The sequence below is a fragment of the Diachasmimorpha longicaudata genome, chromosome 4, assembly GCF_034640455.1.
Source record: "Diachasmimorpha longicaudata isolate KC_UGA_2023 chromosome 4, iyDiaLong2, whole genome shotgun sequence".
Lineage (NCBI taxonomy): Eukaryota > Metazoa > Arthropoda > Insecta > Hymenoptera > Braconidae > Diachasmimorpha > Diachasmimorpha longicaudata.
In genome coordinates this window covers 2,403,341-2,546,658 of record NC_087228.1, presented here as the reverse complement: position 1 = coordinate 2,546,658, position 143,318 = coordinate 2,403,341, and positions in this window count along the sequence as shown.

Sequence of the window (143,318 nt, the reverse complement as noted above, 5' to 3'; positions counted from 1 at the left end):
CGCATCAGTTCCACTCCTCTGCGCCTACGCATCAGTCTGATGCCTCTGCGCGTGCGCGTCAATCGGACCCTCTTGCTCATGCACATCAGTCCGATTGCTCTCCGCCTGCGCATCAGTCCGACTCCCCTTCGCCTGCGCAGGAGTCCGACTCCCCTGCGCCTGCGCATCAGTCAGATTCTTCTGCGCATGCGCATCATTCCGACTCCCCTGCGCCTGCGCATCAGTCCCACTCCCCTGCACCTGCGCATTAGTCCGATTCTTATGCGCTTGCGCATCAGTCCGATTCTTCTGCGAATGCGCATCAGTGCGATTTTCCTGCGACTGCGCATCAGTCCGATTCGTCTGGGCATGCGCGTCAGTCCGACCCTCTTGCTCATGCACATCAGCCCGATTGCTCTCCGCCTGCGCATCAGTCCGACTCCCCTGCGCCTGCGCATCAGCCCGACTCCCCTGCGCCTGCGCATCAGTCCGATGCTTCTGCCCCTGCGCATCAGTCCGATTCTTCTGGGCATGCGCGTAAGTCCGACCCACCTGCTCCTGCACATCAGTCCGATTCCTCTGCGCATGCGCATCAGTCTGACTCCCCTACGCCAGCGCATCAGTCCGATTCCTCTGCGCCTGCGCATCAGTCCGACTCTTCTGCGCATGCACATCAGCTCGATTGCTCACCGCCTGCACAGCAGTCCAATTCCTATGGCTCCTGGAGCAAAAAGGGCCTAGATTTGGGATCACACCGTTGTTCGTCAGACAGTCCGATCCTCCTGCTCCTGCACATCAGTCCGATTGCTCTCCGCCTGCACATCAGTCCAACTCCTATGGCTCCTAGAGCAAAAAAGGCCCGGATTTGGGATCACACCGTTTTCCGTCGATATCTTTGGAAATATCATAGCTAGGTCAATTTGGCTGGTGCCATTCTATTCGTGAGACGATTTCCGATTTTTCTACGGTTCCGGGAATTTTCTAAAGTCGATTTTTTTGGTTTTTCGCGTTTTTCTCGGCTCCTGGGCCTCCTAGAGTAAAGCGGGCCCGGATTTGGACTCATACCGTTTTTCGCCCAAATCGTTGGAAATATCATAGCTAGGACAATTTGGCTGGCGCCATTGGATTCGTGAGACGATTTCCGATTTTTCTAGGGGTCCGGGAATTTTCTAAAGTCGATTTTTTTAGATTTTCGCGTTTTTCTCGGCTCCTGGGCCTCCTAGAGCAAAACGGGCCCGGATTTGGACTCATACCGTTTTTCGCCCAAATCTTTGGAAATATCATAGCCAGGACAATTTGGCTAGCGTCATTGCATTCGTGAGTCGATTCCCGATTTTTCTACGGCTACGGGAATTTTCTAAAGTCGATTTTTTTGGTTTTTCGCGTTTTTATCGGCTCCTTGGCCACCCAGAGCTAAACGGGCCCGGGTTTGGACTCGTACCGTTTTTCGCCCACATCTTTGGGAATATCATAGCTAGGACAATTTGGGTGGCGCCATTGGATTCGTGAGACGATTTCCGATTTTGCTAGGGGTCCGGGAATTTTCTAAAATCAATTTTTTTCGTTTTTCGCATTTTTCAGGTCGCCTGCGGCTCGTAGAGCAAAAACTGCCCAGATTTGGTATCACACCGTTTTTCGTTAGTCAGTCCGATTCTTCTGCCCATGTGCATCAGTCCGATGCCTCTGCGCATGCGCATCAGTCCGATTCTTCTGCTGCTGCGCATCAATACCACTCCTCTGCGCCTGCGCATCAGTCCGATTCCTCTGCGCATGCGCATCAGTCTGATGCCTCTGCGCGTGCGCGTCAGTAGGATCCTCCTGCTCCTGCGCATCAGTTCCACTCCTCTGCGCCTGCGCATCAGTCCGATGATTCTGCGCCTGCGCTTCAGTCCGATTCTTCTGCACATGCGCATCAGTCCGACTCCCCTGCACCTGGGCAGCAGTCCGATTCTTCTGCGCATGCGCCTCAGTCCGAACCTCCTGCTCCTGCGCATCAGTCCGATTCTTTTCTGCATGAGCATCAGTCCGACTCCCCTGCGCCTGCGCATCAGTCCGACTCTTCTGCGCATGCGCATCAGCTCGATTGCTCTCCGCCTGCACAGCAGTCCAATTCCTATGGCTCCTGGAGCAAAAAGGGCCTAGATTTGGGATCACACCGTTTTTCGTCAAACAGTCCGATCCTCCTGCTCCTGCACATCAGTCCGATTGCTCTCCGCCTGCACATCAGTCCAACTCCTATGGCTCCTAGAGCAAAAAAGGCCCGGATTTGGGATCACACCGTTTTCCGTCGATATCTTTGGAAATATCATAGCTAGGACAATTTGACTGGTGCCATTCTATTCGTGAGACGATTTCCGATTTTTCTACGGCTCCGGGAATTTTCTAAAGTCGATTTTTATGGTTTTTCGCGTTTTTATCGGCTCCTTGGCCACCCAGAGCTAAACGGGCCCGGATTTGGACTCGTACCGTTTTTCGCCCATATCTTTGGAAATATCATAGCTAGGACAATTTGGGTGGCGGCATTGGATTCGTGAGACGATTTCCGATTTTTCTACGGCTCCGAGAATTTTCTAAAGTCGATTTTTTCGTTTTTCGCGTTTTTCTCGGCTCCTGGGCCTCCCAGAGCAAAACGGGCCCGGATTTGGACTCGTACCGTTTTTCGCCCATATCTTCGCGAATATCATAGCTAGGACAATTTGGGTTGCGCCATTGGATTCGTGAGACGATTTCCGATTTTTCTAGGGGTCCGGGAATTTTCTAAAGTCGATTTTTTTAGTTTTTCGCGTTTTTCTCGGCTCCTATGCCTCCTAGAGCAAAACGGGCCCGGATTTGGACTCATATCGTTTTTCGCCCACATCTTTGGAAATATCATAGCTAGGACCATTTGGCTAGCGCCAATGGATTCGTGAGTCGATTTCCGATTTTTCTACGGCTCCGGGAATTTTCTAAAGTCGATTTTTTTGGTTTTTCGCGTTTTTCTCGGCTCCTGGGCCTCCCAGAGCAAAACGGGCACGGATTTGGGATCACACCGTTTTTCGTCAGTCAGTCCGATGCCTCTGCGCCTGCGCATCAGTCCGATTCTTCTGCTGCTGCGCATCAATACCACTCCTCTGCGCCTGCGCATCAGTCCGATTCCTCTGCGCATGCGCATCAGTCTGACACCCCTACGCCAGCGCATCAGTCCGATGCCTCTGCGCGTGCGCGTCAGTAGGATCCTCCTGCTCCTTCGCATGAGTTCCACTCCTCTGCGCCTGCGCATCAGTCCGATGCTTCTGCCCCTGCGCATCAGTCCGATTCTTCTGGGCATGCGCGTAAGTCCGACCCTCCTGCTCCTGCACATCAGTCCGATTCCTCTGCGCATGCGCATCAGTCTGACTCCCCTACGCCAGCGCATCAGTCCGATGCCTCTGCGCGTGCGCGTCAGTAGGATCCTCCTGCTCCTGCGCATCAGTTCCACTCCTCTGCGCCTGCGCATCAGTCCGATGCTTCTGCGCCGGCGCTTCAGTCCGATTCTTCTGCACATGCGCATCAATACCACTCCTCTGCGCCTGCACATCAGTCCGATTGCTCTCCGCCTGCACATCAGTCCAACTCCTATGGCTCCTGGAGCAAAAAGGGCCTAGATTTGGGATCACACCGTTTTTCGTCAGACAGTCCGATCCTCCTGCTCCTGCACATCAGTCCGATTGCTCTCCGCCTGCACATCAGTCCGATTGCTCTCCGCCTGCACATCAGTCCAACTCCTATGGCTCCTAGAGCAAAAAAGGCCCGGATTTGGGATCACACCGTTTTCCGTCGATATCTTTGGAAATATCATAGCTAGGACAATTTGGCTGGTGCCATTCTATTCGTGAGACGATTTCCGATTTTTCTACGGCTCCGGGAATTTTGTAAAGTCGATTTTTTTAGTTTTTCGCGTTTTTCTCGGCTCCTGGGCCTCCTAGAGCAAAACGGGCCCGGATTTGGACTCATACCGTTTTTCGCCCAAATTTTTGGAAATATCATAGCTAGGACAATTTGGCTAGCGCCATTGCATTCGTGAGTCGATTCCCGATTTTTCTACGGCTCCAGGAATTTTCTAAAGTCGATTTTTTTAGTTTTTCGCGTTTTTCTCTGCTCCTGGGCCTCCTAGAGCTAAACGGGCCCGGATTTAGGCTCGTACCGTTTTTCGCCCATATCTTTGGAAATATCATAGCTAGGACAATTTGGCTGGCGCCATTGGATTCGTGAGACGATTTCCGATTTTTCTAGGTGTCCGGGAATTTTCTAAAATCGATTTTTTTAGTTTTTCGCGTTTTTCTCGGCTCCAGGGCCTCCTAGAGCAAAACGGGCCCGGATTTGGACTCATACCGTTTTTCGCCCAAATTTTTGGAAATATCATAGCTAGGACAATTTGGCTGGCGCCATTGGATTCGTGAGACGGTTTCCGATTTTTCTAGGGGTCCGGGAATTTTCAAAAGTCGATTTTTTCGTTTTTTGCGTTTTTCTCGGCTCCTGGACCTCCTAGAGCAAAACGGGCACGGATTTGGGATCACACCGTTTGTCGCCCATATCTTTGGAAATTTCATAGCTAGAACAATTTTGCCGGCGCCATTGGATTCGTGAGACGATTTCCGATTTTGCTAGGGGTCCGGGAATTTTCTAAAATCAATTTTTTTCGTTTTTCGCATTTTTCAGGTCGCCTGCGGCTCGTAGAGCAAAAACTGCCCGGATTTGGTATCACACCGTTTTTCGTCAGTCAGTCCGATTCTTCTGCTCATGGGTATCAGTCCGATGCCTCTGCGCATGCGCATCAGCCCGATTCTTCTGCTGCTGCGCATCGATACCACTCCTCTGCGCCTGCGCATCAGTCCGACGCTTCTGCACATGCGCATCAGTCCGACTCCCCTGTGCCTGCGCAGCACTCCGATTCTTCTGCTCCTGCGCATCAGTCCGATTCTTCTGCGCATGAGCATCAGTCCGACTCCCCTGCGCCTGCGCATCAGTACGACTCTTCTGCGCATGCGCATCAGTGCGATTTTCCTGCGACTGCGCATCAGTCAGATTCCTCTGCGCATGCGCATCAGTCTGACTCCCCTACGCCAGCGCATCAGTCCGATGCCTCTGCGCGTGCGCGTCAGTAGGATCCTCCTGCTCCTGCGCATCAGTTCCACTCCTCTGCGCCTGCGCATCAGTCCGATGCTTCTGCGCCGGCGCTTCAGTCCGATTCTTCTGCACATGCGCATCAATACCACTCCTCTGCGCCTGCACATCAGTCCGATTGCTCTCCGCCTGCACATCAGTCCAACTCCTATGGCTCCTGGAGCAAAAAGGGCCTAGATTTGGGATCACACCGTTTTTCGTCAGACAGTCCGATCCTCCTGCTCCTGCACATCAGTCCGATTGCTCTCCGCCTGCACATCAGTCCGATTGCTCTCCGCCTGCACATCAGTCCAACTCCTATGGCTCCTAGAGCAAAAAAGGCCCGGATTTGGGATCACACCGTTTTCCGTCGATATCTTTGGAAATATCATAGCTAGGACAATTTGGCTGGTGCCATTCTATTCGTGAGACGATTTCCGATTTTTCTACGGCTCCGGGAATTTTGTAAAGTCGATTTTTTTAGTTTTTCGCGTTTTTCTCGGCTCCTGGGCCTCCTAGAGCAAAACGGGCCCGGATTTGGACTCATACCGTTTTTCGCCCAAATTTTTGGAAATATCATAGCTAGGACAATTTGGCTAGCGCCATTGCATTCGTGAGTCGATTCCCGATTTTTCTACGGCTCCAGGAATTTTCTAAAGTCGATTTTTTTAGTTTTTCGCGTTTTTCTCTGCTCCTGGGCCTCCTAGAGCTAAACGGGCCCGGATTTAGGCTCGTACCGTTTTTCGCCCATATCTTTGGAAATATCATAGCTAGGACAATTTGGCTGGCGCCATTGGATTCGTGAGACGATTTCCGATTTTTCTAGGTGTCCGGGAATTTTCTAAAATCGATTTTTTTAGTTTTTCGCGTTTTTCTCGGCTCCAGGGCCTCCTAGAGCAAAACGGGCCCGGATTTGGACTCATACCGTTTTTCGCCCAAATTTTTGGAAATATCATAGCTAGGACAATTTGGCTGGCGCCATTGGATTCGTGAGACGGTTTCCGATTTTTCTAGGGGTCCGGGAATTTTCAAAAGTCGATTTTTTCGTTTTTTGCGTTTTTCTCGGCTCCTGGACCTCCTAGAGCAAAACGGGCACGGATTTGGGATCACACCGTTTGTCGCCCATATCTTTGGAAATTTCATAGCTAGAACAATTTGGCTGGTGCCATTCTATTCGTGAGACGATTTCCGATTTTTCTACGGCTCCGGGAATTTTCTAAAGTCGATTTTTTTGGTTTTTCGCGTTTTTATCGGCTCCTTGGCCACCCAGAGCTAAACGGGCCCGGATTTGGACTCGTACCGTTTTTCGCCCATATCTTTGGGAATATCATAGCTAGGACAATTTGGGTGGCGCCATTGGATTCGTGAGACGATTTCCGATTTTTCTATGGGTCCGGGAATTTTCTAAAGTCGATTTTTTTAGTTTTTCGCGTTTTTCTCGGCTCCTGGGCCTCCTAGAGCAAAACGGGCCCTGATTTGGGATCACACCGTTTTTCGCCCATATCTTTGGAAATATTATAGCTAGGTCAATTTGGCTGGCGCCATTGGATTCGTGAGACGGTTTCCGATTTTTCTATGGGTCCGGGAATTTTCTAAAGTCGATTTTTTTAGTTTTTCGCGTTTTTCTCGGCTCCTGGGCCTCCTAGAGCAAAACGGGCCCGGATTTGGACTCATACCGTTTTTCGCCCAAATTTTTGGAAATATCATAGCTAGGACAATTTGGCTGGCGCCATTGGATTCGTGAGACGGTTTCCGATTTTTCTACGGCTCCGGGAATTTTCAAAAGTCGATTTTTTAGTTTTTCGCGTTTTTCTCGGCTCCTGGGCCTCCTAGAGCAAAACGGGCCCTGATTTGGGATCACACCGTTTTTCGCCCATATCTTTGGAAATATTATAGCTAGGTCAATTTGGCTGGCGCCATTGGATTCGTGAGACGGTTTCCGATTTTTCTATGGGTCCGGGAATTTTCTAAAGTCGATTTTTTTAGTTTTTCGCGTTTTTCTCGGCTCCTGGGCCTCCTAGAGCAAAACGGGCCCGGATTTGGACTCATACCGTTTTTCGCCCAAATTTTTGGAAATATCATAGCTAGGACAATTTGGCTGGCGCCATTGGATTCGTGAGACGGTTTCCGATTTTTCTACGGCTCCGGGAATTTTCAAAAGTCGATTTTTTCGTTTTTTGCGTTTTTCTCGGCTCCTGGACCTCCTAGAGCAAAACGGGCACGGATTTGGGATCACACTTTTTGTCGCCCATATCTTTGGAAATTTCATAGCTAGAACAATTTTGCCGGCGCCATTGGATTCGTGAGACGATTTCCGATTTTGCTAGGGGTCCGGGAATTTTCTAAAATCAATTTTTTTCGTTTTTCGCATTTTTCAGGTCGCCTGCGGCTCGTAGAGCAAAAACTGCCCGGATTTGGTATCACACCGTTTTTCGTCAGTCAGTCCGATTCTTCTGCTCATGGGTATCAGTCCGATGCCTCTGCGCATGCGCATCAGCCCGATTCTTCTGCTGCTGCGCATCGATACCACTCCTCTGCGCCTGCGCATCAGTCCGACGCTTCTGCACATGCGCATCAGTCCGACTCCCCTGTGCCTGCGCAGCACTCCGATTCTTCTGCTCCTGCGCATCAGTCCGATTCTTCTGCGCATGAGCATCAGTCCGACTCCCCTGCGCCTGCGCATCAGTACGACTCTTCTGCGCATGCGCATCAGTGCGATTTTCCTGCGACTGCGCATCAGTCAGATTCTTCTGCGCATGCGCGTCAGTACGACCCTCCTGCTCCTGCACATCAGTCCGATTGCTCTCCGCCTGCACATCAGTCCAACTCCTATGGCTCCTAGAGCAAAAAAGGCCCGGATTTGGGATCACACCGTTTTCCGTCGATATCTTTGGAAATATCATAGCTAGGTCAATTTGGCTGGTGCCATTCTATTCGTGAGACGATTTCCGATTTTTCTACGGCTCCGGGAATTTTCTAAAGTCGATTTTTTTGGTTTTTCGCGTTTTTCTCGGCTCCTGGGCCTCCTAGAGTAAAGCGGGCCCGGATTTGGACTCATACCGTTTTTCGCCCAAATCGTTGGAAATATCATAGCTAGGACAATTTGGCTGGCGCCATTGGATTCGTGAGACGATTTCCGATTTTTCTAGGGGTCCGGGAATTTTCTAAAGTCGATTTTTTTAGATTTTCGCGTTTTTCTCGGCTCCTGGGCCTCCTAGAGCAAAACGGGCCCGGATTGGGACTCATACCGTTTTTCGCCCAAATCTTTGGAAATATCATAGCCAGGACAATTTGGCTAGCGTCATTGCATTCGTGAGTCGATTCCCGATTTTTCTACGGCTACGGGAATTTTCTAAAGTCGATTTTTTTGGTTTTTCGCGTTTTTATCGGCTCCTTGGCCACCCAGAGCTAAACGGGCCCGGGTTTGGACTCGTACCGTTTTTCGCCCACATCTTTGGGAATATTATAGCTAGGACAATTTGGGTGGCGCCATTGGATTCGTGAGACGATTTCCGATTTTGCTAGGGGTCCGGGAATTTTCTAAAATCAATTTTTTTCGTTTTTCGCATTTTTCAGGTCGCCTGCGGCTCGTAGAGCAAAAACTGCCCAGATTTGGTATCACACCGTTTTTCGTTAGTCAGTCCGATTCTTCTGCCCATGTGCCTCAGTCCGATGCCTCTGCGCATGCGCATCAGTCCGATTCTTCTGCTGCTGCGCATCAATACCACTCCTCTGCGCCTGCGCATCAGTCCGATTCCTCTGCGCATGCGCATCAGTCTGATGCCTCTGCGCGTGCGCGTCAGTAGGATCCTCCTGCTCCTGCGCATCAGTTCCACTCCTCTGCGCCTGCGCATCAGTCCGATGATTCTGCGCCTGCGCTTCAGTCCGATTCTTCTGCACATGCGCATCAGTCCGACTCCCCTGCACCTGGGCAGCAGTCCGATTCTTCTGCGCATGCGCCTCAGTCCGAACCTCCTGCTCCTGCGCATCAGTCCGATTCTTTTCTGCATGAGCATCAGTCCGACTCCCCTGCGCCTGCGCATCAGTCCGACTCTTCTGCGCATGCGCATCAGCTCGATTGCTCTCCGCCTGCACAGCAGTCCAATTCCTATGGCTCCTGGAGCAAAAAGGGCCTAGATTTGGGATCACACCGTTTTTCGTCAAACAGTCCGATCCTCCTGCTCCTGCACATCAGTCCGATTGCTCTCCGCCTGCACATCAGTCCAACTCCTATGGCTCCTAGAGCAAAAAAGGCCCGGATTTGGGATCACACCGTTTTCCGTCGATATCTTTGGAAATATCATAGCTAGGACAATTTGACTGGTGCCATTCTATTCGTGAGACGATTTCCGATTTTTCTACGGCTCCGGGAATTTTCTAAAGTCGATTTTTATGGTTTTTCGCGTTTTTATCGGCTCCTTGGCCACCCAGAGCTAAACGGGCCCGGATTTGGACTCGTACCGTTTTTCGCCCATATCTTTGGAAATATCATAGCTAGGACAATTTGGGTGGCGCCATTGGATTCGTGAGACGATTTCCGATTTTTCTACGGCTCCGAGAATTTTCTAAAGTCGATTTTTTCGTTTTTCGCGTTTTTCTCGGCTCCTGGGCCTCCCAGAGCAAAACGGGCCCGGATTTGGACTCGTACCGTTTTTCGCCCATATCTTCGGGAATATCATAGCTAGGACAATTTGGGTTGCGCCATTGGATTCGTGAGACGATTTCCGATTTTTCTAGGGGTCCGGGAATGTTCTAAAGTCGATTTTTTTAGTTTTTCGCGTTTTTCTCGGCTCCTATGCCTCCTAGAGCAAAACGGGCCCGGATTTGGACTCATATCGTTTTTCGCCCACATCTTTGGAAATATCATAGCTAGGACCATTTGGCTAGCGCCAATGGATTCGTGAGTCGATTTCCGATTTTTCTACGGCTCCGGGCATTTTCTAAAGTCGATTTTTTTGGTTTTTCGCGTTTTTCTCGGCTCCTGGGCCTCCCAGAGCAAAACGGGCACGGATTTGGGATCACACCGTTTTTCGTCAGTCAGTCCGATGCCTCTGCGCCTGCGCATCAGTCCGATTCTTCTGCTGCTGCGCATCAATACCACTCCTCTGCGCCTGCGCATCAGTCCGTTTCCTCTGCGCATGCGCATCAGTCTGACACCCCTACGCCAGCGCATCAGTCCGATGCCTCTGCGCGTGCGCGTCAGTAGGATCCTCCTGCTCCTTCGCATGAGTTCCACTCCTCTGCGCCTGCGCATCAGTCCGATGCTTCTGCCCCTGCGCATCAGTCCGATTCTTCTGGGCATGCGCGTAAGTCCGACCCTCCTGCTCCTGCACATCAGTCCGATTCCTCTGCGCATGCGCATCAGTCTGACTCCCCTACGCCAGCGCATCAGTCCGATGCCTCTGCGCGTGCGCGTCAGTAGGATCCTCCTGCTCCTGCGCATCAGTTCCACTCCTCTGCGCCTGCGCATCAGTCCGATTCTTCTGCTGCTGCGCATCAATACCACTCCTCTGCGCCTGCACATCAGTCCGATTGCTCTCCGCCTGCACATCAGTCCAACTCCTATGGCTCCTGGAGCAAAAAGGGCCTAGATTTGGGATCACACCGTTTTTCGTCAGACAGTCCGATCCTCCTGCTCCTGCACATCAGTCCGATTGCTCTCCGCCTGCACATCAGTCCGATTGCTCTCCGCCTGCACATCAGTCCAACTCCTATGGCTCCTAGAGCAAAAAAGGCCCGGATTTGGGATCACACCGTTTTCCGTCGATATCTTTGGAAATATCATAGCTAGGACAATTTGGCTGGTGCCATTCTATTCGTGAGACGTTTTCCGATTTTTCTACGGCTCCGGGAATTTTGTAAAGTCGATTTTTTTAGTTTTTCGCGTTTTTCTCGGCTCCTGGGCCTCCTAGAGCAAAACGGGCCCGGATTTGGACTCATACCGTTTTTCGCCCAAATTTTTGGAAATATCATAGCTAGGACAATTTGGCTAGCGCCATTGCATTCGTGAGTCGATTCCCGATTTTTCTACGGCTCCAGGAATTTTCTAAAGTCGATTTTTTTAGTTTTTCGCGTTTTTCTCTGCTCCTGGGCCTCCTAGAGCTAAACGGGCCCGGATTTAGGCTCGTACCGTTTTTCGCCCATATCTTTGGAAATATCATAGCTAGGACAATTTGGCTGGCGCCATTGGATTCGTGAGACGATTTCCGATTTTTCTAGGTGTCCGGGAATTTTCTAAAATCGATTTTTTTAGTTTTTCGCGTTTTTCTCGGCTTCTGGGCCTCCTAGAGCAAAACGGGCCCGGATTTGGACTCATACCGTTTTTCGCCCAAATTTTTGGAAATATCATAGCTAGGACAATTTGGCTGGTGCCATTCTATTCGTGAGACGATTTCCGATTTTTCTACGGCTCCGGGAATTTTCTAAAGTCGATTTTTTTGGTTTTTCGCGTTTTTATCGGCTCCTTGGCCACCCAGAGCTAAACGGGCCCGGATTTGGACTCGTACCGTTTTTCGCCCATATCTTTGGGAATATCATAGCTAGGACAATTTGGGTGGCGCCATTGGATTCGTGAGACGATTTCCGATTTTTCTATGGGTCCGGGAATTTTCTAAAGTCGATTTTTTTAGTTTTTCGCGTTTTTCTCGGCTCCTGGGCCTCCTAGAGCAAAACGGGCCCTGATTTGGGATCACACCGTTTTTCGCCCATATCTTTGGAAATATTATAGCTAGGTCAATTTGGCTGGCGCCATTGGATTCGTGAGACGGTTTCCGATTTTTCTATGGGTCCGGGAATTTTCTAAAGTCGATTTTTTTAGTTTTTCGCGTTTTTCTCGGCTCCTGGGCCTCCTAGAGCAAAACGGGCCCGGATTTGGACTCATACCGTTTTTCGCCCATATCTTTGGAAATATCACAGCTAGGACCATTTGGCTAGCGCCATTGGATTCGTGAGTCGATTTCCGATTTTTCTACGGCTCCGGGAATTTTATAAAGTCGATTTTTTTGGTTTTTCGCGTTTTTCTCGGCTCCTGGGCCTCCTAGAGCAAAACGGGCCCGGATTTGGGCTCGTACCGTTTTTCGCCCATATCTTTGGAAATATCATAGCTAGGACAATTTGGCTGGCGCCATTGGATTCGTGGGACGATTTCCGAGTTTCCTAGGGGTCCGGGAATTGTCTAAAATCAATTTTTTTCGTTTTTCGCATTTTTCAGGTCGCCTGCGGCTCGTAGAGCAAAAACTGCCCGGATTGGGTATCACACCGTTTTTCGTCAGTCAGTCCGATTCTTCTGCTCATGCGCATCAGTCCGATGCCTCTGCGCATGCGCATCAGTCCGACTCTTCTGCGCATGCACATCAGTCCAACTCCTATGGCTCCTAGAGCAAAAAAGGCCCGGATTTGGGATCACACCGTTTTCCGTCGATATCTTTGGAAATATCATAGCTAGGTCAATTTGGCTGGTGCCATTCTATTCGTGAGACGATTTCCGATTTTTCTACGGCTCCGGGAATTTTCTAAAGTCGATTTTTTTGGTTTTTCGCGTTTTTCTCGGCTCCTGGGCCTCCTAGAGTAAAGCGGGCCCGGATTTGGACTCATACCGTTTTTCGCCCAAATCGTTGGAAATATCATAGCTAGGACAATTTGGCTGGCGCCATTGGATTCGTGAGACGATTTCCGATTTTTCTAGGGGTCCGGGAATTTTCTAAAGTCGATTTTTTTAGATTTTCGCGTTTTTCTCGGCTCCTGGGCCTCCTAGAGCAAAACGGGCCCGGATTTGGACTCATACCGTTTTTCGCCCAAATCTTTGGAAATATCATAGCCAGGACAATTTGGCTAGCGTCATTGCATTCGTGAGTCGATTCCCGATTTTTCTACGGCTACGGGAATTTTCTAAAGTCGATTTTTTTGGTTTTTCGCGTTTTTATCGGCTCCTTGGCCACCCAGAGCTAAACGGGCCCGGGTTTGGACTCGTACCGTTTTTCGCCCACATCTTTGGGAATATTATAGCTAGGACAATTTGGGTGGCGCCATTGGATTCGTGAGACGATTTCCGATTTTGCTAGGGGTCCGGGAATTTTCTAAAATCAATTTTTTTCGTTTTTCGCATTTTTCAGGTCGCCTGCGGCTCGTAGAGCAAAAACTGCCCAGATTTGGTATCACACCGTTTTTCGTTAGTCAGTCCGATTCTTCTGCCCATGTGCATCAGTCCGATGCCTCTGCGCATGCGCATCAGTCCGATTCTTCTGCTGCTGCGCATCAATACCACTCCTCTGCGCCTGCGCATCAGTCCGATTCCTCTGCGCATGCGCATCAGTCTGATGCCTCTGCGCGTGCGCGTCAGTAGGATCCTCCTGCTCCTGCGCATCAGTTCCACTCCTCTGCGCCTGCGCATCAGTCCGATGATTCTGCGCCTGCGCTTCAGTCCGATTCTTCTGCACATGCGCATCAGTCCGACTCCCCTACACCTGGGCAGCAGTCCGATTCTTCTGCGCATGCGCCTCAGTCCGAACCTCCTGCTCCTGCGCATCAGTCCGATTCTTTTCTGCATGAGCATCAGTCCGACTCCCCTGCGCCTGCGCATCAGTCCGACTCTTCTGCGCATGCGCATCAGCTCGATTTCTCTCCGCCTGCACAGCAGTCCAATTCCTATGGCTCCTGGAGCAAAAAGGGCCTAGATTTGGGATCACACCGTTTTTCGTCAAACAGTCCGATCCTCCTGCTCCTGCACATCAGTCCGATTGCTCTCCGCCTGCACATCAGTCCAACTCCTATGGCTCCTAGAGCAAAAAAGGCCCGGATTTGGGATCACACCGTTTTCCGTCGATATCTTTGGAAATATCATAGCTAGGACAATTTGACTGGTGCCATTCTATTCGTGAGACGATTTCCGATTTTTCTACGGCTCCGGGAATTTTCTAAAGTCGATTTTTATGGTTTTTCGCGTTTTTATCGGCTCCTTGGCCACCCAGAGCTAAACGGGCCCGGATTTGGACTCGTACCGTTTTTCGCCCATATCTTTGGAAATATCATAGCTAGGACAATTTGGGTGGCGCCATTGGATTCGTGAGACGATTTCCGATTTTTCTACGGCTCCGAGAATTTTCTAAAGTCGATTTTTTCGTTTTTCGCGTTTTTCTCGGCTCCTGGGCCTCCCAGAGCAAAACGGGCCCGGATTTGGACTCGTACCGTTTTTCGCCCATATCTTCGGGAATATCATAGCTAGGACAATTTGGGTTGCGCCATTGGATTCGTGAGACGATTTCCGATTTTTCTAGGGGTCCGGGAATTTTCTAAAGTCGATTTTTTTAGTTTTTCGCGTTTTTCTCGGCTCCTATGCCTCCTAGAGCAAAACGGGCCCGGATTTGGAATCATATCGTTTTTCGCCCACATCTTTGGAAATATCATAGCTAGGACCATTTGGCTAGCGCCAATGGATTCGTGAGTCGATTTCCGATTTTTCTACGGCTCCGGGAATTTTCTAAAGTCGATTTTTTTGGTTTTTCGCGTTTTTCTCGGCTCCTGGGCCTCCCAGAGCAAAACGGGCACGGATTTGGGATCACACCGTTTTTCGTCAGTCAGTCCGATTCCTCTGCGCCTGCGCATCAGTCCGATTCTTCTGCTGCTGCGCATCAATACCACTCCTCTGCGCCTGCGCATCAGTCCGATGCTTCTGCCCCTGCGCATCAGTCCGATTCTTCTGGGCATGCGCGTAAGTCCGACCCTCCTGCTCCTGCACATCAGTCCGATTCCTCTGCGCATGCGCATCAGTCTGACTCCCCTACGCCAGCGCATCAGTCCGATGCCTCTGCGCGTGCGCGTCAGTAGGATCCTCCTGCTCCTGCGCATCAGTTCCACTCCTCTGCGCCTGCGCATCAGTCCGATGCTTCTGCGCCGGCGCTTCAGTCCGATTCTTCTGCACATGCGCATCAGTCCGACTCCCCTGCACCTGCGCAGCAGTCCGATTCTTCTGCGCATGCGCATCAGTCCGATCCTCCTGCTCCTGCGCATCAGTCCGATTCTTTTGCGCATGAGCATCAGTCCGACTCCCCTGCGCCTGCGCATCAGTCCCACTCTTCTGCGCATGCGCATCAGCTCGATTGCTCTCCGCCTGCACAGCAGTCCAATTCCTATGGCTCCTGGAGCAAAAAGGGCCTAGATTTGGGATCACACCGTTTTTCGTCAGACAGTCCGATCCTCCTGCTCCTGCACATCAGTCCGATTGCTCTCCGCCTGCACATCAGTCCGATTGCTCTCCGCCTGCACATCAGTCCAACTCCTATGGCTCCTAGAGCAAAAAAGGCCCGGATTTGGGATCACACCGTTTTCCGTCGATATCTTTGGAAATATCATAGCTAGGACAATTTGGCTGGTGCCATTCTATTCGTGAGACGATTTCCGATTTTTCTACGGCTCCGGGAATTTTGTAAAGTCGATTTTTTTAGTTTTTCGCGTTTTTCTCGGCTCCTGGGCCTCCTAGAGCAAAACGGGCCCTGATTTGGGATCACACCGTTTTTCGCCCATATCTTTGGAAATATCATAGCTAGGACAATTTGGCTGGTGCCATTCTATTCGTGAGACGATTTCCGATTTTTCTAGGGATCCGGGAATTTTCTAAAGTCGATTTTTTTAGTTTTTCGCGTTTTTCTCGGCTCCTGGGCCTCCTAGAGCAAAACGGGCCCGGATTTGGGCTCGTACCGTTTTTCGCCCATATCTTTGGAAATATCATAGCTAGGACAATTTGGCTGGCGCCATTGGATTCGTGAGACGATTTCCGATTTTTCTAGGGGTCCGGGAATTTTCAAAAGACGATTTTTTCGTTTTTGGCGTTTTTCTCGGCTCCTGGGCCTCCTAGAGCAAAACGGGCCCGGATTTGGACTCATACCGTTTTTCGCCCATATCTTTGGAAATATCACAGCTAGGACCATTTGGCTAGCGCCATTGGATTCGTGAGTCGATTTCCGATTTTTCTACGGCTCCGGGAATTTTCTAAAGTCGATTTTTTTGGTTTTTCGCGTTTTTCTCGGCTCCTGGGCCTCCTAGAGCAAAACGGGCCCGGATTTGGGCTCGTACCGTTTTTCGCCCATATCTTTGTAAATATCATAGCTAGGACAATTTGGCTGGCGCCATTGAATTCGTGAGACGATTTCCGAGTTCCTAGGGGTCCGGGAATTGTCTAAAGTCGATTTTTTTAGTCTTTCGCGTTTTTCTCGGCTCCTGGGCCTCCTAGAGCTAAACGGGCCCGGATTTGGGCTCGTACCGTTTTTCGCCCATATCTTTGTAAATATCATAGCTAGGACAATTTGGCTGGCGCCATTGGATTCGTGAGACGATTTCCGATTTTTCTAGGGGTCCGGGAATTTTCAAAAGTCGATTTTTTCGTTTTTCGCGTTTTTCTCGGCTCCTGGGCCTCCTAGAGCAAAACGGGCCCGGATTTGGACTCATACCGTTTTTCGCCCATATCTTTGGAAATATCACAGCTAGGACCATTTGGCTAGCGCCATTGGATTCGTGAGTCGATTTCCGATTTTTCTACGGCTCCGGGAATTTTCTAATGTCGATTTTTTTGGTTTTTCGCGTTTTTCTCGGCTCCTGGGCCTCCTAGAGCAAAACGGGCCCGGATTTGGGCTCGTGCCGTTTTTCGCCCATATCTTTGGAAATATCATAGCTAGGACAATTTGGCTGGCGCCATTGAATTCGTGAGACGATTTCCGAGTTCCTAGGGGTCCGGGAATTGTCTAAAGTCGATTTTTTTAGTCTTTCGCGTTTTTCTCGGCTCCTGGGCCTCCTAGAGCTAAACGGGCCCGGAGTTGGGCTCGTACCGTTTTTCGCCCATATCTTTGGAAATATCATAGCTAGGACAATTTGGCTGGCGCCATTTGATTCGTGAGACGATTTCCGATTTTTCTAGGTGTCCGGGAATTTTCTAAAATCGATTTTTTTAGTTTTTCGCGTTTTTCTCGGCTCCTGGGCCTCCTAGAGCAAAACGGGCCCGGATTTGGACTCATACCGTTTTTCGCCCAAATTTTTGGAAATATCATAGCTAGGACAATTTGGCTGGCGCCATTGGATTCGTGAGACGGTTTCCGATTTTTCTAGGGGTCCGGGAATTTTCAAAAGTCGATTTTTTCGTTTTTCGCATTTTTCTCGGCTCTTGGGCCTCCCAGAGAAAAACGGGCCCGGATTTGGGATCACACGGATTTCGCCCATATCTTTAGAAATATCATAGCCAGGACAATTTGGCTGGCGCCGTTGGATTCGTGAGACGATTTCCGATTTTGCTAGGGGTCCGGGAATTTTCTAAGGTCGATTTTTTCGTTTTTCGCGTTTTTCTCGGCTCCTGGGCCTCCCAGAGCAAAACGGGCCCGGATTTGGGATCACCCCGTTTGTCGCCCATATCTTTGGAAATTTCATAGCTAGAACAATTTTGCCGGCGCCATTGGATTCGTGAGACGATTTCCGATTTTGCTAGGGGTCCGGGAATTTTCTAAAATCAATTTTTTTGGTTTTTCGCATTTTTCAGGTCGCCTGCGACTCGTAGAGCAAAAACTGCCCGGATTTGGTATCACACCGTTTTTCGGCAGTCAGTCCGATTCTTCTGCTCATGCGCATCAGTCCGATGCCTCTGCGCATGCGCATCAGTCCGATTCTCCTGCTGCTGCGCATCAATACCACTCCTCTGCGCCTGCGCATCAGTCTGATGCCTCTGCGCGTGCGCGTCCGTAGGATCCTCCTGCTCCTGCGCATCAGTTCCACTCCTCTGCGCCTGCGCATCAGTCTGATGCCTCTGCGCGTGCGCGTCAATCGGACCCTCTTGCTCATGCACATCAGTCCGATTGCTCTCCGCCTGCGCATCAGTCCGACTCCCCTTCGCCTGCGCAGGAGTCCGACTCCCCTGCGCCTGCGCATCAGTCAGATTCTTCTGCGCATGCGTATCATTCCGACTCCCCTGCGCCTGCGCATCAGTCCCACTCCCCTGCACCTGCGCATTAGTCCGATTCTTATGCGCTTGCGCATCAGTCCGATTCTTCTGCGAATGCGCATCAGTGCGATTTTCCTGCGACTGCGCATCAGTCCGATTCGTCTGGGCATGCGCGTCAGTCCGACCCTCTTGCTCATGCACATCAGCCCGATTGCTCTCCGCCTGCGCATCAGTCCGACTCCCCTGCGCCTGCGCATCAGCCCGACTCTCCTGCGCCTGCGCATCAGTCCGGCTTTTCTGCGCCTACGCGTCAGTCGGATTCTTCTGCGCATGCGCATCTGTTCGATTGCTCTCCGCCTGCACATCAGTCCAACTCCTATGACTCCTAGAGCAAAAAAGGCCCGGATTTGGGATCACACCGTTTTCCGTCAGTCAGTCTGATTCTTCTGCTCATGCGCATCAGTCCGATGCCTCTGCGCATGCGCATCAGTCCGATTCTTCTGTTGCTGCGCATCAATACCACTCCTCTGCGCCTGCGCATCAGTCCGATTGCTCTCCGCCTGCGCATCAGTCCGACTCCCCTGCGCCTGCGCATCAGTGCGATTTTCCTGCGACTGCGCATCAGTCTGATTCTTCTGCGCATGCGCGTTAGTCCGACCCTCCTGCTCCTGCACATCAGTCCGGTTCCTCTGCGCATGCGCATCAGGGCGACTCCCCTGCGCCTGCGCATCAGTCCGGCTTTTCTGCGCCTACGCGTCAGTCGGATTCTTCTGCGCATGCGCATCAGTTCGATTGCTCTCAGCCTGCACATCAGTCCAACTCCTATGGCTCCGAGAGCAAAACGGGCCCGAATTTGGGATCACACCGTTTGTCGCCTCTATCTTTGGAAATATCATAGCTAGGACAATTTTGACGGCGCCATTGGATTCGTGAAACGATTTCCGATTTTTCTAGGGGTCCGGGAATTTTCTAAAGTCGATTTTTTTGGTTTTTCGCGTTTTTCTCGGCTCCTGGGCCTCCTAGAGCAAAACGGGCCCGGATTTGGACTCATACCGTTTTTCCCCCAAATCGTTGGAAATATCATAGCTAGGACAATTTGGCTGGCGCCATTGGATTCGTGAGACGATTTCCGATTTTTCGAGGGGTCCGGGAATTTTCAAAAGTCGATTTTTTCGTTTTTCGCGTTTTTCTCGGCTCCTGGACCTCCTAGAGCAAAACGGGCACGGATTTGGGATCACACCGTTTGTCGCCCATACCTTTGGAAATTTCATAGCTAGAACAATTTTGCCGGCGCCATTGGATTCGTGAGACGATTTCCGATTTTGCTAGGGGTCCGGGAATTTTCTAAAATCAATTTTTCTCGTTTTTCGCATTTTTCAGGTCGCCTGCGGCTCGTAGAGCAAAAACTGCCCGGATTTGGTATCACACCGTTTTTCGTCAGTCAGTCCGATTCTTCTGCTCATGGGTATCAGTCCGATGCCTCTGCGCATGCGCATCAGTCCGATGCTTCTGCGCCTGCGCATCAGGCCGATTCTTCTGCGCATGCGCATCAGTCCGACTCCCCTGCGGCTGCGCAGCAGTCCGACTCCCCTGCGCCTGCGCATCAGTCCGACTCCCCTGCACCTGCGCATCAGTCCCATTCTTCTGCGCATGCGCATCAGTCCGATTCTTCTGCGCATGCGCATCAGTGCGATTTTCCTGCGACTGCGCATCAGTCCGATTCTTCTGGGCATGCGCGTCAGTCCGACCCTCCTGCTCCTGCACATCAGTCCGATTCCTCTGCGCATGCGCATCAGTCCGATTCTTCTGCTGCTGCGCATCAATACCACTCCTCTGCGCCTGCGCATCAGTCCGATTCCTCTGCGCCTGCGCATCAGTGCGATTTTCCTGCGACTGCGCATCAGTCCGATTCTTCTGCGCATGCGCGTTAGTCCGACCCTCCTGCTCCTGCACATCAGTCCGATTCCTCTGCGCATGCGCATCAGCCCGACTCCCCTGCGCCTGCGCATCAGTCCGGCTTTTCTGCGCCTACGCGTCAGTCGGATTCTTCTGCGCATGCGCATCAGTTCGATTGCTCTCAGCCTGCACATCAGTCCAACTCCTATGGCTCCGAGAGCAAAACGGGCCCGAATTTGGGATCACACCGTTTGTCGCCTCTATCTTTGGAAATATCATAGCTAGGACAATTTGGCTGGTGCCTTTCTATTCGTGAGACGATTTCCGATTTTTCTAGGGGTCCGGGAATTTTCAAAAGTCGATTTTTTCGTTTTTCGCGTTTTTCTCGGCTCTTGGACCTCCTAGAGCAAAACGGGCACGGATTTGGGATCACACCGTTTGTCGCCCATATCTTTGGAAATTTCATAGCTAGAACAATTTTGCCGGCGCCATTGGATTCGTGAGACGATTTCCGATTTTGCTAGGGGTTCGGGAATTTTCTGAAATCAATTTTTTCCGTTTTTCGCATTTTTCAGGTCGCCTGCGGCTCGTAGAGCAAAAACTGCCCGGATTTGGTATCACACCGTTTTTCGTCAGTCAGTCCGATTCTTCTGCTCATGGGTATCAGTCCGATGCCTCTGCGCATGCGCATCAGTCCGATTCTTCTGCTGCTGCGCATCAATACCACTCCTCTGCGTCTGCGTATCAGTCCGATTCCTCTGCGCATGCGCATAAGTCTGATGCCTCTGCGCGTGCGCGTCAGTAGGATCCTCCTGCTCCTGCGCATCAGTTCCACTCCTCTGCGCCTGCGCATCAGTCCGATGCTTCTGCGCCTGCGCTTCAGTCCGATTCTTCTGCACATGCGCATCAGTCCGACTCCCCTGCGCCTGCGCGTCAGTCCGACCCTCCTGCTCCTGCACATCAGTCCGATTCCTCTGCGCGTGCGCGTCAGTAGGATCCTCCTGCTCCTTCGCATGAGTTCCACTCCTCTGCGCCTGCGCATCAGTAGGATCCTCCTGCTCCTGCGCATCAGTTCCACTCCTCTGCGCCTGCGCATCAGTCCGATGCTTCTGCGCCTGCGCTTCAGTCCGATTCTTCTGCACATGCGCATCAGTCCGACTCCCCTGCGCCAGCGCGTCAGTCCGACCCTCCTGCTTCTGCACATCAGTCCGATTCCTCTGCGCGTGCCCGTCAGTAGGATCCTCCTGCTCCTTCGCATGAGTTCCACTCCTCTGCGCCTGCGCATCAGTCCGATGCTTCTGCCCCTGGGCATCAGTCCGATTCTTCTGGGCATGCGCGTAAGTCCGACCCACCTGCTCCTGCACATCAGTCCGATTCCTCTGCGCATGCGCATCAGTCTGACTCCCCTACGCCAGCGCATCAGTCCGACTCCCCTGCGCCTGCGCATCAGTCCCACTCTTCTGCGCATGCGCATCAGCTCGATTGCTCTCCGCCTGCACAGCAGTCCAATTCCTATGGCTCCTGGAGCAAAAAGGGCCTAGATTTGGGATCACACCGTTTTTCGTCAGACAGTCCGATCCTCCTGCTCCTGCACATCAGTCCGATTGCTCTCCGCCTGCACATCAGTCCGATTGCTCTCCGCCTGCACATCAGTCCAACTCCTATGGCTCCTAGAGCAAAAAAGGCCCGGATTTGGGATCACACCGTTTTCCGTCGATATCTTTGGAAATATCATAGCTAGGACAATTTGGCTGGTGCCATTCTATTCGTGAGACGATTTCCGATTTTTCTACGGCTCCGGGAATTTTGTAAAGTCGATTTTTTTAGTTTTTCGCGTTTTTCTCGGCTCCTGGGCCTCCTAGAGCAAAACGGGCCCTGATTTGGGATCACACCGTTTTTCGCCCATATCTTTGGAAATATCATAGCTAGGACAATTTGGCTGGTGCCATTCTATTCGTGAGACGATTTCCGATTTTTCTAGGGATCCGGGAATTTTCTAAAGTCGATTTTTTTAGTTTTTCGCGTTTTTCTCGGCTCCTGGGCCTCCTAGAGCAAAACGGGCCCGGATTTGGGCTCGTACCGTTTTTCGCCCATATCTTTGGAAATATCATAGCTAGGACAATTTGGCTGGCGCCATTGGATTCGTGAGACGATTTCCGATTTTTCTAGGGGTCCGGGAATTTTCAAAAGTCGATTTTTTCGTTTTTCGCGTTTTTCTCGGCTCCTGGGCCTCCTAGAGCAAAACGGGCCCGGATTTGGACTCATACCGTTTTTCGCCCATATCTTTGGAAATATCACAGCTAGGACCATTTGGCTAGCGCCATTGGATTCGTGAGTCGATTTCCGATTTTTCTACGGCTCCGGGAATTTTCTAAAGTCGATTTTTTTGGTTTTTCGCGTTTTTCTCGGCTCCTGGGCCTCCTAGAGCAAAACGGGCCCGGATTTGGGCTCGTACCGTTTTTCGCCCATATCTTTGGAAATATCATAGCTAGGACAATTTGGCTGGCGCCATTGAATTCGTGAGACGATTTCCGAGTTCCTAGGGGTCCGGGAATTGTCTAAAGTCGATTTTTTTAGTCTTTCGCGTTTTTCTCGGCTCCTGGGCCTCCTAGAGCTAAACCGGCCCGGATTTGGGCTCGTACCGTTTTTTGCCCATATCTTTGTAAATATCATAGCTAGGACAATTTGGCTGGCGCCATTGGATTCGTGAGACGATTTCCGATTTTTCTAGGGGTCCGGGAATTTTCAAAAGTCGATTTTTTCGTTTTTCGCGTTTTTCTCGGCTCCTGGGCCTCCTAGAGCAAAACGGGCCCGGATTTGGACTCATACCGTTTTTCGCCCATATCTTTGGAAATATCACAGCTAGGACCATTTGGCTAGCGCCATTGGATTCGTGAGTCGATTTCCGATTTTTCTACGGCTCCGGGAATTTTCTAAAGTCGATTTTTTTGGTTTTTCGCGTTTTTCTCGGCTCCTGGGCCTCCTAGAGCAAAACGGGCCCGGATTTGGGCTCGTGCCGTTTTTCGCCCATATCTTTGGAAATATCATAGCTAGGACAATTTGGCTGGCGCCATTGAATTCGTGAGACGATTTCCGAGTTCCTAGGGGTCCGGGAATTGTCTAAAGTCGATTTTTTTAGTCTTTCGCGTTTTTCTCGGCTCCTGGGCCTCCTAGAGCTAAACGGGCCCGGAGTTGGGCTCGTACCGTTTTTCGCCCATATCTTTGGAAATATCGTAGCTAGGACAATTTGGCTAGCGCCATTGCATTCGTGAGTCGATTCCCGATTTTTCTACGGCTCCAGGAATTTTCTAAAGTCGATTTTTTTAGTTTTTCGCGTTTTTCTCTGCTCCTGGGCCTCCTAGAGCTAAACGGGCCCGGATTTGGGCTCGTACCGTTTTTCGCCCATATCTTTGGAAATATCATAGCTAGGACAATTTGGCTGGCGCCATTGGATTCGTGAGACGATTTCCGATTTTTCTAGGTGTCCGGGAATTTTCTAAAATCGATTTTTTTAGTTTTTCGCGTTTTTCTCGGCTCCTGGGCCTCCTAGAGCAAAACGGGCCCGGATTTGGACTCATACCGTTTTTCGCCCAAATTTTTGGAAATATCATAGCTAGGACAATTTGGCTGGCGCCATTGGATTCGTGAGACGGTTTCCGATTTTTCTAGGGGTCCGGGAATTTTCAAAAGTCGATTTTTTCGTTTTTTGCGTTTTTCTCGGCTCCTGGACCTCCTAGAGCAAAACGGGCACGGATTTGGGATCACACCGTTTGTCGCCCATATCTTTGGAAATTTCATAGCTAGAACAATTTTGCCGGCGCCATTGGATTCGTGAGACGATTTCCGATTTTGCTAGGGGTCCGGGAATTTTCTAAAATCAATTTTTTTCGTTTTTCGCATTTTTCAGGTCGCCTGCGGCTCGTAGAGCAAAAACTGCCCGGATTTGGTATCACACCGTTTTTCGTCAGTCAGTCCGATTCTTCTGCTCATGGGTATCAGTCCGATGCCTCTGCGCATGCGCATCAGCCCGATTCTTCTGCTGCTGCGCATCGATACCACTCCTCTGCGCCTGCGCATCAGTCCGACGCTTCTGCACATGCGCATCAGTCCGACTCCCCTGTGCCTGCGCAGCACTCCGATTCTTCTGCTCCTGCGCATCAGTCCGATTCTTCTGCGCATGAGCATCAGTCCGACTCCCCTGCGCCTGCGCATCAGTACGACTCTTCTGCGCATGCGCATCAGTGCGATTTTCCTGCGACTGCGCATCAGTCAGATTCTTCTGCGCATGCGCGTCAGTACGACCCTCCTGCTCCTGCACATCAGTCCGATTGCTGTCCGCCTGCACATCAGTCCAACTCCTATGGCTCCTAGAGCAAAAAAGGCCCGGATTTGGGATCACACCGTTTTCCGTCGATATCTTTGGAAATATCATAGCTAGGACAATTTGGCTGGTGCCATTCTATTCGTGAGACGATTTCCGATTTTTCTACGGCTCCGGGAATTTTCTAAAGTCGATTTTTTTGGTTTTTCGCGTTTTTATCGGCTCCTTGGCCACCCAGAGCTAAACGGGCCCGGATTTGGACTCGTACCGTTTTTCGCCCATATCTTTGGGAATATCATAGCTAGGACAATTTGGGTGGCGCCATTGGATTCGTGAGACGATTTCCGATTTTTCTATGGGTCCGGGAATTTTCTAAAGTCGATTTTTTTAGTTTTTCGCGTTTTTCTCGGCCTCTGGGCCTCCTAGAGCAAAACGGGCCCTGATTTGGGATCACACCGTTTTTCGCCCATATCTTTGGAAATATTATAGCTAGGTCAATTTGGCTGGCGCCATTGGATTCGTGAGACGGTTTCCGATTTTTCTATGGGTCCGGGAATTTTCTAAAGTCGATTTTTTTAGTTTTTCGCGTTTTTCTCGGCTCCTGGGCCTCCTAGAGCAAAACGGGCCCGGATTTGGACTCATACCGTTTTTCGCCCATATCTTTGGAAATATCACAGCTAGGACCATTTGGCTAGCGCCATTGGATTCGTGAGTCGATTTCCGATTTTTCTACGGCTCCGGGAATTTTATAAAGTCGATTTTTTTGGTTTTTCGCGTTTTTCTCGGCTCCTGGGCCTCCTAGAGCAAAACGGGCCCGGATTTGGGCTCGTACCGTTTTTCGCCCATATCTTTGGAAATATCATAGCTAGGACAATTTGGCTGGCGCCATTGGATTCGTGGGACGATTTCCGAGTTTCCTAGGGGTCCGGGAATTGTCTAAAATCAATTTTTTTCGTTTTTCGCATTTTTCAGGTCGCCTGCGGCTCGTAGAGCAAAAACTGCCCGGATTGGGTATCACACCGTTTTTCGTCAGTCAGTCCGATTCTTCTGCTCATGCGCATCAGTCCGATGCCTCTGCGCATGCGCATCAGTCCGACTCTTCTTCGCATGCACATCAGCTCGATTGCTCTCCGCCTGCACATCAGTCCAACTCCTATGGCTCCTAGAGCAAAAAAGGCCCGGATTTGGGATCACACCGTTTTCCGTCGATATCTTTGGAAATATCATAGCTAGGTCAATTTGGCTGGTGCCATTCTATTCGTGAGACGATTTCCGATTTTTCTACGGCTCCGGGAATTTTCTAAAGTCGATTTTTTTGGTTTTTCGCGTTTTTCTCGGCTCCTGGGCCTCCTAGAGTAAAGCGGGCCCGGATTTGGACTCATACCGTTTTTCGCCCAAATCGTTGGAAATATCATAGCTAGGACAATTTGGCTGGCGCCATTGGATTCGTGAGACGATTTCCGATTTTTCTAGGGGTCCGGGAATTTTCTAAAGTCGATTTTTTTAGATTTTCGCGTTTTTCTCGGCTCCTGGGCCTCCTAGAGCAAAACGGGCCCGGATTTGGACTCATACCGTTTTTCGCCCAAATCTTTGGAAATATCATAGCCAGGACAATTTGGCTAGCGTCATTGCATTCGTGAGTCGATTCCCGATTTTTCTACGGCTACGGGAATTTTCTAAAGTCGATTTTTTTGGTTTTTCGCGTTTTTATCGGCTCCTTGGCCACCCAGAGCTAAACGGGCCCGGGTTTGGACTCGTACCGTTTTTCGCCCACATCTTTGGGAATATCATAGCTAGGACAATTTGGGTGGCGCCATTGGATTCGTGAGACGATTTCCGATTTTGCTAGGGGTCCGGGAATTTTCTAAAATCAATTTTTTTCGTTTTTCGCATTTTTCAGGTCGCCTGCGGCTCGTAGAGCAAAAACTGCCCAGATTTGGTATCACACCGTTTTTCGTTAGTCAGTCCGATTCTTCTGCCCATGTGCATCAGTCCGATGCCTCTGCGCATGCGCATCAATACCACTCCTCTGCGCCTGCGCATCAGTCCGATTCCTCTGCGCATGCGCATCAGTCCGATGCCTCTGCGCGTGCGCGTCAGTAGGATCCTCCTGCTCCTGCGCATCAGTTCCACTCCTCTGCGCCTGCGCATCAGTCCGATGATTCTGCGCCTGCGCTTCAGTCCGATTCTTCTGCACATGCGCATCAGTCCGACTCCCCTGCACCTGGGCAGCAGTCCGATTCTTCTGCGCATGCGCCTCAGTCCGAACCTCCTGCTCCTGCGCATCAGTCCGATTCTTTTCTGCATGAGCATCAGTCCGACTCCCCTGCGCCTGCGCATCAGTCCGACTCTTCTGCGCATGCGCATCAGCTCGATTGCTCTCCGCCTGCACAGCAGTCCAATTCCTATGGCTCCTGGAGCAAAAAGGGCCTAGATTTGGGATCACACCGTTTTTCGTCAAACAGTCCGATCCTCCTGCTCCTGCACATCAGTCCGATTGCTCTCCGCCTGCACATCAGTCCAACTCCTATGGCTCCTAGAGCAAAAAAGGCCCGGATTTGGGATCACACCGTTTTCCGTCGATATCTTTGGAAATATCATAGCTAGGACAATTTGACTGGTGCCATTCTATTCGTGAGACGATTTCCGATTTTTCTACGGCTCCGGGAATTTTCTAAAGTCGATTTTTATGGTTTTTCGCGTTTTTATCGGCTCCTTGGCCACCCAGAGCTAAACGGGCCCGGATTTGGACTCATATCGTTTTTCGCCCACATCTTTGGAAATATCATAGCTAGGACCATTTGGCTAGCGCCAATGGATTCGTGAGTCGATTTCCGATTTTTCTACGGCTCCGGGAATTTTCTAAAGTCGATTTTTTTGGTTTTTCGCGTTTTTCTCGGCTCCTGGGCCTCCCAGAGCAAAACGGGCACGGATTTGGGATCACACCGTTTTCCGTCGATATCTTTGGAAATATCATAGCTAGGACAATTTGGCTGGTGCCATTCTATTCGTGAGACGATTTCCGATTTTTCTACGGCTCCGGGAATTTTGTAAAGTCGATTTTTTTAGTTTTTCGCGTTTTTCTCGGCTCCTGGGCCTGCTAGAGCAAAACGGGCCCTGATTTGGGATCACACCGTTTTTCGCCCATATCTTTGGAAATATCATAGCTAGGACAATTTGGCTGGCGCCATTGGATTCGTGAGACGATTTCCGATTTTTCTAGGTGTCCGGGAATTTTCTAAAATCGATTTTTTTAGTTTTTCGCGTTTTTCTCGGCTCCTGGGCCTCCTAGAGCAAAACGGGCCCGGATTTGGACTCATACCGTTTTTCGCCCAAATTTTTGTAAATATCATAGCTAGGACAATTTGGCTGGCGCCATTGGATTCGTGAGACGATTTCCGATTTTTCTAGGGGTCCGGGAATTTTCAAAAGTCGATTTTTTCCTTTTTCGCGTTTTTCTCGGCTCCTGGACCTCCTAGAGCAAAACGGGCACGGATTTGGGATCACACCGTTTGTCGCCCATATCTTTGGAAATTTCATAGCTAGAACAATTTTGCCGGCGCCATTGGATTCGTGAGACGATTTCCGATTTTGCTAGGGGTCCGGGAATTTTCTAAAATCAATTTTTTTCGTTTTTCGCATTTTTCAGGTCGCCTGCGGCTCGTAGAGCAAAAACTGCCCGGATTTGGTATCACACCGTTTTTCGTCAGTCAGTCCGATTCTTCTGCTCATGGGTATCAGTCCGATGCCTCTGCGCATGCGCATCAGTCCGATGCTTCTGCGCCTGCGCATCAGGCCGATTCTTCTGCGCATGCGCATCAGTCCGACTCCCCTGCGGCTGCGCAGCAGTCCGACTCCCCTGCGCCTGCGCATCAGTCCGACTCCCCTGCACCTGCGCATCAGTCCCATTCTTCTGCGCATGCGCATCAGTCCGATTCTTCTGCGCATGCGCATCAGTGCGATTTTCCTGCGACTGCGCATCAGTCCGATTCTTCTGGGCATGCGCGTCAGTCCGACCCTCCTGCTCCTGCACATCAGTCCGATTCCTCTGCGCATGCGCATCAGTCCGATTCTTCTGCTGCTGCGCATCAATACCACTCCTCTGCGCCTGCGCATCAGTCCGATTCCTCTGCGCCTGCGCATCAGTGCGATTTTCCTGCGACTGCGCATCAGTCCGATTCTTCTGCGCATGCGCGTTAGTCCGACCCTCCTGCTCCTGCACATCAGTCCGATTCCTCTGCGCATGCGCATCAGCCCGACTCCCCTGCGCCTGCGCATCAGTCCGGCTTTTCTGCGCCTACGCGTCAGTCGGATTCTTCTGCGCATGCGCATCAGTTCGATTGCTCTCAGCCTGCACATCAGTCCAACTCCTATGGCTCCGAGAGCAAAACGGGCCCGAATTTGGGATCACACCGTTTGTCGCCTCTATCTTTGGAAATATCATAGCTAGGACAATTTTGACGGCGCCATTGGATTCGTGAGACGATTTCCGATTTTTCTAGGGGTCCGGGAATTTTCTAAAGTCGATTTTTTTGGTTTTTCGCGTTTTTCTCGGCTCCTGGGCCTCCTAGAGCAAAACGGGCCCGGATTTGGACTCATACCGTTTTTCCCCCAAATCGTCGGAAATATCATAGCTAGGACAATTTGGCTGGCGCCATTGGATTCGTGAGATGATTTCCGATTTTTCTAGGGGTCCGGGAATTTTCTAAAGTCGATTTTTTTAGTTTTTCGCGTTTTTCTCGGCTCCTGGGCCTCCTAGAGCAAAACGGGCCTGGATTTGGACTCATACCGTTTTTCGCCCATATCTTTCGAAATATCATAGCCAGGACAATTTGGCTGGCGCCATTGGATTCGTGAGACGATTTCCGATTTTGCTAGGGGTCAGGGAATTTTCTAAGGTCGATTTTTTCGTTTTTCGCGTTTTTCTCGGCTCCTGGGTCTCCCAGAGCAAAACGCGCCGGATTTGGGATCACACCGTTTTTCGTCAGTCAGTCCGATTCTTCTGCCCATGCGCATCAGTCCGATGCCGCTGCGCCTGCGCATCAGTCCCATTCTTCTGCTGCTGCGCATCAATACCACTCCTCTGCGCCTGCGCATCAGTCCGATTCCTCTGCGCATTCGCATCAGTCCGATGCCTCTGCGCGTGCGCGTCAGTAGGATCCTCCTGCTCCTGCGCATCAGTTCCACTCCTCTGCGCCTGCGCATCAGGCCGATTCTTCTGCACATGCGCTTCAGTCCGACTCCCCTGCGCCTGCGCAGCACTCCGATTCTTCTGCTCCTGCGCATCAGTCCGATTCTTCTGCGCATGAGCATCAGTCCGACTCCCCTGCGCCTGCGCATCAGTCCGATTCCTCTGCGCATGCGCATCAACCCGACTCCCCTGCGCATGCGCGTCAGTCCGACCCTCCTGCTCCTGCACATCAGTCCGATTCCTCTGCGCATGCGCATCAGCCCGACTCCCCTGCGCCTGCGCATCAGTCCGGCTTTTCTGCGCCTACGCGTCAGTCGGATTCTTCTGCGCATGCGCATCAGTTCGATTGCTCTCAGCCTGCACATCAGTCCAACTCCTATGGCTCCGAGAGCAAAACGGGCCCGAATTTGGGATCACACCGTTTGTCGCCTCTATCTTTGGAAATATCATAGCTAGGACAATTTGGCTGGTGCCTTTCTATTCGTGAGACGATTTCCGATTTTTCTAGGGGTCCGGGAATTTTCAAAAGTCGATTTTTTCGATTTTCGCGTTTTTCTCGGCTCTTGGACCTCCTAGAGCAAAACGGGCACGGATTTGGGATCACACCGTTTGTCGCCCATATCTTTGGAAATTTCATAGCTAGAACAATTTTGCCGGCGCCATTGGATTCGTGAGACGATTTTCGATTTTGCTAGGGGTTCGGGAATTTTCTGAAATCAATTTTTTCCGTTTTTCGCATTTTTCAGGTCGCCTGCGGCTCGTAGAGCAAAAACTGCCCAGATTTGGTATCACACCGTTTTTCGTTAGTCAGTCCGATTCTTCTGCCCATGTGCATCAGTCCGATGCCTCTGCGCATGCGCATCAGTCCGATTCTTCTGCTGCTGCGCATCAATACCACTCCTCTGCGCCTGCGCATCAGTCCGATTCCTCTGCGCATGCGCATCAGTCTGATGCCTCTGCGCGTGCGCGTCAGTAGGATCCTCCTGCTCCTGCGCATCAGTTCCACTCCTCTGCGCCTGCGCATCAGTCCGATGATTCTGCGCCTGCGCTTCAGTCCGATTCTTCTGCACATGCGCATCAGTCCGACTCCCCTGCACCTGGGCAGCAGTCCGATTCTTCTGCGCATGCGCCTCAGTCCGAACCTCCTGCTCCTGCGCATCAGTCCGATTCTTTTCTGCATGAGCATCAGTCCGACTCCCCTGCGCCTGCGCATCAGTCCGACTCTTCTGCGCATGCGCATCAGCTCGATTGCTCTCCGCCTGCACAGCAGTCCAATTCCTATGGCTCCTGGAGCAAAAAGGGCCTAGATTTGGGATCACACCGTTTTTCGTCAAACAGTCCGATCCTCCTGCTCCTGCACATCAGTCCGATTGCTCTCCGCCTGCACATCAGTCCAACTCCTATGGCTCCTAGAGCAAAAAAGGCCCGGATTTGGGATCACACCGTTTTCCGTCGATATCTTTGGAAATATCATAGCTAGGACAATTTGACTGGTGCCATTCTATTCGTGAGACGATTTCCGATTTTTCTACGGCTCCGGGGATTTTCTAAAGTCGATTTTTATGGTTTTTCGCGTTTTTATCGGCTCCTTGGCCACCCAGAGCTAAACGGGCCCGGATTTGGACTCGTACCGTTTTTCGCCCATATCTTTGGAAATATCATAGCTAGGACAATTTGGGTGGCGCCATTGGATTCGTGAGACGATTTCCGATTTTTCTACGGCTCCGAGAATTTTCTAAAGTCGATTTTTTCGTTTTTCGCGTTTTTCTCGGCTCCTGGGCCTCCCAGAGCAAAACGGGCCCGGATTTGGACTCGTACCGTTTTTCGCCCACATCTTTGGAAATATCATAGCTAGGACCATTTGGCTAGCGCCAATGGATTCGTGAGTCGATTTCCGATTTTTCTACGGCTCCGGGAATTTTCTAAAGTCGATTTTTTTGGTTTTTCGCGTTTTTCTCGGCTCCTGGGCCTCCCAGAGCAAAACGGGCACGGATTTGGGATCACACCGTTTTTCGTCAGTCAGTCCGATGCCTCTGCGCCTGCGCATCAGTCCGATTCTTCTGCTGCTGCGCATCAATACCACTCCTCTGCGCCTGCGCATCAGTCCGATTCCTCTGCGCATGCGCATCAGTCTGACACCCCTACGCCAGCGCATCAGTCCGATGCCTCTGCGCGTGCGCGTCAGTAGGATCCTCCTGCTCCTTCGCATGAGTTCCACTCCTCTGCGCCTGCGCATCAGTCCGATGCTTCTGCCCCTGCGCATCAGTCCGATTCTTCTGGGCATGCGCGTAAGTCCGACCCTCCTGCTCCTGCACATCAGTCCGATTCCTCTGCGCATGCGCATCAGTCTGACTCCCCTACGCCAGCGCATCAGTCCGATGCCTCTGCGCGTGCGCGTCAGTAGGATCCTCCTGCTCCTGCGCATCAGTTCCACTCCTCTGCGCCTGCGCATCAGTCCGATGCTTCTGCGCCGGCGCTTCAGTCCGATTCTTCTGCACATGCGCATCAGTCCGACTCCCCTGCAACTGCGCAGCAGTCCGATTCTTCTGCGCATGCGCATCAGTCCGATCCTCCTGCTCCTGCGCATCAGTCCGATTCTTTTGCGCATGAGCATCAGTCCGACTCCCCTGCGCCTGCGCATCAGTCCCACTCTTCTGCGCATGCGCATCAGCTCGATTGCTCTCCGCCTGCACAGCAGTCCAATTCCTATGGCTCCTGGAGCAAAAAGGGCCTAGATTTGGGATCACACCGTTTTTCGTCAGACAGTCCGATCCTCCTGCTCCTGCACATCAGTCCGATTGCTCTCCGCCTGCACATCAGTCCAACTCCTATGGCTCCTAGAGCAAAAAAGGCCCGGATTTGGGATCACACCGTTTTCCGTCGATATCTTTGGAAATATCATAGCTAGGACAATTTGGCTGGTGCCATTCTATTCGTGAGACGATTTCCGATTTTTCTACGGCTCCGGGAATTGTCTAAAGTCGATTTTTTTAGTCTTTCGCGTTTTTCTCGGCTCCTGGGCCTCCTAGAGCTAAACGGGCCCGGATTTGGGCTCGTACCGTTTTTCGCCCATATCTTTGTAAATATCATAGCTAGGACAATTTGGCTGGCGCCATTGGATTCGTGAGACGATTTCCGATTTTTCTAGGGGTCCGGGAATTTTCAAAAGTCGATTTTTTTAGTTTTTCGCGTTTTTCCCTGCTCCTGGCCCTCCTAGAGCAAAACGGGCCCGGATTTGGGCTCGTACCGTTTTTCGCCCATATCTTTGTAAATATCATAGCTAGGACAATTTGGCTGGCGCCATTGGATTCGTGAGACGATTTCCGATTTTTCTAGGGGTCCGGGAATTTTCAAAAGTCGATTTTTTTGTTTTTCGCGTTTTTCTCGGCTCCTGGACCTCCTAGAGCAAAACGGGCACGGATTTGGGATCACACCGTTTGTCGCCCATATCTTTGGAAATTTCATAGCTAGAACAATTTTGCCGGCGCCATTGGATTCGTGAGACGATTTCCGATTTTGCTAGGGGTCCGGGAATTTTCTAAAATCAATTTTTTTTCGTTTTTCGCATTTTTCAGGTCGCCTGCGGCTCGTAGAGCAAAAACTGCCCGGATTTGGTATCACACCGTTTTTCGTCAGTCAGTCCGATTCTTCTGCTCATGGGTATCAGTCCGATGCCTCTGCGCATGCGCATCAGTCCGATTCTTCTGCTGCTGCGCATCAATACCACTCCTCTGCGCCTGCGCATCAGTCCGACGCTTCTGCACATGCGCATCAGTCCGACTCCCCTGTGCCTGCGCAGCACTCCGATTCTTCTGCTCCTGCGCATCAGTCCGATTCTTCTGCGCATGAGCATCAGTCCGACTCCCCTGCGCCTGCGCATCAGTCCGACTCTTCTGCGCATGCGCATCAGTGCGATTTTCCTGCGACTGCGCATCAGTCAGATTCTTCTGCGCATGCGCGTCAGTCCGACCCTCCTGCTCCTGCACATCAGTCCGATTGCTCTCCGCCTGCACATCAGTCCAACTCCTATGGCTCCTAGAGCAAAAAAGGCCCGGATTTGGGATCACACCGTTTTCCGTCGATATCTTTGGAAATATCATAGCTAGGACAATTTGGCTGGTGCCATTCTATTCGTGAGACGATTTCCGATTTTTCTACGGCTCCGGGAATTTTCTAAAGTCGATTTTTTTGGTTTTTCGCGTTTTTCTCGGCTCCTGGGCCTCCTAGAGTAAAGCGGGCCCGGATTTGGACTCATACCGTTTTTCGCCCAAATCGTTGGAAATATCACAGCTAGGACAATTTGGCTGGCGCCATTGGATTCGTGAGACGGTTTCCGATTTTTCTAGGGGTCCGGGAATTTTCTAAAGTCGATTTTTTTAGTTTTTCGCGTTTTTCTCGGCTCCGGGGCCTCCTAGAGCAAAACGGGCCCGGATTTGGGCTCGTACCGTTTTTCGCCCATATCTTTGTAAATATCATAGCTAGGACAATTTGGCTGGCGCCATTGGATTCGTGAGACGATTTCCGATTTTTCTAGGGGTCCGGGAATTTTCAAAAGTCGATTTTTTTAGTTTTTCGCGTTTTTCCCTGCTCCTGGCCCTCCTAGAGCAAAACGGGCCCGGATTTGGGCTCGTACCGTTTTTCGCCCATATCTTTGTAAATATCATAGCTAGGACAATTTGGCTGGCGCCATTGGATTCGTGAGACGATTTCCGATTTTTCTAGGGGTCCGGGAATTTTCAAAAGTCGATTTTTTTGTTTTTCGCGTTTTTCTCGGCTCCTGGACCTCCTAGAGCAAAACGGGCACGGATTTGGGATCACACCGTTTGTCGCCCATATCTTTGGAAATTTCATAGCTAGAACAATTTTGCCGGCGCCATTGGATTCGTGAGACGATTTCCGATTTTGCTAGGGGTCCGGGAATTTTCTAAAATCAATTTTTTTTCGTTTTTCGCATTTTTCAGGTCGCCTGCGGCTCGTAGAGCAAAAACTGCCCGGATTTGGTATCACACCGTTTTTCGTCAGTCAGTCCGATTCTTCTGCTCATGGGTATCAGTCCGATGCCTCTGCGCATGCGCATCAGTCCGATTCTTCTGCTGCTGCGCATCAATACCACTCCTCTGCGCCTGCGCATCAGTCCGACGCTTCTGCACATGCGCATCAGTCCGACTCCCCTGTGCCTGCGCAGCACTCCGATTCTTCTGCTCCTGCGCATCAGTCCGATTCTTCTGCGCATGAGCATCAGTCCGACTCCCCTGCGCCTGCGCATCAGTCCGACTCTTCTGCGCATGCGCATCAGTGCGATTTTCCTGCGACTGCGCATCAGTCAGATTCTTCTGCGCATGCGCGTCAGTCCGACCCTCCTGCTCCTGCACATCAGTCCGATTGCTCTCCGCCTGCACATCAGTCCAACTCCTATGGCTCCTAGAGCAAAAAAGGCCCGGATTTGGGATCACACCGTTTTCCGTCGATATCTTTGGAAATATCATAGCTAGGACAATTTGGCTGGTGCCATTCTATTCGTGAGACGATTTCCGATTTTTCTACGGCTCCGGGAATTTTCTAAAGTCGATTTTTTTGGTTTTTCGCGTTTTTCTCGGCTCCTGGGCCTCCTAGAGTAAAGCGGGCCCGGATTTGGACTCATACCGTTTTTCGCCCAAATCGTTGGAAATATCACAGCTAGGACAATTTGGCTGGCGCCATTGGATTCGTGAGACGGTTTCCGATTTTTCTAGGGGTCCGGGAATTTTCTAAAGTCGATTTTTTTAGTTTTTCGCGTTTTTCTCGGCTCCGGGGCCTCCTAGAGCAAAACGGGCCCGGATTTGGACTCATACCGTTTTTCGCCCAAATCCTTGGAAATATCATAGCCAGGACAATTTGGCTAGCGCCATTGCATTCGTGAGTCGATTCCCGATTTTTCTACGGCTACGGGAATTTTCTAAAGTCGATTTTTTTAGTTTTTCGCGTTTTTCTCTGCTCCTGGCCCTCCTAGAGCAAAACGGGCCCGGATTTGGGCTCGTACCGTTTTTCGCCCATATCTTTGTAAATATCATAGCTAGGACAATTTGGCTGGCGCCATTGGATTCGTGAGACGATTTCCGATTTTTCTAGGGGTCCGGGAATTTTCAAAAGTCGATTTTTTCGTTTTTCGCGTTTTTCTCGGCTCCTGGGCCTCCTAGAGCAAAACGGGCCCGGATTTGGACTCATACCGTTTTTCGCCCATATCTTTGGAAATATTATAGCTAGGACAATTTGGCTGGTGCCATTCTATTCGTGAGACGATTTCCGATTTTTCTAGGGGTCCGGGAATTTTCTAAAGTCGATTTTTTTAGTTTTTCGCGTTTTTCTCGGCTCCTGGGCCTCCTAGAGCAAAACGGGCCCGGATTTGGACTCATACCGTTTTTCGCCCATATCTTTGGAAATATCACAGCTAGGACAATTTGGCTAGCGCCATTGCATTCGTGAGTCGATTCCCGATTTTTCTACGGCTCCAGGAATTTTCTAAAGTCGATTTTTTTAGTTTTTCGCGTTTTTCTCTGCTCCTGGCCCTCCTAGAGCAAAACGGGCCCGGATTTGGGCTCGTACCGTTTTTCGCCCATATCTTTGTAAATATCATAGCTAGGACAATTTGGCTGGTGCCATTGGATTCGTGAGACGATTTCCGATTTTGCTAGGGGTCCGGGAATTTTCTAAAATCAATTTTTTTCATTTTTCGCATTTTTCAGGTCGCCTGCGGCTCGTAGAGCAAAAACTGCCCGGATTTGGTATCACACCGTTTTTCGTCAGTCAGTCCGATTCTTCTGCTCATGGGTATCAGTCCGATGCCTCTGCGCATGCGCATCAGTCCGATTCTTCTGCTGCTGCGCATCAATACCACTCCTCTGCGACTGCGCATCAGTCAGATTCTTCTGCGCATGCGCGTCAGTCCGACCCTCCTGCTCCTGCACATCAGTCCGATTGCTCTCCGCCTGCACATCAGTCCAACTCCTATGGCTCCTAGAGCAAAAAAGGCCCGGATTTGGGATCACACCGTTTTCCGTCGATATCTTTGGAAATATCATAGCTAGGACAATTTGGCTGGCGCCATTGGATTCGTGGGACGATTTCCGAGTTTCCTAGGGGTCCGGGAATTGTCTAAAATCAATTTTTTTCGTTTTTCGCATTTTTCAGGTCGCCTGCGGCTCGTAGAGCAAAAACTGCCCGGATTGGGTATCACACCGTTTTTCGTCAGTCAGTCCGATTCTTCTGCTCATGCGCATCAGTCCGATGCCTCTGCGCATGCGCATCAGTCCGATTCTTCTGCTGCTGCGCATCAATACCACTCCTCTGCGCCTGCGCATCAGTCTGATGCCTCTGCGCGTGCGCGTCAGTAGGATCCTCCTGCTCCTGCGCATCAGTTCCACTCCTCTGCGCCTGCGCATCAGTCTGATGCCTCTGCGCGTGCGCGTCAATCGGACCCTCTTGCTCATGCACATCAGTCCGATTGCTCTCCGCCTGCACAGCAGTCCAATTCCTATGGCTCCTGGAGCAAAAAGGGCCTAGATTTGGGATCACACCGTTGTTCGTCAGACAGTCCGATCCTCCTGCTCCTGCACATCAGTCCGATTGCTCTCCGCCTGCACATCAGTCCAACTCCTATGGCTCCTAGAGCAAAAAAGGCCCGGATTTGGGATCACACCGTTTTCCGTCGATATCTTTGGAAATATCATAGCTAGGACAATTTGGCTGGTGCCATTCTATTCGTGAGACGATTTCCGATTTTTCTACGGCTCCGGGAATTTTCTAAAGTCGATTTTTTTGGTTTTTCGCGTTTTTCTCGGCTCCTGGGCCTCCTAGAGTAAAGCGGGCCCGGATTTGGACTCATACCGTTTTTCGCCCAAATCGTTGGAAATATCACAGCTAGGACAATTTGGCTGGCGCCATTGGATTCGTGAGACGATTTCCGATTTTTCTAGGGGTCCGGGAATTTTCTAAAGTCGATTTTTTTAGTTTTTCGCGTTTTTCTCGGCTCCTGGGCCTCCTAGAGCAAAACGGGCCCGGATTTGGGCTCGTACCGTTTTTCGCCCATATCTTTGGAAATATCATAGCTAGGACAATTTGGCTGGCGCCATTGGATTCGTGAGACGATTTCCGATTTTTCTAGGGGTCCGGGAATTTTCAAAAGTCGATTTTTTCGTTTTTCGCGTTTTTCTCGGCTCCTGGACCTCCTAGAGCAAAACGGGCACGGATTTGGGATCACACCGTTTGTCGCCCATATCTTTGGAAATTTCATAGCTAGAACAATTTTGCCGGCGCCATTGGATTCGTGAGACGATTTCCGATTTTGCTAGGGGTCCGGGAATTTTCTAAAATCAATTTTTTTTCGTTTTTCGCATTTTTCAGGTCGCCTGCGGCTCGTAGAGCGAAAACTGCCCGGATTTGGTATCACACCGTTTTTCGTCAGTCAGTCCGATTCTTCTGCTCATGGGTATCAGTCCGATGCCTCTGCGCATGCGCATCAGTCCGATTCTTCTGCTGCTGCGCATCAATACCACTCCTCTGCGCCTGCGCATCAGTCCGACGCTTCTGCACATGCGCATCAGTCCGACTCCCCTGTGCCTGCGCAGCACTCCGATTCTTCTGCTCCTGCGCATCAGTCCGATTCTTCTGCGCATGAGCATCAGTCCGACTCCCCTGCGCCTGCGCATCAGTCCGACTCTTCTGCGCATGCGCATCAGTGCGATTTTCCTGCGACTGCGCATCAGTCAGATTCTTCTGCGCATGCGCGTCAGTCCGACCCTCCTGCTCCTGCACATCAGTCCGATTGCTCTCCGCCTGCACATCAGTCCAACTCCTATGGCTCCTAGAGCAAAAAAGGCCCGGATTTGGGATCACACCGTTTTCCGTCGATATCTTTGGAAATATCATAGCTAGGACAATTTGGCTGGTGCCATTCTATTCGTGAGACGATTTCCGATTTTTCTACGGCTCCGGGAATTTTCTAAAGTCGATTTTTTTGGTTTTTCGCGTTTTTCTCGGCTCCTGGGCCTCCTAGAGTAAAGCGGGCCCGGATTTGGACTCATACCGTTTTTCGCCCAAATCGTTGGAAATATCACAGCTAGGACAATTTGGCTGGCGCCATTGGATTCGTGAGACGGTTTCCGATTTTTCTAGGGGTCCGGGAATTTTCTAAAGTCGATTTTTTTAGTTTTTCGCGTTTTTCTCGGCTCCGGGGCCTCCTAGAGCAAAACGGGCCCGGATTTGGACTCATACCGTTTTTCGCCCAAATCCTTGGAAATATCATAGCCAGGACAATTTGGCTAGCGCCATTGCATTCGTGAGTCGATTCCCGATTTTTCTACGGCTACGGGAATTTTCTAAAGTCGATTTTTATGGTTTTTCACGTTTTTATCGGCTCCTTGGCCATCCAGAGCGAAACGGGCCCGGATTTGGACTCGTACCGTTTTTCGCCCATATCTTTGGGAATATCATAGCTAGGACAATTTGGCTAGCGCCATTGCATTCGTGAGTCGATTCCCGATTTTTCTACGGCTCCAGGAATTTTCTAAAGTCGATTTTTTTAGTTTTTCGCGTTTTTCTCTGCTCCTGGCCCTCCTAGAGCAAAACGGGCCCGGATTTGGGCTCGTACCGTTTTTCGCCCATATCTTTGTAAATATCATAGCTAGGACAATTTGGCTGGCGCCATTGGATTCGTGAGACGATTTCCGATTTTTCTAGGGGTCCGGGAATTTTCAAAAGTCGATTTTTTCGTTTTTCGCGTTTTTCTCGGCTCCTGGGCCTCCTAGAGCAAAACGGGCCCGGATTTGGACTCATGCCGTTTTTCGCCCATATCTTTGGAAATATTATAGCTAGGACAATTTGGCTGGTGCCATTCTATTCGTGAGACGATTTCCGATTTTTCTAGGGGTCCGGGAATTTTCTAAAGTCGATTTTTTTAGTTTCTCGCGTTTTTCTCGGCTCCTGGGCCTCCTAGAGCAAAACGGGCCCGGATTTGGACTCATACCGTTTTTCGCCCATATCTTTGGAAATATCACAGCTAGGACAATTTGGCTAGCGCCATTGCATTCGTGAGTCGATTCCCGATTTGTCTACGGCTCCAGGAATTTTCTAAAGTCGATTTTTTTAGTTTTTCGCGTTTTTCTCTGCTCCTGGCCCTCCTAGAGCAAAACGGGCCCGGATTTGGGCTCGTACCGTTTTTCGCCCATATCTTTGTAAATATCATAGCTAGGACAATTTGGCTGGTGCCATTGGATTCGTGAGACGATTTCCGATTTTTCTAGGGGTCCGGGAATTTTCAAAAGTCGATTTTTTCGTTTTTCACGTTTTTCTCGGCTCCTGGACCTCCTAGAGCAAAACGGGCACGGATTTGGGATCACATCGTTTGTCGCCCATATCTTTGGAAATTTCATAGCTAGAACAATTTTGCCGGCGCCATTGGATTCGTGAGACGATTTCCGATTTTGCTAGGGGTCCGGGAATTTTCTAAAATCAATTTTTTTCATTTTTCGCATTTTTCAGGTCGCCTGCGGCTCGTAGAGCAAAAACTGCCCGGATTTGGTATCACACCGTTTTTCGTCAGTCAGTCCGATTCTTCTGCTCATGGGTATCAGTCCGATGCCTCTGCGCATGCGCATCAGTCCGATTCTTCTGCTGCTGCGCATCAATACCACTCCTCTGCGACTGCGCATCAGTCAGATTCTTCTGCGCATGCGCGTCAGTCCGACCCTCCTGCTCCTGCACATCAGTCCGATTGCTCTCCGCCTGCACATCAGTCCAACTCCTATGGCTCCTAGAGCAAAAAAGGCCCGGATTTGGGATCACACCGTTTTCCGTCGATATCTTTGGAAATATCATAGCTAGGACAATTTGGCTGGCGCCATTGGATTCGTGGGACGATTTCCGAGTTTCCTAGGGGTCCGGGAATTGTCTAAAATCAATTTTTTTCGTTTTTCGCATTTTTCAGGTCGCCTGCGGCTCGTAGAGCAAAAACTGCCCGGATTGGGTATCACACCGTTTTTCGTCAGTCAGTCCGATTCTTCTGCTCATGCGCATCAGTCCGATGCCTCTGCGCATGCGCATCAGTCCGATTCTTCTGCTGCTGCGCATCAATACCACTCCTCTGCGCCTGCGCATCAGTCTGATGCCTCTGCGCGTGCGCGTCAGTAGGATCCTCCTGCTCCTGCGCATCAGTTCCACTCCTCTGCGCCTGCGCATCAGTCTGATGCCTCTGCGCGTGCGCGTCAATCGGACCCTCTTGCTCATGCACATCAGTCCGATTGCTCTCCGCCTGCACAGCAGTCCAATTCCTATGGCTCCTGGAGCAAAAAGGGCCTAGATTTGGGATCACACCGTTGTTCGTCAGACAGTCCGATCCTCCTGCTCCTGCACATCAGTCCGATTGCTCTCCGCCTGCACATCAGTCCAACTCCTATGGCTCCTAGAGCAAAAAAGGCCCGGATTTGGGATCACACCGTTTTCCGTCGATATCTTTGGAAATATCATAGCTAGGACAATTTGGCTGGTGCCATTCTATTCGTGAGACGATTTCCGATTTTTCTACGGCTCCGGGAATTTTCTAAAGTCGATTTTTTTGGTTTTTCGCGTTTTTCTCGGCTCCTGGGCCTCCTAGAGTAAAGCGGGCCCGGATTTGGACTCATACCGTTTTTCGCCCAAATCGTTGGAAATATCACAGCTAGGACAATTTGGCTGGCGCCATTGGATTCGTGAGACGATTTCCGATTTTTCTAGGGGTCCGGGAATTTTCTAAAGTCGATTTTTTTAGTTTTTCGCGTTTTTCTCGGCTCCTGGGCCTCCTAGAGCAAAACGGGCCCGGATTTGGGCTCGTACCGTTTTTCGCCCATATCTTTGGAAATATCATAGCTAGGACAATTTGGCTGGCGCCATTGGATTCGTGAGACGATTTCCGATTTTTCTAGGGGTCCGGGAATTTTCAAAAGTCGATTTTTTCGTTTTTCGCGTTTTTCTCGGCTCCTGGGCCTCCTAGAGCAAAACGGGCCCGGATTTGGACTCATACGGTTTTTCGCCCATATCTTTGGAAATATCACAGCTAGGACCATTTGGCTAGCGCCATTGGATTCGTGAGTCGAATTCCGATTTTTCTACGGCTCCGGGAATTTTCTAAAGTCTTTTTTTTTGGTTTTTCGCGTTTTTCTCGGCTCCTGGGCCTCCTAGAGCAAAACGGGCCCGGATTTGGGCTCGTACCGTTTTTCGCCCATATCTTTGGAAATATCATAGCTAGGACAATTTGGCTGGCGCCATTGAATTCGTGAGACGATTTCCGAGTTCCTAGGGGTCCGGGAATTGTCTAAAGTCGATTTTTTTAGTCTTTCGCGTTTTTCTCGGCTCCTGGGCCTCCTAGAGCTAAACGGGCCCGGAGTTGGGCTCGTACCGTTTTTCGCCCATATCTTTGGAAATATCATAGCTAGGACAATTTGGCTGGCGCCATTGGATTCGTGAGACGATTTCCGATTTTTCTAGGTGTCCGGGAATTTTCTAAAATCGATTTTTTTAGTTTTTCGCGTTTTTCTCTGCTCCTGGGCCTCCTAGAGCAAAACGGGCCCGGATTTGGACTCATACCGTTTTTCGCCCAAATTTTTGGAAATATCATAGCTAGGACAATTTGGCTAGCGCCATTGCATTCGTGAGTCGATTCCCGATTTTTCTACGGCTCCAGGAATTTTCTAAAGTCGATTTTTTTAGTTTTTCGCGTTTTTCTCTGCTCCTGGGCCTCCTAGAGCTAAACGGGCCCGGATTTGGGCTCGTACCGTTTTCGCCCATATCTTTGGAAATATCATAGCTAGGACAATTTGGCTGGCGCCATTGGATTCGTGAGACGATTTCCGATTTTTCTAGGTGTCCGGGAATTTTCTAAAATCGATTTTTTTAGTTTTTCGCGTTTTTCTCGGCTCCTGGGCCTCCTAGAGCAAAACGGGCCCGGATTTAGACTCATACCGTTTTTCGCCCAAATTTTTGGAAATATCATAGCTAGGACAATTTGGCTAGCGCCATTGCATTCGTGAGTCGATTCCCGATTTTTCTACGGCTCCAGGAATTTTCTAAAGTCGATTTTTTTAGTTTTTCGCGCTTTTCTCTGCTCCTGGCCCTCCTAGAGCAAAACGGGCCCGGATTTGGGCTCGTACCGTTTTTCGCCCATATCTTTGTAAATATCATAGCTAGGACAATTTGGCTGGCGCCATTGGATTCGTGAGACGATTTCCGATTTTTCTAGGGGTCCGGGAATTTTCAAAAGTCGATTTTTTCGTTTTTTGCGTTTTTCTCGGCTCCTGGACCTCCTAGAGCAAAACGGGCACGGATTTGGGATCACACCGTTTGTCGCCCATATCTTTGGAAATTTCATAGCTAGAACAATTTTGCCGGCGCCATTGGATTCGTGAGACGATTTCCGATTTTGCTAGGGGTCCGGGAATTTTCTAAAATCAATTTTTTTCGTTTTTCGCATTTTTCAGGTCGCCTGCGGCTCGTAGAGCAAAAACTGCCCGGATTTGGTATCACACCGTTTTTCGTCACTCAGTCCGATTCTTCTGCTCATGGGTATCAGTCCGATGCCTCTGCGCATGCGCATCAGTCCGATTCTTCTGCTGCTGCGCATCAATACCACTCCTCTGCGCCTGCGCATCAGTCCGACGCTTCTGCACATGCGCATCAGTCCGACTCCCCTGTGCCTGCGCAGCACTCCGATTCTTCTGCTCCTGCGCATCAGTCCGATTCTTCTGCTCCTGCGCATCAGTCCGACTCTTCTGCGCATGCGCATCAGTGCGATTTTCCTGCGACTGCGCATCAGTCAGATTCTTCTGCGCATGCGCGTCAGTCCGACCCTCCTGCTCCTGCACATCAGTCCGATTGCTCTCCGCCTGCACATCAGTCCAACTCCTATGGCTCCTAGAGCAAAAAAGGCCCGGATTTGGGATCACACCGTTTTCCGTCGATATCTTTGGAAATATCATAGCTAGGACAATTTGGCTGGTGCCATTCTATTCGTGAGACGATTTCCGATTTTTCTATGGCTCCGGGAATTTTCTAAAGTCGATTTTTTTGGTTTTTCGCGTTTTTCTCGGCTCCTGGGCCTCCTAGAGTAAAGCGGGCCCGGATTTGGACTCATACCGTTTTTCGCCCAAATCGTTGGAAATATCACAGCTAGGACAATTTGGCTGGCGCCATTGGATTCGTGAGACGATTTCCGAGTTCCTAGGGGTCCGGGAATTGTCTAAAGTCGATTTTTTTAGTCTTTCGCGTTTTTCTCGGCTCCTGGGCCTCCTAGAGCTAAACGGGCCCGGATTTGGGCTCGTACCGTTTTTCGCCCATATCTTTGTAAATATCATAGCTAGGACAATTTGGCTGGCGCCATTGGATTCGTGAGACGATTTCCGATTTTTCTAGGGGTCCGGGAATTTTCAAAAGTCGATTTTTCCGTTTTTCGCGTTTTTCTCGGCTCCTGGACCTCCTAGAGCAAAACGGGCACGGATTTGGGATCACACCGTTTGTCGCCCATATCTTTGGAAATTTCATAGCTAGAACAATTTTGCCGGCGCCATTGGATTCGTGAGACGATTTCCGATTTTTCTTGGGGTCCGGGAATTTTCTAAAGTCGATTTTTTTAGTTTTTCGCGTTTTTCTCGGCTCCTGGGCCTCCTAGAGCAAAACGGGCCCGGATTTGGACTCATACCGTTTTTCGCCCATATCTTTGGAAATATCACAGCTAGGACCATTTGGCTAGCGCCATTGGATTCGTGAGTCGATTTCCGATTTTTCTACGGCTCCGGGAATTTTCTAAAGTCGATTTTTTTGGTTATTCGCGTTTTTCTCGGCTCCTGGGCCTCCTAGAGCTAAACGGGCCCGGATTTGGGCTCGTACCGTTTTTCGCCCAAATTTTTGGAAATATCATAGCTAGGACAATTTGGCTAGCGCCATTGCATTCGTGAGTCGATTCCCGATTTTTCTACGGCTCCAGGAATTTTCTAAAGTCGTATTTTTTTAGTTTTTCGCGTTTTTCTCTGCTCCTGGCCCTCCTAGAGCAAAACGGGCCCGGATTTGGGCTCGTACCGTTTTTCGCCCATATCTTTGTAAATATCATAGCTAGGACAATTTGGCTGGCGCCATTGGATTCGTGAGACGATTTCCGATTTTTCTAGGGGTCCGGGAATTTTCAAAAGTCGATTTTTTCGTTTTTCGCGTTTTTCTCGGCTCCTGGACCTCCTAGAGCAAAACGGGCACGGATTTGGGATCACACCGTTTGTCGCCCATATCTTTGGAAATATCATAGCTAGGACAATTTGGCTGGCGCCATTGAATTCGTGAGACGATTTCCGAGTTCCTAGGGGTCCGGGAATTGTCTAAAGTCGATTTTTTTAGTCTTTCGCGTTTTTCTCGGCTCCTGGGCCTCCTAGAGCTAAACGGGCCCGGAGTTGGGCTCGTACCGTTTTTCGCCCATATCTTTGGAAATATCATAGCTAGGACAATTTGGCTGGCGCCATTGGATTCGTGAGACGATTTCCGATTTTTCTAGGTGTCCGGGAATTTTCTAAAATCGATTTTTTTAGTTTTTCGCGTTTTTCTCTGCTCCTGGGCCTCCTAGAGCAAAACGGGCCCGGATTTGGACTCATACCGTTTTTCGCCCAAATTTTTGGAAATATCATAGCTAGGACAATTTGGCTAGCGCCATTGCATTCGTGAGTCGATTCCCGATTTTTCTACGGCTCCAGGAATTTTCTAAAGTCGATTTTTTTAGTTTTTCGCGTTTTTCTCTGCTCCTTGGCCTCCTAGAGCTAAACGGGCCCGGATTTGGGCTCGTACCGTTTTCGCCCATATCTTTGGAAATATCATAGCTAGGACAATTTGGCTGGCGCCATTGGATTCGTGAGACGATTTCCGATTTTTCTAGGTGTCCGGGAATTTTCTAAAATCGATTTTTTTAGTTTTTCGCGTTTTTCTCGGCTCCTGGGCCTCCTAGAGCAAAACGGGCCCGGATTTAGACTCATACCGTTTTTCGCCCAAATTTTTGGAAATATCATAGCTAGGACAATTTGGCTAGCGCCATTGCATTCGTGAGTCGATTCCCGATTTTTCTACGGCTCCAGGAATTTTCTAAAGTCGATTTTTTTAGTTTTTCGCGCTTTTCTCTGCTCCTGGCCCTCCTAGAGCAAAACGGGCCCGGATTTGGGCTCGTACCGTTTTTCGCCCATATCTTTGTAAATATCATAGCTAGGACAATTTGGCTGGCGCCATTGGATTCGTGAGACGATTTCCGATTTTTCTAGGGGTCCGGGAATTTTCAAAAGTCGATTTTTTCGTTTTTTGCGTTTTTCTCGGCTCCTGGACCTCCTAGAGCAAAACGGGCACGGATTTGGGATCACACCGTTTGTCGCCCATATCTTTGGAAATTTCATAGCTAGAACAATTTTGCCGGCGCCATTGGATTCGTGAGACGATTTCCGATTTTGCTAGGGGTCCGGGAATTTTCTAAAATCAATTTTTTTCGTTTTTCGCATTTTTCAGGTCGCCTGCGGCTCGTAGAGCAAAAACTGCCCGGATTTGGTATCACACCGTTTTTCGTCACTCAGTCCGATTCTTCTGCTCATGGGTATCAGTCCGATGCCTCTGCGCATGCGCATCAGTCCGATTCTTCTGCTGCTGCGCATCAATACCACTCCTCTGCGCCTGCGCATCAGTCCGACGCTTCTGCACATGCGCATCAGTCCGACTCCCCTGTGCCTGCGCAGCACTCCGATTCTTCTGCTCCTGCGCATCAGTCCGATTCTTCTGCGCATGAGCATCAGTCCGACTCCCCTGCGCCTGCGCATCAGTACGACTCTTCTGCGCATGCGCATCAGTGCGATTGTCCTGCGACTGCGCATCAGTCAGATTCTTCTGCGCATGCGCGTCAGTCCGACCCTCCTGCTCCTGCACATCAGTCCGATTGCTCTCCGCCTGCACATCAGTCCAACTCCTATGGCTCCTAGAGCAAAAAAGGCCCGGATTTGGGATCACACCGTTTTCCGTCGATATCTTTGGAAATATCATAGCTAGGACAATTTGGCTGGTGCCATTCTATTCGTGAGACGATTTCCGATTTTTCTACGGCTCCGGGAATTTTCTAAAGTCGATTTTTTTGGTTTTTCGCGTTTTTCTCTGCTCCTGGCCCTCCTAGAGCAAAACGGGCCCGGATTTGGGCTCGTACCGTTTTTCGCCCATATCTTTGTAAATATCATAGCTAGGACAATTTGGCTGGTGCCATTGGATTCGTGAGACGATTTCCGATTTTTCTAGGGGTCCGGGAATTTTCAAAAGTCGATTTTTTCGTTTTTCACGTTTTTCTCGGCTCCTGGACCTCCTAGAGCAAAACGGGCACGGATTTGGGATCACATCGTTTGTCGCCCATATCTTTGGAAATTTCATAGCTAGAACAATTTTGCCGGCGCCATTGGATTCGTGAGACGATTTCCGATTTTGCTAGGGGTCCGGGAATTTTCTAAAATCAATTTTTTTCATTTTTCGCATTTTTCAGGTCGCCTGCGGCTCGTAGAGCAAAAACTGCCCGGATTTGGTATCACACCGTTTTTCGTCAGTCAGTCCGATTCTTCTGCTCATGGGTATCAGTCCGATGCCTCTGCGCATGCGCATCAGTCCGATTCTTCTGCTGCTGCGCATCAATACCACTCCTCTGCGACTGCGCATCAGTCAGATTCTTCTGCGCATGCGCGTCAGTCCGACCCTCCTGCTCCTGCACATCAGTCCGATTGCTCTCCGCCTGCACATCAGTCCAACTCCTATGGCTCCTAGAGCAAAAAAGGCCCGGATTTGGGATCACACCGTTTTCCGTCGATATCTTTGGAAATATCATAGCTAGGACAATTTGGCTGGCGCCATTGGATTCGTGGGACGATTTCCGAGTTTCCTAGGGGTCCGGGAATTGTCTAAAATCAATTTTTTTCGTTTTTCGCATTTTTCAGGTCGCCTGCGGCTCGTAGAGCAAAAACTGCCCGGATTGGGTATCACACCGTTTTTCGTCAGTCAGTCCGATTCTTCTGCTCATGCGCATCAGTCCGATGCCTCTGCGCATGCGCATCAGTCCGATTCTTCTGCTGCTGCGCATCAATACCACTCCTCTGCGCCTGCGCATCAGTCTGATGCCTCTGCGCGTGCGCGTCAGTAGGATCCTCCTGCTCCTGCGCATCAGTTCCACTCCTCTGCGCCTGCGCATCAGTCTGATGCCTCTGCGCGTGCGCGTCAATCGGACCCTCTTGCTCATGCACATCAGTCCGATTGCTCTCCGCCTGCACAGCAGTCCAATTCCTATGGCTCCTGGAGCAAAAAGGGCCTAGATTTGGGATCACACCGTTGTTCGTCAGACAGTCCGATCCTCCTGCTCCTGCACATCAGTCCGATTGCTCTCCGCCTGCACATCAGTCCAACTCCTATGGCTCCTAGAGCAAAAAAGGCCCGGATTTGGGATCACACCGTTTTCCGTCGATATCTTTGGAAATATCATAGCTAGGACAATTTGGCTGGTGCCATTCTATTCGTGAGACGATTTCCGATTTTTCTACGGCTCCGGGAATTTTCTAAAGTCGATTTTTTTGGTTTTTCGCGTTTTTCTCGGCTCCTGGGCCTCCTAGAGTAAAGCGGGCCCGGATTTGGACTCATACCGTTTTTCGCCCAAATCGTTGGAAATATCACAGCTAGGACAATTTGGCTGGCGCCATTGGATTCGTGAGACGATTTCCGATTTTTCTAGGGGTCCGGGAATTTTCAAAAGTCGATTTTTTCGTTTTTCGCGTTTTTCTCGGCTCCTGGGCCTCCTAGAGCAAAACGGGCCCGGATTTGGACTCATACGGTTTTTCGCCCATATCTTTGGAAATATCACAGCTAGGACCATTTGGCTAGCGCCATTGGATTCGTGAGTCGAATTCCGATTTTTCTACGGCTCCGGGAATTTTCTAAAGTCTTTTTTTTTGGTTTTTCGCGTTTTTCTCGGCTCCTGGGCCTCCTAGAGCAAAACGGGCCCGGATTTGGGCTCGTACCGTTTTTCGCCCATATCTTTGGAAATATCATAGCTAGGACAATTTGGCTGGCGCCATTGGATTCGTGAGACGATTTCCGAGTTCCTAGGGGTCCGGGAATTGTCTAAAGTCGATTTTTTTAGTCTTTCGCGTTTTTCTCGGCTCCTGGGCCTCCTAGAGCTAAACGGGCCCGGAGTTGGGCTCGTACCGTTTTTCGCCCATATCTTTGGAAATATCATAGCTAGGACAATTTGGCTGGCGCCATTGGATTCGTGAGACGATTTCCGATTTTTCTAGGTGTCCGGGAATTTTCTAAAATCGATTTTTTTAGTTTTTCGCGTTTTTCTCTGCTCCTGGGCCTCCTAGAGCAAAACGGGCCCGGATTTGGACTCATACCGTTTTTCGCCCAAATTTTTGGAAATATCATAGCTAGGACAATTTGACTAGCGCCATTGCATTCGTGAGTCGATTCCCGATTTTTCTACGGCTCCAGGAATTTTCTAAAGTCGATTTTTTTTAGTTTTTCGCGTTTTTCTCTGCTCCTGGGCCTCCTAGAGCTAAACGGGCCCGGATTTGGGCTCGTAGCGTTTTCGCCCATATCTTTGGAAATATCATAGCTAGGACAATTTGGCTGGCGCCATTGGATTCGTGAGACGATTTCCGATTTTGCCAGGGGTCCGGGAATTTTCTAAAATCAATTTTTTTCGTTTTTCGCATTTTTCAGGTCGCCTGCGGCTCGTAGAGCAAAAACTGCCCGGATTTGGTATCACACCGTTTTTCGTCAGTCAGTCCGATTCTTCTGCTCATGCGCATCAGTCCGATGCCTCTGCGCATGCGCATCAGTCCGATTCTTCTGCTGCTGTGCATCAATACCACTCCTCTGCGCCTGCGCATCAGTCTGATGCCTCTGCGCGTGCGCGTCAGTAGGATCCTCCTGCTCCTGCGCATCAGTTCCACTCCTCTCCGCCTGCGCATCAGTCCGACTCCCCTTCGCCTGCGCATCAGCCCGACTCCCCTGCGCCTGCGCATCAGTCCGGCTCTTTTGCGCCTACGCGTCAGTCGGATTCTTCTGCTCATGCGCATCAGTCCGATGCCTCTGCGCATGCGCATCAGTCCGATTCCTCTGCGCATGCGCATCAGCCCGACTCCCCTGCGCCTGCGCATCAGTCCGGCTTTTCTGCGCCTACGCGTCAGTCGGATTCTTCTGCGCATGCGCATCAGTTCGATTGCTCTCCGCCTGCACATCAGTCCAACTGCTATGGCTCCGAGAGCAAAACGGGCCCGAATTTGGGATCACACCATTTGTCGCCCATATCTTTGGAAGTTTCATAGCTAGAACAATTTTGCCGGCGCCATTGGATTCGTGAGACGATTTCCGATTTTGCTAGGGGTCCGGGAATTTTCTAAAATCAATTTTTTTCGTTTTTCGCATTTTTCAGGTCGCCTGCGGCTCGTAGAGCAAAAACTGCCCGGATTTGGTATCACACCGTTTTTCGTCAGTCAGTCCGATTCTTCTGCTCATGGGTATCAGTCCGATGCCTCTGCGCATGCGCATCAGTCCGATTCTTCTGCTGCTGCGCATCAATACCACTCCTCTGCGCCTGCGCATCAGTCCGACGCTTCTGCACATGCGCATCAGTCCGACTCCCCTGTGCCTGCGCAGCACTCCGATTCTTCTGCTCCTGCGCATCAGTCCGATTCTTCTGCGCATGAGCATCAGTCCGACTCCCCTGCGCCTGCGCATCAGTCCGACTCTTCTGCACATGCGCATCAGTGCGATTTTCCTGCGACTGCGCATCAGTCAGATTCTTCTGCGCATGCGCGTCAGTCCGACCCTCCTGCTCCTGCACATCAGTCCGATTGCTCTCCGCCTGCACATCAGTCCAACTCCTATGCCTCCTAGAGCAAAAAAGGCCCGGATTTGGGATCACACCGTTTTCCGTCGATATCTTTGGAAATATCATAGCTAGGACAATTTGGCTGGTGCCATTCTATTCGTGAGACGATTTCCGATTTTTCTACGGCTCCGGGAATTTTCTAAAGTCGATTTTTTTGGTTTTTCGCGTTTTTCTCGGCTCCTGGGCCTCCTAGAGTAAAGCGGGCCCGGATTTGGACTCATACCGTTTTTCGCCCAAATCGTTGGAAATATCACAGCTAGGACAATTTGGCTGGCGCCATTGGATTCGTGAGACGATTTCCGATTTTTCTAGGGGTCCGGGAATTTTCTAAAGTCGATTTTTTTAGTTTTTCGCGTTTTTCTCGGCTCCTGGGCCTCCTAGAGCAAAACGGGCCCGGATTTGGGCTCGTACCGTTTTTCGCCCATATCTTTGGAAATATCATAGCTAGGACAATTTGGCTGGCGCCATTGGATTCGTGAGACGATTTCCGATTTTTCTAGGGGTCCGGGAATTTTCAAAAGTCGATTTTTTCGTTTTTCGCGTTTTTCTCGGCTCCTGGGCCTCCTAGAGCAAAACGGGCCCGGATTTGGACTCATACGGTTTTTCGCCCATATCTTTGGAAATATCACAGCTAGGACCATTTGGCTAGCGCCATTGGATTCGTGAGTCGATTTCCGATTTTTCTACGGCTCCGGGAATTTTCTAAAGTCGATTTTTTTGGTTTTTCGCGTTTTTCTCGGCTCCTGGGCCTCCTAGAGCAAAACGGGCCCGGATTTGGGCTCGTACCGTTTTTCGCCCATATCTTTGGAAATATCATAGCTAGGACAATTTGGCTGGCGCCATTGAATTCGTGAGACGATTTCCGAGTTCCTAGGGGTCCGGGAATTGTCTAAAGTCGATTTTTTTAGTCTTTCGCGTTTTTCTCGGCTCCTGGGCCTCCTAGAGCTAAACGGGCCCGGGGTTGGGCTCGTACCGTTTTTCGCCCATATCTTTGGAAATATCATAGCTAGGACAATTTGGCTGGCGCCATTGGATTCGTGAGACGATTTCCGATTTTTCTAGGTGTCCGGGAATTTTCTAAAATCGATTTTTTTAGTTTTTCGCGTTTTTCTCGGCTCCTGGGCCTCCTAGAGCAAAACGGGCCCGGATTTGGACTCATACCGTTTTTCGCCCAAATTTTTGGAAATATCATAGCTAGGACAATTTGGCTAGCGCCATTGCATTCGTGAGTCGATTCCCGATTTTTCTACGGCTCCAGGAATTTTCTAAAGTCGATTTTTTTAGTTTTTCGCGTTTTTCTCTGCTCCTGGGCCTCCTAGAGCTAAACGGGCCCGGATTTGGGCTCGTACCGTTTTCGCCCATATCTTTGGAAATATCATAGCTAGGACAATTTGGCTGGCGCCATTGGATTCGTGAGACGATTTCCGATTTTTCTAGGTGTCCGGGAATTTTCTAAAATCGATTTTTTTAGTTTTTCGCGTTTTTCTCGGCTCCTGGGCCTCCTAGAGCAAAACGGGCCCGGATTTGGACTCATACCGTTTTTCGCCCAAATTTTTGGAAATATCATAGCTAGGACAATTTGGCTAGCGCCATTGCATTCGTGAGTCGATTCCCGATTTTTCTACGGCTCCAGGAGTTTTCTAAAGTCGATTTTTTTAGTTTTTCGCGCTTTTCTCTGCTCCTGGCCCTCCTAGAGCAAAACGGGCCCGGATTTGGGCTCGTACCGTTTTTCGCCCATATCTTTGTAAATATCATAGCTAGGACAATTTGGCTGGCGCCATTGGATTCGTGAGACGATTTCCGATTTTTCTAGGGGTCCGGGAATTTTCAAAAGTCGATTTTTTCGTTTTTTGCGTTTTTCTCGGCTCCTGGACCTCCTAGAGCAAAACGGGCACGGATTTGGGATCACACCGTTTGTCGCCCATATCTTTGGAAATTTCATAGCTAGAACAATTTTGCCGGCGCCATTGGATTCGTGAGACGATTTCCGATTTTGCTAGGGGTCCGGGAATTTTCTAAAATCAATTTTTTTCGTTTTTCGCATTTTTCAGGTCGCCTGCGGCTCGTAGAGCAAAAACTGCCCGGATTTGGTATCACACCGTTTTTCGTCAAACAGTCCGATTCTTCTGCTCATGGGTATCAGTCCGATGCCTCTGCGCATGCGCATCAGTCCGATTCTTCTGCTGCTGCGCATCAATACCACTCCTCTGCGCCTGCGCATCAGTCCGACGCTTCTGCACATGCGCATCAGTCCGACTCCCCTGTGCCTGCGCAGCACTCCGATTCTTCTGCTCCTGCGCATCAGTCCGATTCTTCTGCGCATGAGCATCAGTCCGACTCCCCTGCGCCTGCGCATCAGTACGACTCTTCTGCGCATGCGCATCAGTGCGATTGTCCTGCGACTGCGCATCAGTCAGATTCTTCTGCGCATGCGCGTCAGTCCGACCCTCCTGCTCCTGCACATCAGTCCGATTGCTCTCCGCCTGCACATCAGTCCAACTCCTATGGCTCCTAGAGCAAAAAAGGCCCGGATTTGGGATCACACCGTTTTCCGTCGATATCTTTGGAAATATCATAGCTAGGACAATTTGGCTGGTGCCATTCTATTCGTGAGACGATTTCCGATTTTTCTATGGCTCCGGGAATTTTCTAAAGTCGATTTTTTTGGTTTTTCGCGTTTTTCTCGGCTCCTGGGCCTCCTAGAGTAAAGCGGGCCCGGATTTGGACTCATACCGTTTTTCGCCCAAATCGTTGGAAATATCATAGCCAGGACAATTTGGCTAGCGCCATTGCATTCGTGAGTCGATTCCCGATTTTTCTACGGCTACGGGAATTTTCTAAAGTCGATTTTTATGGTTTTTCGCGTTTTTATCGGCTCCTTGGCCACCCAGAGCTAAACGGGCCCGGATTTGGACTCGTACCGTTTTTCGCCCATATCTTTGGGAATATCATAGCTAGGACAATTTGGGTGGCGCCATTGGATTCGTGAGACGATTTCCGATTTTTCTAGGGGTCCGGGAATTTTCTAAAATCAATTTTTTTCCTTTTTCGCATTTTTCAGGTCGCCTGCGGCTCGTAGAGCAAAAACTGCCCGGATTTGGTATCACACCGTTTTTCGTCAGTCAGTCCGATTCTTCTGCTCATGGGTATCAGTCCGATGCCTCTGCGCATGCGCATCAGTCCGATTCTTCTGCTGCTGCGCATCAATACCACTCCTCTGCGCCTGCGCATCAGTCCGACGCTTCTGCACATGCGCATCAGTCCGACTCCCCTGTGCCTGCGCAGCACTCCGATTCTTCTGCTCCTGCGCATCAGTCCGATTCTTCTGCGCATGAGCATCAGTCCGACTCCCCTCCGCCTGCACATCAGTCCAACTCCTATGGCTCCTAAAGCAAAAAAGGCCCGGATTTGGGATCACACCGTTTTCCGTCGATATCTTTGGAAATATCATAGCTAGGACAATTTGGCTGGTGCCATTCTATTCGTGAGACGATTTCCGATTTTTCTACGGCTCCGGGAATTTTCTAAAGTCGATTTTTTTGGTTTTTCGCGTTTTTCTCGGCTCCTGGGCCTCCTAGAGTAAAGCGGGCCCGGATTTGGACTCATACCGTTTTTCGCCCAAATCGTTGGAAATATCACAGCTAGGACAATTTGGCTGGCGCCATTGGATTCGTGAGACGATTTCCGAGTTCCTAGGGGTCCGGGAATTGTCTAAAGTCGATTTTTTTAGTCTTTCGCGTTTTTCTCGGCTCCTGGGCCTCCTAGAGCTAAACGGGCCCGGATTTGGGCTCGTACCGTTTTTCGCCCATATCTTTGTAAATATCATAGCTAGGACAATTTGGCTGGCGCCATTGGATTCGTGAGACGATTTCCGATTTTTCTAGGGGTCCGGGAATTTTCAAAAGTCGATTTTTTCGTTTTTCGCGTTTTTCTCGGCTCCTGGACCTCCTAGAGCAAAACGGGCACGGATTTGGGATCACACCGTTTGTCGCCCATATCTTTGGAAATTTCATAGCTAGAACAATTTTGCCGGCGCCATTGGATTCGTGAGACGATTTCCGATTTTTCTTGGGGTCCGGAAATTTTCTAAAGTCGATTTTTTTAGTTTTTCGCGTTTTTCTCGGCTCCTGGGCCTCCTAGAGCAAAACGGGCCCGGATTTGGACTCATACCGTTTTTCGCCCATATCTTTGGAAATATCACAGCTAGGACCATTTGGCTAGCGCCATTGGATTCGTGAGTCGATTTCCGATTTTTCTACGGCTCCGGGAATTTTCTACAGTCGATTTTTTTGGTTTTTCGCGTTTTTCTCGGCTCCTGGGCCTCCTAGAGCTAAACGGGCCCGGATTTGGGCTCGTACCGTTTTTCGCCCATATCGCCATTGGATTCGTGAGACGATTTCCGAGTTCCTAGGGGTCCGGGAATTGTCTAAAGTCGATTTTTTTAGTCTTTCGCGTTTTTCTCGGCTCCTGGGCCTCCTAGAGCTAAACGGGCCCGGATTTGGGCTCATACCGTTTTTCGCCCACATTTTTGGAAATATCATAGCTAGGACAATTTGGCTAGCGCCATTGCATTCGTGAGTCGATTCCCGATTTTTCTACGGCTCCAGGAATTTCCTAAAGTCGATTTTTTTAGTTTTTCGCGTTTTTCTCTGCTCCTGGCCCTCCTAGAGCAAAACGGGCCCGGATTTGGGCTCGTACCGTTTTCGCCCATATCTTTGGAAATATCATAGCTAGGACAATTTGGCTGGCGCCATTGGATTCGTGAGACGATTTCCGATTTTTCTAGGGGTCCGGGAATTTTCAAAAGTCGATTTTTTTAGTTTTTCGCGTTTTTCCCTGCTCCTGGCCCTCCTAGAGCAAAACGGGCCCGGATTTGGGCTCGTACCGTTTTTCGCCCATATCTTTGTAAATATCATAGCTAGGACAATTTGGCTGGCGCCATTGGATTCGTGAGACGATTTCCGATTTTTCTAGGGGTCCGGGAATTTTCAAAAGTCGATTTTTTTGTTTTTCGCGTTTTTCTCGGCTCCTGGACCTCCTAGAGCAAAACGGGCACGGATTTGGGATCACACCGTTTGTCGCCCATATCTTTGGAAATTTCATAGCTAGAACAATTTTGCCGGCGCCATTGGATTCGTGAGACGATTTCCGATTTTGCTAGGGGTCCGGGAATTTTCTAAAATCAATTTTTTTTCGTTTTTCGCATTTTTCAGGTCGCCTGCGGCTCGTAGAGCAAAAACTGCCCGGATTTGGTATCACACCGTTTTTCGTCAGTCAGTCCGATTCTTCTGCTCATGGGTATCAGTCCGATGCCTCTGCGCATGCGCATCAGTCCGATTCTTCTGCTGCTGCGCATCAATACCACTCCTCTGCGCCTGCGCATCAGTCCGACGCTTCTGCACATGCGCATCAGTCCGACTCCCCTGTGCCTGCGCAGCACTCCGATTCTTCTGCTCCTGCGCATCAGTCCGATTCTTCTGCGCATGAGCATCAGTCCGACTCCCCTGCGCCTGCGCATCAGTCCGACTCTTCTGCGCATGCGCATCAGTGCGATTTTCCTGCGACTGCGCATCAGTCAGATTCTTCTGCGCATGCGCGTCAGTCCGACCCTCCTGCTCCTGCACATCAGTCCGATTGCTCTCCGCCTGCACATCAGTCCAACTCCTATGGCTCCTAGAGCAAAAAAGGCCCGGATTTGGGATCACACCGTTTTCCGTCGATATCTTTGGAAATATCATAGCTAGGACAATTTGGCTGGTGCCATTCTATTCGTGAGACGATTTCCGATTTTTCTACGGCTCCGGGAATTTTCTAAAGTCGATTTTTTTGGTTTTTCGCGTTTTTCTCGGCTCCTGGGCCTCCTAGAGTAAAGCGGGCCCGGATTTGGACTCATACCGTTTTTCGCCCAAATCGTTGGAAATATCACAGCTAGGACAATTTGGCTGGCGCCATTGGATTCGTGAGACGGTTTCCGATTTTTCTAGGGGTCCGGGAATTTTCTAAAGTCGATTTTTTTAGTTTTTCGCGTTTTTCTCGGCTCCGGGGCCTCCTAGAGCAAAACGGGCCCGGATTTGGGCTCGTACCGTTTTTCGCCCATATCTTTGTAAATATCATAGCTAGGACAATTTGGCTGGCGCCATTGGATTCGTGAGACGATTTCCGATTTTTCTAGGGGTCCGGGAATTTTCAAAAGTCGATTTTTTTAGTTTTTCGCGTTTTTCCCTGCTCCTGGCCCTCCTAGAGCAAAACGGGCCCGGATTTGGGCTCGTACCGTTTTTCGCCCATATCTTTGTAAATATCATAGCTAGGACAATTTGGCTGGCGCCATTGGATTCGTGAGACGATTTCCGATTTTTCTAGGGGTCCGGGAATTTTCAAAAGTCGATTTTTTTGTTTTTCGCGTTTTTCTCGGCTCCTGGACCTCCTAGAGCAAAACGGGCACGGATTTGGGATCACACCGTTTGTCGCCCATATCTTTGGAAATTTCATAGCTAGAACAATTTTGCCGGCGCCATTGGATTCGTGAGACGATTTCCGATTTTGCTAGGGGTCCGGGAATTTTCTAAAATCAATTTTTTTTCGTTTTTCGCATTTTTCAGGTCGCCTGCGGCTCGTAGAGCAAAAACTGCCCGGATTTGGTATCACACCGTTTTTCGTCAGTCAGTCCGATTCTTCTGCTCATGGGTATCAGTCCGATGCCTCTGCGCATGCGCATCAGTCCGATTCTTCTGCTGCTGCGCATCAATACCACTCCTCTGCGCCTGCGCATCAGTCCGACGCTTCTGCACATGCGCATCAGTCCGACTCCCCTGTGCCTGCGCAGCACTCCGATTCTTCTGCTCCTGCGCATCAGTCCGATTCTTCTGCGCATGAGCATCAGTCCGACTCCCCTGCGCCTGCGCATCAGTCCGACTCTTCTGCGCATGCGCATCAGTGCGATTTTCCTGCGACTGCGCATCAGTCAGATTCTTCTGCGCATGCGCGTCAGTCCGACCCTCCTGCTCCTGCACATCAGTCCGATTGCTCTCCGCCTGCACATCAGTCCAACTCCTATGGCTCCTAGAGCAAAAAAGGCCCGGATTTGGGATCACACCGTTTTCCGTCGATATCTTTGGAAATATCATAGCTAGGACAATTTGGCTGGTGCCATTCTATTCGTGAGACGATTTCCGATTTTTCTACGGCTCCGGGAATTTTCTAAAGTCGATTTTTTTGGTTTTTCGCGTTTTTCTCGGCTCCTGGGCCTCCTAGAGTAAAGCGGGCCCGGATTTGGACTCATACCGTTTTTCGCCCAAATCGTTGGAAATATCACAGCTAGGACAATTTGGCTGGCGCCATTGGATTCGTGAGACGGTTTCCGATTTTTCTAGGGGTCCGGGAATTTTCTAAAGTCGATTTTTTTAGTTTTTCGCGTTTTTCTCGGCTCCGGGGCCTCCTAGAGCAAAACGGGCCCGGATTTGGACTCATACCGTTTTTCGCCCAAATCCTTGGAAATATCATAGCCAGGACAATTTGGCTAGCGCCATTGCATTCGTGAGTCGATTCCCGATTTTTCTACGGCTACGGGAATTTTCTAAAGTCGATTTTTTTAGTTTTTCGCGTTTTTCTCTGCTCCTGGCCCTCCTAGAGCAAAACGGGCCCGGATTTGGGCTCGTACCGTTTTTCGCCCATATCTTTGTAAATATCATAGCTAGGACAATTTGGCTGGCGCCATTGGATTCGTGAGACGATTTCCGATTTTTCTAGGGGTCCGGGAATTTTCAAAAGTCGATTTTTTCGTTTTTCGCGTTTTTCTCGGCTCCTGGGCCTCCTAGAGCAAAACGGGCCCGGATTTGGACTCATACCGTTTTTCGCCCATATCTTTGGAAATATTATAGCTAGGACAATTTGGCTGGTGCCATTCTATTCGTGAGACGATTTCCGATTTTTCTAGGGGTCCGGGAATTTTCTAAAGTCGATTTTTTTAGTTTTTCGCGTTTTTCTCGGCTCCTGGGCCTCCTAGAGCAAAACGGGCCCGGATTTGGACTCATACCGTTTTTCGCCCATATCTTTGGAAATATCACAGCTAGGACAATTTGGCTAGCGCCATTGCATTCGTGAGTCGATTCCCGATTTTTCTACGGCTCCAGGAATTTTCTAAAGTCGATTTTTTTAGTTTTTCGCGTTTTTCTCTGCTCCTGGCCCTCCTAGAGCAAAACGGGCCCGGATTTGGGCTCGTACCGTTTTTCGCCCATATCTTTGTAAATATCATAGCTAGGACAATTTGGCTGGTGCCATTGGATTCGTGAGACGATTTCCGATTTTGCTAGGGGTCCGGGAATTTTCTAAAATCAATTTTTTTCATTTTTCGCATTTTTCAGGTCGCCTGCGGCTCGTAGAGCAAAAACTGCCCGGATTTGGTATCACACCGTTTTTCGTCAGTCAGTCCGATTCTTCTGCTCATGGGTATCAGTCCGATGCCTCTGCGCATGCGCATCAGTCCGATTCTTCTGCTGCTGCGCATCAATACCACTCCTCTGCGACTGCGCATCAGTCAGATTCTTCTGCGCATGCGCGTCAGTCCGACCCTCCTGCTCCTGCACATCAGTCCGATTGCTCTCCGCCTGCACATCAGTCCAACTCCTATGGCTCCTAGAGCAAAAAAGGCCCGGATTTGGGATCACACCGTTTTCCGTCGATATCTTTGGAAATATCATAGCTAGGACAATTTGGCTGGCGCCATTGGATTCGTGGGACGATTTCCGAGTTTCCTAGGGGTCCGGGAATTGTCTAAAATCAATTTTTTTCGTTTTTCGCATTTTTCAGGTCGCCTGCGGCTCGTAGAGCAAAAACTGCCCGGATTGGGTATCACACCGTTTTTCGTCAGTCAGTCCGATTCTTCTGCTCATGCGCATCAGTCCGATGCCTCTGCGCATGCGCATCAGTCCGATTCTTCTGCTGCTGCGCATCAATACCACTCCTCTGCGCCTGCGCATCAGTCTGATGCCTCTGCGCGTGCGCGTCAGTAGGATCCTCCTGCTCCTGCGCATCAGTTCCACTCCTCTGCGCCTGCGCATCAGTCTGATGCCTCTGCGCGTGCGCGTCAATCGGACCCTCTTGCTCATGCACATCAGTCCGATTGCTCTCCGCCTGCACAGCAGTCCAATTCCTATGGCTCCTGGAGCAAAAAGGGCCTAGATTTGGGATCACACCGTTGTTCGTCAGACAGTCCGATCCTCCTGCTCCTGCACATCAGTCCGATTGCTCTCCGCCTGCACATCAGTCCAACTCCTATGGCTCCTAGAGCAAAAAAGGCCCGGATTTGGGATCACACCGTTTTCCGTCGATATCTTTGGAAATATCATAGCTAGGACAATTTGGCTGGTGCCATTCTATTCGTGAGACGATTTCCGATTTTTCTACGGCTCCGGGAATTTTCTAAAGTCGATTTTTTTGGTTTTTCGCGTTTTTCTCGGCTCCTGGGCCTCCTAGAGTAAAGCGGGCCCGGATTTGGACTCATACCGTTTTTCGCCCAAATCGTTGGAAATATCACAGCTAGGACAATTTGGCTGGCGCCATTGGATTCGTGAGACGATTTCCGATTTTTCTAGGGGTCCGGGAATTTTCTAAAGTCGATTTTTTTAGTTTTTCGCGTTTTTCTCGGCTCCTGGGCCTCCTAGAGCAAAACGGGCCCGGATTTGGGCTCGTACCGTTTTTCGCCCATATCTTTGGAAATATCATAGCTAGGACAATTTGGCTGGCGCCATTGGATTCGTGAGACGATTTCCGATTTTTCTAGGGGTCCGGGAATTTTCAAAAGTCGATTTTTTCGTTTTTCGCGTTTTTCTCGGCTCCTGGACCTCCTAGAGCAAAACGGGCACGGATTTGGGATCACACCGTTTGTCGCCCATATCTTTGGAAATTTCATAGCTAGAACAATTTTGCCGGCGCCATTGGATTCGTGAGACGATTTCCGATTTTGCTAGGGGTCCGGGAATTTTCTAAAATCAATTTTTTTTCGTTTTTCGCATTTTTCAGGTCGCCTGCGGCTCGTAGAGCGAAAACTGCCCGGATTTGGTATCACACCGTTTTTCGTCAGTCAGTCCGATTCTTCTGCTCATGGGTATCAGTCCGATGCCTCTGCGCATGCGCATCAGTCCGATTCTTCTGCTGCTGCGCATCAATACCACTCCTCTGCGCCTGCGCATCAGTCCGACGCTTCTGCACATGCGCATCAGTCCGACTCCCCTGTGCCTGCGCAGCACTCCGATTCTTCTGCTCCTGCGCATCAGTCCGATTCTTCTGCGCATGAGCATCAGTCCGACTCCCCTGCGCCTGCGCATCAGTCCGACTCTTCTGCGCATGCGCATCAGTGCGATTTTCCTGCGACTGCGCATCAGTCAGATTCTTCTGCGCATGCGCGTCAGTCCGACCCTCCTGCTCCTGCACATCAGTCCGATTGCTCTCCGCCTGCACATCAGTCCAACTCCTATGGCTCCTAGAGCAAAAAAGGCCCGGATTTGGGATCACACCGTTTTCCGTCGATATCTTTGGAAATATCATAGCTAGGACAATTTGGCTGGTGCCATTCTATTCGTGAGACGATTTCCGATTTTTCTACGGCTCCGGGAATTTTCTAAAGTCGATTTTTTTGGTTTTTCGCGTTTTTCTCGGCTCCTGGGCCTCCTAGAGTAAAGCGGGCCCGGATTTGGACTCATACCGTTTTTCGCCCAAATCGTTGGAAATATCACAGCTAGGACAATTTGGCTGGCGCCATTGGATTCGTGAGACGGTTTCCGATTTTTCTAGGGGTCCGGGAATTTTCTAAAGTCGATTTTTTTAGTTTTTCGCGTTTTTCTCGGCTCCGGGGCCTCCTAGAGCAAAACGGGCCCGGATTTGGACTCATACCGTTTTTCGCCCAAATCCTTGGAAATATCATAGCCAGGACAATTTGGCTAGCGCCATTGCATTCGTGAGTCGATTCCCGATTTTTCTACGGCTACGGGAATTTTCTAAAGTCGATTTTTATGGTTTTTCACGTTTTTATCGGCTCCTTGGCCATCCAGAGCGAAACGGGCCCGGATTTGGACTCGTACCGTTTTTCGCCCATATCTTTGGGAATATCATAGCTAGGACAATTTGGCTAGCGCCATTGCATTCGTGAGTCGATTCCCGATTTTTCTACGGCTCCAGGAATTTTCTAAAGTCGATTTTTTTAGTTTTTCGCGTTTTTCTCTGCTCCTGGCCCTCCTAGAGCAAAACGGGCCCGGATTTGGGCTCGTACCGTTTTTCGCCCATATCTTTGTAAATATCATAGCTAGGACAATTTGGCTGGCGCCATTGGATTCGTGAGACGATTTCCGATTTTTCTAGGGGTCCGGGAATTTTCAAAAGTCGATTTTTTCGTTTTTCGCGTTTTTCTCGGCTCCTGGGCCTCCTAGAGCAAAACGGGCCCGGATTTGGACTCATGCCGTTTTTCGCCCATATCTTTGGAAATATTATAGCTAGGACAATTTGGCTGGTGCCATTCTATTCGTGAGACGATTTCCGATTTTTCTAGGGGTCCGGGAATTTTCTAAAGTCGATTTTTTTAGTTTCTCGCGTTTTTCTCGGCTCCTGGGCCTCCTAGAGCAAAACGGGCCCGGATTTGGACTCATACCGTTTTTCGCCCATATCTTTGGAAATATCACAGCTAGGACAATTTGGCTAGCGCCATTGCATTCGTGAGTCGATTCCCGATTTGTCTACGGCTCCAGGAATTTTCTAAAGTCGATTTTTTTAGTTTTTCGCGTTTTTCTCTGCTCCTGGCCCTCCTAGAGCAAAACGGGCCCGGATTTGGGCTCGTACCGTTTTTCGCCCATATCTTTGTAAATATCATAGCTAGGACAATTTGGCTGGTGCCATTGGATTCGTGAGACGATTTCCGATTTTTCTAGGGGTCCGGGAATTTTCAAAAGTCGATTTTTTCGTTTTTCACGTTTTTCTCGGCTCCTGGACCTCCTAGAGCAAAACGGGCACGGATTTGGGATCACATCGTTTGTCGCCCATATCTTTGGAAATTTCATAGCTAGAACAATTTTGCCGGCGCCATTGGATTCGTGAGACGATTTCCGATTTTGCTAGGGGTCCGGGAATTTTCTAAAATCAATTTTTTTCATTTTTCGCATTTTTCAGGTCGCCTGCGGCTCGTAGAGCAAAAACTGCCCGGATTTGGTATCACACCGTTTTTCGTCAGTCAGTCCGATTCTTCTGCTCATGGGTATCAGTCCGATGCCTCTGCGCATGCGCATCAGTCCGATTCTTCTGCTGCTGCGCATCAATACCACTCCTCTGCGACTGCGCATCAGTCAGATTCTTCTGCGCATGCGCGTCAGTCCGACCCTCCTGCTCCTGCACATCAGTCCGATTGCTCTCCGCCTGCACATCAGTCCAACTCCTATGGCTCCTAGAGCAAAAAAGGCCCGGATTTGGGATCACACCGTTTTCCGTCGATATCTTTGGAAATATCATAGCTAGGACAATTTGGCTGGCGCCATTGGATTCGTGGGACGATTTCCGAGTTTCCTAGGGGTCCGGGAATTGTCTAAAATCAATTTTTTTCGTTTTTCGCATTTTTCAGGTCGCCTGCGGCTCGTAGAGCAAAAACTGCCCGGATTGGGTATCACACCGTTTTTCGTCAGTCAGTCCGATTCTTCTGCTCATGCGCATCAGTCCGATGCCTCTGCGCATGCGCATCAGTCCGATTCTTCTGCTGCTGCGCATCAATACCACTCCTCTGCGCCTGCGCATCAGTCTGATGCCTCTGCGCGTGCGCGTCAGTAGGATCCTCCTGCTCCTGCGCATCAGTTCCACTCCTCTGCGCCTGCGCATCAGTCTGATGCCTCTGCGCGTGCGCGTCAATCGGACCCTCTTGCTCATGCACATCAGTCCGATTGCTCTCCGCCTGCACAGCAGTCCAATTCCTATGGCTCCTGGAGCAAAAAGGGCCTAGATTTGGGATCACACCGTTGTTCGTCAGACAGTCCGATCCTCCTGCTCCTGCACATCAGTCCGATTGCTCTCCGCCTGCACATCAGTCCAACTCCTATGGCTCCTAGAGCAAAAAAGGCCCGGATTTGGGATCACACCGTTTTCCGTCGATATCTTTGGAAATATCATAGCTAGGACAATTTGGCTGGTGCCATTCTATTCGTGAGACGATTTCCGATTTTTCTACGGCTCCGGGAATTTTCTAAAGTCGATTTTTTTGGTTTTTCGCGTTTTTCTCGGCTCCTGGGCCTCCTAGAGTAAAGCGGGCCCGGATTTGGACTCATACCGTTTTTCGCCCAAATCGTTGGAAATATCACAGCTAGGACAATTTGGCTGGCGCCATTGGATTCGTGAGACGATTTCCGATTTTTCTAGGGGTCCGGGAATTTTCTAAAGTCGATTTTTTTAGTTTTTCGCGTTTTTCTCGGCTCCTGGGCCTCCTAGAGCAAAACGGGCCCGGATTTGGGCTCGTACCGTTTTTCGCCCATATCTTTGGAAATATCATAGCTAGGACAATTTGGCTGGCGCCATTGGATTCGTGAGACGATTTCCGATTTTTCTAGGGGTCCGGGAATTTTCAAAAGTCGATTTTTTCGTTTTTCGCGTTTTTCTCGGCTCCTGGGCCTCCTAGAGCAAAACGGGCCCGGATTTGGACTCATACGGTTTTTCGCCCATATCTTTGGAAATATCACAGCTAGGACCATTTGGCTAGCGCCATTGGATTCGTGAGTCGAATTCCGATTTTTCTACGGCTCCGGGAATTTTCTAAAGTCTTTTTTTTTGGTTTTTCGCGTTTTTCTCGGCTCCTGGGCCTCCTAGAGCAAAACGGGCCCGGATTTGGGCTCGTACCGTTTTTCGCCCATATCTTTGGAAATATCATAGCTAGGACAATTTGGCTGGCGCCATTGAATTCGTGAGACGATTTCCGAGTTCCTAGGGGTCCGGGAATTGTCTAAAGTCGATTTTTTTAGTCTTTCGCGTTTTTCTCGGCTCCTGGGCCTCCTAGAGCTAAACGGGCCCGGAGTTGGGCTCGTACCGTTTTTCGCCCATATCTTTGGAAATATCATAGCTAGGACAATTTGGCTGGCGCCATTGGATTCGTGAGACGATTTCCGATTTTTCTAGGTGTCCGGGAATTTTCTAAAATCGATTTTTTTAGTTTTTCGCGTTTTTCTCTGCTCCTGGGCCTCCTAGAGCAAAACGGGCCCGGATTTGGACTCATACCGTTTTTCGCCCAAATTTTTGGAAATATCATAGCTAGGACAATTTGGCTAGCGCCATTGCATTCGTGAGTCGATTCCCGATTTTTCTACGGCTCCAGGAATTTTCTAAAGTCGATTTTTTTAGTTTTTCGCGTTTTTCTCTGCTCCTGGGCCTCCTAGAGCTAAACGGGCCCGGATTTGGGCTCGTACCGTTTTCGCCCATATCTTTGGAAATATCATAGCTAGGACAATTTGGCTGGCGCCATTGGATTCGTGAGACGATTTCCGATTTTTCTAGGTGTCCGGGAATTTTCTAAAATCGATTTTTTTAGTTTTTCGCGTTTTTCTCGGCTCCTGGGCCTCCTAGAGCAAAACGGGCCCGGATTTAGACTCATACCGTTTTTCGCCCAAATTTTTGGAAATATCATAGCTAGGACAATTTGGCTAGCGCCATTGCATTCGTGAGTCGATTCCCGATTTTTCTACGGCTCCAGGAATTTTCTAAAGTCGATTTTTTTAGTTTTTCGCGCTTTTCTCTGCTCCTGGCCCTCCTAGAGCAAAACGGGCCCGGATTTGGGCTCGTACCGTTTTTCGCCCATATCTTTGTAAATATCATAGCTAGGACAATTTGGCTGGCGCCATTGGATTCGTGAGACGATTTCCGATTTTTCTAGGGGTCCGGGAATTTTCAAAAGTCGATTTTTTCGTTTTTTGCGTTTTTCTCGGCTCCTGGACCTCCTAGAGCAAAACGGGCACGGATTTGGGATCACACCGTTTGTCGCCCATATCTTTGGAAATTTCATAGCTAGAACAATTTTGCCGGCGCCATTGGATTCGTGAGACGATTTCCGATTTTGCTAGGGGTCCGGGAATTTTCTAAAATCAATTTTTTTCGTTTTTCGCATTTTTCAGGTCGCCTGCGGCTCGTAGAGCAAAAACTGCCCGGATTTGGTATCACACCGTTTTTCGTCACTCAGTCCGATTCTTCTGCTCATGGGTATCAGTCCGATGCCTCTGCGCATGCGCATCAGTCCGATTCTTCTGCTGCTGCGCATCAATACCACTCCTCTGCGCCTGCGCATCAGTCCGACGCTTCTGCACATGCGCATCAGTCCGACTCCCCTGTGCCTGCGCAGCACTCCGATTCTTCTGCTCCTGCGCATCAGTCCGATTCTTCTGCTCCTGCGCATCAGTCCGACTCTTCTGCGCATGCGCATCAGTGCGATTTTCCTGCGACTGCGCATCAGTCAGATTCTTCTGCGCATGCGCGTCAGTCCGACCCTCCTGCTCCTGCACATCAGTCCGATTGCTCTCCGCCTGCACATCAGTCCAACTCCTATGGCTCCTAGAGCAAAAAAGGCCCGGATTTGGGATCACACCGTTTTCCGTCGATATCTTTGGAAATATCATAGCTAGGACAATTTGGCTGGTGCCATTCTATTCGTGAGACGATTTCCGATTTTTCTATGGCTCCGGGAATTTTCTAAAGTCGATTTTTTTGGTTTTTCGCGTTTTTCTCGGCTCCTGGGCCTCCTAGAGTAAAGCGGGCCCGGATTTGGACTCATACCGTTTTTCGCCCAAATCGTTGGAAATATCACAGCTAGGACAATTTGGCTGGCGCCATTGGATTCGTGAGACGATTTCCGAGTTCCTAGGGGTCCGGGAATTGTCTAAAGTCGATTTTTTTAGTCTTTCGCGTTTTTCTCGGCTCCTGGGCCTCCTAGAGCTAAACGGGCCCGGATTTGGGCTCGTACCGTTTTTCGCCCATATCTTTGTAAATATCATAGCTAGGACAATTTGGCTGGCGCCATTGGATTCGTGAGACGATTTCCGATTTTTCTAGGGGTCCGGGAATTTTCAAAAGTCGATTTTTCCGTTTTTCGCGTTTTTCTCGGCTCCTGGACCTCCTAGAGCAAAACGGGCACGGATTTGGGATCACACCGTTTGTCGCCCATATCTTTGGAAATTTCATAGCTAGAACAATTTTGCCGGCGCCATTGGATTCGTGAGACGATTTCCGATTTTTCTTGGGGTCCGGGAATTTTCTAAAGTCGATTTTTTTAGTTTTTCGCGTTTTTCTCGGCTCCTGGGCCTCCTAGAGCAAAACGGGCCCGGATTTGGACTCATACCGTTTTTCGCCCATATCTTTGGAAATATCACAGCTAGGACCATTTGGCTAGCGCCATTGGATTCGTGAGTCGATTTCCGATTTTTCTACGGCTCCGGGAATTTTCTAAAGTCGATTTTTTTGGTTATTCGCGTTTTTCTCGGCTCCTGGGCCTCCTAGAGCTAAACGGGCCCGGATTTGGGCTCGTACCGTTTTTCGCCCAAATTTTTGGAAATATCATAGCTAGGACAATTTGGCTAGCGCCATTGCATTCGTGAGTCGATTCCCGATTTTTCTACGGCTCCAGGAATTTTCTAAAGTCGTATTTTTTTAGTTTTTCGCGTTTTTCTCTGCTCCTGGCCCTCCTAGAGCAAAACGGGCCCGGATTTGGGCTCGTACCGTTTTTCGCCCATATCTTTGTAAATATCATAGCTAGGACAATTTGGCTGGCGCCATTGGATTCGTGAGACGATTTCCGATTTTTCTAGGGGTCCGGGAATTTTCAAAAGTCGATTTTTTCGTTTTTCGCGTTTTTCTCGGCTCCTGGACCTCCTAGAGCAAAACGGGCACGGATTTGGGATCACACCGTTTGTCGCCCATATCTTTGGAAATATCATAGCTAGGACAATTTGGCTGGCGCCATTGAATTCGTGAGACGATTTCCGAGTTCCTAGGGGTCCGGGAATTGTCTAAAGTCGATTTTTTTAGTCTTTCGCGTTTTTCTCGGCTCCTGGGCCTCCTAGAGCTAAACGGGCCCGGAGTTGGGCTCGTACCGTTTTTCGCCCATATCTTTGGAAATATCATAGCTAGGACAATTTGGCTGGCGCCATTGGATTCGTGAGACGATTTCCGATTTTTCTAGGTGTCCGGGAATTTTCTAAAATCGATTTTTTTAGTTTTTCGCGTTTTTCTCTGCTCCTGGGCCTCCTAGAGCAAAACGGGCCCGGATTTGGACTCATACCGTTTTTCGCCCAAATTTTTGGAAATATCATAGCTAGGACAATTTGGCTAGCGCCATTGCATTCGTGAGTCGATTCCCGATTTTTCTACGGCTCCAGGAATTTTCTAAAGTCGATTTTTTTAGTTTTTCGCGTTTTTCTCTGCTCCTTGGCCTCCTAGAGCTAAACGGGCCCGGATTTGGGCTCGTACCGTTTTCGCCCATATCTTTGGAAATATCATAGCTAGGACAATTTGGCTGGCGCCATTGGATTCGTGAGACGATTTCCGATTTTTCTAGGTGTCCGGGAATTTTCTAAAATCGATTTTTTTAGTTTTTCGCGTTTTTCTCGGCTCCTGGGCCTCCTAGAGCAAAACGGGCCCGGATTTAGACTCATACCGTTTTTCGCCCAAATTTTTGGAAATATCATAGCTAGGACAATTTGGCTAGCGCCATTGCATTCGTGAGTCGATTCCCGATTTTTCTACGGCTCCAGGAATTTTCTAAAGTCGATTTTTTTAGTTTTTCGCGCTTTTCTCTGCTCCTGGCCCTCCTAGAGCAAAACGGGCCCGGATTTGGGCTCGTACCGTTTTTCGCCCATATCTTTGTAAATATCATAGCTAGGACAATTTGGCTGGCGCCATTGGATTCGTGAGACGATTTCCGATTTTTCTAGGGGTCCGGGAATTTTCAAAAGTCGATTTTTTCGTTTTTTGCGTTTTTCTCGGCTCCTGGACCTCCTAGAGCAAAACGGGCACGGATTTGGGATCACACCGTTTGTCGCCCATATCTTTGGAAATTTCATAGCTAGAACAATTTTGCCGGCGCCATTGGATTCGTGAGACGATTTCCGATTTTGCTAGGGGTCCGGGAATTTTCTAAAATCAATTTTTTTCGTTTTTCGCATTTTTCAGGTCGCCTGCGGCTCGTAGAGCAAAAACTGCCCGGATTTGGTATCACACCGTTTTTCGTCACTCAGTCCGATTCTTCTGCTCATGGGTATCAGTCCGATGCCTCTGCGCATGCGCATCAGTCCGATTCTTCTGCTGCTGCGCATCAATACCACTCCTCTGCGCCTGCGCATCAGTCCGACGCTTCTGCACATGCGCATCAGTCCGACTCCCCTGTGCCTGCGCAGCACTCCGATTCTTCTGCTCCTGCGCATCAGTCCGATTCTTCTGCGCATGAGCATCAGTCCGACTCCCCTGCGCCTGCGCATCAGTACGACTCTTCTGCGCATGCGCATCAGTGCGATTGTCCTGCGACTGCGCATCAGTCAGATTCTTCTGCGCATGCGCGTCAGTCCGACCCTCCTGCTCCTGCACATCAGTCCGATTGCTCTCCGCCTGCACATCAGTCCAACTCCTATGGCTCCTAGAGCAAAAAAGGCCCGGATTTGGGATCACACCGTTTTCCGTCGATATCTTTGGAAATATCATAGCTAGGACAATTTGGCTGGTGCCATTCTATTCGTGAGACGATTTCCGATTTTTCTACGGCTCCGGGAATTTTCTAAAGTCGATTTTTTTGGTTTTTCGCGTTTTTCTCTGCTCCTGGCCCTCCTAGAGCAAAACGGGCCCGGATTTGGGCTCGTACCGTTTTTCGCCCATATCTTTGTAAATATCATAGCTAGGACAATTTGGCTGGTGCCATTGGATTCGTGAGACGATTTCCGATTTTTCTAGGGGTCCGGGAATTTTCAAAAGTCGATTTTTTCGTTTTTCACGTTTTTCTCGGCTCCTGGACCTCCTAGAGCAAAACGGGCACGGATTTGGGATCACATCGTTTGTCGCCCATATCTTTGGAAATTTCATAGCTAGAACAATTTTGCCGGCGCCATTGGATTCGTGAGACGATTTCCGATTTTGCTAGGGGTCCGGGAATTTTCTAAAATCAATTTTTTTCATTTTTCGCATTTTTCAGGTCGCCTGCGGCTCGTAGAGCAAAAACTGCCCGGATTTGGTATCACACCGTTTTTCGTCAGTCAGTCCGATTCTTCTGCTCATGGGTATCAGTCCGATGCCTCTGCGCATGCGCATCAGTCCGATTCTTCTGCTGCTGCGCATCAATACCACTCCTCTGCGACTGCGCATCAGTCAGATTCTTCTGCGCATGCGCGTCAGTCCGACCCTCCTGCTCCTGCACATCAGTCCGATTGCTCTCCGCCTGCACATCAGTCCAACTCCTATGGCTCCTAGAGCAAAAAAGGCCCGGATTTGGGATCACACCGTTTTCCGTCGATATCTTTGGAAATATCATAGCTAGGACAATTTGGCTGGCGCCATTGGATTCGTGGGACGATTTCCGAGTTTCCTAGGGGTCCGGGAATTGTCTAAAATCAATTTTTTTCGTTTTTCGCATTTTTCAGGTCGCCTGCGGCTCGTAGAGCAAAAACTGCCCGGATTGGGTATCACACCGTTTTTCGTCAGTCAGTCCGATTCTTCTGCTCATGCGCATCAGTCCGATGCCTCTGCGCATGCGCATCAGTCCGATTCTTCTGCTGCTGCGCATCAATACCACTCCTCTGCGCCTGCGCATCAGTCTGATGCCTCTGCGCGTGCGCGTCAGTAGGATCCTCCTGCTCCTGCGCATCAGTTCCACTCCTCTGCGCCTGCGCATCAGTCTGATGCCTCTGCGCGTGCGCGTCAATCGGACCCTCTTGCTCATGCACATCAGTCCGATTGCTCTCCGCCTGCACAGCAGTCCAATTCCTATGGCTCCTGGAGCAAAAAGGGCCTAGATTTGGGATCACACCGTTGTTCGTCAGACAGTCCGATCCTCCTGCTCCTGCACATCAGTCCGATTGCTCTCCGCCTGCACATCAGTCCAACTCCTATGGCTCCTAGAGCAAAAAAGGCCCGGATTTGGGATCACACCGTTTTCCGTCGATATCTTTGGAAATATCATAGCTAGGACAATTTGGCTGGTGCCATTCTATTCGTGAGACGATTTCCGATTTTTCTACGGCTCCGGGAATTTTCTAAAGTCGATTTTTTTGGTTTTTCGCGTTTTTCTCGGCTCCTGGGCCTCCTAGAGTAAAGCGGGCCCGGATTTGGACTCATACCGTTTTTCGCCCAAATCGTTGGAAATATCACAGCTAGGACAATTTGGCTGGCGCCATTGGATTCGTGAGACGATTTCCGATTTTTCTAGGGGTCCGGGAATTTTCAAAAGTCGATTTTTTCGTTTTTCGCGTTTTTCTCGGCTCCTGGGCCTCCTAGAGCAAAACGGGCCCGGATTTGGACTCATACGGTTTTTCGCCCATATCTTTGGAAATATCACAGCTAGGACCATTTGGCTAGCGCCATTGGATTCGTGAGTCGAATTCCGATTTTTCTACGGCTCCGGGAATTTTCTAAAGTCTTTTTTTTTGGTTTTTCGCGTTTTTCTCGGCTCCTGGGCCTCCTAGAGCAAAACGGGCCCGGATTTGGGCTCGTACCGTTTTTCGCCCATATCTTTGGAAATATCATAGCTAGGACAATTTGGCTGGCGCCATTGGATTCGTGAGACGATTTCCGAGTTCCTAGGGGTCCGGGAATTGTCTAAAGTCGATTTTTTTAGTCTTTCGCGTTTTTCTCGGCTCCTGGGCCTCCTAGAGCTAAACGGGCCCGGAGTTGGGCTCGTACCGTTTTTCGCCCATATCTTTGGAAATATCATAGCTAGGACAATTTGGCTGGCGCCATTGGATTCGTGAGACGATTTCCGATTTTTCTAGGTGTCCGGGAATTTTCTAAAATCGATTTTTTTAGTTTTTCGCGTTTTTCTCTGCTCCTGGGCCTCCTAGAGCAAAACGGGCCCGGATTTGGACTCATACCGTTTTTCGCCCAAATTTTTGGAAATATCATAGCTAGGACAATTTGACTAGCGCCATTGCATTCGTGAGTCGATTCCCGATTTTTCTACGGCTCCAGGAATTTTCTAAAGTCGATTTTTTTTAGTTTTTCGCGTTTTTCTCTGCTCCTGGGCCTCCTAGAGCTAAACGGGCCCGGATTTGGGCTCGTAGCGTTTTCGCCCATATCTTTGGAAATATCATAGCTAGGACAATTTGGCTGGCGCCATTGGATTCGTGAGACGATTTCCGATTTTGCCAGGGGTCCGGGAATTTTCTAAAATCAATTTTTTTCGTTTTTCGCATTTTTCAGGTCGCCTGCGGCTCGTAGAGCAAAAACTGCCCGGATTTGGTATCACACCGTTTTTCGTCAGTCAGTCCGATTCTTCTGCTCATGCGCATCAGTCCGATGCCTCTGCGCATGCGCATCAGTCCGATTCTTCTGCTGCTGTGCATCAATACCACTCCTCTGCGCCTGCGCATCAGTCTGATGCCTCTGCGCGTGCGCGTCAGTAGGATCCTCCTGCTCCTGCGCATCAGTTCCACTCCTCTCCGCCTGCGCATCAGTCCGACTCCCCTTCGCCTGCGCATCAGCCCGACTCCCCTGCGCCTGCGCATCAGTCCGGCTCTTTTGCGCCTACGCGTCAGTCGGATTCTTCTGCTCATGCGCATCAGTCCGATGCCTCTGCGCATGCGCATCAGTCCGATTCCTCTGCGCATGCGCATCAGCCCGACTCCCCTGCGCCTGCGCATCAGTCCGGCTTTTCTGCGCCTACGCGTCAGTCGGATTCTTCTGCGCATGCGCATCAGTTCGATTGCTCTCCGCCTGCACATCAGTCCAACTGCTATGGCTCCGAGAGCAAAACGGGCCCGAATTTGGGATCACACCATTTGTCGCCCATATCTTTGGAAGTTTCATAGCTAGAACAATTTTGCCGGCGCCATTGGATTCGTGAGACGATTTCCGATTTTGCTAGGGGTCCGGGAATTTTCTAAAATCAATTTTTTTCGTTTTTCGCATTTTTCAGGTCGCCTGCGGCTCGTAGAGCAAAAACTGCCCGGATTTGGTATCACACCGTTTTTCGTCAGTCAGTCCGATTCTTCTGCTCATGGGTATCAGTCCGATGCCTCTGCGCATGCGCATCAGTCCGATTCTTCTGCTGCTGCGCATCAATACCACTCCTCTGCGCCTGCGCATCAGTCCGACGCTTCTGCACATGCGCATCAGTCCGACTCCCCTGTGCCTGCGCAGCACTCCGATTCTTCTGCTCCTGCGCATCAGTCCGATTCTTCTGCGCATGAGCATCAGTCCGACTCCCCTGCGCCTGCGCATCAGTCCGACTCTTCTGCACATGCGCATCAGTGCGATTTTCCTGCGACTGCGCATCAGTCAGATTCTTCTGCGCATGCGCGTCAGTCCGACCCTCCTGCTCCTGCACATCAGTCCGATTGCTCTCCGCCTGCACATCAGTCCAACTCCTATGCCTCCTAGAGCAAAAAAGGCCCGGATTTGGGATCACACCGTTTTCCGTCGATATCTTTGGAAATATCATAGCTAGGACAATTTGGCTGGTGCCATTCTATTCGTGAGACGATTTCCGATTTTTCTACGGCTCCGGGAATTTTCTAAAGTCGATTTTTTTGGTTTTTCGCGTTTTTCTCGGCTCCTGGGCCTCCTAGAGTAAAGCGGGCCCGGATTTGGACTCATACCGTTTTTCGCCCAAATCGTTGGAAATATCACAGCTAGGACAATTTGGCTGGCGCCATTGGATTCGTGAGACGATTTCCGATTTTTCTAGGGGTCCGGGAATTTTCTAAAGTCGATTTTTTTAGTTTTTCGCGTTTTTCTCGGCTCCTGGGCCTCCTAGAGCAAAACGGGCCCGGATTTGGGCTCGTACCGTTTTTCGCCCATATCTTTGGAAATATCATAGCTAGGACAATTTGGCTGGCGCCATTGGATTCGTGAGACGATTTCCGATTTTTCTAGGGGTCCGGGAATTTTCAAAAGTCGATTTTTTCGTTTTTCGCGTTTTTCTCGGCTCCTGGGCCTCCTAGAGCAAAACGGGCCCGGATTTGGACTCATACGGTTTTTCGCCCATATCTTTGGAAATATCATAGCTAGGACAATTTGGCTGGTGCCATTCTATTCGTGAGACGATTTCCGATTTTTCTACGGCTCCGGGAATTTTCTAAAGTCGATTTTTTTGGTTTTTCGCGTTTTTCTCGGCTCCTGGGCCTCCTAGAGTAAAGCGGGCCCGGATTTGGACTCATACCGTTTTTCGCCCAAATCGTTGGAAATATCACAGCTAGGACAATTTGGCTGGCGCCATTGGATTCGTGAGACGATTTCCGATTTTTCTAGGGGTCCGGGAATTTTCTAAAGTCGATTTTTTTAGTTTTTCGCGTTTTTCTCGGCTCCTGGGCCTCCTAGAGCAAAACGGGCCCGGATTTGGGCTCGTACCGTTTTTCGCCCATATCTTTGGAAATATCATAGCTAGGACAATTTGGCTGGCGCCATTGGATTCGTGAGACGATTTCCGATTTTTCTAGGGGTCCGGGAATTTTCAAAAGTCGATTTTTTCGTTTTTCGCGTTTTTCTCGGCTCCTGGGCCTCCTAGAGCAAAACGGGCCCGGATTTGGACTCATACGGTTTTTCGCCCATATCTTTGGAAATATCACAGCTAGGACCATTTGGCTAGCGCCATTGGATTCGTGAGTCGATTTCCGATTTTTCTACGGCTCCGGGAATTTTCTAAAGTCGATTTTTTTGGTTTTTCGCGTTTTTCTCGGCTCCTGGGCCTCCTAGAGCAAAACGGGCCCGGATTTGGGCTCGTACCGTTTTTCGCCCATATCTTTGGAAATATCATAGCTAGGACAATTTGGCTGGCGCCATTGAATTCGTGAGACGATTTCCGAGTTCCTAGGGGTCCGGGAATTGTCTAAAGTCGATTTTTTTAGTCTTTCGCGTTTTTCTCGGCTCCTGGGCCTCCTAGAGCTAAACGGGCCCGGGGTTGGGCTCGTACCGTTTTTCGCCCATATCTTTGGAAATATCATAGCTAGGACAATTTGGCTGGCGCCATTGGATTCGTGAGACGATTTCCGATTTTTCTAGGTGTCCGGGAATTTTCTAAAATCGATTTTTTTAGTTTTTCGCGTTTTTCTCGGCTCCTGGGCCTCCTAGAGCAAAACGGGCCCGGATTTGGACTCATACCGTTTTTCGCCCAAATTTTTGGAAATATCATAGCTAGGACAATTTGGCTAGCGCCATTGCATTCGTGAGTCGATTCCCGATTTTTCTACGGCTCCAGGAATTTTCTAAAGTCGATTTTTTTAGTTTTTCGCGTTTTTCTCTGCTCCTGGGCCTCCTAGAGCTAAACGGGCCCGGATTTGGGCTCGTACCGTTTTCGCCCATATCTTTGGAAATATCATAGCTAGGACAATTTGGCTGGCGCCATTGGATTCGTGAGACGATTTCCGATTTTTCTAGGTGTCCGGGAATTTTCTAAAATCGATTTTTTTAGTTTTTCGCGTTTTTCTCGGCTCCTGGGCCTCCTAGAGCAAAACGGGCCCGGATTTGGACTCATACCGTTTTTCGCCCAAATTTTTGGAAATATCATAGCTAGGACAATTTGGCTAGCGCCATTGCATTCGTGAGTCGATTCCCGATTTTTCTACGGCTCCAGGAGTTTTCTAAAGTCGATTTTTTTAGTTTTTCGCGCTTTTCTCTGCTCCTGGCCCTCCTAGAGCAAAACGGGCCCGGATTTGGGCTCGTACCGTTTTTCGCCCATATCTTTGTAAATATCATAGCTAGGACAATTTGGCTGGCGCCATTGGATTCGTGAGACGATTTCCGATTTTTCTAGGGGTCCGGGAATTTTCAAAAGTCGATTTTTTCGTTTTTTGCGTTTTTCTCGGCTCCTGGACCTCCTAGAGCAAAACGGGCACGGATTTGGGATCACACCGTTTGTCGCCCATATCTTTGGAAATTTCATAGCTAGAACAATTTTGCCGGCGCCATTGGATTCGTGAGACGATTTCCGATTTTGCTAGGGGTCCGGGAATTTTCTAAAATCAATTTTTTTCGTTTTTCGCATTTTTCAGGTCGCCTGCGGCTCGTAGAGCAAAAACTGCCCGGATTTGGTATCACACCGTTTTTCGTCAAACAGTCCGATTCTTCTGCTCATGGGTATCAGTCCGATGCCTCTGCGCATGCGCATCAGTCCGATTCTTCTGCTGCTGCGCATCAATACCACTCCTCTGCGCCTGCGCATCAGTCCGACGCTTCTGCACATGCGCATCAGTCCGACTCCCCTGTGCCTGCGCAGCACTCCGATTCTTCTGCTCCTGCGCATCAGTCCGATTCTTCTGCGCATGAGCATCAGTCCGACTCCCCTGCGCCTGCGCATCAGTACGACTCTTCTGCGCATGCGCATCAGTGCGATTGTCCTGCGACTGCGCATCAGTCAGATTCTTCTGCGCATGCGCGTCAGTCCGACCCTCCTGCTCCTGCACATCAGTCCGATTGCTCTCCGCCTGCACATCAGTCCAACTCCTATGGCTCCTAGAGCAAAAAAGGCCCGGATTTGGGATCACACCGTTTTCCGTCGATATCTTTGGAAATATCATAGCTAGGACAATTTGGCTGGTGCCATTCTATTCGTGAGACGATTTCCGATTTTTCTATGGCTCCGGGAATTTTCTAAAGTCGATTTTTTTGGTTTTTCGCGTTTTTCTCGGCTCCTGGGCCTCCTAGAGTAAAGCGGGCCCGGATTTGGACTCATACCGTTTTTCGCCCAAATCGTTGGAAATATCATAGCCAGGACAATTTGGCTAGCGCCATTGCATTCGTGAGTCGATTCCCGATTTTTCTACGGCTACGGGAATTTTCTAAAGTCGATTTTTATGGTTTTTCGCGTTTTTATCGGCTCCTTGGCCACCCAGAGCTAAACGGGCCCGGATTTGGACTCGTACCGTTTTTCGCCCATATCTTTGGGAATATCATAGCTAGGACAATTTGGGTGGCGCCATTGGATTCGTGAGACGATTTCCGATTTTTCTAGGGGTCCGGGAATTTTCTAAAATCAATTTTTTTCCTTTTTCGCATTTTTCAGGTCGCCTGCGGCTCGTAGAGCAAAAACTGCCCGGATTTGGTATCACACCGTTTTTCGTCAGTCAGTCCGATTCTTCTGCTCATGGGTATCAGTCCGATGCCTCTGCGCATGCGCATCAGTCCGATTCTTCTGCTGCTGCGCATCAATACCACTCCTCTGCGCCTGCGCATCAGTCCGACGCTTCTGCACATGCGCATCAGTCCGACTCCCCTGTGCCTGCGCAGCACTCCGATTCTTCTGCTCCTGCGCATCAGTCCGATTCTTCTGCGCATGAGCATCAGTCCGACTCCCCTCCGCCTGCACATCAGTCCAACTCCTATGGCTCCTAAAGCAAAAAAGGCCCGGATTTGGGATCACACCGTTTTCCGTCGATATCTTTGGAAATATCATAGCTAGGACAATTTGGCTGGTGCCATTCTATTCGTGAGACGATTTCCGATTTTTCTACGGCTCCGGGAATTTTCTAAAGTCGATTTTTTTGGTTTTTCGCGTTTTTCTCGGCTCCTGGGCCTCCTAGAGTAAAGCGGGCCCGGATTTGGACTCATACCGTTTTTCGCCCAAATCGTTGGAAATATCACAGCTAGGACAATTTGGCTGGCGCCATTGGATTCGTGAGACGATTTCCGAGTTCCTAGGGGTCCGGGAATTGTCTAAAGTCGATTTTTTTAGTCTTTCGCGTTTTTCTCGGCTCCTGGGCCTCCTAGAGCTAAACGGGCCCGGATTTGGGCTCGTACCGTTTTTCGCCCATATCTTTGTAAATATCATAGCTAGGACAATTTGGCTGGCGCCATTGGATTCGTGAGACGATTTCCGATTTTTCTAGGGGTCCGGGAATTTTCAAAAGTCGATTTTTTCGTTTTTCGCGTTTTTCTCGGCTCCTGGACCTCCTAGAGCAAAACGGGCACGGATTTGGGATCACACCGTTTGTCGCCCATATCTTTGGAAATTTCATAGCTAGAACAATTTTGCCGGCGCCATTGGATTCGTGAGACGATTTCCGATTTTTCTTGGGGTCCGGAAATTTTCTAAAGTCGATTTTTTTAGTTTTTCGCGTTTTTCTCGGCTCCTGGGCCTCCTAGAGCAAAACGGGCCCGGATTTGGACTCATACCGTTTTTCGCCCATATCTTTGGAAATATCACAGCTAGGACCATTTGGCTAGCGCCATTGGATTCGTGAGTCGATTTCCGATTTTTCTACGGCTCCGGGAATTTTCTACAGTCGATTTTTTTGGTTTTTCGCGTTTTTCTCGGCTCCTGGGCCTCCTAGAGCTAAACGGGCCCGGATTTGGGCTCGTACCGTTTTTCGCCCATATCGCCATTGGATTCGTGAGACGATTTCCGAGTTCCTAGGGGTCCGGGAATTGTCTAAAGTCGATTTTTTTAGTCTTTCGCGTTTTTCTCGGCTCCTGGGCCTCCTAGAGCTAAACGGGCCCGGATTTGGGCTCATACCGTTTTTCGCCCACATTTTTGGAAATATCATAGCTAGGACAATTTGGCTAGCGCCATTGCATTCGTGAGTCGATTCCCGATTTTTCTACGGCTCCAGGAATTTCCTAAAGTCGATTTTTTTAGTTTTTCGCGTTTTTCTCTGCTCCTGGCCCTCCTAGAGCAAAACGGGCCCGGATTTGGGCTCGTACCGTTTTTCGCCCATATCTTTGTAAATATCATAGCTAGGACAATTTGGCTGGCGCCATTGGATTCGTGAGACGATTTCCGATTTTTCTAGGGGTCCGGGAATTTTCAAAAGTCGATTTTTTCGTTTTTCGCGTTTTTCTCGGCTCCTGGACCTCCTAGAGCAAAACGGGCACGGATTTGGGATCACACCGTTTGTCGCCCATATCTTTGGAAATTTCATAGCTAGAACAATTTTGCCGGCGCCATTGGATTCGTGAGACGATTTCCGATTTTGCCAGGGGTCCGGGAATTTTCTAAAATCAATTTTTTTCGTTTTTCGCATTTTTCAGGTCGCCTGCGGCTCGTAGAGCAAAAACTGCCCGGATTTGGTATCACACCGTTTTTCGTCAGTCAGTCCGATTCTTCTGCTCATGCGCATCAGTCCGATGCCTCTGCGCATGCGCATCAGTCCGATTCTTCTGCTGCTGTGCATCAATACCACTCCTCTGCGCCTGCGCATCAGTCTGATGCCTCTGCGCGTGCGCGTCAGTAGGATCCTCCTGCTCCTGCGCATCAGTTCCACTCCTCTCCGCCTGCGCATCAGTCCGACTCCCCTTCGCCTGCGCATCAGCCCGACTCCCCTGCGCCTGCGCATCAGTCCGGCTCTTTTGCGCCTACGCATCAGTCGGATTCTTCTGCTCATGCGCATCAGTCCGATGCCTCTGCGCATGCGCATCAGTCCGATTCTTCTGCTGCTGCGCATCAATACCACTCCTCTGCGCCTGCGCATCAGTCCGACGCTTCTGCACATGCGCATCAGTCCAACTCCCCTGTGCCTGCGCAGCACTCCGATTCTTCTGCTCCTGCGCATCAGTCCGATTCTTCTGCGCATGAGCATCAGTCCGACTCCCCTGCGCCTGCGCATCAGTACGACTCTTCTGCGCATGCGCATCAGTGCGATTGTCCTGCGACTGCGCATCAGTCAGATTCTTCTGCGCATGCGCGTCAGTCCGACCCTCCTGCTCCTGCACATCAGTCCGATTGCTCTCCGCCTGCACATCAGTCCAACTCCTATGGCTCCTAGAGCAAAAAAGGCCCGGATTTGGGATCACACCGTTTTCCGTCGATATCTTTGGAAATATCATAGCTAGGACAATTTGGCTGGTGCCATTCTATTCGTGAGACGATTTCCGATTTTTCTACGGCTCCGGGAATTTTCTAAAGTCGATTTTTTTGGTTTTTCGCGTTTTTCTCGGCTCCTGGGCCTCCTAGAGTAAAGCGGGCCCGGATTTGGACTCATACCGTTTTTCGCCCAAATCGTTGGAAATATCATAGCCAGGACAATTTGGCTAGCGCCATTGCATTCGTGAGTCGATTCCCGATTTTTCTACGGCTACGGGAATTTTCTAAAGTCGATTTTTATGGTTTTTCGCGTTTTTATCGGCTCCTTGGCCACCCAGAGCTAAACGGGCCCGGATTTGGACTCGTACCGTTTTTCGCCCATATCTTTGGGAATATCATAGCTAGGACAATTTGGGTGGCGCCATTGGATTCGTGAGACGATTTCCGATTTTTCTAGGGGTCCGGGAATTTTCTAAAATCAATTTTTTTCCTTTTTCGCATTTTTCAGGTCGCCTGCGGCTCGTAGAGCAAAAACTGCCCGGATTTGGTATCACACCGTTTTTCGTCAGTCAGTCCGATTCTTCTGCTCATGGGTATCAGTCCGATGCCTCTGCGCATGCGCATCAGTCCGATTCTTCTGCTGCTGCGCATCAATACCACTCCTCTGCGCCTGCGCATCAGTCCGACGCTTCTGCACATGCGCATCAGTCCGACTCCCCTGTGCCTGCGCAGCACTCCGATTCTTCTGCTCCTGCGCATCAGTCCGATTCTTCTGCGCATGAGCATCAGTCCGACTCCCCTGCGCCTGCGCATCAGTACGACTCTTCTGCGCATGCGCATCAGTGCGATTTTCCTGCGACTGCGCATCAGTCAGATTCTTCTGCGCATGCGCGTCAGTCCGACCCTCCTGCTCCTGCACATCAGTCCGATTGCTCTCCGCCTGCACATCAGTCCAACTCCTATGGCTCCTAGAGCAAAAAAGGCCCGGATTTGGGATCACACCGTTTTCCGTCGATATCTTTGGAAATATCATAGCTAGGACAATTTGGCTGGTGCCATTCTATTCGTGAGACGATTTCCGATTTTTCTACGGCTCCGGGAATTTTCTAAAGTCGATTTTTTTGGTTTTTCGCGTTTTTCTCGGCTCCTGGGCCTCCTAGAGTAAAGCGGGCCCGGATTTGGACTCATACCGTTTTTCGCCCAAATCGTTGGAAATATCACAGCTAGGACAATTTGGCTGGCGCCATTGGATTCGTGAGACGATTTCCGAGTTCCTAGGGGTCCGGGAATTGTCTAAAGTCGATTTTTTTAGTCTTTCGCGTTTTTCTCGGCTCCTGGGCCTCCTAGAGCTAAACGGGCCCGGATTTGGGCTCGTACCGTTTTTCGCCCATATCTTTGTAAATATCATAGCTAGGACAATTTGGCTGGCGCCATTGGATTCGTGAGACGATTTCCGATTTTTCTAGGGGTCCGGGAATTTTCAAAAGTCGATTTTTTCGTTTTTCGCGTTTTTCTCGGCTCCTGGACCTCCTAGAGCAAAACGGGCACGGATTTGGGATCACACCGTTTGTCGCCCATATCTTTGGAAATTTCATAGCTAGAACAATTTTGCCGGCGCCATTGGATTCGTGAGACGATTTCCGATTTTTCTAGGGGTCCGGGAATTTTCAAAAGTCGATTTTTTCGTTTTTCGCGTTTTTCTCGGCTCCTGGGCCTCCTAGAGCTAAACGGGCCCGGATTTGGGCTCATACCGTTTTTCGCCCACATTTTTGGAAATATCATAGCTAGGACAATTTGGCTAGCGCCATTGCATTCGTGAGTCGATTCCCGATTTTTCTACGGCTCCAGGAATTTCCTAAAGTCGATTTTTTTAGTTTTTCGCGTTTTTCTCTGCTCCTGGCCCTCCTAGAGCAAAACGGGCCCGGATTTGGGCTCGTACCGTTTTTCGCCCATATCTTTGTAAATATCATAGCTAGGACAATTTGGCTGGCGCCATTGGATTCGTGAGACGATTTCCGATTTTTCTAGGGGTCCGGGAATTTTCAAAAGTCGATTTTTTCGTTTTTCGCGTTTTTCTCGGCTCCTGGACCTCCTAGAGCAAAACGGGCACGGATTTGGGATCACACCGTTTGTCGCCCATATCTTTGGAAATTTCATAGCTAGAACAATTTTGCCGGCGCCATTGGATTCGTGAGACGATTTCCGATTTTGCCAGGGGTCCGGGAATTTTCTAAAATCAATTTTTTTCGTTTTTCGCATTTTTCAGGTCGCCTGCGGCTCGTAGAGCAAAAACTGCCCGGATTTGGTATCACACCGTTTTTCGTCAGTCAGTCCGATTCTTCTGCTCATGCGCATCAGTCCGATGCCTCTGCGCATGCGCATCAGTCCGATTCTTCTGCTGCTGTGCATCAATACCACTCCTCTGCGCCTGCGCATCAGTCTGATGCCTCTGCGCGTGCGCGTCAGTAGGATCCTCCTGCTCCTGCGCATCAGTTCCACTCCTCTCCGCCTGCGCATCAGTCCGACTCCCCTTCGCCTGCGCATCAGCCCGACTCCCCTGCGCCTGCGCATCAGTCCGGCTCTTTTGCGCCTACGCGTCAGTCGGATTCTTCTGCTCATGCGCATCAGTCCGATGCCTCTGCGCATGCGCATCAGTCCGATTCCTCTGCGCATGCGCATCAGTCTGACTCCCCTACGCCAGCGCATCAGTCCGATGCCTCTGCGCGTCAGTAGGATCCTCCTGCTCCTTCGCATGAGTTCCACTCCTCTGCGCCTGCGCATCAGTCCGACGCTTCTGCACATGGGCATCAGTCCGACTCCCCTGCGCCTGCGCAGCACTCCGATTCTTCTGCTCCTGCGCATCAGTCCGATTCTTCTGCGCATGCGCGTCAGTCCGACCCTCCTGCTCCTGCACATCAGTCCGGCTTTTCTGCGCCTACGCGTCAGATGGATTGTTCTGCGCATGCGCATCAGTTCGATAGCTCTCCGCCTGCACATCAGTCCAACTGCTATGGCTCCGAGAGCAAAACGGGCCCGAATTTGGGATCACACCATTTGTCGCCTCTATCTTTGGAAATATCATAGCTAGGACAATTTTGACGACGCCATTGGATTCGTGAGACGATTTCCGATTTTTCTAGGGGTCCGGGAATTTTCAAAAGTCGATTTTTTCGTTTTTCGCGTTTTTCTCGGCTCCTGGACCTCCTAGAGCAAAACGGGCACGGATTTGGGATCACACCGTTTGTCGCCCATATCTTTGGAAATTTCATAGCTAGAACAATTTTGCCGGCGCCATTGGATTCGTGAGACGATTTCCGATTTTTCTAGGGGTCCGGGAATTTTCAAAAGTCGATTTTTTCGTTTTTCGCGTTTTTCTCGGCTCCTGGGCCTCCTAGAGCTAAACGGGCCCGGATTTGGGCTCATACCGTTTTTCGCCCACATTTTTGGAAATATCATAGCTAGGACAATTTGGCTAGCGCCATTGCATTCGTGAGTCGATTCCCGATTTTTCTACGGCTCCAGGAATTTCCTAAAGTCGATTTTTTTAGTTTTTCGCGTTTTTCTCTGCTCCTGGCCCTCCTAGAGCAAAACGGGCCCGGATTTGGGCTCGTACCGTTTTTCGCCCATATCTTTGTAAATATCATAGCTAGGACAATTTGGCTGGCGCCATTGGATTCGTGAGACGATTTCCGATTTTTCTAGGGGTCCGGGAATTTTCAAAAGTCGATTTTTTCGTTTTTCGCGTTTTTCTCGGCTCCTGGACCTCCTAGAGCAAAACGGGCACGGATTTGGGATCACACCGTTTGTCGCCCATATCTTTGGAAATTTCATAGCTAGAACAATTTTGCCGGCGCCATTGGATTCGTGAGACGATTTCCGATTTTGCCAGGGGTCCGGGAATTTTCTAAAATCAATTTTTTTCGTTTTTCGCATTTTTCAGGTCGCCTGCGGCTCGTAGAGCAAAAACTGCCCGGATTTGGTATCACACCGTTTTTCGTCAGTCAGTCCGATTCTTCTGCTCATGCGCATCAGTCCGATGCCTCTGCGCATGCGCATCAGTCCGATTCTTCTGCTGCTGTGCATCAATACCACTCCTCTGCGCCTGCGCATCAGTCTGATGCCTCTGCGCGTGCGCGTCAGTAGGATCCTCCTGCTCCTGCGCATCAGTTCCACTCCTCTCCGCCTGCGCATCAGTCCGACTCCCCTTCGCCTGCGCATCAGCCCGACTCCCCTGCGCCTGCGCATCAGTCCGGCTCTTTTGCGCCTACGCGTCAGTCGGATTCTTCTGCTCATGCGCATCAGTCCGATGCCTCTGCGCATGCGCATCAGTCCGATTCCTCTGCGCATGCGCATCAGTCTGACTCCCCTACGCCAGCGCATCAGTCCGATGCCTCTGCGCGTCAGTAGGATCCTCCTGCTCCTTCGCATGAGTTCCACTCCTCTGCGCCTGCGCATCAGTCCGACGCTTCTGCACATGGGCATCAGTCCGACTCCCCTGCGCCTGCGCAGCACTCCGATTCTTCTGCTCCTGCGCATCAGTCCGATTCTTCTGCGCATGCGCGTCAGTCCGACCCTCCTGCTCCTGCACATCAGTCCGGCTTTTCTGCGCCTACGCGTCAGATGGATTGTTCTGCGCATGCGCATCAGTTCGATTGCTCTCCGCCTGCACATCAGTCCAACTGCTATGGCTCCGAGAGCAAAACGGGCCCGAATTTGGGATCACACCATTTGTCGCCTCTATCTTTGGAAATATCATAGCTAGGACAATTTTGACGACGCCATTGGATTCGTGAGACGATTTCCGATTTTTCTAGGGGTCCGGGAATTTTCAAAAGTCGATTTTTTCGTTTTTCGCGTTTTTCTCGGCTCCTGGGCCTCCTAGAGCAAAACGGGCCCGGATTTGGTCTCATACCGTTTTTCGCCCATATCTTTGGAAATATCACAGCTAGGACAATTTGGCTGGCGCCATTGGATTCGTGAGACGATTTCCGTTTTTTCTAGGGGTCCGGGAATTTTCAAAAGTCGATTTTTTCGTTTTTCGCGTTTTTCTCGGCTCCTGGACCTCCTAGAGCAAAACGGGCCCGAATTTGGGATCACACCATTTGTCGCCCATATCTTTGGAAGTTTCATTGCTAGACCAATTTTGCCGACGCCATTGGATTCGTGAGACGATTTCCGATTTTGCTAGGGGTCCGGGAATTTTCTAAAATCAATTTTTTTCGTTTTTCGCATTTTTCAGGTCGCCTGCGGCTCGTAGAGCAAAAACTGCCCGGATTTGGTATCACACCGTTTTTCGTCAGTCAGTCCGATTCTTCTGCTCATGGTATCAGTCCGATGCCTCTGCGCCTGCGCATCAGTCTGATGCCTCTGCGCGTGCGCGTCAGTAGGATCCTCCTGCTCCTGCGCATCAGTTCCACTCCTCTGCGCCTGCGCATCAGTCTCATGCCTCTGCGCGTGCGCGTCAATCGGACCCTCTTGCTCATGCACATCAGTCCGATTGCTCTCCGCCTGCACAGCAGTCCAATTCCTGTGGCTCCTGGAGCAAAAAGGGCCTAGATTTGGGATCACACCGTTGTTCGTCAGACAGTCCGATCCTCCTGCTCCTGCACATCAGTCCGATTGCTCTCCGCCTGCACATCAGTCCAACTCCTATGGCTCCTGGAGCAAAAAGGGCCAAGATTTGGGATCACACCGTTTTTCGCCCAAATCTTTGGAAATATCATAGCTAGGACAATTTGGCTGGTGCCTTTCTATTCGTGAGACGATTTCCGATTTGTCTAGGGGTCAGGGAATTTTCTAAAGTCGATTTTTTCGTTTTTCGCATTTTTCTCGACTCTTGGGCCTCCCAGAGAAAAACGGGCCCGGATTTGGGATCACACGGATTTTCGCCCATATCTTTAGAAATATCATAGCAAGGACAATTTGGCTCCCCCCATTGGATTCGTGGGACGATTTCCGAGTTTCCTAGGGGTCCGGGAATTGTCTAAAATCAATTTTTTTCGTTTTTCGCATTTTTCAGGTCGCCTGCGGCTCGTAGAGCAAAAACTGCCCGGATTGGGTATCACACCGTTTTTCGTCAGTCAGTCCGATTCTTCTGCTCATGCGCATCAGTCCGATGCCTCTGCGCATGCGCATCAATACCACTCCTCTGCGCCTGCGCATCAGTCTGATGCCTCTGCGCGTGCGCGTCAGTAGGATCCTCCTGCTCCTGCGCATCAGTTCCACTCCTCTGCGCCTGCGCATCAGTCTGATGCCTCTGCGCCGGCGCTTCAGTCCGATTCTTCTGCACATGCGCATCAGTCCGATGCCTCTGCGCCTGCGCATCAGTCCGATTCTTCTGCTGCTGCGCATCAATACCACTCCTCTGCGCCTGCGCATCAGTCCGATTCCTCTGCGCATGCGCATCAGTCTGACACCCCTACGCCAGCGCATCAGTCCGATGCCTCTGCGCGTGCGCGTCAGTAGGATCCTCCTGCTCCTTCGCATGAGTTCCACTCCTCTGCGCCTGCGCATCAGTCCGATGCTTCTGCCCCTGCGCATCAGTCCGATTCTTCTGGGCATGCGCGTAAGTCCGAACCTCCTGCTCCTGCACATCAGTCCGATTCCTCTGCGCATGCGCATCAGTCTGACTCCCCTACGCCAGCGCATCAGTCCGATGCCTCTGCGCGTGCGCGTCAGTAGGATCCTCCTGCTCCTGCGCATCAGTTCCACTCCTCTGCGCCTGCGCATCAGTCCGATTGCTCTCCGCCTGCACAGCAGTCCAATTCCTGTGGCTCCTGGAGCAAAAAGGGCCTAGATTTGGGATCACACCGTTGTTCGTCAGACAGTCCGATCCTCCTGCTCCTGCACATCAGTCCGATTGCTCTCCGCCTGCACATCAGTCCAACTCCTATGGCTCCTGGAGCAAAAAGGGCCAAGATTTGGGATCACACCGTTTTTCGCCCAAATCTTTGGAAATATCATAGCTAGGACAATTTGGCTGGTGCCTTTCTATTCGTGAGACGATTTCCGATTTGTCTAGGGGTCAGGGAATTTTCTAAAGTCGATTTTTTCGTTTTTCGCATTTTTCTCGACTCTTGGGCCTCCCAGAGAAAAACGGGCCCGGATTTGGGATCACACGGATTTTCGCCCATATCTTTAGAAATATCATAGCAAGGACAATTTGGCTCCCCCCATTGGATTCGTGGGACGATTTCCGAGTTTCCTAGGGGTCCGGGAATTGTCTAAAATCAATTTTTTTCGTTTTTCGCATTTTTCAGGTCGCCTGCGGCTCGTAGAGCAAAAACTGCCCGGATTGGGTATCACACCGTTTTTCGTCAGTCAGTCCGATTCTTCTGCTCATGCGCATCAGTCCGATGCCTCTGCGCATGCGCATCAATACCACTCCTCTGCGCCTGCGCATCAGTCTGATGCCTCTGCGCGTGCGCGTCAGTAGGATCCTCCTGCTCCTGCGCATCAGTTCCACTCCTCTGCGCCTGCGCATCAGTCTGATGCCTCTGCGCCGGCGCTTCAGTCCGATTCTTCTGCACATGCGCATCAGTCCGATGCCTCTGCGCCTGCGCATCAGTCCGATTCTTCTGCTGCTGCGCATCAATACCACTCCTCTGCGCCTGCGCATCAGTCCGATTCCTCTGCGCATGCGCATCAGTCTGACACCCCTACGCCAGCGCATCAGTCCGATGCCTCTGCGCGTGCGCGTCAGTAGGATCCTCCTGCTCCTTCGCATGAGTTCCACTCCTCTGCGCCTGCGCATCAGTCCGATGCTTCTGCCCCTGCGCATCAGTCCGATTCTTCTGGGCATGCGCGTAAGTCCGAACCTCCTGCTCCTGCACATCAGTCCGATTCCTCTGCGCATGCGCATCAGTCTGACTCCCCTACGCCAGCGCATCAGTCCGATGCCTCTGCGCGTGCGCGTCAGTAGGATCCTCCTGCTCCTGCGCATCAGTTCCACTCCTCTGCGCCTGCGCATCAGTCCGATGCCTCTGCGCCGGCGCTTCAGTCCGATCCTTCTGCACATGCGCATCAGTCCGACTCCCCTGCACCTGCGCAGCAGTCCGATTCTTCTGCGCATGCGCATCAGTCCGATCCTCCTGCTCCTGCGCATCAGTCCGATTCTTTTGCGCATGAGCATCAGTCCGACTCCCCTGCGCCTGCGCATCAGTCCGACTCTTCTGCGCATGCGCATCAGCTCGATTGCTCTCCGCCTGCACAGCAGTCCAATTCCTATGGCTCCTGGAGCAAAAAGGGCCTAGATTTGGGATCACACCGTTTTTCGTCAGACAGTCCGATCCTCCTGCTCCTGCACATCAGTCCGATTGCTCTCCGCCTGCACATCAGTCCAACTCCTATGGCTCCTAGAGCAAAACGGGCCCGGATTTGGGCTCGTACCGTATTTCGCCCATATCTTTGTAAATATCATAGCTAGGACAATTTGGCTGGCGCCATTGGATTCGTGAGACGATTTCCGAGTTCCTAGGGGTCCGGGAATTGTCTAAAGTCGATTTTTTTAGTCTTTCGCGTTTTTCTCGGCTCCTGGGCCTCCTAGAGCTAAACGGGCCCGGATTTGGGCTCATACCGTTTTTCGCCCAAATTTTTGGAAATATCATAGCTAGGACAATTTGGCTAGCGCCATTGCATTCGTGAGTCGATTCCCGATTTTTCTACGGCTCCAGGAATTTTCTAAAGTCGATTTTTTTAGTTTTTCGCGTTTTTCTCTGCTCCTGGCCCTCCTAGAGCAAAACGGGCCCGGATTTGGGCTCGTACCGTTTTTCGCCCATATCTTTGTAAATATCATAGCTAGGACAATTTGGCTGGCGGCATTGGATTCGTGAGACGATTTCCGATTTTTCTAGGGGTCCGGGAATTTTCAAAAGTCGATTTTTTCGTTTTTCGCGTTTTTCTCGGCTCCTGGACCTCCTAGAGCAAAACGGGCACGGATTTGGGATCACACCGTTTGTCGCCCATATCTTTGGAAATTTCATAGCTAGAACAATTTTGCCGGCGCCATTGGATTCGTGAGACGATTTCCGATTTTGCTAGGGGTCCGGGAATTTTCTAAAATCAATTTTTTTCGTTTTTCGCATTTTTCAGGTCGCCTGCGGCTCGTAGAGCAAAAACTGCCCGGATTTGGTATCACACCGTTTTTCGTCAGTCAGTCCGATTCTTCTGCTCATGCGCATCAGTCCGATGCCTCTGCGCATGCGCATCAGTCCGATTCTTCTGCTGCTGTGCATCAATACCACTCCTCTGCGCCTGCGCATCAGTCTGATGCCTCTGCGCGTGCGCGTCAGTAGGATCCTCCTGCTCCTGCGCATCAGTTCCACTCCTCTCCGCCTGCGCATCAGTCCGACTCCCCTTCGCCTGCGCATCAGCCCGACTCCCCTGCGCCTGCGCATCAGTCCGGCTCTTTTGCGCCTACGCGTCAGTCGGATTCTTCTGCTCATGCGCATCAGTCCGATGCCTCTGCGCATGCGCATCAGTCCGATTCTTCTGCTGCTGCGCAGCACTCCGATTCTTCTGCTCCTGCGCATCAGTCCGATTCTTCTGCGCATGCGCGTCAGTCCGACCCTCCTGCTCCTGCACATCAGTCCGGCTTTTCTGCGCCTACGCGTCAGACGGATTGTTCTGCGCATGCGCATCAGTTCGATTGCTCTCCGCCTGCACATCAGTCCAACTGCTATGGCTCCGAGAGCAAAACGGGCCCGAATTTGGGATCACACCATTTGTCGCCTCTATCTTTGGAAATATCATAGCTAGGACAATTTTGACGACGCCATTGGATTCGTGAGACGATTTCCGATTTTTCTAGGGGTCCGGGAATTTTCAAAAGTCGATTTTTTCGTTTTTCGCGTTTTTCTCGGCTCCTGGGCCTCCTAGAGCAAAACGGGCCCGGATTTGGTCTCATACCGTTTTTCGCCCATATCTTTGGAAATATCACAGCTAGGACAATTTGGCTGGCGCCATTGGATTCGTGAGACGATTTCCGTTTTTTCTAGGGGTCCGGGAATTTTCAAAAGTCGATTTTTTCGTTTTTCGCGTTTTTCTCGGCTCCTGGACCTCCTAGAGCAAAACGGGCACGGATTTGGGATCACACCGTTTGTCGCCCATATCTTTGGAAGTTTCATAGCTAGAACAATTTTGCCGGCGCCATTCGATTCGTGAGACGATTTCCGATTTTGCTAGGGGTCCGGGAATTTTCTAAAATCAATTTTTTTCGTTTTTCGCATTTTTCAGGTCGCCTGCGGCTCGTAGAGCAAAAACTGCCCGGATTTGGTATCACACCGTTTTTCGTCAGTCAGTCCGATTCTTCTGCTCATGGTATCAGTCCGATGCCTCTGCGCATGCGCATCAGTCCGATTCTTCTGCTGCTGTGCATCAATACCACTCCTCTGCGCCTGCGCATCAGTCTGATGCCTCTGCGCGTGCGCGTCAGTAGGATCCTCGTGCTCCTGCGCATCAGTTCCACTCCTCTCCGCCTGCGCATCAGTCCGACTCCCCTTCGCCTGCGCATCAGCCCGACTCCCCTGCGCCTGCGCATCAGTCCGGCTCTTTTGCGCCTACGCGTCAGTCGGATTCTTCTGCTCATGCGCATCAGTCCGATGCCTCTGCGCATGCGCATCAGTCCGATTCCTCTGCGCATGCGCATCAGTCTGACTCCCCTACGCCAGCGCATCAGTCCGATGCCTCTGCGCGTCAGTAGGATCCTCCTGCTCCTTCGCATGAGTTCCACTCCTCTGCGCCTGCGCATCAGTCCGACGCTTCTGCACATGGGCATCAGTCCGACTCCCCTGCGCCTGCGCAGCACTCCGATTCTTCTGCTCCTGCGCATCAGTCCGATTCTTCTGCGCATGCGCGTCAGTCCGACCCTCCTGCTCCTGCACATCAGTCCGGCTTTTCTGCGCCTACGCGTCAGACGGATTGTTCTGCGCATGCGCATCAGTTCGATTGCTCTCCGCCTGCACATCAGTCCAACTGCTATGGCTCCGAGAGCAAAACGGGCCCGAATTTGGGATCACACCATTTGTCGCCTCTATCTTTGGAAATATCATAGCTAGGACAATTTTGACGACGCCATTGGATTCGTGAGACGATTTCCGATTTTTCTAGGGGTCCGGGAATTTTCAAAAGTCGATTTTTTCGTTTTTCGCGTTTTTCTCGGCTCCTGGGCCTCCTAGAGCAAAACGGGCCCGGATTTGGTCTCATACCGTTTTTCGCCCATATCTTTGGAAATATCACAGCTAGGACAATTTGGCTGGCGCCATTGGATTCGTGAGACGATTTCCGTTTTTTCTAGGGGTCCGGGAATTTTCAAAAGTCGATTTTTTCGTTTTTCGCGTTTTTCTCGGCTCCTGGACCTCCTAGAGCAAAACGGGCACGGATTTGGGATCACACCGTTTGTCGCCCATATCTTTGGAAGTTTCATAGCTAGAACAATTTTGCCGGCGCCATTGGATTCGTAAGACGATTTCCGATTTTGCTAGGGGTCAGGGAATTTTCTAAAGTGGATTTTTTCGTTTTTCGCATTTTTCTCGGCTCTTGGGCCTCCCAGAGAAAAACGGGCCCGGATTTGGGATCACACGGATTTTCGCCCATATCTTTAGAAATATCATAGCAAGGACAATTTGGCTGGCCCCATTGGATTCGTGGGACGATTTCCGAGTTTCCTAGGGGTCCGGGAATTGTCTAAAATCAATTTTTTTCGTTTTTCGCATTTTTCAGGTCGCCTGTGGCTCGTAGAGCAAAAACTGCCCGGATTGGGTATTACACCGTTTTTCGTCAGTCAGTCCGATTCTTCTGCTCATGCGCATCAGTCCGATGCCTCTGCGCATGCGCATCAGTCCGATTCTACTGCTGCTGCGCATCAATACCACTCCTCTGCGCCTGCGCATCAGTCTGATGCCTCTGCGCGTGCGCGTCAGTACGATCCTCCTGCTCCTGCGCATCAGTTCCACTCCTCTGCGCCTGCGCATCAGTCTGATGCCTCTGCGCGTGCGCGTCAATCGGACCCTCTTGCTCATGCACATCAGTCCGATTGCTCTCCGCCTGCACAGCAGTCCAATTCCTGTGGCTCCTGGAGCAAAAAGGGCCTAGATTTGGGATCACACCGTTGTTCGTCAGACAGTCCGATCCTCCTGCTCCTGCACATCAGTCCGATTGCTCTCCGCCTGCACATCAGTCCAACTCCTATGGCTCCTGGAGCAAAAAGGGCCTAGATTTGGGATCACACCGTTTTTCGTCAGACAGTCCGATCCTCCTGCTCCTGCACATCAGTCCGATTGCTCTCCGCCTGCACATCAGTCCAACTCCTATGGCTCCTAGAGCAAAAAAGGCCCGGATTTGGGATCACACCGTTTTCCGTCGATATCTTTGGAAATATCATAGCTAGGACAATTTGGCTGGTGCCATTCTATTCGTGAGACGATTTCCGATTTTTCTACGGCTCCGGGAATTTTGTAAAGTCGATTTTTTTAGTTTTTCGCGTTTTTCTCGGCTCCTGGGCCTCCTAGAGCAAAACGGGCCCGGATTTGGACTCATACCGTTTTTCGCCCATATCTTTGGAAATATCACAGCTAGGACCATTTGGCTAGCGCCATTGGATTCGTGAGTCGATTTCCGATTTTTCTACGGCTCCGGGAATTTTCTAAAGTCGATTTTTTTGGTTTTTCGCGTTTTTCTCGGCTCCTGGGCCTCCTAGAGCAAAACGGGCCCGGATTTGGGCTCGTACCGTTTTTCGCCCATATCTTTGGAAATATCATAGCTAGGACAATTTGGCTGGCGCCATTGGATTCGTGAGACGATTTCCGATTTTTCTAGGGGTCCGGGAATTTTCAAAAGTCGATTTTTTTAGTTTTTCGCGTTTTTCTCGGCTCCTGGGCCTCCTAGAGCAAAACGGGCCCGGATTTGGACTCATACCGTTTTTCGCCCATATCTTTGGAAATATCACAGCTAGGACCATTTGGCTAGCGCCATTGGATTCGTGAGTCGATTTCCGATTTTTCTACGGCTCCGGGAATTTTCTAAAGTCGATTTTTTTGGTTTTTCGCGTTTTTCTCGGCTCCTGGGCCTCCTAGAGCAAAACGGGTCCGGATTTGGGCTCGTACCGTTTTTCGCCCATATCTTTGGAAATATCATAGCTAGGACAATTTGGCTGGCGCCATTGGATTCGTGAGACGAATTCCGATTTTTCTAGGCGTCCGGGAATTTTCAAAAGTCGATTTTTTCGTTTTTCGCGTTTTTCTCGGCTCCTGGGCCTCCTAGAGCAAAACGGGCCCGGATTTGGACTCATACCGTTTTTCGCCCATATCTTTGGAAATATCACAGCTAGGACCATTTGGCTAGCGCCATTGGATTCGTGAGTCGATTTCCGATTTTTCTACGGCTCCGGGAATTTTCTAAAGTCGATTTTTTTGGTTTTTCGCGTTTTTCTCGGCTCCTGGGCCTCCTAGAGCAAAACGGGCCCGGATTTGGGCTCGTACCGTTTTTCGCCCATATCTTTGGAAATATCATAGCTAGGACAATTTGGCTGGCGCCATTGGATTCGTGAGACGATTTCCGATTTTTCTAGGGGTCCGGGAATTTTCAAAAGTCGATTTTTTCGTTTTTCGCGTTTTTCTCGGCTCCTGGACCTCCTAGAGCAAAACGGGCACGGATGTGGGCTCGTACCGTTTTTCGCCCATATCTTTGTAAATATCATAGCTAGGACAATTTGGCTAGCGCCATTGGATTCGTGAGACGATTTCCGATTTTTCTAGGGGTCCGGGAATTTTCAAAAGTCGAGTTTTTCGTTTTTCGCGTTTTTCTCGGCTCCTGGACCTCCTAGAGCAAAACGGGCACGGATTTGGGATCACACCGTTTGTCGCCCATATCTTTGGAAATTTCATAGCTAGAACAATTTTGCCGGCGCCATTGGATTCGTGAGACGATTTCCCATTTTTCTAGGGGTCCGGGAATTTTCTAAAGTCGATTTTTTTAGTTTTTCGCGTTTTTCTCGGCTCCTGGGCCTCCTAGAGCAAAACGGGCCCGGATTTGGGCTCGTACCGTTTTTCGCCCATATCTTTGTAAATATCATAGCTAGGACAATTTGGCTGGCGCCATTGGATTCGTGAGACGATTTCCGATTTTTCTAGGGGTCCGGGAATTTTCAAAAGTCGATTTTTTCGTTTTTCGCGTTTTTCTCGGCTCCTGGACCTCCTAGAGCAAAACGGGCACGGATTTGGGATCACACCGTTTTTCGTCAGTCAGTCCGATTCTTCTGCCCATGCGCATCAGTCCGATGCCTCTGCGCCTGCGCATCAGTCCGATTCTTCTGCTGCTGCGCATCAATACCACTCCTCTGCGCCTGCGCATCAGTCCGATTCCTCTGCGCATGCGCATCAGTCTGACACCCCTACGCCAGCGCATCAGTCCGATGCCTCTGCGCGTGCGCGTCAGTAGGATCCTCCTGCTCCTTCGCATGAGTTCCACTCCTCTGCGCCTGCGCATCAGTCCGATGCTTCTGCCCCTGCGCATCAGTCCGATTCTTCTGGGCATGCGCGTAAGTCCGAACCTCCTGCTCCTGCACATCAGTCCCATTCCTCTGCGCATGCGCATCAGTCTGACTCCCCTACGCCAGCGCATCAGTCCGATGCCTCTGCGCGTGCGCGTCAGTAGGATCCTCCTGCTCCTGCGCATCAGTTCCACTCCTCTGCACCTGCGCATCAGTCCGATGCCTCTGCGCCGGCGCTTCAGTCCGATCCTTCTGCACATGCGCATCAGTCCGACTCCCCTGCACCTGCGCAGCAGTCCGATTCTTCTGCGCATGCGCATCAGTCCGATCCTCCTGCTCCTGCGCATCAGTCCGATTCTTTTGCGCATGAGCATCAGTCCGACTCCCCTGCGCCTGCGCATCAGTCCGACTCTTCTGCGCATGCGCATCAGCTCGATTGCTCTCCGCCTGCACAGCAGTCCAATTCCTATGGCTCCTGGAGCAAAAAGGGGCTAGATTTGGGATCACACCGTTTTTCGTCAGACAGTCCGATCCTCCTGCTCCTGCACATCAGTCCGATTGCTCTCCGCCTGCACATCAGTCCAACTCCTATGGCTCCTAGAGCAAAAAAGGCCCGGATTTGGGATCACACCGTTTTCCGTCGATATCTTTGGAAATATCATAGCTAGGACAATTTGGCTGGTGCCATTCTATTCGTGAGACGATTTCCGATTTTTCTACGGCTCCGGGAATTTTGTAAAGTCGATTTCTTTAGTTTTTCGCGTTTTTCTCAGCTCCTGGGCCTCCTAGAGCAAAACGGGCCCTGATTTGGGATCACACCGTTTTTCGCCCATATCTTTGGAAATATCATAGCTAGGACAATTTGGCTGGTGCCATTCTATTCGTGAGACGATTTCCGATTTTTCTAGGGGTCCGGGAATTTTCTAAAGTCGATTTTTTTAGTTTTTCGCGTTTTTCTCGGCTCCTGGGCCTCCTAGAGCAAAACGGGCCCGGATTTGCACTCATACCGTTTTTCGCCCATATCTTTGGAAATATCACAGCTAGGACCATTTGGCTAGCGCCATTGGATTCGTGAGTCGATTTGCGATTTTTTTACGGCTCCGGGAATTTTCTAAAGTCGATTTTTTTGGTTTTTCGCGTTTTTCTCGGCTCCTGGGCCTCCTAGAGCAAAACGGGCCCGGATTTGGGCTCGTACCGTTTTTCGCCCATATCTTTGGAAATATCATAGCTAGGACAATTTGGCTGGCGCCATTGGATTCGTGAGACGATTTCCGATTTTTCTAGGGGTCCGGGAATTTTCAAAAGTCGATTTTTTCGTTTTTCGCGTTTTTCTCGGCTCCTGGGCCTCCTAGAGCAAAACGGGCCCGGATTTGGACTCATACCGTTTTTCGCCCATATCTTTGGAAATATCACAGCTAGGACCATTTGGCTAGCGCCATTGCATTCGTGAGTCGATTCCCGATTTTTCTACGGCTCCAGGAATTTTCTAAAGTCGATTTTTTTAGTTTTTCGCGTTTTTCTCTGCTCCTGGCCCTCCTAAAGCAAAACGGGCCCGGATTTGGGCTCGTACCGTTTTTCGCCCATATCTTTGTAAATATCATAGCTAGGACAATTTGGCTGGCGCCATTGGATTCGTGAGACGATTTCCGATTTTTCTAGGGGTCCGGGAATTTTCAAAAGTCGATTTTTTCGTTTTTCGCGTTTTTCTCGGCTCCTGGACCTCCTAGAGCAAAACGGGCACGGATTTGGGATCACACCGTTTTTCGTCAGTCAGTCCGATTCTTCTGCCCATGCGCATCAGTCCGATGCCTCTGCGCCTGCGCATCAGTCCGATTCTTCTGCTGCTGCGCATCAATACCACTCCTCTGCGCCTGCGCATCAGTCCGATTCCTCTGCGCATGCGCATCAGTCTGACACCCCTACGCCAGCGCATCAGTCCGATGCCTCTGCGCGTGCGCGTCAGTAGGATCCTCCTGCTCCTTCGCATGAGTTCCACTCCTCTGCGCCTGCGCATCAGTCCGATGCTTCTGCCCCTGCGCATCAGTCCGATTCTTCTGGGCATGCGCGTAAGTCCGAACCTCCTGCTCTTGCACATCAGTCCGATTCCTCTGCGCATGCGCATCAGTCTGACTCCCCTCCGCCAGCGCATCAGTCCGATGCCTCTGCGCGTGCGCGTCAGTAGGATCCTCCTGCTCCTGCGCATCAGTTCCACTCCTCTGCGCCTGCGCATCAGTCCGATGCCTCTGCGCCGGCGCTTCAGTCCGATCCTTCTGCACAGGCGCATCAGTCCGACTCCCCTGCACCTGCGCAGCAGTCCGATTCTTCTGCGCATGCGCATCAGTCCGATCCTTCTGCTCCTGCGCATCAGTCCGATTCTTTTGCGCATGAGCATCAGTACGACTCCCCTGCGCCTGCGCATCAGTCCGAATCTTCTGCGCATGCGCATCAGCTTGATTGCTCTCCGCCTGCACAGCAGTCCAATTCCTATGGCTCCTGGAGCAAAAAGGGGCTAGATTTGGGATCACACCGTTTTTCGTCAGACAGTCCGATCCTCCTGCTCCTGCACATCAGTCCGATTGCTCTCCGCCTGCACATCAGTCCAACTCCTATGGCTCCTAGAGCAAAAAAGGCCCGGATTTGGGATCACACCGTTTTCCGTCGATATCTTTGGAAATATCATAGCTAGGACAATTTGGCTGGTGCCATTCTATTCGTGAGACGATTTCCGATTTTTCTACGGCTCCGGGAATTTTGTAAAGTCGATTTTTTTAGTTTTTCGCGTTTTTCTCGGCTCCTGGGCCTCCTAGAGCAAAACGGGCCCTGATTTGGGATCACACCGTTTTTCGCCCATATCTTTGGAAATATCATAGCTAGGACAATTTGGCTGGTGCCATTCTATTCGTGAGACGATTTCCGATTTTTCTAGGGGTCCGGGAATTTTCTAAAGTCGATTTTTTTAGTTTTTCGCGTTTTTCTCGGCTCCTGGGCCTCCTAGAGCAAAACGGGCCCGGATTTGCACTCATACCGTTTTTCGCCCATATCTTTGGAAATAGCACAGCTAGGACCATTTGGCTAGCGCCATTGGATTCGTGAGTCGATTTCCGATTTTTCTACGGCTCCGGGAATTTTCTAAAGTCGATTTTTTTGGTTTTTCGCGTTTTTCTCGGCTCCTGGGCCTCCTAGAGCAAAACGGGCCCGGATTTGGGCTCGTACCGTTTTTCGCCCATATCTTTGGAAAAATCATAGCTAGGACAATTTGGCTGGCGCCATTGGATTCGTGAGACGATTTCCGATTTTTCTAGGGGTCCGGGAATTTTCAAAAGTCGATTTTTTCGTTTTTCGCGTTTTTCTCGGCTCCTGGGCCTCCTAGAGCAAAACGGGCCCGGATTTGGACTCATACCGTTTTTCGCCCATATCTTTGGAAATATCACAGCTAGGACCATTTGGCTGGCGCCATTGGATTCGTGAGACGATTTCCGATTTTTCTAGGGGTCCGGGAATTTTCTAAAATCGATTTTTTTAGTTTTTCGCGTTTTTCTCGGCTCCTGGGCCTCCTAGAGCAAAACGGGCCCGGATTTGAACTCATACCGTTTTTCGCCCAAATTTTTGGAAATATCATAGCTAGGACAATTTGGCTAGCGCCATTGCATTCGTGAGTCGATTCCCGATTTTTCTACGGCTCCAGGAATTTTCTAAAGTCGATTTTTTTAGTTTTTCGCGTTTTTCTCTGCTCCTGGCCCTCCTAGAGCAAAACGGGCCCGGATTTGGGCTCGTACCGTTTTTCGCCCATATCTTTGTAAATATCATAGCTAGGACAATTTGGCTGGCGCCATTGGATTCGTGAGACGATTTCCGATTTTTCTAGGGGTCCGGGAATTTTCAAAAGTCGATTTTTTCGTTTTTCGCGTTTTTCTCGGCTCCTGGACCTCCTAGAGCAAAACGGGCACGGATTTGGGATCACACCGTTGGTCGCCCATATCTTTGGAAATTTCATAGCTAGAACAATTTTGCCGGCGCCATTGGATTCGTGAGACGATTTCCGATTTTTTTAGGGGTCCGGGAATTTTCAAAAGTCGATTTTTTCGTTTTTCGCGTTTTTCTCGGCTCCTGGGCCTCCTAGAGCAAAACGGGCCCGGATTTGGTCTCATAACCTTTTTCGCCCATATCTTTGGAAATATCACAGCTAGGACAATTTGGCTGGCGCCATTGGATTCGTGAGACGATTTCCGATTTTTCTAGGGGTCCGGGAATTTTCAAAAGTCGATTTTTTCGTTTTTCGTGTTTTTCTCGGCTCCTGGACCTCCTAGAGCAAAACGGGCACGGATTTGGGATCACACCGTTTGTCGCCCATATCTTTGGAAGTTTCATAGCTAGAACAATTTTGCCGGCGCCATTGGATTCGTGAGACGATTTCCGATTTTGCTAGGGGTCCGGGAATTTTCTAAAATCAATTTTTTTCGTTTTTCGCATTTTTCAGGTCGCCTGCGGCTCGTAGAGCAAAAACTGCCCGGATTTGGTATCACACCGTTTTTCGTCAGTCAGTCCGATTCTTCTGCGCCTGCGCATCAGTCCGATGCTTCTGCCCCTGCGCATCAGTCCGATTCTTCTGGGCATGCGCGTAAGTCCGATCCTCCTGCTCCTGCACATCAGTCCGATTCCTCTGCGCATGCGCATCAGTCTGACTCCCCTACGCCAGCGCATCAGTCCGATGCCTCTGCGCGTGCGCGTCAGTAGGATCCTCCTGCTCCTGCGCATCAGTTCCACTCCTCTGCGCCTGCGCATCAGTCCGATGCCTCTGCGCCGGCGCTTCAGTCCGATTCTTCTGCACATACGCATCAGTCCGACTCCCCTGCACCTGCGCAGCAGTCCGATTCTTCTGCGCATGCGCATCAGTCCGATCCTCCTGCTCCTGCGCATCAGTCCGATTCTTTTGCGCATGAGCATCAGTCCGACTCCCCTGCGCCTGCGCATCAGTCCGACTCTTCTGCGCATGCGCATCAGCTCGATTGCTCTCCGCCTGCACAGCAGTCCAATTCCTATGGCTCCTGGAGCAAAAAGGGCCTAGATTTGGGATCACACCGTGTTTCGTCAGACAGTCCGATCCTCCTGCTCCTGCACATCCGTCCGATTGCTCTCCGCCTGCACATCAGTCCAACTTCTATGGCTCCTAGAGCAAAAAAGGCCCGGATTTGGGATCACACCGTTTTCCGTCGATATCTTTGGAAATATCATAGCTAGGACAATTTGGCTGGTGCCATTCTATTCGTGAGACGATTTCCGATTTTTCTACGGCTCCGGGAATTTTGTAAAGTCGATTTTTTTAGTTTTTCGCGTTTTTCTCGGCTCCTGGGCCTCCTAGAGCAAAACGGGCCCTGATTTGGGATCACACCGTTTTTCGCCCATATCTTTGGAAATATCATAGCTAGGACAATTTGGCTGGTGCCATTCTATTCGTGAGACGATTTCCGATTTTTCTAGGGGTCCGGGAATTTTCTAAAGTCGATTTTTTTAGTTTTTCGCGTTTTTCTCGGCTCCTGGGCCTCCTAGAGCAAAACGTTCCCGGATTTGCACTCATACCGTTTTTCGCCCATATCTTTGGAAATATCACAGCTAGGACCATTTGGCTAGCGCCATTGGATTCGTGAGTCGATTTCCGATTTTTCTACGGCTCCGGGAATTTTCTAAAGTCGATTTTTTTGGTTTTTCGCGTTTTTCTCGGCTCCTGGGCCTCCTAGAGCAAAACGGGCCCGGATTTGGGCTCGTACCGTTTTTCGCCCATATCTTTGGAAAAATCATAGCTAGGACAATTTGGCTGGCGCCATTGGATTCGTGAGACGATTTCCGATTTTTCTAGGGGTCCGGGAATTTTCAAAAGTCGATTTTTTCGTTTTTCGCGTTTTTCTCGGCTCCTGGGCCTCCTAGAGCAAAACGGGCCCGGATTTGGACTCATACCGTTTTTCGCCCATATCTTTGGAAATATCACAGCTAGGACCATTTGGCTGGCGCCATTGGATTCGTGAGACGATTTCCGATTTTTCTAGGGGTCCGGGAATTTTCTAAAATCGATTTTTTTAGTTTTTCGCGTTTTTCTCGGCTCCTGGGCCTCCTAGAGCAAAACGGGCCCGGATTTGAACTCATACCGTTTTTCGCCCAAATTTTTGGAAATATCATAGCTAGGACAAATTGGCTAGCGCCATTGCATTCGTGAGTCGATTCCCGATTTTTCTACGGCTCCAGGAATTTTCTAAAGTCGATTTTTTTAGTTTTTCGCGTTTTTCTCTGCTCCTGGCCCTCCTAGAGCAAAACGGGCCCGGATTTGGGCTCGTACCGTTTTTCGCCCATATCTTTGTAAATATCACAGCTAGGACAATTTGGCTGGCGCCATTGGATTCGTGAGACGATTTCCGATTTTTCTAGGGGTCCGGGAATTTTCAAAAGTCGATTTTTTCGTTTTTCGCGTTTTTCTCGGCTCCTGGACCTCCTAGAGCAAAACGGGCACGGATTTGGGATCACACCGTTTGTCGCCCATATCTTTGGAAGTTTCATAGCTAGAACAATTTTGCCGGCGCCATTGGATTCGTGAGACGATTTCCGATTTTGCTAGGGGTCCGGGAATTTTCTAAAATCAATTTTTTTCGTTTTTCGCATTTTTCAGGTCGCCTGCGGCTCGTAGAGCAAAAACTGCCCGGATTTGGTATCACACCGTTTTTCGTCAGTCAGTCCGATTCTTCTGCGCCTGCGCATCAGTCCGATTCTTCTGGGCATGCGCGTAAGTCCGACCCTCCTGCTCCTGCACATCAGTCCGATTCCTCTGCGCATGCGCATCAGTCTGACTCCCCTACGCCAGCGCATCAGTCCGATGCCTCTGCGCGTGCGCGTCAGTAGGATCCTCCTGCTCCTGCGCATCAGTTCCACTCCTCTGCGCCTGCGCATCAGTCCGATGCCTCTGCGCCGGCGCTTCAGTCCGATTCTTCTGCACATACGCATCAGTCCGACTCCCCTGCACCTGCGCAGCAGTCCGATTCTTCTGCGCATGCGCATCAGTCCGATCCTCCTGCTCCTGCGCATCAGTCCGATTCTTTTGCGCATGAGCATCAGTCCGACTCCCCTGCGCCTGCGCATCAGTCCGACTCTTCTGCGCATGCGCATCAGCTCGATTGCTCTCCGCCTGCACAGCAGTCCAATTCCTATGGCTCCTGGAGCAAAAAGGGCCTAGATTTGGGATCACACCGTGTTTCGTCAGACAGTCCGATCCTCCTGCTCCTGCACATCCGTCCGATTGCTCTCCGCCTGCACATCAGTCCAACTTCTATGGCTCCTAGAGCAAAAAAGGCCCGCATTTGGGATCACACCGTTTTCCGTCGATATCTTTGGAAATATCATAGCTAGGACAATTTGGCTGGTGCCATTCTATTCGTGAGACGATTTCCGATTTTTCTACGGCTCCGGGAATTCTGTAAAGTCGATTTTTTTAGTTTTTCGCGTTTTTCTCGGCTCCTGGGCCTCCTAGAGCAAAACGGGCCCTGATTTGGGATCACACCGTTTTTCGCCCATATCTTTGGAAATATCATAGCTAAGACAATTTGGCTGGTGCCATTCTATTCGTGAGACGATTTCCGATTTTTCTAGGGGTCCGGGAGTTTTCTAAAGTCAATTTTTTTAGTTTTTCGCGTTTTTCTCGGCTCCTGGGCCTCCTGGAGCAAAACGGGCCCGGATTTGCACTCATACCGTTTTTCGCCCATATCTTTGGAAATATCACAGCTAGGACCATTTGGCTAGCGCCATTGGATTCGTGAGTCGATTTCCGATTTTTCTACGGCTCCGGGAATTTTCTAAAGTCGATTTTTTTGGTTTTTCGCGTTTTTCTCGGCTCCTGGGCCTCCTAGAGCAAAACGGGCCCGGATTTGGGCTCGTACCGTTTTTCGCCCATATCTTTGGAAATATCATAGCTAGGACAATTTGGCTGGCGCCATTGGATTCGTGAGACGATTTCCGAGTTCCTAGGGGTCCGGGAATTGTCTAAAGTCGATTTTTTTAGTCTTTCGCGTTTTTCTCGGCTCCTGGGCCTCCTAGAGCTAAACGGGCCCGGATTTGGGCTCGTACCGTTTTTCGCCCATATCTTTGGAAATATCATAGCTAGGACAATTTGGCTAGCGCCATTGCATTCGTGAGTCGATTCCCGATTTTTCTACGGCTCCAGGAATTTTCTAAAGTCGATTTTTTTAGTTTTTCGCGTTTTTCTCTGCTCCTGGCCCTCCTAGAGCAAAACGGGCCCGGATTTGGGCTCGTACCGTTTTTCGCCCATATCTTTGTAAATATCATAGCTAGGACAATTTGGCTGGCGCCATTGGATTCGTGAGACGATTTCCGATTTTTTTAGGGGTCCGGGAATTTTCAAAAGTCGATTTTTTCGTTTTTCGCGTTTTTCTCGGCTTTTGGGCCTCCTAGAGCAAAACGGGCCCGGATTTGGGCTCGTACCGTTTTTCGCCCATATCTTTGGAAATATCATAGCTAGGACAATTTGGCTGGCGCCATTGGATTCGTGAGACGATTTCCGATTTTTCTAGGGGTCCGGGAATTTTCAAAAGTCGATTTTTTCGTTTTTCGCGTTTTTCTCGGCTCCTGGACCTCCTAGAGCAAAACGGGCCCGGATTCGGACTCATACCGTTTTTCGCCCATATCTTTGGAAATATCACAGCTAGGACCATTTGGCTAGCGCCATTGGATTCGTGAGGCGATTTCCGATTTTTCTACGGCTCCGGGAATTTTCTAAAGTCGATTTTTTTGGTTTTTCGCGTTTTTCTCGGCTCCTGGGCCTCCTAGAGCAAAACGGGTCCGGATTTGGGCTCGTACCGTTTTTCGCCCATATCTTTGGAAATATCATAGCTAGGACAATTTGGCTGGCGCCATTGGATTCGTGAGACGAATTCCGATTTTTCTAGGGGTCCGGGAATTTTCAAAAGTCGATTTTTTCGTTTTTCGCGTTTTTCTCGGCTCCTGGGCCTCCTAGAGCAAAACGGGCCCGGATTTGGACTCATACCGTTTTTCGCCCATATCTTTGGAAATATCACAGCTAGGACCATTTGGCTAGCGCCATTGGATTCGTGAGACGATTTCCGATTTTTCTAGGGGTCCGGGAGTTTTCTAAAGTCGATTTTTTTAGTTTTTCGCGTTTTTCTCGGCTCCTGGGCCTCCTAGAGCAAAACGGTCCCGGATTTGGGCTCGTACCGTTTTTCGCCCATATCTTTGTAAATATCATAGCTAGGACAATTTGGCTGGCGCCATTGGATTCGTGAGACGATTTCCGAGTTCCTAGGGGTCCGGGAATTGTCTAAAGTCGATTTTTTTAGTTTTTCGCGTTTTTCTCTGCTCCTGGCCCTCCTAGAGCAAAACGGGCCCGGATTTGGGCTCGTACCGTTTTTCGCCCATATCTTTGTAAATATCATAGCTAGGACAATTTGGCTGGCGCCATTGGATTCGTGAGACGATTTCCGATTTTTCTAGGGGTCCGGGAACTTTCAAAAGTCGATTTTTTCGTTTTTCGCGTTTTTCTCGGCTCCTGGACCTCCTAGAGCAAAACGGGCACGGATTTGGGATCACACCGTTTTTCGTCAGTCAGTCCGATTCTTCTGCCCATGCGCATCAGTCCGATGCCTCTGCGCCTGCCCATCAGTCCGATTCTTCTGCTGCTGCGCATCAATACCACTCCTCTGCGCCTGCGCATCAGTCCGATTCCTCTGCGCATGCGCATCAGTCTGACACCCCTACGCCAGCGCATCAGTCCGATGCCTCTGCGCGTGCGCGTCAGTAGGATCCTCCTGCTCCTTCGCATGAGTTCCACTCCTCTGCGCCTGCGCATCAGTCCGATGCTTCTGCCCCTGCGCATCAGTCCGATTCTTCTGGGCATGCGCGTAAGTCCGACCCTCCTGCTCCTCTACATCAGTCCGATTCCTCTGCGCATGCGCATCAGTCTGACTCCCCTACGCCAGCGCATCAGTCCGATGCCTCTGCGCGTGCGCGTCAGTAGGATCCTCCTGCTCCTGCGCATCAGTTCCACTCCTCTGCGCCTGCACATCCGTCCGATTGCTCTCCGCCTGCACATCAGTCCAACTCCTATGGCTCCTAGAGCAAAAAAGGCCCGGATTTGGGATCACACCGTTTTCCGTCGATATCTTTGGAAATATCATAGCTAGGACAATTTGGCTGGTGCCATTCTATTCGTGAGACGATTTCCGATTTTTCTACGGCTCCGGGAATTTTGTAAAGTCGATTTTTTTAGTTTTTCGCGTTTTTCTCGGCTCCTGGGCCTCCTAGAGCAAAACGGGCCCGGATTTGGACTCATACCGTTTTTCGCCCATATCTTTGGAAATATCACAGCTAGGACAATTTGGCTGGCGCCATTGGATTCGTGAGACGATTTCCGATTTTTCTAGGTTTCCGGGAATTTTCTAAAGTCGATTTTTTTGGTTTTTCGCGTTTTTCTCGGCTCCTGGGCCTCCTAGAGCAAAACGGGCCCGGATTTGGACTCATACCGTTTTTCGCCCAAATTTTTGGAAATATCATAGCTAGGACAATTTGGCTAGCGCCATTGCATTCGTGAGTCGATTCCCGATTTTTCTACGGCTCCAGGAATTTTCTAAAGTCGATTTTTTTAGTTTTTCGCGTTTTTCTCTGCTCCTGGCCCTCCTAGAGCAAAACGGGCCCGGATTTGGGCTCGTACCGTTTTTCGCCCATATCTTTGTAAATATCATAGCTAGGACAATTTGGCTGGCGCCATTGGATTCGTGAGACGATTTCCGATTTTTCTACGGCTCCGGGAATTTTCTAAAGTCGATTTTTTTAGTTTTTCGCGTTTTTCTCTGCTCCTGGCCCTCCTAGAGCAAAACGGGCCCGGATTTGGGCTCGTACCGTTTTTCGCCCATATCTTTGTAAATATCATAGCTAGGACAATTTGGCTGGCGCCATTGGATTCGTGAGACGATTTCCGATTTTTCTACGGCTCCGGGAATTTTCTAAAGTCGATTTTTTTGGTTTTTTGCGTTTTTCTCGGCTCCTGGGCCTCCTAGAGCAAAACGGGCCCGGATTTGGGCTCGTACCGTTTTTCGCCCATATCTTTGTAAATATCATAGCTAGGACAATTTGGCTAGCGCCATTGAATTCGTGAGACGATTTCCGAGTTCCTAGGGGTCCGGGAATTGTCTAAAGTCGATTTTTTCGCGTTTTTCTCGGCTCCTGGACCTCCTAGAGCAAAACGGGCACGGATTTGGGATCACACCGTTTGTCGCCCATATCTTTGGAAATTTCATAGCTAGAACAATTTTGCCGGCGCCATTGGATTCGTGAGACGATTTCCGATTTTTCTACGGCTCCGGGAATTTTCTAAAATCGATTTTTTTAGTTTTTCGCGTTTTTCTCGGCTCCTGGGCCTCCTAGAGCAAAACGGGTCCGGATTTGGACTCATACCGTTTTTCGCCCAAATTTTTGGAAATATCAGAGCTAGGACAATTTGGCTAGCGCCATTGCATTCGTGAGTCGATTCCCGATTTTTCTACGGCTCCAGGAATTTTCTAAAGTCGATTTTTTTAGTTTTTCGCGTTTTTCTCTGCTCCTGGCCCTCCTAGAGCAAAACGGGCCCGGATTTGGGCTCGTACCGTTTTTCGCCCATATCTTTGTAAATATCGTAGCTAGGACAATTTGGCTGGCGCCATTGGATTCGTGAGACGATTTCCGATTTTTCTACGGCTCCGGGAATTTTCTAAAGTCGATTTTTTTAGTTTTTCGCGTTTTTCTCTGCTCCTGGCCCTCCTAGAGCAAAACGGGCCCGGATTTGGGATCACACCGTTTGTCGCCCATATCATTGGAAATTTCATAGCTAGAACAATTTTGCCGGCGCCATTGGATTCGTGAGACGATTTCCGATTTTGCTAGGGGTCCGGGAATTTTCTAAAATCAATTTTTTTCGTTTTTCGCATTTTTCTCGGCTCCTGGGCCTCCTAGAGCTAAACGGGCCCGGATTTGGGCTCGTACCGTTTTTCGCCCATATCTTTGGAAATATCATAGCTAGGACAATTTGGCTGGCGCCATTGGATTCGTGAGTCGATTTCCGATTTTTCTACGGCTCCGGGAATTTTCTAAAGTCGATTTTTTTGGTTTTTCGCGTTTTTCTCGGCTCCTGGGCCTCCTAGAGCAAAACAGGCCCGGATTTGGGCTCGTACCGTTTTTCGCCCATATCTTTGGAAATATCATAGCTAGGACAATTTGGCTGGCGCCATTGGATTCGTGAGACGATTTCCGATTTTTCTAGGGGTCCGGGAATTTTCAAAAGTCGATTTTTTCGTTTTTCGCGTTTTTCTCGGCTCCTGGGCCTCCTAGAGCAAAACGGGCCCGGATTTGGACTCATACCGTTTTTCGCCCATATCTTTGGAAACATCACAGCTAGGACCATTTGGCGAGCGCCATTGGATTCGTGAGTCGATTTCCGATTTTTCTAGGGGTCCGGGAATTTTCTAAAATCGATTTTTTTTAGTTTTTCGCGTTTTTCTCGGCTCATGGGCCTCCTAGAGCAAAACGGGCCCGGATTTGGACTCATAGCGTTTTTCGCCCAAATTTTTGGAAATATGGTAGCTAGGATAATTTGGCTAGCGCCATTGCATTCGTGAGTCGATTCCCGATTTTTCTACGGCTCCGGGAATTTTCTAAAGTCGATTTTTTTGGTTTTTCGCGTTTTTCTCGGCTCCTGGGCCTCCTAGAGCAAAACAGGCCCGGATTTGGGCTCGTACCGTTTTTCGCCCATATCTTTGGAAATATCATAGCTAGGACAATTTGGCTGGCGCCATTGGATTCGTGAGACGATTTCCGATTTTTCTAGGCGTCCGGGAATTTTCAAAAGTCGATTTTTTCGTTTTTCGCGTTTTTCTCGGCTCCTGGGCCTCCTAGAGCAAAACGGGCCCGGATTTGGACTCATACCGTTTTTCGCCCATATCTTTGGAAACATCACAGCTAGGACCATTTGGCTAGCGCCATTGGATTCGTGAGTCGATTTCCGATTTTTCTACGGCTCCGGGAATTTTCTAAAGTCGATTTTTTTGGTTTTTCGCGTTTTTCTCGGCTCCTGGGCCTCCTAGAGCAAAACGGGCCCGGATTTGGGCTCGTACCGTTTTTCGCCCATATCTTTGTAAATATCATAGCTAGGACAATTTGGCTGGCGCCATTGAATTCATGAGACGATTTCCGAGTTCCTAGGGGTCCGGGAATTGTCTAAAGTCGATTTTTTTAGTCTTTCGCGTTTTTCTCGGCTCCTGGGCCTCCTAGAGCTAAACGGGCCCGGATTTGGGCTCGTACCGTTTTTCGCCCATATCTTTGGAAATATCATAGCTAGGACAATTTGGCTGGCGCCATTGGATTCGTGAGACGATTTCCGATTTTTCTAGGGGTCCGGGAATTTTCTAAAATCGATTTTTTTAGTTTTTCGCGTTTTTCTCGGCTCCTGGGCCTCCTAGAGCAAAACGGGCCCGGATTTGGACTCATATCGTTTTTCGCCCAAATTTTTGGAAATATCATAGCTAGGACAATTTGGCTAGCGCCATTGCATTCGTGAGTCGATTCCCGATTTTTCTACGGCTCCAGGAATTTTCTAAAGTCGATTTTTTTAGTTTTTCGCGTTTTTCTCTGCTCCTGGCCCTCCTAGAGCAAAACGGGCCCGGATTTGGGCTCGTACCGTTTTTCGCCCATATCTTTGTAAATATCATAGCTAGGACAATTTGGCTGGCGCCATTGGATTCGTGAGACGATTTCCGATTTTTCTAGGGGTCCGGGAATTTTCAAAAGTCGATTTTTTCGTTTTTCGCGTTTTTCTCGGCTCCTGGACCTCCTTGAGCAAAACGGGCACGGATTTGGGATCACACCGTTTGTCGCCCATATCTTTGGAAATTTCATAGCTAGAACAATTTTGCCGGCGCCATTGGATTCGTGAGACGATTTCCGATTTTTCTAGGGGTCCGGGAATTTTCTAAAATCGATTTTTTTAGTTTTTCGCGTTTTTCTCGGCTCCTGGGCCTCCTAGAGCAAAACGGGCCCGGATTTGGACTCATACCGTTTTTCGCCCAAATTTTTGGAAATATCATAGCTAGGACAATTTGGCTAGCGCCATTGCATTCGTGAGTCGATTCCCGATTTTTCTACGGCTCCAGGAATTTTCTAAAGTCGATTTTTTTAGTTTTTCGCGTTTTTCTCTGCTCCTGGCCCTCCTAGAGCAAAACGGGCCCGGATTTGGGCTCGTACCGTTTTTCGCCCATATCTTTGTAAATATCATAGCTAGGACAATTTGGCTGGCGCCATTGGATTCGTGAGACGATTTCCGATTTTTCTACGGCTCCGGGAATTTTCTAAAATCGATTTTTTTAGTTTTTCGCGTTTTTCTCGGCTCCTGGGCCTCCTAGAGCAAAACGGGTCCGGATTTGGACTCATACCGTTTTTCGCCCAAATTTTTGGAAATATCAGAGCTAGGACAATTTGGCTAGCGCCATTGCATTCGTGAGTCGATTCCCGATTTTTCTACGGCTCCAGGAATTTTCTAAAGTCGATTTTTTTAGTTTTTCGCGTTTTTCTCTGCTCCTGGCCCTCCTAGAGCAAAACGGGCCCGGATTTGGGCTCGTACCGTTTTTCGCCCATATCTTTGTAAATATCGTAGCTAGGACAATTTGGCTGGCGCCATTGGATTCGTGAGACGATTTCCGATTTTTCTACGGCTCCGGGAATTTTCTAAAGTCGATTTTTTTAGTTTTTCGCGTTTTTCTCTGCTCCTGGCCCTCCTAGAGCAAAACGGGCCCGGATTTGGGATCACACCGTTTGTCGCCCATATCATTGGAAATTTCATAGCTAGAACAATTTTGCCGGCGCCATTGGATTCGTGAGACGATTTCCGATTTTGCTAGGGGTCCGGGAATTTTCTAAAATCAATTTTTTTCGTTTTTCGCATTTTTCTCGGCTCCTGGGCCTCCGAGAGCTAAACGGGCCCGGATTTGGGCTCGTACCGTTTTTCGCCCATATCTTTGGAAATATCATAGCTAGGACAATTTGGCTGGCGCCATTGGATTCGTGAGTCGATTTCCGATTTTTCTACGGCTCCGGGAATTTTCTAAAGTCGATTTTTTTGGTTTTTCGCGTTTTTCTCGGCTCCTGGGCCTCCTAGAGCAAAACAGGCCCGGATTTGGGCTCGTACCGTTTTTCGCCCATATCTTTGGAAATATCATAGCTAGGACAATTTGGCTGGCGCCATTGGATTCGTGAGACGATTTCCGATTTTTCTAGGGGTCCGGGAATTTTCAAAAGTCGATTTTTTCGTTTTTCGCGTTTTTCTCGGCTCCTGGGCCTCCTAGAGCAAAACGGGCCCGGATTTGGACTCATACCGTTTTTCGCCCATATCTTTGGAAACATCACAGCTAGGACCATTTGGCGAGCGCCATTGGATTCGTGAGTCGATTTCCGATTTTTCTAGGGGTCCGGGAATTTTCTAAAATCGATTTTTTTTAGTTTTTCGCGTTTTTCTCGGCTCATGGGCCTCCTAGAGCAAAACGGGCCCGGATTTGGGCTCGTACCGTTTTTCGCCCATATCTTTGGAAATATCATAGCTAGGACAATTTGGCTGGCGCCATTGGATTCGTGAGACGATTTCCGATTTTTCTAGGGGTCCGGGAATTTTCAAAAGTCGATTTTTTCGTTTTTCGCGTTTTTCTCGGCTCCTGGGCCTCCTAGAGCAAAACGGGCCCGGATTTGGACTCATACCGTTTTTCGCCCATATCTTTGGAAACATCACAGCTAGGACCATTTGGCGAGCGCCATTGGATTCGTGAGTCGATTTCCGATTTTTCTAGGGGTCCGGGAATTTTCTAAAATCGATTTTTTTTAGTTTTTCGCGTTTTTCTCGGCTCATGGGCCTCCTAGAGCAAAACGGGCCCGGATTTGGACTCATAGCGTTTTTCGCCCAAATTTTTGGAAATATCATAGCTAGGATAATTTGGCTAGCGCCATTGCATTCGTGAGTCGATTCCCGATTTGTCTACGGCTCCGGGAATTTTCTAAAGTCGATTTTTTTGGTTTTTCGCGTTTTTCTCGGCTCCTGGGCCTCCTAGAGCAAAACAGGCCCGGATTTGGGCTCGTACCGTTTTTCGCCCATATCTTTGGAAATATCATAGCTAGGACAATTTGGCTGGCGCCATTGGATTCGTGAGACGATTTCCGATTTTTCTAGGGGTCCGGGAATTTTCAAAAGTCGATTTTTTCGTTTTTCGCGTTTTTCTCGGCTCCTGGGCCTCCTAGAGCAAAACGGGCCCGGATTTGGACTCATACCGTTTTTCGCCCATATCTTTGGAAACATCACAGCTAGGACCATTTGGCTAGCGCCATTGGATTCGTGAGTCGATTTCCGATTTTTCTACGGCTCCGGGAATTTTCTAAAGTCGATTTTTTTGGTTTTTCGCGTTTTTCTCGGCTCCTGGGCCTCCTAGAGCAAAACGGGCCCGGATTTGGGCTCGTACCGTTTTTCGCCCATATCTTTGTAAATATCATAGCTAGGACAATTTGGCTGGCGCCATTGAATTCATGAGACGATTTCCGAGTTCCTAGGGGTCCGGGAATTGTCTAAAGTCGATTTTTTTAGTCTTTCGCGTTTTTCTCGGCTCCTGGGCCTCCTAGAGCTAAACGGGCCCGGATTTGGGCTCGTACCGTTTTTCGCCCATATCTTTGGAAATATCATAGCTAGGACAATTTGGCTGGCGCCATTGGATTCGTGAGACGATTTCCGATTTTTCTAGGGGTCCGGGAATTTTCTAAAATCGATTTTTTTAGTTTTTCGCGTTTTTCTCGGCTCCTGGGCCTCCTAGAGCAAAACGGGCCCGGATTTGGACTCATATCGTTTTTCGCCCAAATTTTTGGAAATATCATAGCTAGGACAATTTGGCTAGCGCCATTGCATTCGTGAGTCGATTCCCGATTTTTCTACGGCTCCAGGAATTTTCTAAAGTCGATTTTTTTAGTTTTTCGCGTTTTTCTCTGCTCCTGGCCCTCCTAGAGCAAAACGGGCCCGGATTTGGGCTCGTACCGTTTTTCGCCCATATCTTTGTAAATATCATAGCTAGGACAATTTGGCTGGCGCCATTGGATTCGTGAGACGATTTCCGATTTTTCTAGGGGTCCGGGAATTTTCAAAAGTCGATTTTTTCGTTTTTCTCGTTTTTCTCGGCTCCTGGACCTCCTTGAGCAAAACGGGCACGGATTTGGGATCACACCGTTTGTCGCCCATATCTTTGGAAATTTCATAGCTAGAACAATTTTGCCGGCGCCATTGGATTCGTGAGACGATTTCCGATTTTTCTAGGGGTCCGGGAATTTTCTAAAATCGATTTTTTTAGTTTTTCGCGTTTTTCTCGGCTCCTGGGCCTCCTAGAGCAAAACGGGCCCGGATTTGGACTCATACCGTTTTTCGCCCAAATTTTTGGAAATATCATAGCTAGGACAATTTGGCTAGCGCCATTGCATTCGTGAGTCGATTCCCGATTTTTCTACGGCTCCAGGAATTTTCTAAAGTCGATTTTTTTAGTTTTTCGCGTTTTTCTCTGCTCCTGGCCCTCCTAGAGCAAAACGGGCCCGGATTTGGTCTCGTACCGTTTTTCGCCCATATCTTTGTAAATTTCATAGCTAGAACAATTTTGCCGGCGCCATTGGATTCGTGAGACGATTTCCGATTTTGCTAGGGGTCCGGGAATTTTCTAAAATCAATTTTTTTCGTTTTTCGCATTTTTCAGGTCGCCTGCGGCTCGTAGAGCAAAAACTGCCCGGATTTGGTATCACACCGTTTTTCCTCAGTCAGTCCGATTCTTCTGCGCATGCGCATCAGTCCGATTCTTCTGCTGCTGCGCATCAATACCACTCCTCTGCGCCTGCACATCAGTCCGACGCTTCTGCACATTCTCATCAGTCCGACTCCCCTGTGCCTGCCCAGCACTCCGATTCTTCTGCTCCTGCGCATCAGTCCGATTCTTCTGCGCATGAGCATCAGTCCGACTCCCCTGCGCCTGCGCATCAGCCCGACTCTTCTGCGCATGCGCATCAGTGCGATTTTCCTGCGACTGCGCATCAGTCGGATTCTTCTGCGCATGCGCGTCAGTCCGACCCTCCTGCTCCTGCACATCAGTCCGATTCCTCTGCGCATGCGCATCAGCCCGACTCCCCTGCGCCTGCGCATCAGTCCGGCTTTTCTGCGCCTACGCGTCAGTCGGATTGTTCTGCCCATGCGCATCAGTTCGATTGCTGTCCGCCTGCACATCAGTCCAACTCCTATGGCTCCGAGAGCAAAACGGGCCCGAATTTGGGATCACACCGTTTGTCGCCTCTATCTTTGGAAATATCATAGCTAGAACAATTTTGCCGGCGCCATTGGATTCGTGAGACGATTTCCGATTTTGCTAGGGGTCCGGGAATTTTCTAAAATCAATTTTTTTCGTTTTTCGCATTTTTCAGGTCGCCTGCGGCTCGTAGAGCAAAAACTGCCCGGATTTGGTATCACACCGTTTTTCGTCAGTCAGTCCGATTCTTCTGCCCATGCGCATCAGTCCGATGCCTCTGCGCATGCGCATCAGTCCGATTCTTCTGCTGCTGCGCATCAATACCACTCCTCTGCGCCTGCGCATCAGTCCGACGCTTCTGCACATTCTCATCAGTCCGACTCCCCTGTGCCTGCGCAGCACTCCGATTCTTCTGCTCCTGCGCATCAGTCCGATTCTTCTGCGCATGCGCGTCAGTCCGACCCTCCTGCTCCTGCACATCAGTCCGATTCCTCTGCGCATGTGCATCAGCCCGACTCCCCTGCGCCTGCGCATCAGTCCGGCTTTTCTACGCCTACGCGTCAGTCGGATTGTTCTGCGCCTGCGCATCAGTCCGGCTTTTCTACGCCTACGCGTCAGTCGGATTGTTCTGCGCATGCGCATCAGTTCGATTGCTCTCCGCCTGCACATCAGTCCAACTCCTATGGCTCCGAGAGCAAAACGGGCCCGAATTTGGACTCATACCGTTTTTCGCCCATATCTTTGGAAATATCACAGCTAGGACCATTTGGCTAGCGCCATTGGATTCGTGAGTCGATTTCCGATTTTTCTACGGCTCCGGGAATTTTCTAAAGTCGATTTTTTTGGTTTTTCGCGTTTTTCTCGGCTCCTGGGCCTCCTGGAGCAAAACGGGCCCGGATTTGGGCTCGTACCGTTTTTCGCCCATATCTTTGGAAGTTTCATAGCTAGAACAATTTTGACGGCGCCATTGGATTCGTGAGACGATTTCCGATTTTGCTAGGGGTCCGGGAATTTTCTAAAATCAATTTTTTTCGTTTTTCGCATTTTTCTCGGCTCCTGGGCCGCCTAGAGCTAAACGGGCCCGGATTTGGGCTCGTACCGTTTTTCGCCCATATCTTTGGAAATATCATAGCTAGGACAATTTGGCTGGCGCCATTGGATTCGTGAGACGATTTCCGATTTTTCTAGGGGTCCGGGAATTTTCTAAAATCGATTTTTTTGGTTTTTCGCGTTTTTCTCGGCTCGTGGGCCTCCTAGAGCAAAACGGGCCCGGATTTGGGCTCGTACCGTTTTTCGCCCATATCTTTGTAAATATCATAGCTAGGACAATTTGGCTGGCGCCATTGGATTCGTGAGACGATTTCCGATTTTTCTAGTGGTCCGGGAATTTTCAAAAGTCGATTTTTTCGTTTTTCGCGTTTTTCTCGGCTCCTGGACCTCCTAGAGCAAAACGGGCACGGATTTGGGATCACACCGTTTGTCGCCCATATCTTTGGAAATTTCATAGCTAGAACAATTTTGCCGGCGCCATTGGATTCGTGAGACGATTTCCGATTTTGCTAGGGGTCCGGGAATTTTCTAAAATCAATTTTTTTCGTTTTTCGCATTTTTCAGGTCGCCTGCGGCTCGTAGAGCAAAAACTGCCCGGATTTGATATCACACCGTTTTTCGTCAGTCAGTCTGATTCTTCTGCTCATGGGTATCAGTCCGATGCCTCTGCGCATGCGCATCAGTCCGATTCTTCTGCTGCTGCGCATCAATACCACTCCTCTGCGCCTGCGCATCAGTCCGACGCTTCTGCACATTCTCATCAGTCCGACTCCCCTGTGCCTGCGCAGCACTCCGATTCTTCTGCTCCTGCGCATCAGTCCGATTCTTCTGCGCATGCGCGTCAGTCCGACCCTCCTGCTCCTGCACATCAGTCCGATTCCTCTGCGCATGTGCATCAGCCCGACTCCCCTGCGCCTGCGCATCAGTCCGGCTTTTCTACGCCTACGCGTCAGTCGGATTGTTCTGCGCATGCGCATCAGTTCGATTGCTCTCCGCCTGCACATCAGTCCAACTCCTATGGCTCCGAGAGCAAAACGGGCCCGAATTTGGGATCACACCGTTTGTCGCCTCTATCTTTGGAAATATCATAGCTAGGGCAATTTTGACGACGCCATTGGATTCGTGAGACGATTTCCGATTTTGCTAGGGGTCCGGGAATTTTCTAAAATCAATTTTTTTCGTTTTTCGCATTTTTCTCGGCTCCTGGGCCTGCTAGAGCTAAACGGGCCCGGATTTGGGCTCGTACCGTTTTTCGCCCATATCTTTGGAAATATCATAGCTAGGACAATTTGGCTGGCGCCATTGGATTCGTGAGACGATTTCCGATTTTTCTAGGGGTCCGGGAATTTTCTAAAATCGATTTTTTTGGTTTTTCGCGTTTTTCTCGGCTCGTGGGCCTCCTAGAGCAAAACGGGCCCGGATTTGGGCTCGTACCGTTTTTCGCCCATATCTTTATAAATATCATAGCTAGGACAATTTGGCTGGCGTCATTGAATTCGTGAGACGATTTCCGAGTTCCTAGGGGTCCGGGAATTGTCTAAAGTCGATTTTTTTAGTCTTTCGCGTTTTTCTCGGCTCCTGGGCCTCCTAGAGCTAAACGGGCCCGGATTTGGGCTCGTACCGTTTTTCGCCCATATCTTTGGAAATATCATAGCTAGGACAATTTGGCTGGCGCCATTGGATTCGTGAGACGATTTCCGATTTTTCTAGGGGTCCGGGAATTTTCTAAAATCGATTTTTTTAGTTTTTCGCGTTTTTCTCGGCTCCTGGGCCTCCTAGAGCAAAACGGGCCCGGATTTGGACTCATAGCGTTTTTCGCCCAAATTTTTGGAAATATCATAGCTAGGACAATTTGGCTAGCGCCATTGCATTCGTCAGTCGATTCCCGATTTTTCTACGGCTCCAGGAATTTTCTAAAGTCGATTTTTTTAGTTTTTCGCGTTTTTCTCTGCTCCTGGCCCTCCTAGAGCAAAACGGGCCCGGTTTTGGGCTCGTACCGTTTTTCGCCCATATCTTTGTAAATATCATAGCTAGGACAATTTGGCTGGCGCCATTGGATTCGTGAGACGATTTCCGATTTTTCTAGGGGTCCGGGATTTTTCAAAAGTCGATTTTTTCGTTTTTCGCGTTTTTCTCGGCTCCTGGACCTCCTAGAGCAAAACGGGCACGGATTTGGGATCACACCGTTTGTCGCCCATATCTTTGGAAATTTCATAGCTAGAACAATTTTGCCGGCGCCATTGGATTCGTGAGACGATTTCCGATTTTTCTAGGGGTCCGGGAATTTTCTAAAATCGATTTTTTTAGTTTTTCGCGTTTTTCTCGGCTCCTGGGCCTCCTAGAGCAAAACGGGCCCGGATATGGACTCATACCGTTTTTCGCCCAAATTTTTGGAAATATCATAGCTAGGACAATTTGGCTAGCGCCATTGCATTCGTGAGTCGATTCCCGATTTTTCTACGGCTCCAGGAATTTTCTAAAGTCGATTTTTTTAGTTTTTCGCGTTTTTCTCTGCTCCTGGCCCTCCTAGAGCAAAACGGGCCCGGATTTGGGCTCGTACCGTTTTTCGCCCATATCTTTGTAAATATCATAGCTAGGACAATTTGGCTGGCGCCATTGGATTCGTGAGACGATTTCCGATTTTTCTAGTGGTCCGGGAATTTTCAAAAGTCGATTTTTTCGTTTTTCGCGTTTTTCAGGTTGCCTGCGGCTCGTAGAGCAAAAACTGCCCGGATTTGGTATCACACCGTTTTTCGTCAGTCAGTCCGATTCTTCTGCTCATGGGTATCAGTCCGATGCCTCTGCGCATGCGCATCAGTCCGATTCTTCTGCTGCTGCGCATCAATACCACTCCTCTGCGCCTGCGCATCAGTCCGACGCTTCTGCACATTCTCATCAGTCCGACTCCCCTGTGCCTGCGCAGCACTCCGATTCTTCTGCTCCTGCGCATCAGTCCGATTCTTCTGCGCATGCGCGTCAGTCCGACCCTCCTGCTCCTGCACATCAGTCCGATTCCTCTGCGCATGCGCATCAGCCCGACTCCCCTGCGCCTGCGCATCAGTCCGGCTTTTCTACGCCTACGCGTCAGTCGGATTGTTCTGCGCATGCGCATCAGTTCGATTGCTCTCCGCCTGCACATCAGTCCAACTCCTATGGCTCCGAGAGCAAAACGGGCCCGAATTTGGGATCACACCGTTTGTCGCCTCTATCTTTGGAAATATCATAGCTAGGGCAATTTTGACGACGCCATTGGATTCGTGAGACGATTTCCGATTTTTCTAGGGGTCCGGGAATTTTCAAAAGTCGATTATTTCGTTTTTCGCGTTTTTCTCGGCTCCTGGGCCTCCTAGAGCTAAACGGGCCCGGATTTGGGCTCGTACCGTTTTTCGCCCATATCTTTGGAAATATCATAGCTAGGACAATTTGGCTGGCGCCATTGGATTCGTGAGACGATTTCCGATTTTTCTAGGGGTCCGGGAATTTTCTAAAATCGATTTTTTTGGTTTTTCGCGTTTTTCTCGGCTCGTGGGCCTCCTAGAGCTAAACGGGCCCGGATTTGGGCTCGTACCGTTTTTCGCCCATATCTTTGGAAATATCATAGCTAGGACAATTTGGCTGGCGCCATTGAATTCATGAGACGATTTCCGAGTTCCTAGGGGTCCGGGAATTGTCTAAAGTCGATTTTTTTAGTCTTTCGCGTTTTTCTCGGCTCCTGGGCCTCCTAGAGCTAAACGGGCCCGGATTTGGGCTCGTACCGTTTTTCGCCCATATCTTTGGAAATATCATAGCTAGGACAATTTGGCTGGCGCCATTGGATTCGTGAGACGATTTCCGATTTTTCTAGGGGTCCGGGAATTTTCTAAAATCGATTTTTTTAGTTTTTCGCGTTTTTCTCGGCTCCTGGGCCTCCTAGAGCAAAACGGGTCCGGATTTGGACTCATACCGTTTTTCGCCCAAATTTTTGGAAATATCATAGCTAGGACAATTTGGCTAGCGCCATTGCATTCGTGAGTCGATTCCCGATTTTTCTACGGCTCCAGGAATTTTCTAAAGTCGATTTTTTTAGTTTTTCGCGTTTTTCTCTGCTCCTGGCCCTCCTAGAGCAAAACGGGCCCGGATTTGGGCTCGTACCGTTTTTCGCCCATATCTTTGTAAATATCATAGCTAGGACAATTTGGCTGGCGCCATTGGATTCGTGAGACGATTTCCGATTTTTCTACGGCTCCGGGAATTTTCTAAAGTCGATTTTTTTGGTTTTTCGCGTTTTTCTCGGCTCCTGGGCCTCCTAGAGCAAAACGGGCCCGGATTTGGGCTCGTACCGTTTTTCGCCCATATCTTTGTAAATATCATAGCTAGGACAATTTGGCTGGCGCCATTGAATTCGTGAGACGATTTCCGAGTTCCTAGGGGTCCGGGAATTGTCTAAAGTCGAGTTTTTTAGTCTTTCGCGTTTTTCTCGGCTCCTGGGCCTCCTAGAGCTAAACGGGCCCGGATTTGGGCTCGTACCGTTTTTCGCCCATATCTTTGGAAATATCATAGCTAGGACAATTTGGCTGGCGCCGTTGGATTCGTGAGACGATTTCCGATTTTTGTAGGGGTCCGGGAATTTTTCAAAATCGATTTTTTTAGTTTTTCGCGTTTTTCTCGGCTCCTGGGCCTCCTAGAGCAAAACGGGCCCGGATTTGGACTCATAGCGTTTTTCGCCGAAATTTTTGGAAATATCATAGCTACGACAATTTGGCTAGCGCCATTGCATTCGTGAGTCGATTCCCGATTTTTCTACGGCTCCAGGAATTTTCTAAAGTCGATTTTTTTAGTTTTTCGCGTTTTTCTCTGCTCCTGGCCCTCCTAGAGCAAAACGGGCCCGGATTTGGGCTCGTACCGTTTTTCGCCCATATCTTTGTAAATATCATAGCTAGGACAATTTGGCTGGCGCCATTGGATTCGTGAGACGATTTCCGATTTTTCTAGGGGTCCGAGAATTTTCAAAAGTCGATTTTTTCGTTTTTCGCGTTTTTCTCGGCTCCTGGACCTCCTAGAGCAAAACGGGCACGGATTTGGGATCACACCGTTTGTCGCCCATATCTTTGGAAATTTCATAGCTAGAACAATTTTGCCGGCGCCATTGGATTCGTGAGACGATTTCCGATTTTGCTAGGGGTCCGGGAATTTTCTAAAATCAATTTTTTTCGTTTTTCGCATTTTTCAGGTCGCCTGCGGCTCGTAGAGCAAAAACTGCCCGGATTTGGTATCACACCGTTTTTCGTCAGTCAGTCCGATTCTTCTGCTCATGGGTATCAGTCCGATGCCTCTGCGCATGCGCATCAGTCCGATTCTTCTGCTGCTGCGCATCAATACCACTCCTCTGCGCCTGCGCATCAGTCCGACGCTTCTGCACATTCTCATCAGTCCGACTCCCCTGTGCCTGCGCAGCACTCCGATTCTTCTGCTCCTGCGCATCAGTCCGATTCTTCTGCGCATGCGCGTCAGTCCGACCCTCCTGCTCCTGCACATCAGTCCGATTCCTCTGCGCATGCGCATCAGCCCGACTCCCCTGCGCCTGCGCTTCAGTCCGGCTTTTCTACGCCTACGCGTCAGTCGGATTGTTCTGCGCATGCGCATCAGTTCGATTGCTCTCCGCCTGCACATCAGTCCAACTCCTATGGCTCCGAGAGCAAAACGGGCCCGAATTTGGGATCACACCGTTTGTCGCCTCTATCTTTGGAAATATCATAGCTAGGGCAATTTTGACGACGCCATTGGATTCGTGAGACGATTTCCGATTTTTCTAGGGGTCCGGGAATTTTCAAAAGTCGATTTTTTCGTTTTTCGCGTTTTTCTCGGCTCCTGGCCCTCCTAGAGCAAAACGGGCCCGGATTTGGGCTCGTACCGTTTTTCGCCCATATCTTTGTAAATTTCATAGCTAGAACAATTTTGCCGGCGCCATTGGATTCGTGAGACGATTTCCGATTTTGCTAGGGGTCCGGGAATTTTTTAAAATCAATTTTTTTCGTTTTTCGCATTTTTCTCGGCTCCTGGGCCTCCTAGAGCTAAACGGGCCCGGATTTGGGCTCGTACCGTTTTTCGCCCATATCTTTGGAAATATCATAGCTAGGACAATTTGGCTGGCGCCATTGGATTCGTGAGACGATTTCCGATTTTTCTAGGGGTCCGGGAATTTTCTAAAATCGATTTTTTTGGTTTTTCGCGTTTTTCTCGGCTCGTGGGCCTCCTAGAGGAAAACGGGCCCGGATTTGGGCTCGTACCGTTTTTCGCCCATATCTTTGTAAATATCATAGCTAGGACAATTTGGCTGGCGTCATTGAATTCGTGAGACGATTTCCGAGTTCCTAGGGGTCCGGGAATTGTCTAAAGTCGATTTTTTTAGTCTTTCGCGTTTTTCTCGGCTCCTGGGCCTCCTAGAGCTAAACGGGCCCGGATTTGGGCTCGTACCGTTTTTCGCCCATATCTTTGGAAATATCATAGCTAGGACAATTTGGCTGGCGCCACTGGATTCGTGAGACGATTTCCGATTTTTCTAGGGGTCCGGGAATTTTCTAAAATCGATTTTTTCGTTTTTCGCGTTTTTCTCGGCTCCTGGGCCTCCTAGAGCAAAACGGGCCCGGATTTGGGCTCGTACCGTTTTTCGCCCATATCTTTGTAAATATCATAGCTAGGACAATTTGGCTGGCGCCATTGAATTCATGAGACGATTTCCGAGTTCCTAGGGGTCCGGGAATTGTCTAAAGTCGATTTTTTTCGTCTTTCGCGTTTTTCTCGGCTCCTGGGCCTCCTAGAGCTAAACGGGCCCGGATTTGGGCTCGTACCGTTTTTCGCGCATATCTTTGGAAATATCATAGCTAGGACAATTTGGCTGGCGCCATTGGATTCGTGAGACGATTTCCGATTTTTCTAGGGGTCCGGGAATTTTCTGAAATCGATTTTTTCGTTTTTCGCGTTTTTCTCGGCTCCTGGGCCTCCTAGAGCAAAACGGGCCCGGATTTGGGCTCGTACCGTTTTTCGCCCATATCTTTGTAAATATCATAGCTAGGACAATTTGGCTGGCGTCATTGAATTCGTGAGACGATTTCCGAGTTCCTAGGGGTCCGGGAATTGTCTAAAGTCGATTTTTTTAGTCTTTCGCGTTTTTCTCGGCTCCTGGGCCTCCTAGAGCTAAACGGGCCCGGATTTGGGCTCGTACCGTTTTTCGCCCATATCTTTGGAAATATCATAGCTAGGACAATTTGGCTGGCGCCATTGGATTCGTGAGACGATTTCCGATTTTTCTAGGGGTCCGGGAATTTTCTAAAATCGATTTTTTTAGTTTTTCGCGTTTTTCTCTGCTCCTGGCCCTCCTAGAGCAAAACGGGCCCGGATTTGGGCTCGTACCGTTTTTCGCCCATATCTTTGTAAATATCATAGCTAGGACAATTTGGCTGGCGCCATTGGATTCGTGAGACGATTTCCGATTTTTCTACGGCTCCGGGAATTTTCTAAAGTCGATTTTTTTGGTTTTTCGCGTTTTTCTCGGCTCCTGGGCCTCCTAGAGCAAAACGGGCCCGGATTTGGGCTCGTACCGTTTTTCGCCCATATCTTTGTAAATATCATAGCTAGGACAATTTGGCTGGCGCCATTGAATTCGTGAGACGATTTCCGAGTTCCTAGGGGTCCGGGAATTGTCTAAAGTCGAGTTTTTTAGTCTTTCGCGTTTTTCTCGGCTCCTGGGCCTCCTAGAGCTAAACGGGCCCGGATTTGGGCTCGTACCGTTTTTCGCCCATATCTTTGGAAATATCATAGCTAGGACAATTTGGCTGGCGCCATTGGATTCGTGAGACGATTTCCGATTTTTGTAGGGGTCCGGGAAATTTTCAAAATCGATTTTTTTAGTTTTTCGCGTTTTTCTCGGCTCCTGGGCCTCCTAGAGCAAAACGGGCCCGGATTTGGACTCATAGCGTTTTTCGCCCAAATTTTTGGAAATATCATAGCTACGACAATTTGGCTAGCGCCATTGCATTCGTGAGTCGATTCCCGATTTTTCTACGGCTCCAGGAATTTTCTAAAGTCGATTTTTTTAGTTTTTCGCGTTTTTCTCTGCTCCTGGCCCTCCTAGAGCAAAACGGGCCCGGATTTGGGCTCGTACCGTTTTTCGCCCATATCTTTGTAAATATCATAGCTAGGACAATTTGGCTGGCGCCATTGGATTCGTGAGACGATTTCCGATTTTTCTAGGGGTCCGGGAATTTTCAAAAGTCGATTTTTTCGTTTTTCGCGTTTTTCTCGGCTCCTGGACCTCCTAGAGCAAAACGGGCACGGATTTGGGATCACACCGTTTGTCGCCCATATCTTTGGAAATTTCATAGCTAGAACAATTTTGCCGGCGCCATTGGATTCGTGAGACGATTTCCGATTTTGCTAGGGGTCCGGGAATTTTCTAAAATCAATTTTTTTCGTTTTTCGCATTTTTCAGGTCGCCTGCGGCTCGTAGAGCAAAAACTGCCCGGATTTGGTATCACACCGTTTTTCGTCAGTCAGTCCGATTCTTCTGCTCATGGGTATCAGTCCGATGCCTCTGCGCATGCGCATCAGTCCGATTCTTCTGCTGCTGCGCATCAATACCACTCCTCTGCGCCTGCGCATCAGTCCGACGATTCTGCACATTCTCATCAGTCCGACTCCCCTGTGCCTGCGCAGCACTCCGATTCTTCTGCTCCTGCGCATCAGTCCGATTCTTCTGCGCATGCGCGTCAGTCCGACCCTCCTGCTCCTGCACATCAGTCCGATTCCTCTGCGCATGCGAATCAGCCCGACTCCCCTGCGCCTGCGCATCAGTCCGGCTTTTCTACGCCTACGCGTCAGTCGGATTGTTCTGCGCATGCGCATCAGTTCGATTGCTCTCCGCCTGCACATCAGTCCAACTCCTATGGCTCCGAGAGCAAAACGGGCCCGAATTTGGGATCACACCGTTTGTCGCCTCTATCTTTGGAAATATCATAGCTAGGGCAATTTTGACGACGCCATTGGATTCGTGAGACGATTTCCGATTTTTCTAGGGGTCCGGGAATTTTCAAAAGTCGATTTTTTCGTTTTTCGCGTTTTTCTCGGCTCCTGGGCCTCCTAGAGCAAAACGGGCCCGGATTTGGTCTCATACCGTTTTTCGCCCATATCTTTGGAAATATCATAGCTAGGACAATTTGGCTGGCGCCATTGGATTCGTGAGACGATTTCCGATTTTTCTAGGGGTCCGGGAATTTTCTAAAATCGATTTTTTTAGTTTTTCGCGTTTTTCTCGGCTCCTGGGCCTCCTAGAGCAAAACGGGCCCGGATTTGGACTCATAGCGTTTTTCGCCCAAATTTTTGGAAATATCATAGCTAGGACAATTTGGCTAGCGCCATTGCATTCGTCAGTCGATTCCCGATTTTTCTACGGCTCCAGGAATGTTCTAAAGTCGATTTTTTTAGTTTTTCGCGTTTTTCTCTGCTCCTGGCCCTCCTAGAGCAAAACGGGCCCGGTTTTGGGCTCGTACCGTTTTTCGCCCATATCTTTGTAAATATCATAGCTAGGACAATTTGGCTGGCGCCATTGGATTCGTGAGACGATTTCCGATTTTTCTAGGGGTCCGGGAATTTTCAAAAGTCGATTTTTTAGTTTTTCGCGTTTTTCTCGGCTCCTGGACCTCCTAGAGCAAAACGGGCACGGATTTGGGATCACACCGTTTGTCGCCCATATCTTTGGAAATTTCATAGCTAGAACAATTTTGCCGGCGCCATTGGATTCGTGAGACGATTTCCGATTTTTCTAGGGGTCCGGGAATTTTCTAAAATCGATTTTTTTAGTTTTTCGCGTTTTTCTCGGCTCCTGGGCCTCCTAGAGCAAAACGGGCCCGGATTTGGACTCATACCGTTTTTCGCCCAAATTTTTGGAAATATCATAGCTAGGACAATTTGGCTAGCGCCATTGCATTCGTGAGTCGATTCCCGATTTTTCTACGGCTCCAGGAATTTTCTAAAGTCGATTTTTTTAGTTTTTCGCGTTTTTCTCTGCTCCTGGCCCTCCTAGAGCAAAACGGGCCCGGATTTGGGCTCGTACCGTTTTTCGCCCATATCTTTGTAAATATCATAGCTAGGACAATTTGCCTGGCGCCATTGGATTCGTGAGACGATTTCCGATTTTTCTAGTGGTCCGGGAATTTTCAAAAGTCGATTTTTTCGTTTTTCGCGTTTTTCAGGTCGCCTGCGGCTCGTAGAGCAAAAACTGCCCGGATTTGGTATCACACCGTTTTTCGTCAGTCAGTCCGATTCTTCTGCTCATGGGTATCAGTCCGATGCCTCTGCGCATGCGCGTCAGTCCGACCCTCCTGCTCCTGCACATCAGTCCGATTCCTCTGCGCATGCGCATCAGCCCGACTCCCCTGCGCCTGCGCATCAGTCCGGCTTTTCTACGCCTACGCGTCAGTCGGATTGTTCTGCGCATGCGCATCAGTTCGATTGCTCTCCGCCTGCACATCAGTCCAACTCCTATGGCTCCGAGAGCAAAACGGGCCCGAATTTGGGATCACACCGTTTGTCGCCTCTATCTTTGGAAATATCATAGCTAGGGCAATTTTGACGACGCCATTGGATTCGTGAGACGATTTCCGATTTTTCTAGGGGTCCGGGAATTTTCTAAAATCGATTTTTTTGGTTTTTCGCGTTTTTCTCGGCTCGTGGGCCTCCTAGAGCTAAACGGGCCCGGATTTGGGCTCGTACCGTTTTTCGCCCATATCTTTGGAAATATCATAGCTAGGACAATTTGGCTGGCGCCATTGGATTCGTGAGACGATTTCCGATTTTTCTAGGGGTCCGGGAATTTTCTAAAATCGATTTTTTTGGTTTTTCGCGTTTTTCTCGGCTCGTGGGCCTCCTAGAGCTAAACGGGCCCGGATTTGGGCTCGTACCGTTTTTCGCCCATATCTTTGGAAATATCATAGCTAGGACAATTTGGCTGGCGCCATTGAATTCATGAGACGATTTCCGAGTTCCTAGGGGTCCGGGAATTGTCTAAAGTCGATTTTTTTAGTCTTTCGCGTTTTTCTCGGCTCCTGGGCCTCCTAGAGCTAAACGGGCCCGGATTTGGGCTCGTACCGTTTTTCGCCCATATCTTTGGAAATATCATAGCTAGGACAATTTGGCTGGCGCCATTGGATTCGTGAGACGATTTCCGATTTTTCTAGGGGTCCGGGAATTTCCTAAAATCGATTTTTTTAGTTTTTCGCGTTTTTCTCGGCTCCTGGGCCTCCTAGAGCAAAACGGGTCCGGATTTGGACTCATACCGTTTTTCGCCCAAATTTTTGGAAATATCATAGCTAGGACAATTTGGCTAGCGCCATTGCATTCGTGAGTCGATTCCCGATTTTTCTACGGCTCCAGGAATTTTCTAAAGTCGATTTTTTTAGTTTTTCGCGTTTTTCTCTGCTCCTGGCCCTCCTAGAGCAAAACGGGCCCGGATTTGGGCTCGTACCGTTTTTCGCCCATATCTTTGTAAATATCATAGCTAGGACAATTTGGCTGGCGCCATTGGATTCGTGAGACGATTTCCGATTTTTCTACGGCTCCGGGAATTTTCTAAAGTCGATTTTTTTGGTTTTTCGCGTTTTTCTCGGCTCCTGGGCCTCCTAGAGCAAAACGGGCCCGGATTTGGGCTCGTACCGTTTTTCGCCCATATCTTTGTAAATATCATAGCTAGGACAATTTGGCTGGCGCCATTGAATTCGTGAGACGATTTCCGAGTTCCTAGGGGTCCGGGAATTGTCTAAAGTCGAGTTTTTTAGTCTTTCGCGTTTTTCTCGGCTCCTGGGCCTCCTAGAGCTAAACGGGCCCGGATTTGGGCTCGTACCGTTTTTCGCCCATATCTTTGGAAATATCATAGCTAGGACAATTTGGCTGGCGCCATTGGATTCGTGAGACGATTTCCGATTTTTGTAGGGGTCCGGGAATTTTTCAAAATCGATTTTTTTAGTTTTTCGCGTTTTTCTCGGCTCCTGGGCCTCCTAGAGCAAAACGGGCCCGGATTTGGACTCATAGCGTTTTTCGCCCAAATTTTTGGAAATATCATAGCTACGACAATTTGGCTAGCGCCATTGCATTCGTGAGTCGATTCCCGATTTTTCTACGGCTCCAGGAATTTTCTAAAGTCGATTTTTTTAGTTTTTCGCGTTTTTCTCTGCTCCTGGCCCTCCTAGAGCAAAACGGGCCCGGATTTGGGCTCGTACCGTTTTTCGCCCATATCTTTGTAAATATCATAGCTAGGACAATTTGGCTGGCGCCATTGGATTCGTGAGACGATTTCCGATTTTTCTAGGGGTCCGGGAATTTTCAAAAGTCGATTTTTTCGTTTTTCGCGTTTTTCTCGGCTCCTGGACCTCCTAGAGCAAAACGGGCACGGATTTGGGATCACACCGTTTGTCGCCCATATCTTTGGAAATTTCATAGCTAGAACAATTTTGCCGGCGCCATTGGATTCGTGAGACGATTTCCGATTTTGCTAGGGGTCCGGGAATTTTCTAAAATCAATTTTTTTCGTTTTTCGCATTTTTCAGGTCGCCTGCGGCTCGTAGAGCAAAAACTGCCCGGATTTGGTATCACACCGTTTTTCGTCAGTCAGTCCGATTCTTCTGCTCATGGGTATCAGTCCGATGCCTCTGCGCATGCGCATCAGTCCGATTCTTCTGCTGCTGCGCATCAATACCACTCCTCTGCGCCTGCGCATCAGTCCGACGCTTCTGCACATTCTCATCAGTCCGACTCCCCTGTGCCTGCGCAGCACTCCGATTCTTCTGCTCCTGCGCGTCAGTCCGACCCTCCTGCTCCTGCACATCAGTCCGATTCCTCTGCGCATGCGCATCAGCCCGACTCCCCTGCGCCTGCGCTTCAGTCCGGCTTTTCTACGCCTACGCGTCAGTCGGATTGTTCTGCGCATGCGCATCAGTTCGATTGCTCTCCGCCTGCACATCAGTCCAACTCCTATGGCTCCGAGAGCAAAACGGGCCCGAATTTGGGATCACACCGTTTGTCGCCTCTATCTTTGGAAATATCATAGCTAGGGCAATTTTGACGACGCCATTGGATTCGTGAGACGATTTCCGATTTTTCTAGGGGTCCGGGAATTTTCAAAAGTCGATTTTTTCGTTTTTCGCGTTTTTCTCGGCTCCTGGACCTCCTAGAGCAAAACGGGCACGGATTTGGGATCACACCGTTTGTCGCCCATATCTTTGGAAGTTTAATAGCTAGAACAATTTTGCCGGCGCCATTGGATTCGTGAGACGATTTCCGATTTGGCTAGGGGTCCGGGAATTTTCTAAAATCAATTTTTTTCGTTTTTCGCATTTTTCTCGGCTCCTGGGCCTCCTAGAGCTAAACGGGCCCGGATTTGGGCTCGTACCGTTTTTCGCCCATATCTTTGGAAATATCATAGCTAGGACAATTTGGCTGGCGCCATTGGATTCGTGAGACGATTTCCGATTTTTCTAGGGGTCCGGGAATTTTCTAAAATCGATTTTTTTGGTTTTTCGCGTTTTTCTCGGCTCGTGGGCCTCCTAGAGCAAAACGGGCCCGGATTTGGGCTCGTACCGTTTTTCGCCCATATCTTTGTAAATATCATAGCTAGGACAATTTGGCTGGCGTCATTGAATTCGTGAGACGATTTCCGAGTTCCTAGGGGTCCGGGAATTGTCTAAAGTCGATTTTTTTAGTCTTTCGCGTTTTTCTCGGCTCCTGGGCCTCCTAGAGCTAAACGGGCCCGGATTTGGGCTCGTACCGTTTTTCGCCCATATCTTTGGAAATATCATAGCTAGGACAATTTGGCTGGCGCCATTGGATTCGTGAGACGATTTCCGATTTTTCTAGGGGTCCGGGAATTTTCTAAAATCGATTTTTTCGTTTTTCGCGTTTTTCTCGGCTCCTGGGCCTCCTAGAGCAAAACGGGCCCGGATTTGGGCTCGTACCGTTTTTCGCCCATATCTTTGTAAATATCATAGCTAGGACAATTTGGCTGGCGCCATTGAATTCATGAGACGATTTCCGAGTTCCTAGGGGTCCGGGAATTGTCTAAAGTCGATTTTTTTAGTCTTTCGCGTTTTTCTCGGCTCCTGGGCCTCCTAGAGCAAAACGGGTCCGGATTTGGACTCATACCGTTTTTCGCCCAAATTTTTGGAAATATCATAGCTAGGACAATTTGGCTAGCGCCATTGCATTCGTGAGTCGATTCCCGATTTTTCTACGGCTCCAGGAATTTTCTAAAGTCGATTTTTTTAGTTTTTCGCGTTTTTCTCTGCTCCTGGCCCTCCTAGAGCAAAACGGGCCCGGATTTGGGCTCGTACCGTTTTTCGCCCATATCTTTGTAAATATCCTAGCTAGGACAATTTGGCTGGCGCCATTGGATTCGTGAGACTATTTCCGATTTTTCTACGGCTCCGGGAATTTTCTAAAGTCGATTTTTTTGGTTTTTCGCGTTTTTCTCGGCTCCTGGGCCTCCTAGAGCAAAACGGGCCCGGATTTGGGCTCGTACCGTTTTTCGCCCATATCTTTGCAAATATCATAGCTAGGACAATTTGGCTGGCGCCATTGAATTCGTGAGACGATTTCCGAGTTCCTAGGGGTCCGGGAATTGTCTAAAGTCGAGTTTTTTAGTCTTTCGCGTTTTTCTCGGCTCCTGGGCCTCCTAGAGCAAAACGGGCCCGGATTTGGACTCATACCGTTTTTCGCCCAAATTTTTGGAAATATCATAGCTAGGACAATTTGGCTAGCGCCATTGCATTCGTGAGTCGATTCCCGATTTTTCTACGGCTCCAGGAATTTTCTAAAGTCGATTTTTTTAGTTTTTCGCGTTTTTCTCTGCTCCTGGCCCTCCTAGAGCAAAACGGGCCCGGATTTGGGCTCGTACCGTTTTTCGCCCATATCTTTGTAAATATCATAGCTAGGACAATTTGGCTGGCGCCATTGGATTCGTGAGACGATTTCCGATTTTTCTAGGGGTCCGGGAATTTTCAAAAGTCGATTTTTTCGTTTTTCGCGTTTTTCTCGGCTCCTGGACCTCCTAGAGCAGAACGGGCACGGATTTGGGATCACACCGTTTGTCGCCCATATCTTTGGAAATTTCATAGCTATAACAATTTTGCCGGCGCCATTGGATTCGTGAGACGATTTCCGATTTTGCTAGGGGTCCGGGAATTTTCTAAAATCAATTTTTTTCGTTTTTCGCATTTTTCAGGTCGCCTGCGGCTCGTAGAGCAAAAACTGCCCGGATTTGGTATCACACCGTTTTTCGTCAGTCAGTCCGATTCTTCTGCTCATGGGTATCAGTCCGATGCCTCTGCGCATGCGCATCAGTCCGATTCTTCTGCTGCTGCGCATCAATACCACTCCTCTGCGCCTGCGCATCAGTCCGACGCTTCTGCACATGCGCATCAGTCCGACTCCCCTGTGCCTGCGCAGCACTCCGATTCTTCTGCTCCTGCGCATCAGTCCGATTCTTCTGCGCATGAGCATCAGTCCGACTCCCCTGCGCCTGCGCATCAGTCCGACTCTTCTGCGCATGCGCATCAGTGCGATTTTCCTGCGACTGCGCATCAGTCGGATTCTTCTGCGCATGCGCGTCAGTCCGACCCTCCTGCTCCTGCACATCAGTCCGATTCCTCTGCGCATGCGCATCAGCCCGACTCCCCTGCGCCTGCGCATCAGTCCGGCTTTTCTGCGCCTACGCGTCAGTCGGATTGTTCTGCGCATGCGCATCAGTTCGATTGCTCTCCGCCTGCACATCAGTCCAACTCCTATGGCTCCGAGAGCAAAACGGGCCCGAATTTGGGATCACACCGTTTGTCGCCTCTATCTTTGGAAATATCATAGCTAGGGCAATTTTGACGACGCCATTGGATTCGTGAGACGATTTCCGATTTTTCTAGGGGTCCGGGAATTTTCAAAAGTCGATTTTTTCGTTTTTCGCGTTTTTCTCGGCTCCTGGGCCTCCTAGAGCAAAACGGGCCCGGATTTGGTCTCATACCGTTTTTCGCCCATATCTTTGGAAATATCACAGCTAGGACAATTTGGCTGGCGCCATTGGATTCGTGAGACGATTTCCGATTTTTCTAGGGGTCCGGGAATTTTCAAAAGTCGATTTTTTCGTTTTTCGCGTTTTTCTCGGCTCCTGGACCTCCTAGAGCAAAACGGGCACGGATTTGGGATCACACCGTTTGTCGCCCATATCTTTGGAAGTTTAATAGCTAGAACAGTTTTGCCGGCGCCATTGGATTCGTGAGACGATTTCCGATTTGGCTAGGGGTCCGGGAATTTTCTAAAATCGATTTTTTCGTTTTTCGCGTTTTTCTCGGCTCCTGGGCCTCCTAGAGCAAAACGGGCCCGGATTTGGTCTCATACCGTTTTTCGCCCATATCTTTGGAAATATCATAGCTAGGACAATTTGGCTGGCGCCATTGGATTCGTGAGACGATTTCCGATTTTTCTAGGGGTCCGGGAATTTTCTAAAATCGATTTTTTTGGTTTTTCGCGTTTTTCTCGGCTCGTGGGCCTCCTAGAGCAAAACGGGCCCGGATTTGGGCTCGTACCGTTTTTCGCCCATATCTTTGTAAATATCATAGCTAGGACAATTTGGCTGGCGTCATTGAATTCGTGAGACGATTTCCGAGTTCCTAGAGGTCCGGGAATTGTCTAAAGTCGATTTTTTTAGTCTTTCGCGTTTTTCTCGGCTCCTGGGCCTCCTAGAGCTAAACGGGCCCGGATTTGGGCTCGTACCGTTTTTCGCCCATATCTTTGGAAATATCATAGCTAGGACAATTTGGCTGGCGCCATTGGATTCGTGAGACCATTTCCGATTTTTCTAGGGGTCCGGGAATTTTCTAAAATCGATTTTTTCGTTTTTCGCGTTTTTCTCGGCTCCTGGGCCTCCTAGAGCAAAACGGGCCCGGATTTGGGCTCGGACCGTTTTTCGCCCATATCTTTGTAAATATCATAGCTAGGACAATTTGGCTGGCGCCATTGAATTCATGAGACGATTTCCGAGTTCCTAGGGGTCCGGGAATTGTCTAAAGTCGATTTTTTTAGTCTTTCGCGTTTTTCTCGGCTCCTGGGCCTCCTAGAGCAAAACGGGTCCGGATTTGGACTCATACCGTTTTTCGCCCAAATTTTTGGAAATATCATAGCTAGGACAATTTGGCTGGCGCCATTGGATTCGTGAGACGATTTCCGAATTTTGTAGGGGTCCGGGAATTTTTCAAAATCGATTTTTTTAGTTTTTCGCGTTTTTCTCGGCTCCTGGGCCTCCTAGAGCAAAACGGGCCCGGATTTGGACTCATAGCGTTTTTCGCCCAAATTTTTGGAAATATCATAGCTACGACAATTTGGCTAGCGCCATTGCATTCGTGAGTCGATTCCCGATTTTTCTACGGCTCCAGGAATTTTCTAAAGTCGATTTTTTTAGTTTTTCGCGTTTATCTCTGCTCCTGGCCCTCCTAGAGCAAAACGGGCCCGGATTTGGGCTCGTACCGTTTTTCGCCCATATCTTTGTAAATATCATAGCTAGAACAATTTTGCCGGCGCCATTGGATTCGTGAGACGATTTCCGATTTGGCTAGGGGTCCGGGAATTTTCTAAAATCAATTTTTTTCGTTTTTCGCATTTTTCTCGGCTCGTGGGCCTCCTAGAGCAAAACGGGCCCGGATTTGGGCTCGTACCGTTTTTCGCCCATATCTTTGTAAATATCATAGCTAGGACAATTTGGCTGGCGTCATTGAATTCGTGAGACGATTTCCGAGTTCCTAGGGGTCCGGGAATTGTCTAAAGTCGATTTTTTTAGTCTTTCGCGTTTTTCTCGGCTCCTGGGCCTCCTAGAGCAAAACGGGCCCGGATTTGGGCTCGTACCGTTTTTCGCCCATATCTTTGTAAATATCATAGCTAGGACAATTTGGCTGGCGCCATTGAATTCATGAGACGATTTCCGAGTTCCTAGGGGTCCGGGAATTGTCTAAAGTCGATTTTTTTCGTCTTTCGCGTTTTTCTCGGCTCCTGGGCCTCCTAGAGCTAAACGGGCCCGGATTTGGGCTCGTACCGTTTTTCGCGCATATCTTTGGAAATATCATAGCTAGGACAATTTGGCTGGCGCCATTGGATTCGTGAGACGATTTCCGATTTTTCTAGGGGTCCGGGAATTTTCTGAAATCGATTTTTTCGTTTTTCGCGTTTTTCTCGGCTCCTGGGCCTCCTAGAGCAAAACGGGCCCGGATTTGGGCTCGTACCGTTTTTCGCCCATATCTTTGTAAATATCATAGCTAGGACAATTTGGCTGGCGCCATTGAATTCATGAGACGATTTCCGAGTTCCTAGGGGTCCGGGAATTGTCTAAAGTCGATTTTTTTAGTCTTTCGCGTTTTTCTCGGCTCCTGGGCCTCCTAGAGCTAAACGGGCCCGGATTTGGGCTCGTACCGTTTTTCGCCCATATCTTTGGAAATATCATAGCTAGGACAATTTGGCTGGCGCCATTGGATTCGTGAGACGATTTCCGATTTTTCTAGGGGTCCGGGAATTTTCTAAAATCGATTTTTTTGGTTTTTCGCGTTTTTCTCGGCTCGTGGGCCTCCTAGAGCAAAACGGGCCCGGATTTGGGCTCGTACCGTTTTTCGCCCATATCTTTGTAAATATCATAGCTAGGACAATTTGGCTGGCGTCATTGAATTCGTGAGACGATTTCCGAGTTCCTAGGGGTCCGGGAATTGTCTAAAGTCGATTTTTTTAGTCTTTCGCGTTTTTCTCGGCTCCTGGGCCTCCTAGAGCTAAACGGGCCCGGATTTGGGCTCGTACCGTTTTTCGCCCATATCTTTGGAAATATCATAGCTAGGACGATTTGGCTGGCGCCATTGAATTCATGAGACGATTTCCGAGTTCCTAGGGGTCCGGGAATTGTCTAAAGTCGATTTTTTTAGTCTTTCGCGTTTTTCTCGGCTCCTGGGCCTCCTAGAGCTAAACGGGCCCGGATTTGGGCTCGTACCGTTTTTCGCCCATATCTTTGGAAATATCATAGCTAGGACAATTTGGCTGGCGCCATTGGATTCGTGAGACGATTTCCGATTTTTCTAGGGGTCCGGGAATTTTCTAAAATCGATTTTTTTAGTTTTTCGCGTTTTTCTCTGCTCCTGGCCCTCCTAGAGCAAAACGGGCCCGGATTTGGGCTCGTACCGTTTTTCGCCCATATCTTTGTAAATATCATAGCTAGGACAATTTGGCTGGCGCCATTGGATTCGTGAGACGATTTCCGATTTTTCTACGGCTCCGGGAATTTTCTAAAGTCGATTTTTTTGGTTTTTCGCGTTTTTCTCGGCTCCTGGGCCTCCTAGAGCAAAACGGGCCCGGATTTGGGCTCGTACCGTTTTTCGCCCATATCTTTGTAAATATCATAGCTAGGACAATTTGGCTGGCGCCATTGAATTCGTGAGACGATTTCCGAGTTCCTAGGGGTCCGGGAATTGTCTAAAGTCGAGTTTTTTAGTCTTTCGCGTTTTTCTCGGCTCCTGGGCCTCCTAGAGCTAAACGGGCCCGGATTTGGGCTCGTACCGTTTTTCGCCCATATCTTTGGAAATATCATAGCTAGGACAATTTGGCTGGCGCCATTGGATTCGTGAGACGATTTCCGATTTTTGTAGGGGTCCGGGAAATTTTCAAAATCGATTTTTTTAGTTTTTCGCGTTTTTCTCGGCTCCTGGGCCTCCTAGAGCAAAACGGGCCCGGATTTGGACTCATAGCGTTTTTCGCCCAAATTTTTGGAAATATCATAGCTACGACAATTTGGCTAGCGCCATTGCATTCGTGAGTCGATTCCCGATTTTTCTACGGCTCCAGGAATTTTCTAAAGTCGATTTTTTTAGTTTTTCGCGTTTTTCTCTGCTCCTGGCCCTCCTAGAGCAAAACGGGCCCGGATTTGGGCTCGTACCGTTTTTCGCCCATATCTTTGTAAATATCATAGCTAGGACAATTTGGCTGGCGCCATTGGATTCGTGAGACGATTTCCGATTTTTCTAGGGGTCCGGGAATTTTCAAAAGTCGATTTTTTCGTTTTTCGCGTTTTTCTCGGCTCCTGGACCTCCTAGAGCAAAACGGGCACGGATTTGGGATCACACCGTTTGTCGCCCATATCTTTGGAAATTTCATAGCTAGAACAATTTTGCCGGCGCCATTGGATTCGTGAGACGATTTCCGATTTTGCTAGGGGTCCGGGAATTTTCTAAAATCAATTTTTTTCGTTTTTCGCATTTTTCAGGTCGCCTGCGGCTCGTAGAGCAAAAACTGCCCGGATTTGGTATCACACCGTTTTTCGTCAGTCAGTCCGATTCTTCTGCTCATGGGTATCAGTCCGATGCCTCTGCGCATGCGCATCAGTCCGATTCTTCTGCTGCTGCGCATCAATACCACTCCTCTGCGCCTGCGCATCAGTCCGACGATTCTGCACATTCTCATCAGTCCGACTCCCCTGTGCCTGCGCAGCACTCCGATTCTTCTGCTCCTGCGCATCAGTCCGATTCTTCTGCGCATGCGCGTCAGTCCGACCCTCCTGCTCCTGCACATCAGTCCGATTCCTCTGCGCATGCGAATCAGCCCGACTCCCCTGCGCCTGCGCATCAGTCCGGCTTTTCTACGCCTACGCGTCAGTCGGATTGTTCTGCGCATGCGCATCAGTTCGATTGCTCTCCGCCTGCACATCAGTCCAACTCCTATGGCTCCGAGAGCAAAACGGGCCCGAATTTGGGATCACACCGTTTGTCGCCTCTATCTTTGGAAATATCATAGCTAGGGCAATTTTGACGACGCCATTGGATTCGTGAGACGATTTCCGATTTTTCTAGGGGTCCGGGAATTTTCAAAAGTCGATTTTTTCGTTTTTCGCGTTTTTCTCGGCTCCTGGGCCTCCTAGAGCAAAACGGGCCCGGATTTGGTCTCATACCGTTTTTCGCCCATATCTTTGGAAATATCATAGCTAGGACAATTTGGCTGGCGCCATTGGATTCGTGAGACGATTTCCGATTTTTCTAGGGGTCCGGGAATTTTCTAAAATCGATTTTTTTAGTTTTTCGCGTTTTTCTCGGCTCCTGGGCCTCCTAGAGCAAAACGGGCCCGGATTTGGACTCATAGCGTTTTTCGCCCAAATTTTTGGAAATATCATAGCTAGGACAATTTGGCTAGCGCCATTGCATTCGTCAGTCGATTCCCGATTTTTCTACGGCTCCAGGAATGTTCTAAAGTCGATTTTTTTAGTTTTTCGCGTTTTTCTCTGCTCCTGGCCCTCCTAGAGCAAAACGGGCCCGGTTTTGGGCTCGTACCGTTTTTCGCCCATATCTTTGTAAATATCATAGCTAGGACAATTTGGCTGGCGCCATTGGATTCGTGAGACGATTTCCGATTTTTCTAGGGGTCCGGGAATTTTCAAAAGTCGATTTTTTAGTTTTTCGCGTTTTTCTCGGCTCCTGGACCTCCTAGAGCAAAACGGGCACGGATTTGGGATCACACCGTTTGTCGCCCATATCTTTGGAAATTTCATAGCTAGAACAATTTTGCCGGCGCCATTGGATTCGTGAGACGATTTCCGATTTTTCTAGGGGTCCGGGAATTTTCTAAAATCGATTTTTTTAGTTTTTCGCGTTTTTCTCGGCTCCTGGGCCTCCTAGAGCAAAACGGGCCCGGATTTGGACTCATACCGTTTTTCGCCCAAATTTTTGGAAATATCATAGCTAGGACAATTTGGCTAGCGCCATTGCATTCGTGAGTCGATTCCCGATTTTTCTACGGCTCCAGGAATTTTCTAAAGTCGATTTTTTTAGTTTTTCGCGTTTTTCTCTGCTCCTGGCCCTCCTAGAGCAAAACGGGCCCGGATTTGGGCTCGTACCGTTTTTCGCCCATATCTTTGTAAATATCATAGCTAGGACAATTTGCCTGGCGCCATTGGATTCGTGAGACGATTTCCGATTTTTCTAGTGGTCCGGGAATTTTCAAAAGTCGATTTTTTCGTTTTTCGCGTTTTTCAGGTCGCCTGCGGCTCGTAGAGCAAAAACTGCCCGGATTTGGTATCACACCGTTTTTCGTCAGTCAGTCCGATTCTTCTGCTCATGGGTATCAGTCCGATGCCTCTGCGCATGCGCGTCAGTCCGACCCTCCTGCTCCTGCACATCAGTCCGATTCCTCTGCGCATGCGCATCAGCCCGACTCCCCTGCGCCTGCGCATCAGTCCGGCTTTTCTACGCCTACGCGTCAGTCGGATTGTTCTGCGCATGCGCATCAGTTCGATTGCTCTCCGCCTGCACATCAGTCCAACTCCTATGGCTCCGAGAGCAAAACGGGCCCGAATTTGGGATCACACCGTTTGTCGCCTCTATCTTTGGAAATATCATAGCTAGGGCAATTTTGACGACGCCATTGGATTCGTGAGACGATTTCCGATTTTTCTAGGGGTCCGGGAATTTTCTAAAATCGATTTTTTTGGTTTTTCGCGTTTTTCTCGGCTCGTGGGCCTCCTAGAGCTAAACGGGCCCGGATTTGGGCTCGTACCGTTTTTCGCCCATATCTTTGGAAATATCATAGCTAGGACAATTTGGCTGGCGCCATTGGATTCGTGAGACGATTTCCGATTTTTCTAGGGGTCCGGGAATTTTCTAAAATCGATTTTTTTGGTTTTTCGCGTTTTTCTCGGCTCGTGGGCCTCCTAGAGCTAAACGGGCCCGGATTTGGGCTCGTACCGTTTTTCGCCCATATCTTTGGAAATATCATAGCTAGGACAATTTGGCTGGCGCCATTGAATTCATGAGACGATTTCCGAGTTCCTAGGGGTCCGGGAATTGTCTAAAGTCGATTTTTTTAGTCTTTCGCGTTTTTCTCGGCTCCTGGGCCTCCTAGAGCTAAACGGGCCCGGATTTGGGCTCGTACCGTTTTTCGCCCATATCTTTGGAAATATCATAGCTAGGACAATTTGGCTGGCGCCATTGGATTCGTGAGACGATTTCCGATTTTTCTAGGGGTCCGGGAATTTTCTAAAATCGATTTTTTTAGTTTTTCGCGTTTTTCTCGGCTCCTGGGCCTCCTAGAGCAAAACGGGTCCGGATTTGGACTCATACCGTTTTTCGCCCAAATTTTTGGAAATATCATAGCTAGGACAATTTGGCTAGCGCCATTGCATTCGTGAGTCGATTCCCGATTTTTCTACGGCTCCAGGAATTTTCTAAAGTCGATTTTTTTAGTTTTTCGCGTTTTTCTCTGCTCCTGGCCCTCCTAGAGCAAAACGGGCCCGGATTTGGGCTCGTACCGTTTTTCGCCCATATCTTTGTAAATATCATAGCTAGGACAATTTGGCTGGCGCCATTGGATTCGTGAGACGATTTCCGATTTTTCTACGGCTCCGGGAATTTTCTAAAGTCGATTTTTTTGGTTTTTCGCGTTTTTCTCGGCTCCTGGGCCTCCTAGAGCAAAACGGGCCCGGATTTGGGCTCGTACCGTTTTTCGCCCATATCTTTGTAAATATCATAGCTAGGACAATTTGGCTGGCGCCATTGAATTCGTGAGACGATTTCCGAGTTCCTAGGGGTCCGGGAATTGTCTAAAGTCGAGTTTTTTAGTCTTTCGCGTTTTTCTCGGCTCCTGGGCCTCCTAGAGCTAAACGGGCCCGGATTTGGGCTCGTACCGTTTTTCGCCCATATCTTTGGAAATATCATAGCTAGGACAATTTGGCTGGCGCCATTGGATTCGTGAGACGATTTCCGATTTTTGTAGGGGTCCGGGAATTTTTCAAAATCGATTTTTTTAGTTTTTCGCGTTTTTCTCGGCTCCTGGGCCTCCTAGAGCAAAACGGGCCCGGATTTGGACTCATAGCGTTTTTCGCCCAAATTTTTGGAAATATCATAGCTACGACAATTTGGCTAGCGCCATTGCATTCGTGAGTCGATTCCCGATTTTTCTACGGCTCCAGGAATTTTCTAAAGTCGATTTTTTTAGTTTTTCGCGTTTTTCTCTGCTCCTGGCCCTCCTAGAGCAAAACGGGCCCGGATTTGGGCTCGTACCGTTTTTCGCCCATATCTTTGTAAATATCATAGCTAGGACAATTTGGCTGGCGCCATTGGATTCGTGAGACGATTTCCGATTTTTCTAGGGGTCCGGGAATTTTCAAAAGTCGATTTTTTCGTTTTTCGCGTTTTTCTCGGCTCCTGGACCTCCTAGAGCAAAACGGGCACGGATTTGGGATCACACCGTTTGTCGCCCATATCTTTGGAAATTTCATAGCTAGAACAATTTTGCCGGCGCCATTGGATTCGTGAGACGATTTCCGATTTTGCTAGGGGTCCGGGAATTTTCTAAAATCAATTTTTTTCGTTTTTCGCATTTTTCAGGTCGCCTGCGGCTCGTAGAGCAAAAACTGCCCGGATTTGGTATCACACCGTTTTTCGTCAGTCAGTCCGATTCTTCTGCTCATGGGTATCAGTCCGATGCCTCTGCGCATGCGCATCAGTCCGATTCTTCTGCTGCTGCGCATCAATACCACTCCTCTGCGCCTGCGCATCAGTCCGACGCTTCTGCACATTCTCATCAGTCCGACTCCCCTGTGCCTGCGCAGCACTCCGATTCTTCTGCTCCTGCGCGTCAGTCCGACCCTCCTGCTCCTGCACATCAGTCCGATTCCTCTGCGCATGCGCATCAGCCCGACTCCCCTGCGCCTGCGCTTCAGTCCGGCTTTTCTACGCCTACGCGTCAGTCGGATTGTTCTGCGCATGCGCATCAGTTCGATTGCTCTCCGCCTGCACATCAGTCCAACTCCTATGGCTCCGAGAGCAAAACGGGCCCGAATTTGGGATCACACCGTTTGTCGCCTCTATCTTTGGAAATATCATAGCTAGGGCAATTTTGACGACGCCATTGGATTCGTGAGACGATTTCCGATTTTTCTAGGGGTCCGGGAATTTTCAAAAGTCGATTTTTTCGTTTTTCGCGTTTTTCTCGGCTCCTGGACCTCCTAGAGCAAAACGGGCACGGATTTGGGATCACACCGTTTGTCGCCCATATCTTTGGAAGTTTAATAGCTAGAACAATTTTGCCGGCGCCATTGGATTCGTGAGACGATTTCCGATTTGGCTAGGGGTCCGGGAATTTTCTAAAATCAATTTTTTTCGTTTTTCGCATTTTTCTCGGCTCCTGGGCCTCCTAGAGCTAAACGGGCCCGGATTTGGGCTCGTACCGTTTTTCGCCCATATCTTTGGAAATATCATAGCTAGGACAATTTGGCTGGCGCCATTGGATTCGTGAGACGATTTCCGATTTTTCTAGGGGTCCGGGAATTTTCTAAAATCGATTTTTTTGGTTTTTCGCGTTTTTCTCGGCTCGTGGGCCTCCTAGAGCAAAACGGGCCCGGATTTGGGCTCGTACCGTTTTTCGCCCATATCTTTGTAAATATCATAGCTAGGACAATTTGGCTGGCGTCATTGAATTCGTGAGACGATTTCCGAGTTCCTAGGGGTCCGGGAATTGTCTAAAGTCGATTTTTTTAGTCTTTCGCGTTTTTCTCGGCTCCTGGGCCTCCTAGAGCTAAACGGGCCCGGATTTGGGCTCGTACCGTTTTTCGCCCATATCTTTGGAAATATCATAGCTAGGACAATTTGGCTGGCGCCATTGGATTCGTGAGACGATTTCCGATTTTTCTAGGGGTCCGGGAATTTTCTAAAATCGATTTTTTCGTTTTTCGCGTTTTTCTCGGCTCCTGGGCCTCCTAGAGCAAAACGGGCCCGGATTTGGGCTCGTACCGTTTTTCGCCCATATCTTTGTAAATATCATAGCTAGGACAATTTGGCTGGCGCCATTGAATTCATGAGACGATTTCCGAGTTCCTAGGGGTCCGGGAATTGTCTAAAGTCGATTTTTTTAGTCTTTCGCGTTTTTCTCGGCTCCTGGGCCTCCTAGAGCAAAACGGGTCCGGATTTGGACTCATACCGTTTTTCGCCCAAATTTTTGGAAATATCATAGCTAGGACAATTTGGCTAGCGCCATTGCATTCGTGAGTCGATTCCCGATTTTTCTACGGCTCCAGGAATTTTCTAAAGTCGATTTTTTTAGTTTTTCGCGTTTTTCTCTGCTCCTGGCCCTCCTAGAGCAAAACGGGCCCGGATTTGGGCTCGTACCGTTTTTCGCCCATATCTTTGTAAATATCCTAGCTAGGACAATTTGGCTGGCGCCATTGGATTCGTGAGACTATTTCCGATTTTTCTACGGCTCCGGGAATTTTCTAAAGTCGATTTTTTTGGTTTTTCGCGTTTTTCTCGGCTCCTGGGCCTCCTAGAGCAAAACGGGCCCGGATTTGGGCTCGTACCGTTTTTCGCCCATATCTTTGCAAATATCATAGCTAGGACAATTTGGCTGGCGCCATTGAATTCGTGAGACGATTTCCGAGTTCCTAGGGGTCCGGGAATTGTCTAAAGTCGAGTTTTTTAGTCTTTCGCGTTTTTCTCGGCTCCTGGGCCTCCTAGAGCAAAACGGGCCCGGATTTGGACTCATACCGTTTTTCGCCCAAATTTTTGGAAATATCATAGCTAGGACAATTTGGCTAGCGCCATTGCATTCGTGAGTCGATTCCCGATTTTTCTACGGCTCCAGGAATTTTCTAAAGTCGATTTTTTTAGTTTTTCGCGTTTTTCTCTGCTCCTGGCCCTCCTAGAGCAAAACGGGCCCGGATTTGGGCTCGTACCGTTTTTCGCCCATATCTTTGTAAATATCATAGCTAGGACAATTTGGCTGGCGCCATTGGATTCGTGAGACGATTTCCGATTTTTCTAGGGGTCCGGGAATTTTCAAAAGTCGATTTTTTCGTTTTTCGCGTTTTTCTCGGCTCCTGGACCTCCTAGAGCAGAACGGGCACGGATTTGGGATCACACCGTTTGTCGCCCATATCTTTGGAAATTTCATAGCTATAACAATTTTGCCGGCGCCATTGGATTCGTGAGACGATTTCCGATTTTGCTAGGGGTCCGGGAATTTTCTAAAATCAATTTTTTTCGTTTTTCGCATTTTTCAGGTCGCCTGCGGCTCGTAGAGCAAAAACTGCCCGGATTTGGTATCACACCGTTTTTCGTCAGTCAGTCCGATTCTTCTGCTCATGGGTATCAGTCCGATGCCTCTGCGCATGCGCATCAGTCCGATTCTTCTGCTGCTGCGCATCAATACCACTCCTCTGCGCCTGCGCATCAGTCCGACGCTTCTGCACATGCGCATCAGTCCGACTCCCCTGTGCCTGCGCAGCACTCCGATTCTTCTGCTCCTGCGCATCAGTCCGATTCTTCTGCGCATGAGCATCAGTCCGACTCCCCTGCGCCTGCGCATCAGTCCGACTCTTCTGCGCATGCGCATCAGTGCGATTTTCCTGCGACTGCGCATCAGTCGGATTCTTCTGCGCATGCGCGTCAGTCCGACCCTCCTGCTCCTGCACATCAGTCCGATTCCTCTGCGCATGCGCATCAGCCCGACTCCCCTGCGCCTGCGCATCAGTCCGGCTTTTCTGCGCCTACGCGTCAGTCGGATTGTTCTGCGCATGCGCATCAGTTCGATTGCTCTCCGCCTGCACATCAGTCCAACTCCTATGGCTCCGAGAGCAAAACGGGCCCGAATTTGGGATCACACCGTTTGTCGCCTCTATCTTTGGAAATATCATAGCTAGGGCAATTTTGACGACGCCATTGGATTCGTGAGACGATTTCCGATTTTTCTAGGGGTCCGGGAATTTTCAAAAGTCGATTTTTTCGTTTTTCGCGTTTTTCTCGGCTCCTGGGCCTCCTAGAGCAAAACGGGCCCGGATTTGGTCTCATACCGTTTTTCGCCCATATCTTTGGAAATATCACAGCTAGGACAATTTGGCTGGCGCCATTGGATTCGTGAGACGATTTCCGATTTTTCTAGGGGTCCGGGAATTTTCAAAAGTCGATTTTTTCGTTTTTCGCGTTTTTCTCGGCTCCTGGACCTCCTAGAGCAAAACGGGCACGGATTTGGGATCACACCGTTTGTCGCCCATATCTTTGGAAGTTTAATAGCTAGAACAGTTTTGCCGGCGCCATTGGATTCGTGAGACGATTTCCGATTTGGCTAGGGGTCCGGGAATTTTCTAAAATCGATTTTTTCGTTTTTCGCGTTTTTCTCGGCTCCTGGGCCTCCTAGAGCAAAACGGGCCCGGATTTGGTCTCATACCGTTTTTCGCCCATATCTTTGGAAATATCATAGCTAGGACAATTTGGCTGGCGCCATTGGATTCGTGAGACGATTTCCGATTTTTCTAGGGGTCCGGGAATTTTCTAAAATCGATTTTTTTGGTTTTTCGCGTTTTTCTCGGCTCGTGGGCCTCCTAGAGCAAAACGGGCCCGGATTTGGGCTCGTACCGTTTTTCGCCCATATCTTTGTAAATATCATAGCTAGGACAATTTGGCTGGCGTCATTGAATTCGTGAGACGATTTCCGAGTTCCTAGAGGTCCGGGAATTGTCTAAAGTCGATTTTTTTAGTCTTTCGCGTTTTTCTCGGCTCCTGGGCCTCCTAGAGCTAAACGGGCCCGGATTTGGGCTCGTACCGTTTTTCGCCCATATCTTTGGAAATATCATAGCTAGGACAATTTGGCTGGCGCCATTGGATTCGTGAGACCATTTCCGATTTTTCTAGGGGTCCGGGAATTTTCTAAAATCGATTTTTTCGTTTTTCGCGTTTTTCTCGGCTCCTGGGCCTCCTAGAGCAAAACGGGCCCGGATTTGGGCTCGGACCGTTTTTCGCCCATATCTTTGTAAATATCATAGCTAGGACAATTTGGCTGGCGCCATTGAATTCATGAGACGATTTCCGAGTTCCTAGGGGTCCGGGAATTGTCTAAAGTCGATTTTTTTAGTCTTTCGCGTTTTTCTCGGCTCCTGGGCCTCCTAGAGCAAAACGGGTCCGGATTTGGACTCATACCGTTTTTCGCCCAAATTTTTGGAAATATCATAGCTAGGACAATTTGGCTGGCGCCATTGGATTCGTGAGACGATTTCCGAATTTTGTAGGGGTCCGGGAATTTTTCAAAATCGATTTTTTTAGTTTTTCGCGTTTTTCTCGGCTCCTGGGCCTCCTAGAGCAAAACGGGCCCGGATTTGGACTCATAGCGTTTTTCGCCCAAATTTTTGGAAATATCATAGCTACGACAATTTGGCTAGCGCCATTGCATTCGTGAGTCGATTCCCGATTTTTCTACGGCTCCAGGAATTTTCTAAAGTCGATTTTTTTAGTTTTTCGCGTTTATCTCTGCTCCTGGCCCTCCTAGAGCAAAACGGGCCCGGATTTGGGCTCGTACCGTTTTTCGCCCATATCTTTGTAAATATCATAGCTAGAACAATTTTGCCGGCGCCATTGGATTCGTGAGACGATTTCCGATTTGGCTAGGGGTCCGGGAATTTTCTAAAATCAATTTTTTTCGTTTTTCGCATTTTTCTCGGCTCGTGGGCCTCCTAGAGCAAAACGGGCCCGGATTTGGGCTCGTACCGTTTTTCGCCCATATCTTTGTAAATATCATAGCTAGGACAATTTGGCTGGCGTCATTGAATTCGTGAGACGATTTCCGAGTTCCTAGGGGTCCGGGAATTGTCTAAAGTCGATTTTTTTAGTCTTTCGCGTTTTTCTCGGCTCCTGGGCCTCCTAGAGCTAAACGGGCCCGGATTTGGGCTCGTACCGTTTTTCGCCCATATCTTTGGAAATATCATAGCTAGGACAATTTGGCTGGCGCCATTGGATTCGTGAGACGATTTCCGATTTTTCTAGGGGTCCGGGAATTTTCTAAAATCGATTTTTTCGTTTTTCGCGTTTTTCTCGGCTCCTGGGCCTCCTAGAGCAAAACGGGCCCGGATTTGGGCTCGTACCGTTTTTCGCCCATATCTTTGCAAATATCATAGCTAGGACAATTTGGCTGGCGCCATTGAATTCGTGAGACGATTTCCGAGTTCCTAGGGGTCCGGGAATTGTCTAAAGTCGAGTTTTTTAGTCTTTCGCGTTTTTCTCGGCTCCTGGGCCTCCTAGAGCAAAACGGGCCCGGATTTGGACTCATACCGTTTTTCGCCCAAATTTTTGGAAATATCATAGCTAGGACAATTTG